Consider the following 129,869-nt stretch of genomic DNA (forward strand, 5'->3'; position numbering starts at 1 on the left):
AAATTGAATTTATGGTATTCAGAGTTTCTGGTAAATTGAGTTTTTGGAATTGACAAAAGGGCTTTTGATAAAATAAATCAAAAAGCTATTTGGAATTTTGTAGTTTATCTCAGAATTTGGTGGCTTTTTCGGTCAGAAAATTTGGTGGCTTTGCTAAGAATTATTTGGGGATCTGCCAATTTGGTGGCACGGTTGGGCCAAAGGTGCAGAGGCGTGGCGACATGGATCCGCTGCCGATTATTCCAGGTAGAAGGAAGAGAGAGAGAGAGAGAGAGAGAGAGAGAGAGAGAGAGAGAGAGAGAGAGAATATGACAAAGTTGGTGGTGTTGAGTTTCTCCATGTTTTCCTTGCTTAATGGAATTCTTAGTAGAATTAAATTTGGTCAATATTTTGGTACGCCTGGAAATTAGTGAGTGGTGCTCACTGAACCGACGAGGAAGGAGGCGGAGATAGAGTTGGGAGGTAAAGCTTGTGTAGCCATCAACTCCCCTTCAAAAGCAGTTGCACCCACAAATTCGGTGCAAGCCTCCCTAGCACTCGCAATAACCCGGCTCGGGTCCGGGGTGGTACCTTCAAAGACAAAGCGACACCTGGTTTTTCAGATTCCTCATCAGTGACAGGATTGCAGATCTGGTAAAAAAAAAAATTTATGAGGGTTTGTGTCCAAAGAGAGGGAGGAAGAAGAAGGAAAAGGAAAAAGAAAGAATTAAAAACAAGGAGAAAGTGAGAAGAAATCATGATTTTATATTTTCTTTATTATTTGTTGATATTGTCCTTGTAAAATGACAAATTTATCCTTATAATTAACAGAAAGTTAGAGGGAAGTCTCAAAACTTGACGTCAAGGGCTAAATTGGCCATTTAAAATAGTCTGATGGTTAAATTGACTGAAAAAATAATTTAGGATGAACATTTCGACAAGTATTATAGTTCAAGGAGTATTCGGCAGTTTACCTTATAAAGTATTTACATTTTTTAATATATATTATTTTTATTCAATAATCTATATATATAAAGCAAAAGGCAGAGAATGGTGAAACATTCAAAATACCAGAAAATGCCCTTTGTTAATTCAAACATTAAGAATTGAAATTATTAATTAAATGAGGATAATATCGTAAATTCACATTTTTAATATTAAAAAAATTAAAATTAAAAACAAAATAAGATAATAGGTCTTACTTTTATGGAACATAACTACCCTGTTATTTTTTCTTAATTCTAAAAATAAAAATAAAAAAGAAAAAGAAAACCAATTGGCACATGCGTGAGCATGTGTCAAGGTGCTAGTATGTGAGAATATGACATTGTCGAAATTATAATCAAGTAAACTTGACACACACTGATACACATACACATATACAAACGGAATCACATGTACTTTAACCCTCTACTTGGTTGTTGAGAAGATAAAGGAAATGCAAGTGAGAGAAATTATGAGGTGTGTGGTCTTGTTGTTTGGTAAGTCAACTCGGTTATAGTGTTGGATTTGGCTAATTCTTCTGTTGAGTTTGCAGTGATGTTATTTCAAAAGCCAAAAGTTCACCATTAGTTGTTTACTTCTGTTTTCCTGGAAACCAATCAACCGTGAAGCAAACAGAACTGTGTTCGGTTTTCTTTTGTTCATCTGTGTTTGTTTCTTGGAAATTCGACCTACTATCATTTGTGAAGTTTTCGGCAAAATTTCCGAAAATTGGCTCATACAGGATTTTATTTAATCAATTAAATGAAAATCATTGGGCAAGAAGAATTAATACTAAAAACCAAAGAGATTAGGAACATTAGTGAAAGAAAAAAAAAATTGCATATGCCAATTGCCACCAATAGAGTTGAGTCCTTGCTCTTTTTTTCTATAATACCCTATCACCATTAGTAAGTGTTGCTTTGGTATACATACCTATAAATCAATGATCATAATGGATTAACCAGACCAAGCTATATATGATAGCCTCTTCAAAGGTACAGGCATAAATTATTTTCCAGTGCATTTTATTTTTCAAAAGGCCGTTGTAATGCATTTTCTAACAGTTCTGCATTATTAATATTTCCCAAGATTAACTAAAATTATCTGCTTGTGTTTTTGTCAATTGAATTTTCAGTGGCTGTAAGTTTTATGGATGCAGGTCTGTGACCAATAACATGCTAAGTAAAGAGTTGCACCAAAACTATAGTTCTCATTATATAATAGCATAGAAGAGGGAAAAGTACCAATAAAAAAACCTTCTTGTCGTTTCAGTGTTACTTCTGTCGTAAGCTTAGGATTTCATCATCGGCCTCTATTTGATCTTCTTTCATGCTGTGTAAAAGCCCTTCCACTTCTTTTCCACATCTGATGTATGCCTTCATCAAGGCATGGTACATTTCCCTATTTACTGTAATCACAGTCTTCATTAAGCTTACAAAGGCTTCTACTTGTTCAATGTCTCCATTGTCTCCAATCCAACTCAATACACTGGAAACCACACCAGGTTTCGGCCTCCATCCTGTGTTTCTTGCCCGTAAATTCAGAGCTTCCGTCATGCACTCAAAAGCCTTCTGCATCTTCTGCTTGTCCACATATCCTGCAGCAAGAATTGCCCAACTATTTGGAGTTGGAGTCTTGCCTTTTTTGACAATGTCTCGAAGAGTGTCTTCAGCTTGTTCAACCAACCCCTTTTGACAATATCCGATTAGGAGGATATTTGGCACTCGGAAATCATAAGAGAGACATGATAACTCCCACTCATCTAGCAATTTTTTTGTCTCTTCAAGCTCCCCAAGCTTCACAAGAGAACCAAGCATGGTAATGTAATCCCTGTTGATTTGCTTCTTGCACTTGGTTTTTTCAAGGCTCCACAATCTCATCATGTCATCTTTACATCCCAGGCTTGCGTAAAGTGAAATTAGATGATTGTAGCCAAGCGCATCTTTATTTACCTTCTCTTCACTCTTTTCCAGGTAGATCAATGCTTTGTCATGGAGACCTGCTTTAATGTATAAATTGGCTACCAAAGCATAAGTAAGCCAATCCATGGAGATGTGTGGTTCCCTCTCCATTTCTTCCAAAACTTTCTCCATGCTACTTATATCAGATCTCATTCCGTAAGAGCTCATGCAAATTCTGTAGCTAAAATTGTCAGGAGAAACACCCTCCTCTTTCATCTCTGATAGCACATCCGGGATTTTCTCAGGCTGGCCAGTATGTATATAAAGACGCATAATGTCATTGTAGTTGAGAGAGGTAGCAAAACCCAACTCTTTCATCTTCTGCATATAAGAGAGAGACTTATCAATGAGGCCTTCTCTCACATAACAATTTAGAAGTGCACCATAACTTTTGCTAGTATCCTCATCACTCAAGCTACTAAAGCAGCTCTCTGCAGCATCTAGACCACGAACTCTACCGATGAGATCAAGCTGCACGGCATGGTCACCGGGTAAAAATTGGCACAGGCCTTTGCTACTCATCCATTCAGAAACCTGCACAACAATGAAAAAGGCAGAAGCTTGAGTAACATGTCAACTGGAAACAGAAAACTGCGGAATATGTTAAATATCAGAACCTGACAATGAATTCTATCAGTTCATCTGAACAACGAAGAAAACCAAAGCTCATTTTCTTGTGGGTTTCCCATTTTCCCTATGACCAAATTAACCTGTTATAAAAATCTTTTTATATATATATCAATTTTCTCAGCAAGCAAGTGGGGGATTGCAGGCAAAGAATCATTCAATTGAAACCAATAGACTGTTTGAGGCGAGTTTTTCGGCATCTAATGGAACCCAACCCAACAAACATTAAAAAAAAAAAAAAAAAAAAAACACTAGAAAAACAAACAAGACTAGATTTTTACTAGCAACCAAATGAATTAGCAGAAGTTTTAGTACAAGAGAAAAACAGAATAAAAATCATTATCAGCAACCAAAAGGAGACCTTTTTGCTCAAATTCACTCACATCAAGGGCATGCCTGTATCGCTTTCGGGCCCGGAGGTCTCGAACGATCCGCTGGAGCTCAAAGTAATTGACTTTTCCGCCTTCTTGAACCCACTGGTCAAGAACTGGGACGACACTGAGAGAAGGGTCCCCAAGAGGACTGATTCTTGAGAAGAGATTTCTTGTGTTGGCAGTGTGCCTTGCTCTGCAGTCAAATTTGATTGGGGATACATCTGCAGCGAGGTTTTGGTGCCTCTTCAAGAGTTTGAAGACTGCAAAAGCCATGAGAGGCAAGGTTTAAGCGGGTCTTGGAGATGTTCTGGCGGTAGTGGTAGCGGCAGTGGTAGTGGCATATGGGTCAAATGACAAGGCTTTGCTTCTTCTTTTGCTTGGGCCTTGGATGGGTTGGATTTTGGGCTATTCTATCCACACCCAATCCCATATTTAAGTTCAAAATTTTAATTTTGTTCCCTAAAACTTAAAAAGCTACAAGATTAGGGAATTTAAAGGAAAAAACCTTGCACATCCCCTCCCCCTCTTCTCATCATTTTCCTCTCGGTCGAGGGTGGTCGGAGATGTTACCAGCCTCCAAACTTCAGGTCACATTGGGTAGAGTCGTCAAATGGGATTTCAGCTTGTTCTTGTATTGTACACTGCCATGTTTATACTAGCATGGCCCTGTTTGATACCTCTAGTCGTGTCTTGAGTGTTCACAAATCTTGTTTGGGTGTCAAGAGATATACTCATTGTCAATTTGGAAAAGAAACATGTGAAATTTTATAGTGAGAGTGTCATATATGGACTCCTCATGTGGACTTTTATATTAGACATACTCATTAAACTTAAGTAAAATTACTATTTAAGTGAATTATATGACTAATATAAAAATTCACATTTATAATCCATATGTAGTACAGTCACTATAGAACGGCGCCATGTTTCAGCCCACTTAGAGAGGGTTGCGATCCATGTCAATATTGGGCCTAGAGGAGACCCCAGCCTTTTCTCCATCAGGCCCTTTCTTTGACTGTTCTGTTCTGTCCAGTCTCATCAAGAAACACAGAAACGAAACCATCCCTTCAATCAGCTCCACCCTCCATCCTCCACCCTTGTGTAATGCGTTTCTCTCTTTGCCTCTCACTCTTTTCCTGAACAGCAAAATGGGCAAAGATCGAAATGGCAGCGTTCAAGAGAGAAGAAGCAAAAGCTCAGAGAAAGAGGATGAAAACGAAAGAAAATCCGAGAAAGCGATAGAACATTCCGATTCCCAGTCCGAAGAAGATAGAAAACGCAGAAAATCCAGAAGGAAAGCACGGGAAAGCTCCGAGTCAAGTGATGAAAAACGCGTGAGGAGCGATAGAAGAAAGAGGAGATCGCGGAGGCGGTACAGTAGCGAGTCGGATTCGGATTCGGACTCCAAGTCGGAGTCGGAGGAGAGCGGCTCGGATTCGGCGTCGGAGAGTGAGAGCGAGAGCGAAAGTGATAGTGACAGGAGGAGGAAGAGGAAGAGGAGGAAAGAGAAAGACGATGACAGAGAAAGGAAGAGGAGAAGAAGAGAGAAGGAGAAGAAAAGGAGAAGAGAGGAAGAGAGGAAGAAGAAGAAGGAGAAGAGAAAGAAGAAGAGGAAGGAAAAGAAGGAGAAAGGAAAGAAAGGAGCTGTCACTAATTCATGGGGGAAGTATGGGATCATTAGAGAAACTGATATGTGGTATGTTAGTTGATCTTTTTCTTTTTTATTGCTTTAGGGTTTTAGAGTTTCTGTTTGTATGCTGAGAAATTGTATGAAAAAGATATGAGCTTTGATGATCTTGCTGATTCTATTTCAAGTCTACTTGTCCCTTAACAAAATTTAATTTCTCTCTTTTGGTAGTTTTAGTGTTTAATTATTTAATGGCCGTTTGAATTTGATGATTGATATTTATATATAGGAACAAACGACCAGAGTTCACTGCATGGTTGGCAGAAGTAAAACAGGTGAGTTCATTTTCCAACTGTTTTTCCACCCCATGAAACCAGAAAGCTGCAGAATATTTTATTTCACATATCTTGGTTGAAGTTCTAAGATTGCTGATTTTCCCTTTTCTTTTATATGTGTTCTGAAGAAGTCATGTATTTGTCAGTTTCTGAATTGCAGGAGTTGATAATATTGCTTTAATGATAATTGTTTTATCTTTCTTTAGGTGAACCTGGAACATCTGCCAAATTGGGAAGAGAAGCAGATGTTCAAACAGTAAGTGTGTGTTTGTGTGTGTGGATGGCATTTAATTTATCTTCTTTTTTGGTCTATCATTTTAGTTTTTTTTAATTTCACTGGAACTGAGTATGTAATGAAGATAATTGGAATATGTTAGCTTTTGTAATTTTGGAATTTACAATCTGAGTAGAAATTTGTATCCTTCTTGATAGGTTCATGGAAGATCACAACACAGCTACCTTCCCTTCCAAAAAGTAAGGCTCTATTCTATTAATTTTATGCTCTTCCATTTACTTTTCCAAAAAACAAAAAAGTTATATAGCTTTGTTCCCCCCTTTTTATGTATCTTAATCCAAGCACCTAATAAGGCCCAATAAGATGATAAATTATTTAACATTAGTCATCTTCTTATCTAGAGCTTTAGGCGGTGGTGTTCATTCTCTCTCCAGGGACTCTCAAAGGAGAATGGAATATGTGCACTATCTAATTTGAGTGAAATATCCTTCTTGACTTAAAATTTGATCCGCCTAATTTTGTCAATGGTTGTTTTCATAACTTTATGTGTGACCAATACAACTAGTTAGTACTTACCAAATGGTTTAACATGTTATGTTATTAGATTGTGAATCAGGATATTTGAATAGGTGGAATCATGTTTCATTGTGTGGATCTTATTTACAATTTGACAACATAGCATGCCAGATTTCTAGCTATTTATTTGGAGAAGGAAACAAAGGGGAGATAATATATTAAATTGGAAAGACTTTGTTTGGTTTTAATGTTACAGATGTCGTTTCAGGTTGGTTGTATGAGTGAGAAGGGTTGGTATGTTCTCACTTTTTTGTTTATAGTCACCCTAACTAGAAAGCCTGTAAAAGTGAATGCACATATTCAAAATGTGAAATGATTCAAAACACCACAGAATGACTAGTAATTACTTTAACTTTTGTGGTTGCAGGTATTATAGCCTTGATGCTTATTACAGGCATAAATTGGAAAAGGAAATAAAAAAAGGTTATAAAAAGGTTGGGCAAACAGAACGTACTGTATTCAATGATGAAGAACAGCGACGGTATGTTTTATTGCTATCTCTGTTATTTGGATTTGTCGTGAAGTGGCATCTTAAGTTTCTGCTCTGAGACTGTAGTTTTTAGTTTTCATTTTATGGACTAATTTTGGTAATTTTCAGTTTCAATTCGTTCATATGAAAAGCCAGCCATTAAAAGGGAAAAGATGAAACTTTTACAATCCTTAATTGTAGACAATGTAGAGCAACTGAAAATGTAACTTATTAGTCATTTTGTGTTAGAATGTTCTTAGAAACTTTAGTTTGGCAGTTGTGTGCACAGAAAGAAAAAAGGCAAGGGCAACTTTTAACTTTTTTCAGATACAGGATAGGAAAAACATGATACCAGTTTGGATCTGTTAAACCAAATTTATTGCAATGATTGCATTCTTGTGTTTAGCCAATAATATTGTATTGCTATTCAGGCAAGAAATGATGCGAGTGCGTGAAAAGCAAAAGGAAGAAGAAGTAGAAGCTCTGAAGCGCTCTATGCAGAGTGGACTGGTTAGTTTCTGCTTCATCACATTCAATTGTTTATCGCATGTAAACTTCATTCAAAAAATAGACTTCCTCACTCCATTTGAATTTTCAGGCACAAGCAATGAAAGAGCAAGCTCAACTCAGGGAAGAGATGGCTTACCAGTATAAGATTGGAAACTTTGAGGTGAGGATAAGTAACCAGAGCTGTCTTCTTGTTATAATTCTTAATCATGTTCTGGCTTTTTGTTTATGGTATCACCTCTTATTCATGCCAGGCTGCTGCTGCCATTCAGAGAAGGTTAGACCCTGATGCTGCTGTGTGAAAATGGGTCGCTATAATTCAGGAATTTAATCCTGTCATGTTTCTACCATCAGCAGCAAATTGCTTTCGTTCTCCTAATTTAAGTGCATACGAATCTAGCTAGACTGAATTACTAAATGTACCCTCTGTAGCGGTTGTCCACTGCAGCCAGAATGTCATACTTTCTAGGTGGTTATATTTTCTGACCAATTTCTCCTTAGCGGCTCGGTAAGTTTTGCAGATACATAGGAAATGATGTATTTTATTTACTGATTTATTAGCAGATTGATCATGAAAGTCACCAACTCCTTTATGCTCATGAGAAATGCCAATATTATGATTTTCTTTTCTTTTTAAAATATGCGATAGAAGTTGCTCACTACAAGTTTACTTAAGCATACACTTCTAAGAAATGTGTCATAGAACAATAAAAAAAGAAGATAGTATGGCTGGTTTTGTTCGATTTCGGCAGCTGTCACCAAATCGACCACCGTACAATAAAATAGCGGTTTGGTTCAATTGGGTCACAAATTACACTTTTTGTGGGTAAAAATCAAACTAAATCTCTTGCATTGGTTTTGATTTGCTCGGTTTGAACTGCCTTTTCATTTTTGTGCCAACTTTTGAATGTTGTAGCCAAAGTTGGTGGCAAACTTAGCGTAGACTTTAGCATCCTTTTGTATCAGGATGGCCCTCCTCCGGTGCGTTGGAGCACTTTCCAAAGCAAAGGCTTGCTCTTGGGTAAGTTAGGAGTGATTCTTTGGAAACCCAATTTTGATCACAAGACGCCCAACCCTTAATTTTCTTTTAATATTCATATTTTATCTCCACCTGACATGCATCTGAAACTTTTGGAATTTCCAACACATGCTCGCTGAGCATAATCTCTTCATCTGAAGATAATTCTTGGACATAAATTTTCATCTTTTGCAAGACTAATGCATTCCCCAAAAAGAACTCTACCATTGGCAAGTCATATTTCACCCCCTCAAATCCCCAAATCTCCATTTCTTTAAGGTGACACAACAAACATTCCGGCACCGATCCTTTGGGCATTCCATAAGAAAATCTTTTATACCCAACAGAGTATCCATTTAGTTCCTGTCGTTAAAAAAAAACAAAATTGAATGGTAAGAAGATGAAAGTGCTGAAAACCAAGCAGTTTGAAATTGTTCATTCATGTAAAGTAAACATACCTTTCTCAAGATAAGATGCTGCAGATTAGGCGAGCTATGTAGCAATAAGGTCAATATGGTCCAGCTCTCACTGGTGCGGAAACCCAGCTCCAAACGCCCAAGGAAAGGAAATTTGAGCATGAAATTTCTCAAGCGGATCCGTAGTGCAATTCCATCTTCATTTTCATCAGAATCAGTGTGTTCCACAGTCTCATAGGAATAGCTGACAGCCTTCACATGCAAAAGAAACAAAAGTAATGGAACATGGTTAGCTACTACATAGAAATATGTACTCGTTAAATTTTAATAATGTTCTCATGACTTATAGTCTCAACTGTAAATTTGGACCACACATTCAAACATATAGTTTTAACTATATAAAGGTGACGTGGTAAAGTTAAAGAAAAGCAGAGACTTACCCCTGTAGTACATCCAGACAATGATAAGGACTTGACATTTGAGAGTGCTTCAAGAAGCTCAAAAGCACGGTTAGAGTGCTTTACCTCGAAATAAAGTTCAAAGGCACCATAATCTGCAGAAGGGAGTCCAATACAAATCTTTGCATCATCAAGTACCTTCAAATCCGTAGCGATTTTATACTTGGCCAAGAAGTCATCGTAGAGATCAAGGTGCTCAAGGTTTGGGCAATCTACCACAAAGATATACTCGATATCGAAACTATGCACCAAGCATTCAATCTTCAACCTCTTAAGTGTATTCGATTTTACCGTGAAAACCACTTCCCTTTCCTTGTTCAATATGTCACTCTCCATGAACAGATCTTCAAGCACAAAGCAGATATGGAAAAGCTTTTGCGTAAATGTAATACCATCTTGGTTATAAACTGTTATCCAAAGAACCTTTAGGCTCGGAAAACACACGCAATCTGGAGGAAAATCCAGCCTTATATTCGCATTTAGTTTTAGTACCCGAAGCGACCTACTAGCATACAAGCTTTGAGGCAATTCGATAGGATTTTGAGTGTAAGGAATTCTGATGTCGACCTCAACAACGTTGGATGTGCATGCAACAAGCAACCAAGAATTTATGAGATTCGAATCGTAAGAGTCGGAGCAAAAGAAGGTGATTTTTTGTACGCATGGCAAATTGATGAGGCCAAGGACGTGGTTCACGAAGTTGGCAAATAAGGACGCGTGATTAGGCATCGATGTGAGGCTTTTGGGGCGCAGTAATAGTCTGTCGTCAAGGTCGAGCTTGAAGAAGGAAGCAGAAGTCCATAGGTTGGTCCATTTCTTGGAGAGAACGGTAGTGGCCACGGCATGTTTGGTTGGTAACAATGAGAGAATATGGCTAAGAACATCGTCTGGTAAGTTGGCAATCATGTCTTCTTCCTCTTCTTGTTTTGCTTTCTTTGTAAGGCGTGGGCTTGAAATTTGAGTTCTTGGGTTTCTCTGTCTTATCATGGCGTTTTAAGAGAATTGGAGGAGGACTTGGGGGGACTCTCTTGCTTTGAAAACGGAAGAAGAGGGAGAGAAATTATTACGGTTTTCGGAGAACTGGATGTGGAGTTGGGGAACCCCACAAAACTCAACTCACGCTCCAGTATCATAATCTGTTACTTTTATAGTTCCAAATTACAGTCAGAGAACCCTTCAAAAGTCTACAAATGAGGAAAGCGAAAAGCTTGGAGAGGAAGTAATTGCCTCTAAAAAGAGACTTTCCTGTAAGACGTTTCTTGGTGAACAGGGAACGTTTCTTGGTGAACAAGGAACGTAAAGTGTTTTTTTTCTTTAGCTGCTTCTGAATATCTACAAAAGTCATTCTCTTGGGAATATTTTATTTTATTTTATTTTTTAAACCCTTACGACACAAGAACTACTTCCCTAGGTAACCATGCAATCACAGCTGGAGTTGGAAACCTTAGTACTTAGTTAGCAAATATCAGGGCGTCTTTCTCCTTAGATCAGATACCAAGTAAGTGTATTCAATAGACACAATTCCTCCCCAATTAGGGTTTGGTTCCCTCCAATCCACACCAAAAAACATGATGATGATGATGATGATTTTTAGCAACCCTATCTCCCTAAACCTTTATATACAATATACGTACAAGACCATGGATGAATATACCTTTTTTTTTTTGGGGCTAACTTCATTGAGGCTAACTTCAAATATTGATGATTTTATATAAAAAAGTTTCTCAAAATGCCAAAGTTCCATTAAGATTATTGCACATGTATTCATTGAGGCTAACTTTGTCATTTTGCAAAAGTTTTTTAAAATGAAATCATCAATTTTTGGACGAATCAACGAAAAGGGTGTTTGTGAAAATAATTTAAAACGTCAAGGAGTGTTTGGGTAATTTCTGAAACCTCAGGCGGTTTTGTGAAAAACTCAAAAATCACAAGAGTGTTAGTATATATAAGAGATATTTAGTGATATACCCATTTCTAGCACTAATATTATAAATAAACCCTACACAATTGAATTTCTATAAACAAACCCAAAAAAAACCCAAAAAATGATAGCTGGCCTTATTGAATTTAATATTGATTATTAAATTACTTTGATGCCCTATTGAGTGTTTTGGGTATTTTTATGAGATTTTGGGGTTGGGCTTGTTTTAAGAAATTGATGGAAATTTTGTAATTTATAAGAAGTTAAAAGCTTTTTTGTTATGTTGTAAATGAGCTTTGGGTGTGTTTCTAAAGTCCATTTTATATAGGATATTTTTATAATTTGGGCCCCCATATTGGGTATAATAGTGAATCTCCCTATATATAACTCTTCACAAGACCATAAACTCCTTATATGAAATGAAACTAGCTATAAAATTTACGTCTTAAAAAAATTAAAAAAAATTGAACAATTGTATCTTTAAATAAAATGAAGAAAAATAGGGAAAAAAAAGAAAGGAACAAGAACAGGCTGAGCGGCTGAAGTGTACAAAAATTAAAATAAATATGTGGATGGAGCAATTCATCATTCAAGTGGTAGTCAGGCACAAATAACAAATACAAACAGAATGGGGAAAAGAAAGAAAGAGAAAACTGGTGCTTTGTGGCCACTTTAATTTGAAGAAAACCGCGTTAAACCAGCTTTCAGGTATTATCTCCAACGGTCGGGAAATCTTTGGGTGGTTAATTGATTGGGGCCAAAGCAACTACAATCCTAATCTGATATGGAAATACAAACAGACACAGCTACAAAGTAAAGTGAGAGAGTGCACTTGAGCGTTGGGTTTAAAAACCGCCTTATAGTGAATCTTCCCAACTATTATTTCTCTCTGATCACAATTTGCAAACTTGTTCGCTTTCTCTTTCTCTCTGTCTCTGTCGAGTTGAAACCCTAACCCCATTGTCTCATTCTGATCCTTTTTGAATTTATCCCTTTCTTTTCTGAGTTGGGTTTATTTCTGTGTTCTTAATCTTTTAGGTGAAATTTCTGTTTTTGCATTTCGGTTATGGGAATGAAGGGCGATTTTCAATTTGGGTCTGATTCAAATTCGTTGAATCTTCTCTCTGAGGTTTCTGTTGTTGTCAAAAATTGGGAGGAAGATGATGTTGAGAAGGCCATGGCCATGGCTGTGAGAAGTTGCTGCTGCAACCCACTTCATGTATATGGATTTGATGGGTGTTTGATTCCTCAGAAGGCCATGGTCAAGCAAAACAAAGGGGTTTTTTCATCATCATCATCTTCTTCTTCTTCCTTGGATATGTTGGCTGAAGTTGCAACCCAACAATTGATGGAGTCGGAGGATGGGAATGGACTCACAACCAAGTGGGTTTTTGAAGAAAAAGCTGTTCTTGCAGAATTCATCAGTTTCTGTGCTAAAAAGGAAAGGTCAGAGTTCAAAACTTTCCACTTCAGTGACATTAACATACCCAAGAAGAAAAGGTCAAGTATGAGGAGGACTCAAAGAAGGTTTTTGCCACATGCTTCTCATGATTCTGTCCAAAGTGTAAATTGTATGAATATGAAAAGGAAGAGGCTTTCTGCTCATTCTGGGAGTGATCATGGTCATGAAGACAACAACAATGAAGCATTCGTGCAAAAGAAACAAAAGCTGGTTCATGTGCAAAGTACTGCAGATGTAAATTCACTGAAGACGTCTGATGACACAGTGCAGCAATGGTCGATCAGGTGTAAATCCCAGTTTCGCTTTGCACTTGTTAAGATTAGCAAGACAAAGGCGGAGGTTCAGCAATGTGGACACGGTGGAAGCACTTATAGCAGTAGCCAAAAGGGGCAAAGGGGCTCCTCCATTTCATGCATCAGCCACGACTGTTAATTAGCACATACATGTAATGAGTAAAGTCTTTTACTTTTTAGAGATTCTTTTGGTTTCTTGCCTCTGAAACCAATTCTTTGATTCGTTATACTGTAAATCACTTTATATATAAAAGATTGAGTTGCATTGTACGGTTATATTCTCTTCAATGGAATGAATTTTTCAAGAGGTTTTCTCTCTATACCCAAATCATGTTGTCTCATAATTTTTATATCTATGGCTGTTCTCAATTTTTCTTCTGCTGCTGTTAACTGGAGGATAAATGCATTTGTATAAACTAAGCTCTCCTTGATTTGAGTCCCCATTTGCCGAATCTCGCAGCCCACCATTTCAGATCGAATCAGGAAGGGTTGTATATAGAAACATAGTCTTCTGGTTCACTGTGCATCATTTAGAGTTTCCAATGTCCAAGTCCTCCTTGACTGATATAAATCAAAATCCACAAGCCATTCACTAATGCTCTATGGCAATCTTCACCCATTTTCAGAAGTTGATAGCAACAAGCCAATCATGGAAAATAGTCTAGTTCTCTCATTTACAATTGCTGAGTCCATCAAAAGCTATATAAAAAGGCCAAAGGCCCAACCAACATCAACCAAAGCCCAAACCATGCACTCGGGAGTCCCGAGTCGGGACATCAATCCCACTCCAAGCACAAAACGATCCAAAGCCCACATCAAAGGCATGGTTTTTGGCAAACCTAGCATATGATCAAAAGAGCCGTAGCAGCGCAGTTGCTGCCACGGCCACTGTGAAGACACCAACATTGTCATTGTGGCCAAGGTTGAGTGTAAGAACTACCATCTCAAGAACATACGAAAACATACACAAAACCTACAAATATGCCAACATAATTGATTCCACACACCACAAAAATCAGCCATCCGAAATTCATCACCTCCACCGAATTCGAAACCACTAACGCACCCGCACGAACGCAACAAGCAATCGAAGAACAACCATAGGCCGTGAAGATTTTTAGGTTAACAAAAATTCTTATACCATGATTTAGTCCAATATATTTATCAGTTCTTATGTTCTTATTCAGATCTTGTAAGTTAAGCCAACATCTTCGTTATAATTTCCTTGCATTGAATTGATGATCACTTTTCTTTGGGTCAAAAAAGAAATGAACGGCTGGTAGAGTAGGAACAAAATACACATCCCAATACGATCAACGGTTGATAGAGTGTTTTCCCACAAACACAGCGAACAATGAGCATGAGGCTCTCAAGTCAAGCTCACTTTGTCAGTGTGTGCGGCAGTGTGTCTATGTCTGTGTCTGTGACTGATTGTGACTGTGTATTAGCTTAACGGCGGAATTACTGGATTTAAATAAAGTTTAAATTCGAATATATTCTTATTTAAAATTAAATATATACCCCCATACTGGCTTGTTTTGTGCAGCGGCTCAGAGCTGCTTGAACGGCTCATTTTGATTCTACTTTTTTGTTTTGGGTCTCATGATTCTACTTTCAATGCACAGCTTTTTCTTCTTTTTGTTATTCGTTATTTTCCTTTTAGAAAAATGCGGTGAAATGCAATGAAATTTTCACTACAGAAATATAAATGCAAAAAATATTTCTCTATTGTTTGATATCAGTTGTCTTGTGAAAATATTAGAAAGACCACATTTATATATATTAGATGGGTGAGTTTTACTTATATTAAAAGTATGGTACACCAAGTGGTTTATAAATGTGACAGAATTATCTTCTTTCAATAGTCGTTATTTTTTATATAAATTAAATATTATCTTCCTTTTTCTCTAAAAAAAAATTTATATTCTTTTATTTTTTTTCTCCTACCACATATTACATAAACACAATATCTCATTTTCAGATTCTTACTAAAATTAATCTAGCAATCAAATAGTTGAGCATAAAACAAAAGGTAATAATATTAGGTTAAACATATAATTTCACTACATGTTAACTACTATTCACAAAATTAATATAAATTAAGTTATTATTATTCCTTTTTCTATTTGAACAACATTATTTAATAATTAATATTTGAACAACATTATTTAATAATATAAAATAAAATTTCACTACGGTAGTAAGGATCATCCTAGTTTAAAATAATAATTTATTTTTATTCAATATTCACACTAGAATAATCCTTACTACTTTTTTTTTAGTCTTTATTTATACATAAAAAAAAGAAAAGAAAAGAAAAGAAAAGAAAAAAGACATTGTAGCTAATGAATGAAGCCCATAGTATATAAGCCGAGCCACCTGACAATGATAGAAATAATAAATTAGCAGCTTTAGTGATATCTTTGACTTAAAGTCTGAAAGAGAGAGAAAAACAGCTCCATTAAAATATATTCCAAATCTTAAAACCCTTGGGGACCTTTTACACACTCGTAGCTCTACACACTCTGCTACTGTCTTTTCATTTCTCTCTCTCTCTCTGTCTTTCTCCCTCTCTCTCTCTCCCTCTCTACGCTCTCATTGTTGAAGACGATTGACAGAGAAACAGTGTGTAGGCGTTTCAAAGAAAGATGAGGGGTCCTTTGGGGGCAGTCATAGGGAGGTACCCATCAAGTGATGGGAGTGAGCAAATGGGTTCAATCATTAGGCACAACAGGAAATGCAGGGACCTTGTGTTCCTTGTAATCTTTATAGCCTTCTGGGTTGCTATGATTGTTAACTCCAGCTTTGGATTTAACCAAGGAAACCCATTAAGGTAAGATTCCTAACCATACCTTTTCATTTTTTGGCAAAATTTTGTTTCGCCTGTGTTTTTTAAGGTAAGAATCGCCGTCTCTCTAATGGGTTCCTTTTTTAGCTCACAAATACGTGGTATTACGAATGAGCATTTGTTTCTGTTTTTGGTTGTTGGTATTTTTCCATGTACACACTTTGACTTGTCTGTTAGAATAAAATCAGGACAAAAATTACCTTCTTATTTGGGTTTGGTGTTTCTGAATTGGGTTTGCTTTTGGTACTAACATCTTTGTTGTGTCTTCAGTTTTCCTTTTTCTAATCAACATAATATTACATTCTGTTTTATTTTCAACTATGTGGTTGCTTGAGAAATTTTAGTAAGAAGCTGAAAATGAGATATTGAGTTTATGGAGAAAATAATAATCTATTGTCATTCAGCTTTTCGAAACCTGAAATGCTATGTTGTTCCTGTGCATTTTGTACTGGAAGGTTTTTTTTGTTGTTGGTCTTTTATCCTAAAACAACATCAGTGCATCTTACTTGGGGAAGCTGGTCTGCGTTCTGTTTGGTTTTCGTTTAGTTTTGTACAGTAACTTTGTTTATGTTTGGCTACATTGTATATTTTCTGTGTGCTTGCTCTATTTTGCTACATAATGGTTACATTTCTTTCGCATAGTTGAATAACTTGAATTCTCTTTACTTTATTCAATAATTCTCATGAATAGTGATGTGGTTCATCAGGCTCACTTATGGACTGGACTACAAAGGAAATGTTTGTGGTGACAAGCATGCAAAAGGTCTTCGTCAACTGGAACTCAAATATTGGTTAAATCCTAACCAGGTTTACCTAAGTGGTTTGAAAGACAATCAATTCAAGTTGGCCAATGCTCGGAGTATATGCTTATTGGATTGCCCTACCCCTTCTGAAGATTCACTAAGTTGGGTGTGTGATTATCCTGAAGGAGATATCCGTCTTTCAATGGATGACTGGATAGACAGGAATTATGATTATTATGAGTTCCTTACACCAGAAATGAGAAACACCTCTCTTCAACTTCAGGGTCCTTGTTATCCTGTCATATTTCCAAGTGTAAATGGTAAATGAACTCACTCTTGTTTGAGGTCATTAAATTATATTTTTTAATTGTGTTCACATACAAATATTTTCTGCTGCATTTGATATTTGTTGTGTATATATGTCTATCAGTGGGAGAAAGCATATAATTTAAAAAAACTTTAGTCCCTATATGCTTTCATTATCAAATGTATCTTTTATTCTTACATCATAACATTACTAAAAACTCTTCCTTTTTCCAGTTTATTGGAGCTGCCAATTTATTGCTCGTCCCTCAAATGTATCTTTGAGGCATTGGCAGCAAATGGGTGGAGTGAATATCAATGAGGACATTATTATAGACAAATCTATTCACAGGTCCATCAATTCTCGGTCATCTGTCTTAAAGGTTGAGCAGCACTTGTTTACTACATTTTACTTCTTTGCAATGAGTATGCTTGTTAAAACGTATAACTTGTCTTGTCTGCATCAATTGTCTGCATTTGATTTTGTTTACAATTGTATGTTTCTCTTATAAATAAATAAAACTTTGTTTGCAATTGGTATACCAGTTTAAAGAGAAACATAGTTAATCGCTGGAATTATTATTTGTTCGTTTTCACTTCTATAAAACATTATGACCTCATTAGTTTAAGCCTGTATTAAAAGAATCTTTTCATTTTTCTATAATGTTTATTTAGTATGTCTGGCTATTAGCATAACATCCGATTCTTTGCCCTTAGAATATTCACAGGACGTACTTCCCAGCCAATTGAACCAACCAGGCCATAAGAATTCTGTGTGGCCACTCTTCCTTTTCCTGAAAGGCTCATCTAATTAGTGGATGTTGTTGATTATTAGACAAAAAGCTCTTGGTATTAGTTTCTTCATATTCTGTCGGAACTATTTTGTTTTTTTTTGGAATGAGAAAAAAGCTCTGACAGAATAAGCTGTCAGAATGCAGCATAGTGCTGTACTCCCCGACCCCCACCCTCTTTTTTCTTTTGGTACATTTTGTTTTGATTATTTCATTATGTGCATACCTTATATTAAATGTGCCTTTTGCATGTTCTAAAGTTCTAAAGCTTCATTGTTTACAGAGATACATGGCTGATATTGGAAAGGCATGGCCAGTGCTGATTGTTTGTGGAGGAATCTTGCCACTTTTTCTGTCAGTGATTTGGCTGCTTCTGATTCGTCATTTTGTTGCTGCAATGCCCTGGATAACAGTCGGCCTCTTTAACATTCTCATAATAGCAGTCACAATGTTCTATTACTTGAAAGGTTAAGAGCTATATCTTACTGTGCTTTATCGTCTTGTTTGGTAAACCATGCTATAGCTTTTAATATGACAATGACTCGATTCCTGCCTCCATCAATCCTTCCTCCCCATTTTGATCTTATCCATGATCAGCTATCCACAATCCTGTTAGTGTGTGAAAAATATTGATAAATTCTTTTCTAAGAAAAAGGGAGAGGGGGAGGAAAAATTAGTATAGCAATTGTCATCAAGAAGATCTTGAACTGGGTTTTGTCAATTTTGATAACTTTGCTCTCCATAATGTAGTATCTAGGAAGGACTCGTTTCCAAGCATTCATACAAGTGCATCTTTTTGCCCTCTTGTTCAGCACTGTTGTTGGAATTCTTCTGTCTCATCTTTAGCACTGATACTTGTTTGAGACTTAAGCATTTTGCTTCCCATAAACTTGTTTACTTGTATAAGTTGGATGCTTGCATGTGTGGATAACATTCAACAAAATGCAGTGCTGATTTATTTTTCTTGCTTGATTTTAGCTGGATGGATAGGAAATGATGCCATCTCTCCAATCATCGGTGAGCACGATCCATACATTCGCATATCTGGAAGGGTGTGTACCTTCATTAACTGAGTACTCCTAACTTTGAAGCCGTCTGTATGTATTGTCAACTAACACAATTGTTTCAATATTTCAGGAGTTAACTCATCTCCGTGCTGCTGCTGTATTTATGACCTTTATTACTGTTGTTGCTGTTCTTACATCAATTGCTATAGTCCGCCGCATCCTTATGGCAACATCTGTCCTTAAGGCAAGTATGATGTTCAATTAATCATATTAAATTGTAAGAACATAAATGGTAAAAAGATGATGACACTCAAAGTTGTGGAGACCTTTTGGTGTAAAAAATGTTATGGTTTCTTTGATTTAAGAACTACATGCTCCAATTAGGTGAAGCTGCTCCAAGAAGCTGTATATGAGCATTTGTAAAGTAAAATGCCGATGTAGGATATGTTAGGAGTTAGCCCTTAACTTAGGTTAGGCTACTGTTTCCCTCTGAATTCTCAGTGTATGGTTAAGAAGAAATATACAGAATGATAGAAACAACATATAAGAAATAGTAGACACAAGACATATTTTTGATACATTTAGACATTGTTTAGGCATAATAGGATTTTCTTATGGATTGTTCCACAAGTCCACATTTGGAGTTTTGTGAACATACTAAAACTGAAAAGATAAGAAACTTGGTTATTTCATAAAAAAGCAAAAAGTATTTGATGAAATACATAACTGTTACTGGTTAACCTAAAAAAGGTATGGCATGGGACAATGGCCACTGCATTGTTATTAATGCCTTAATGTGTCTAATACTTCAATCATCTTTAGGCAAGCCTTAGAAATATTTTTAGTGAGCGCTGTTAAGCATGATATGGCTCATCTCTAGATTTGTGTCAAAAGATGTCTTACTCATTCAAGTTGTCAAATTAAGAAAATTTAAGATGGCCAGAAATCTGTATTGAGAGCAGGACTGAGCCTAGCTAATATGCATCAGAGGTTCTGTTGAGCCATGTTTCCTATTAGCTATTACAGAAAACATATATTTTTAATTTTGGGATCAAGGTTGACGAGTTAAAGCAACTGAAATAATTACATATCATTTATGCATATATTATTACTAAATTTTCACAGAAGCAAGTGCTGATGTTGCCAATAGCACATAATTGGAAGGCTTTTTATCACAAATGGGCCCTGAGGTTTGCAAAATTATCACATATCGTCCCTAACGTTTTTCTGTGACACTAATGGTCCTTAAGGTTACCCTCCACGCATCAAAATGGTCCGTGCTGTTAGCTTCCGTCAAATATTCTGTCATGGACCATTTGTGATAAAAAGCCTTTCCCAAAAAAACATTAGGGACGAAAAGTGATAATTTCGCAAACCTCAGGGACCATTTGTGATAAAAAGCCTAATTGAAATGTGCACCGTCCACTTTTGGAAACACCAGTCATAACTTATTTATCATAGTACCTGGTAGTCTTCTTCACCCAGAGTTGTTCACTTTCCCTTAACCTCAATGGCTCTATACATTGATCTGTATGCAGGTTGCTGCGAAGGTCATAGGAGAAGCTCAAGCGCTCATAATATTTCCAGTCATTCCGTATACCATCCTTGCAATTTTTTACATGTTCTGGTTTTCAGCTGCTTTCCATCTGTTCAGTTCTGGTCAAGTTGTCCAGAATGACTGCAATTTGAACTGCTGTGTTTATGATCTTTTGTCAAAACGAGTGAACTGTGATCGTTGTTGCGGTTATAGCATTCATTACACTCCTCATATTGGAGTTGCCATCCTCTTCCACCTATTTGGGGGTTATTGGGCTACACAATTTTTCATAGCATGCTCATTGACTGTTATTGCGGGTTCTGTTGCCTCTTATTATTGGGCTCGTGGTGAAACTTCAGTAAGTTACTAAGCTGTATGTATAAATGTTTACAACTAAGTTGACTTGTAGATCTTGTTTGTAAGTCTGGATTTTATCTTTGTTACTTGGATTGCAAGAATGGACAATATAGAGATATAAACATGATAGTGTTGAATGCTTGGTTGGTATTATAGCATCAAAGCTTTTAGTAATATTTATATTTTATAAAACATAAGGTGGCTTAGTTAATTCATAGTTCCTCTAGATCTTCTGTAACCTAATTTATAATTCCTCCAGAGGTGATGATCCAGTTACTCAGTGTGCAATAGAATCTTATTGTTATAAGCCATTGATTTAATGGTCTGTTATGGCATTCCAAAAACTGCTTTTAGAGGCGGTGATCTCATGCTTTTGTGCATGATAATATTGAGTTGAGAGTAGGGAGTAGACAGACATGTGTTGGCATGCATATCGGTATCTACATGTGTCAACAGGCGTGCTGGCATCTGCATGTGCCTGCATGCATGTCAGTGTCTCGACACGCTGATACGTGTGTCGGGGTCTGCATGTGTCAATATGCTGAATGTATGTTGGGGAATTGTCCCTCCAAACATAATTAATGTCTGCTGGATGATATTATGGGTCTTATTTTTAGTACTTCCAAATCGAGTTACCTGAGTTTTTCTTTTTGAGGACTAGTTAAAGTTTATTTCATCGTGTACCAGTTTTTTATTTTTAGTTGCTCATTATTTTCTTCAATGCAGCCGGAAATTCCATTTCTTCCAGTCTTTTCCTCCATGAAACGGCTTGTGCGCTATAACCTTGGGTCGGTTGCTCTTGGCTCTCTAATTGTGTCATTTGTGGAATCAATCCGCTTTATGCTTGAGTCAATTCGCCGCAGACTAAAAGTTGCTGGAACCACACCTGATAACTGGTTTGGCAAGGCTGTGTACCATACTTCGAGATTTAGCCTGAGGTGTATCGAGTGGACAATCAAATCGGCTAATCGCAATGCCTATATTATGGTAATTTTTTACATAAGAAGTAAATGCTCAAGTTTCCGTAAGATTGTCTGTTTTTTATCATATTCATTCATCTTCGTATGACAAATGTACAAAAGAGGAACTTATTTGTTAGGAGAAAGTCAAATGCCTCAATCGATTTCTTGTTTATGCTAACAAAAGAAGTGGTCACTACTTGGGAAATTTATGCCTGAATCCAGATTGGATAATGCATCATAGTATTCTCAAGTCTTAAGCGTGTTTTTTTGAGTATGCAATATCGAATTGGTGTGAATTATATGCCTTTTTGAAACTAATGGGATGTTTAACGTGATTCTGGGACTTGACTAAATGTACTCAGAGTGGGCCATAAAATGAAGTAAGAACTCCAAGAAGCTTGAAAGAATAAAGAAGTGAGAAGGCACAAGAAAGCTACCAATTAAACTGTACTTATTTTTGTTGTAACCTACAGGCTACATAACTGCAAACACTATAATGTATAACTTTTCTTTCCTCGTTTATGTGCTTATTTTATTATTCATTTTGGGTTTCAGATCCGGATACTGACTTGTTTTACCTTCTGTATTATATAGTTTGTGCGTCTGATTGGTTTCTGGAAAATATGCTTGTTACTCTTGCAGATTGCTATAACGGGTAAAAGCTTCTGTAAGGCTTCTGCAATCGCAACGGATTTGATCTTTAGTAACATCCTTCGGATAGGGAGGGTAAATGTGATTGGAGATGTTATCCTATTCCTTGGAAAATTGTGTGTCAGCCTCTCAACAGCCCTTTTTGCGTTCCTTATGTTGGATACCCACAGATACAGATCTGCACACAACAAGATCTCTTCTCCTCTGTTTCCTGTGTTGGTATGGTTAAAAGATAATGCGTTTTAGTGATGATTTGTCATTGTCTGATGAAAGCATTAATATTAGTTACTGCTAGGACAGCAAAGTAGACTTCAATGCTATGTTGTTAGCCTCCCTCTCTCTATAACATCAACGAGGCTTTCGTTAAAATATTTGTAGAGCCTATATTTGATTGACAAGAACCAGAGCACAATAATCATGTAGATTATATAAATGATTAATCTGCTCTTATATGTTTGTGCAGGTTTGTTGGGGACTTGGTTATGTGGTTGCCACTCTTTTCTTTGCAGTGGTGGAGATGTCAATTGATACCATCATTCTTTCATTCTGCCAGGATTCTGAAGAGCACCAAGGGACCGCCCAATATGCTCCTCCACTTCTCATTGAAACCCTAAATGACCAAAATGAGATGCAGAGACTTACCCAAGGACCCCAATGATATACTTAGACGTATAATTTTCCTTCCTCAAACTTGCTTGATGGAATTTGAGAATCCTTTTGTAAGGTGCTATAGTCTAGCCTCCCAGTACGTACTCACCCTAGTCCTTGAATTTTTGTGTTCTACCTGTATATATTATTCAAGTGTTAGGCGAAACCGAGAGGGAAATGGGTGCCTCTATAGAAGATTGGAATGTGCATGAACGCGAATTTGAGACATTTGAAAGAAAACTATTGAATTAGAGTATATGAAATGTTATAAAAATCTAAATGAAAACTGCTCAGCTTGCTTTTGAAGGAGTAAATTCAGTGATCATTTTGAGTGATCAAGCATTTATGCAAAGCCTGCAACTTACTGTTCTCATGGAGATGAATTCTTACTTGAAACAAGTAAGGTGTGCAATTTAGAGTCAATACGATAATATAATTCAAATTTTTTTCCAGTTAACTTAAAATAATACACTTAATAGGATTGATCCATTTTTGTTTTTTAGTTACTAGGATGGAAAATTATTTCAATTCTTGATTTTATTGCGTTTGCCAACTTGAAATTATTATGATTTCCGACTTTTCCAGCATTTAGTAACACATACGGAGTCAAAAAATATATATAACAGATTAGGCTACTATGTAACCAACCCATGCATTCGGAAGATTGTGCTAGCCATTTCATTTGCCTCCGATGTTTTAGCAAAGTCCCAGTTACAGCTCCATATAAAATTCTATTCTGAAACTAACCTAACGTTTTTAGGTCAGTAGAAGCTGACCTGGTTGGGTAATCAACTTCACACAACAATGAAACCAACCATGCGATCTATAAGAACTATCAAAAGTTTAAGGCTCAACAAAGAGAGGGCTTTTTTTATTTTTATTTTTAAAATAACATCATTTTCAATACCTAGATTAAGTCTTGCTTGAATTTCATCTTTCTAGAATCTTTTATCAACTTCCCACAAAAGAAAAGTTCATCTCAAAGCCCGTATGGACAACAACAAAAGCAGCATTTGTCATGGGCTTCTTTTAAGTTCACCTCTTCTTAAGGTGAGCTCTTGTTTCTTTCACTCATTTTTCTTGAGAAGCTCAAGCATTTTGGGTCAATTACATGCAATCGGATCCATATTGTTCGACCATTCTCCTCCTCTGTCCACTTGATTGATTCCTTCTCCAGTTGCTTTATAATCTGCACAACAAAATTTAGAAAGATATCTAGATTCAAATTCTCATCTTCTAAGGGACAGAAACATCTGGATTGAGTTATAATGTATGAAAAAAAAACCCTCAGAAGTAATAATCAATTAGAAAGTGTCACGTAGTTTGGCACAAAACCATCCATTAGTCTTCATGTCAAGAAGCCATACAATTCAGCATTGACACGTCCAGTGTTTAAATTAGCCATATTCCAAGTGAACTGGATTAAATGAAATGCTGAAAAACAAACAAAAAGAAAGTCTAGTATCAGAGAGTAAGCGTTGTAACATGAGCTTGATGATATAGTCATACCATTCGTCTCCGGGCAGCTCCCGTGGTGTCATTCGTTCCCACTATGACCTTAAGGTACGTAAAATCTGAAAAGAGAAAAAGGAGATAACGAACCAAAATCATTCCATCTTGTGAATTTCATTTCAATAAAAAATGGAGGATCATGATAACCAACCTGGGATGCCAGAGAAATAGGTTAGTTGAAGCCTTAGAAGACGTACAGCTTCCTTGGGTTCATGGTGATGCAAGTCAAGAGACACCACATTTTCTCTGCATTCAATTTCTCACCTGTCACGCCATATTATGAGGTGGTATAAATCATGGCTCAAGAATGGTTTACAGTACACACCTACTCTGAGCTTCAAGAAGCTTTTGAGTGTATTTCTCGTCTGCTTCCTGTGCCTTTCTGCTATAGAAGTGTCCCTAGACATTCCACAGAGCATAAAATAAAGAATTACAGCCTTTAAAATTGAGCGGACGAGGGCACAAAAATGTTGAACATTACTTGAACCTTCTCTTTTCAGATTACAAGTAGTGTATTTAATCATTTTTCATGTATATTAGGCCACAAACAAGGAACAAAACAGCCCTCAACTGCATCTGAATTCCGAAGATAGGCTACTCCACCTAGACTGCATTGTATTTCCATTACTCGGATTAGGGAAGAAGGGCCAAAACAAGAAGCTAATAACCAGACTGATGACAAAAGAAATTCCAACAATGCCTGACATATAACTATATGCTAAGCTAATATATGTAATCACCAAAATATCTCCTTGATTTCCCATATTGGAGAAGTAAAGGATAACTAAGTAACTTCAACTACGTTGTTGACCCACAAGGAAGTAACAAGAATGAAAAACCGTTGCAGGGGGGAAGGGACAAGTAAATCCATATGACATGTCTACTAACTAGACTGTTCCCGTGGATACTGAAGGGATAAAATTTGAGAAAAGAGATTCTAACTCAAAACAATTAGGTGGAACATAAATTATAAGGATTATTTTTATTTAAAAAATCAAAGCTTAAAGAGAGAAAGTAACACAGTTAAACGAAAAACAATACCTCCTCTAGAAGTTTGTCTGTACGTACACGATCACCCTCACAAAATGCATCAAAAGCCTGCAGAGCAAATGGGAGGATTTTTACTACTCACTATGCCAAAGGATAATAACGATGATCAATTTAGCAGGAGATCTGTAAACCAACAAAGTTGAAGTTGAAATTATGCAACAAGAAAATGCTTGGCCTGATGCTACCCAAGCAGAAAATTAAAGAGAAAGTACTAAGAAGGCTATTATATCTCCCTTTTGTCAAGAAGAATAACGGACCACCATTCTCCTATAGCTATGTGGTCTCCTTTATTCCATAATATAAATTGTGCAAGTAAATTTTCAGAAAGTTCATAGGAGGATCTTACAGCTTTATAGTATTCCTTCATTGTAATCCAATGTTCTTTTACAGATCTACGTAGGACCTGATAGCTATTGTCACCATCTCCATCTTCTGTTTAAAGGAATTAAAAGCATTAGAAAACTTTATATGGAAACAACTGGAAAAGAAATAGTAATATCCCTAGTCAATCACCATGGACAATTGAAATGAAGCCGCACCCATGATTACTAAGCCAAAGGTATCCAATAGGACAAGATCAGTTATTGGGTCAGAGAAAGGTGATTGGATGGCCACTTAACTAGCATACAACAGAACCAAATCCTAAATCCACTTCCATATAACAGGACAACTGTGACCAAATTATTTAGAACGAAGTAAGAAGCTATCAGGATAATGAACTTTAAAATGAGGAGAGAGAAGTAGAATGATCTGAGGTGCTCCATTAGAAAAAATTGAAGGTCCATCCAATGACAATTGGTTGATTGAAAATTCAAATTTCATGTCAGAATTCTTATCAAGCAAATGGAATTTTGTTATTGATAAGCAATAATTTTATCGTGTTTCCGAGTCTTTTATTAGAATTTTAGTATGATATAAAGACTATTCATACTTCTTTCTTTTTCCAATCCAGTAAAGCAAAGTGCACTGAATTAGACTCAGTTCTGAAAGAACTTTTGGCTAAAGGAAACTTTACCTTCAACTAAATCAAATATATAAGGCTGCATGTTATAGAAAAGTAAAAGAACGAGCATCAAATTATAGCCTCCGTACACTGTAGCCATGACCTCTTAACTTCCCCCTAACATCTTAAAGAATTACAGAAAAAAAGATAAAGAACAAAAAAAATTAGAAGAAAGAAAAATATTGGAAGAGTAATTATATGACTACGAAAAGATTGAAGTTTGTACCTGCACTGGTTACTTCTTCTGGTGCCAGAGTAGCATTTTTACATTCTACAAGAGTGTCTCTAAAAGGTTCAACCGCAAATTTTCTAAATGCCTTATATCTCTTCACTTCCCTCACCGGGTGACTTCTTTTAGGTGCTTCCTCAGATCTTTCGGGAACATGAAACAATGCTTCTAAAACCTCTTTCTGAAGAACTAACCCATCCTTTTCTTCTATTGGTGATTTACTGCAAGAGTACAAAAACAATTTCAAGGTCCTAGTTAGTGCATAATGAAAGAGACGAAAAAGAAAAAGAAAAAAGAGTAGTTCATTCCAAGTGAAAGCACAATAAGACTCCTCTAAAGTGAACTAGCAAATGCTACCGATAACAACATACCTATGGGCAGAATGTTGATATGGACTCATCTCTGTAGACTGTTACAGGAAAAATAGAAGAAAAAAAACTTAAAATGAATAAAAAGAACAAGAAAATGAAAAACTATTGATAGTTATTTCATGTCATAGCTTCAGTGCTAACATAGTGAAACACGGAAGATGATTGAACAAATCTTATCGTGATTAAAAAAAAAAAAAAAAAGTACTAATCTCAAAATTCAGTAATTATTTAAGTCCGTTCTCTATCAAGAACTGTTGCTTCTTTCAATCATGGGCCATAACACTTGTTCTTACTTCTGACAGCCTAAGATCTTTCTTTAATTTTCCTTGCCTGCCATTCAGGTAATGCCCGCATATTAAGTCTGAGTAAAGTATCAAGATGCTATTAAACAAGATCAAACTATCTCAACTATATTTCCATCTTCTTGTTATAGGATTTTACCTCAAACTTCCAACCAGCGTTTCTCATACTTTCCCCTTTGGCAACTTGTCCATTTGACCAATTTCTCTTCAAATTGTTCAACTAACAATTACTTGACTGTCCAAGCCTTTGGTAACTATACTTTCGCAATTGGCTGGGCAATGCATTAAAGCTAAAGCTTACCTTTAAACTAGATAAGCCAATAATATCATCAGACTTCTCCAAGTTTGATGCTGACATGAAAAGAAGATTCTCCATGCTCTGCATAATCAAAATATCAGTTCTTCAAAATTTATGGCATAGATTAAAATGCAGTGTAGCAAAGCGAAAAAGAAGAGAGGATATTTGTAAAACAATCCCAATTCACTTGTTGAAAATTGAGTATTGAAATCATGATCTTCTTTTCCAGTTGTTCCGGGGTTACGTTTCTTGAAGGATGTGCACTAATAAATCTAGACAGAGTAATCAAGTTAAAGTTTCGGGAAGAGATGGTTAATGCCAAGCAGAGAGTGGGCTAATTGGCAGACAGCAGTGACTTTGGACCACAGTATTGAACAATTTTTTTTAAGTCCAGTAGTTTGCAATCACTTTCTACCATAAAATAATTCTCGTGTCAAGATGAAGGCTTTTTTTATTGTCAACCGTACCAGATTAAACAGCTTTCTCTTCAGGTTTGCCTAATCTCCTCTCAAATTTCAACTGACTATCCCATCTACCTTCTACTTGTGCAACTCGTGTAAACTAAAGTCCAATGTTTCATGTATACAGATGTTACGGTCAAGTTCTCTGACTATATTATGCTATTAGATGATGCACTAATATACACTTATTGCAATTGTTATCACATATTTTGTTGATTTGAAGTTTAATCCATGTGAAATTACCTGTATGCAATTAGTGTTGAGACATTTAGTTGTGAAGAAAACCAAGTTCTTAAGGATGATTAATATTTGGAAAAGTAGACAGAGCTGTGCCACTAATACTTTATCAGATTTTCATGCATAACTTCTTTTTATCATAGAAGAGTGTAAAAGTATTCACTAGCAGTAATGTAAGAAAATGGAGCAACATAAGAAATTCCACGATACCTTTTGCACATCATATCCACAATGGCCTGCATACAATGAAATTCCCAGTTACACAACGTATTGTCAACCTCAAGAACCTCATCATGAAAGAATGACACTACTATAAAATACAAAGGCACACTTGACCTTCCATTCAACTACAGAAGAAGAGCTTTTCTTTTTATATTTGAAAGGCAACCAAGGACAAAAACAGAACTATCACCTAGAGAACCCAGAAGTGCCATTTTAGCTCAATGGTAATGCTACATCGTTATACACTCATATTGTCCAATGTCAATGGATAGAATCATATTTATCTATTAACTCTGTCTCCATACTGAATGCCAACAGGTACAGATGCCTATTCAGCTCAAGAGGCCACTAAAGAGCTCGAGCAGCATTTGTAAGTTTTGTTGATCAGCCCGTTCAGGGGGTAGGGTCAAAATTTTAGATCAGTTTGATCCACTCAATCAAGTGGAACCACATTGAGAACATGGCGCTCTAGCAGAGCGCAAAATAAGCGACTCTTTCAGTCTGCCATTGAAAATTTGCAGCAGTGTTGCATCATAGGACAAAGGAGATAATACAATGTATCATCATCGATGAACAATCAGAATAGGTGTTCCTACAAGGCCATCATTTTATCTCTTCTTATAAAGAGAAGAATGAATTTCTTTTTTATAGCTCTAGTACATTTAATGCCTACAAGTATATTTTTCACCATCTCCTGTTTAAGTAATGTAAATGCAAAAGAAACTGAAAGTTCCCTTTGATAGGAGAAATTTAATGAACAGGTGTGTCATATTCCACTATCCAGATTTGAGTCCTAAGAATCAACCCCTACTCACTAATCGTATTCCAGAGTGTTGAAGAAATCAAATTTCTAACGAGATAAGAAGATTTACCAAGAACTTCTCGGATGACATCCATATCAAGTTTAAAGCCCTCTCCAAGCATTTTAAACAGAAACTCTTCAATATCAGCATGCATTTTGCTGTTTTCTGCTGGCATGGTTGATTCAACTTCTTCACTCCATATCTCAGAGGCAGGCACTTCTTTCAGCCCTAACTTTAATGGTTTCTTCACTTCAATAGATTCATTTGTTGATGATCTGGGCCTAATATACTCTTTTCCAATCATACCTGAAACAGTGCCCCCTGATACAGAATTTTTTTTTGATTTTGATGCTCTGGTATTGCCCGCTCCTTTTATGGGATTCTGAAGAACTTTGTCAGATGACATTCCTTCCGAAGAAGTTGCACTTGCACCCTCAAATTTAACTTTTGATGAACCAGCACCGTCTGAGGGACTTACAAGTGATGCACATAGAATTTCAGCAGCCATTTCTACATTTTGCCTCTCCTGGCAGTAAGCAGAGGCTATGTCCTTAAGAGAGCACATAGAGCTAAAAACTTCAAGCAAATACTCCAAGTCCCTTTTCTGGTCATCGTCGCTGGAAGTAGGTGAGGAAAATGCTTGCATTTTGATATACACTTCACAAAATAAGAACAAGAGAAACAGAATGCCAATGTCAAAGTCAATGCATAATCAGGAACTCCACCAACAAGGGAACAAATTACTGAAGCTGGTGCATATCAATCAACTATTTAAAGAAAACTAGCAATGACAAAAGGAAGTCAATGGTGAAGGGAGATAACAAAATTAGTTTAACACTTCAGACTAATGTAACCCACTAAAAATCATTTTCAACAGAACTAAAAGAAGTATTTTACATCCAAAAGAATGTGGGTAAAACAAATCTCTTATCTTTGAAACGTTCCATATGATTATTGGTTGATTAGTGACAAGTTTGGTTGGTTTGTGACTGTTAATCACAAGCTTTGAACTATTAGGAGGTGGGTCAACTAATATTTTATATTCCAACAATCCCCATCATATGTGTGAGCCTCTCTGCATCACTTGAGAGCCCATGCCCACACATGGATGATGGAACTTAACCCTAATAGGTTCTTGCAAAAGAATCTTGTTTCATAACCTCTACAGAGAAACACACATATTATGAAGTCCTCTGCAAACAAACACATTGAGGATTGTGCTATGAAGATATCATCATCATCATAGAACAGCATAATGCGTATAGTTCAAAATGTAAACCAAGAAAAACAATCAGGGTTTTAGTGAGAGATTAATTAGTGAAAGAAACGATTTTGATGAAGGGAAATGTGGAGGAAGAGAGTGAAAGGTCGCTTACCTGGAGAAGATTGAGCGACGATAATACAGAAGGCAAGCAATGGAAAGAGAGCTTTAGAGAGAGAGAGAGAGAAAGAGAGTCTTTTCGTGTCTTTGTGTGTGTTTAAGGCGTCTTGCTTCTCATGAAAGAAAAGGAAATGGCAGAGCAACAGTAAGAGGAGTGGCCGTGACTGTGTGAGTGAGAAAATAGTAACATGCGAGTTCGACGCGATGTCGTAAGGCTGCGTCGTACGCGCTCCTTTCGCGGTCTTCTTTCTTTGCCTTTTGGTCTTCTTTCTTTCATCTTGATTTCTTATAGGGATGGGCAATGGAATGGGAATTCATTGGGCGTTTGGGTGTTGGGCTGTGGTGGTGTGGTGGTGTGGTGGTGTGTACACATTGAATTTTCACTTTTATTATAAAATGTGGTTAGTAAGTTGTGAGTAAATGTGATTCAAATTATATTATTGATTTTTCTTTAAAAGTTACAATTAGATATCACTAAAAAATTTAATTTTTTTTAAAAGTCACAATTGGATACCACCAAATTTTTAAATATCTTTTAAAAGTCATAATTGAATACCATTGGATTTGGACTTTTATAAACTCATTAAGGCCTCATTTGGTATGCCGACTAGGACAAGACTGGATTGGAGTCATTGAATTGGCTAAGATTGGACCAGATTTTAAGTCTGTTATTTGATGCTATAACTGACTTTGGACTGGACTGGAAAATATAATAATTTTGAACTTTTTTTTTTTTTCCAGCATCTTTTCTTTATGAGAGATAAACATAATTTAGCAAAACATAAGGAAAAAGATAAAAAAAGACACAATCGATTGTATATGAGAAATCTGAGACTTATCAAACCAGAAAATCAAGATACCAATTATCAAAATATCTCAATATTCAACAATAAAATCGAAAAAACAAAATCTTAGATGGAGATTGTGATGTTGGTTGAGCCAAATCAAAGTCAAATACACCTCTTTCTTGAAGGAAAAAAAAGAGAGAGAAGAAAATGAGAGGCATGGATACCACTTAATTTTTAAAGATTTTAAAAAAATCATAACTGGATACCACCAAACTTTGAAATAGTTTTTATTATTAAAAAAAATAATTCACAATTGAATACCACTAGACTTTTATAAACTCCAAAAATTTTAAATTGAATACCTCCAGACTTTTTAACTCTATAAAAGTTCATTTAATGTTCTAACTCTTTTTTAACTTTAACAGACTCTCACAACTAGGATCCAATAAATAATCAAGCATATATTTATGGATGTCGAGTCTTTGCATTTAGCATCAATGTATTTATACGCATTTAAAGGAATCCTAACCATTTAATTAATCTTATGGCTAAAATTCTACCACGTCAACATAATTATATTAAAACCTTATGCACTGGATCATTTGCCACTTTTTACACTGGAGCTACATCATCATCATCATCACAACCACCCAACATTGCTGACATAAAGAGATTCAAGTCTTCTGCCAAGAAGCTTAGACCATGGATGTTTTGAAGAGAACTAGGAGGATGTCTTTTTTGAAGTAGTTGGATGTGTTTAGTCAACATGTTAGATGTGTTTTATGAATGGTTTATTGGATGTGTTTTTTGAGTCTTTGGGCTAGAATTTAGTGTGGTTGTTTTGTAAGGGATGTTTTGTATTTGGTACATTTTGGATCCTGAATTGGGTTTATGTTCATCTATCTTTATGCTTATGTTTCACTTGGAACCTGATTTGGTACATTTTGGAACCTACAACTGGGTGTTATATATGCTGAAGAAATTATTTTTTATTTCTCACACCGCTTGATCGACACCTACTACTATTTGTCCAACATTTCTATATTTGTTCATATCACAATTATTCACTCATGCCCTCTCATCAACAAAATGGAAACAAATTGAATACACCAACACTAATATGTCCACCAAACTCAAACTGAAATTTCATTGCAAAATGAACTACATATCGGTTACATTTCCACCTAATTGATCATAAGCTTTTCAGAGTTTCCACCAGGAAATGTCAACCAATTGCTCAAGATACAGAGCATCATCATAATCACCAAATACGCAAGACCTAATGACAGATCCGATTCTCTCTTGGTTGTTGGCCTATTCTTTCCTCTTCCAACAGTCTTTTCCACTTGCCTAATTCTCCAACTTTGTACTCCAATTCCTTCTTTTCTCTCTCCACCATTTTCAGCTTATCTTCTACTTCTTTCTTCTGTTCTTCTATTAACTTTAGGTCCTCTTCCATTGCTCTCATTCGTCTCAGCAACCCAAGGATTAGTTCTTTTCCTCTTGCACAAGTCAGTGCGTCCAGCCACTCCCAATGATACCCATGTCCTCTGTTTCTCTGCAAAGTACGTTTTCTCACATCAAAGCTAAACCCATCAAGCAACAAAATAAAATTTCACAGATTAACTTATTCGACTCATCTCACAAGCTTCAAATCTTCTCCCATTATTTAAATTAGTCCATGAAGTCCAGGTTTTGATATATTCGCCGCACCTGCATAGTTTCCTTACACTAGGGCTCTGATTTATTGATGAAGAAGAAATCAGCGACATTTTTGCGCATGCACTGTGTGGTCTTCCCAGATTTCCTTCGAATTTCCAAAAATTTCAACACATCTACTGTTTTTATGTGGATTTCTTCGAATATAAATGGGAATTGGGGATTTATTTGGTGCCAGATTTGACATTTTTCGGAGGGAAGTTACTTTAGATGGGAGGTTGGACATTGTAGACTTGAAAAGATAAATTTGCCCATGAAATTGACACCACGTTAGACAGACTTGACCGAAGGACTACTAGTGCAACAAAACATCTACTTGAGTGACCTCTTCAACTAATAATTAAATTTAGTGACCAAAATGTAACTTCGAGTATAGTTGAGGGACCATTGCTACGAATAATCCTAAATAGTATAGCCACGACTATATGTGGTTATACTAGGTTTTTAATTATTTTTTTTTAAGAAATAGTACAGCCACGCGGCTCCACTCGGTTTTTTTATTATTATTATTTTTTAAAGAAATAGTACAACTGAGATACTCTGTTTTTCTAATTTTTTTTTTTTTAAAAATAGTTTCCTGCTCTGCTATACTAAGGTTTTCTAATTTTTTTTTTAAAGAAATTGTATAGCCGAGCGGCTATAATCGGTTTTTTTAAAATAGTATAGCCGCTCGGCTATACACGGGTTTTCTAATTTTTTTTAAAGGAATAGTATGGCCGAGTGGCTATACAATGTTCTCTATATTTATTAAAAATTTTTAAAAAAAGAACCCTCCTAAGTGGCCCATTTTTCGAAAGAGTAATGCTATTGAGACACACAAAATTGACCACATTAGCTGACCACCTTATGTGGCAGCTGATGTGGTCATGCCATGTCAATTAATGAATATTATTATGTGAATTTTAGTATTTTTCTTTATTTTTTAAAATTATTATTATTGGGAAATAAAAAAAATGAAAAACAAAAAGTTGGACTTTTTTCGTCTCCAGCACACCCTTCTTCCTCCATCAAATTTACCTATCCCCATCAAAATCAAAGAAGAGATATAGATATATTCCAGCACTCCCTTCTTCCTCATCAAATTAACCTATCCCTTCAAAACCAGAGAAGAGATATAGATATACTAGAGAAGAGATCAAATTCAAGAAAAACAACAAAATTACAAGAAGAGAGGAACCCAATCAAAACCAGAGAATTTTGATTTTCATTTTGAATTTTGATGTTTTGAGGGTTTTTCAAGAATAATCATCATCTTCGATCATAAGTGAGCAGTGACCATCAGATCTAGAGTATTTGGAGAGCGCCAATGCGTGGGGATGTGAGCGGAAGCAGCATGGCGGAGATGGCGACGGCGGCAGTGTTGATGGGTAAGGCGGAGATGTCGGTGTAGTGGGACATAGAGAACTTCTAGATCCCCAAGGTCTGTGACACGCATGCCATCTCCCATAACATTAGTTCTGCACTCGTTAAGGGAGTGCTAGAGATGAAGAGTCCAGGGATGCTAGGGTTTTTTATTTTTTATTTCAATTTTTATTTTTTGTTTTTAATAATTATTTAAATAAATAAATAAATAAAAATAAAATCCACATGACAATTTCATTAATTGACGTGGCATGACCACATCAGCTGCCACATAAGGTGGTCAACTAATGTGGTCAATTTTGTGTGTCTAAATAGCATTACTCTTTTCGAAAACTTGAATGGCGTGTTTTTTTTTTAATTTCTTTTTTTCCAGCTTGATAACTCAGTTTTCGGTAAATTTAAAAGTATCAGTTTATCTTCTTATCTTAAGGGTACACTTAATGCAACCCCTCCTACTCCTTCTCCCGCTCCATCTCCAGAGCCAACAATTCCTCCATATCCTGCTTCTCCAGTTCACTCTCAAGCACCCTCACCTGACACAGTAATCATCTCCCACCAGCACTATCCAAGGTACCTCCACATCCTTGTCCATGTCCATACCGCGGTTCTGGAATTCCTCCTCCAAGCTCCTCGCCAACTTCTCATCCTAACCCTACTGTTCCTCCTACTTATGCACCTAATGGTTCCCCTTACTCGCCTTCTACGAGTCCCTCATCTCAATTGTCCCCCCATGTGTTACCTGCACCTGTAGTGTCCAATGCTCCCAGTCCAGGAAACAAGGGAAGTGCACAAGACTTGATTTCTCAATCACCTTCCCCATCCTTGTCATGTAAGTTACAAGCAGTAAGATTTACCCTTTTTTTTTCTCCTGTTTTTTAGTTGGCATGTATGTTTGGTGACTTAATGCATTATGTTGTTTGTTTTATATGGTTTTGGCAGTGTTAGTTATTCATATAGAATGCAGGCTCAGAGTTAGAGTTTTATAAGAAATTATGATTCTTTCCTACAATAGAAACTCGGGTAATGGCCTAATAGTAATGGATATTGCTCTAAAATTACTCTTACGATCAAGGAAAATAGGAGTTTTAAAATAAAAAAAATAAAAAATAAAGTACAGCCGCTCGGCTCCACTCTTTAAATATATTATTTAAGGAGTACAGCCGCGCGGCTATACGTTTGATTTTTTTTAAAAAAAATGTAGGAGCCGCCTAGACCGCCTAGACCGCCTAGCCCGCCTAGGCGGCCGATTTTCTGTTCAAGTCTGGATATTTGGATATGGTTGTGTAGGCTAAAAGTAGAGGGAATGGCTCCAATTCTTAGATGATTACATTAACTGGGTCTCTTTTCTTTGACTGAATTCTTAATTATTTATGAGTTTTCTGTCAAATGTTTTTTGTGTTTAGAACTGTAAGTTTTGATATGGAAATGGGTTTTCTGTGCAACCTTGAATTTGTAGATTTGGTTGTGTTGGCCCCTGTAAATTTGGTTGAGTTGGTTGAGTTGGTTTAAATTAGAGAGAACTCGTTATAAAAATCTCAAGACTCTCAATTTGTGCGGGAGCATCTCTTGTGATGATGATGATAAAGGTTATATTGTACGAGGGATGTGGTTAGTCTCATAAATCATAAAGGGGAATATTCTTTTTGCTGCTCTTTTCTGCACTAATACTTGTAACTGCAGGTTAGGCTTGAAGTGATGGGAAAGAAGGCAAAGAATGCAACCAACATTTCTGGAAATGAGGCTGGGAAAATTTCCAAAGAGATTTAGAAAGTGGAGAAGAGAAGGAATGTTAAGAGTACTCTTTGCAATGAAATAAGTTCTCAGAGCCATTGCATGGTAGGATTCCCTTGGACTTTCAAATATATGATAATTCTTCCCCAGGTCTTGTCACTAGTTGGATATAACTTGCTTTCTATTTCTGCACAGATAATCCTTGATGTCCCAACAGTAGGAGGACGCTTGATGCTTGTGGACATGGCTGGCTCTGACAATATTGAGCAAGCTGATACTGTATGCAGCACTTTCATTGTCATTGTAACGTACAAATGTTAAATTATGGTTATACTGAATTCACAGACTGCAAAGATCAACCAAGGAAACATAGCTCTCAAAAGAGTGGTTGAATCCATTGCCAATGGTGATTCTCATGTGCCTTTCAGAGACAGCAAACTGACCATGCTTCTACAGGTAACTTTTATTCACACTAATGTCAGTTACTAGGGATTATATGGTGCCCTGCCCTCTAACCTTGTATGTGAATGACAGTTCTCATGTTCTTTTTGTGCAGGATTCTTTCGAAGATGATAAAACAAAAATTTTAATGGTACCGTGTGCAAGCCCAGACCCAGAGGAAATACACAAGACAATCTCCACCCTTGAATATGGTGCAAAAGCAAAATGTATTGTCCGTGGTCCTCATATGCTAATCAAGGATAAAATTGGGACTGAAGATTCATCTGCTGTTATTTTAGGATCAAGGATTGCTGCCATGGATGAATTCATCCTTAAACTGCAAAGGGAAAATAAGCTCAAAGAGAAAGAGTGAAATGAAGCACACAGGGAGTTACAGAAGAAAGAAGAGGTTGCTGCACTGAGAGCTAAACTTGAGCTTATGGAAGGGACTGGATCTGGGAAAAAGGAGGAAGAAATCAACTTGAAGGTGACTGACCGTGAGTTGGAAAAGAAGTTGGAGGAATGCCAGCGTATGGCAAATGAGTTTGTTGAATTGGAGAGGAGGAGAATGGAAGAAAGGATATTGCAGCAGCAGCAGGAAGCTGAAATGCTGAGGCGGCGGTTGGAGGAAATTGAGCTTGAGCTATGCCGCTCAGGTGATGGATATGGTAAGGAGAGTGGGACAAAGGACCATGATGGAACCCAGTTTGCCAAAAGGTTGTTAGGGATCTATGCCAGTGATGATGCAGGAGGAATGGTAAAGTCAATGGATTTGGACATGGGTGATCAAGAACCTTTTGCTCGTGAGGTGAAATATGTAGGTGGGGTTGCTTATCAATCTGACAGCAGTATTGTGAATGCTGTAAACATTGATTCTTTTGAACCAAAATATGCTGATAGGGTATGCCTAAGCACTGTTTTTGAGGAAGAATAAATGGAAGAGGAAGGACTTAAGGAAAATGTGGAAGCTGAAGAAGTGGAGAAAGAAGTTATAGAGGAAAAGAGAGTGTGCATGGTTGATGGGTCTAGCCTCCAGAGTAATTATAATATGGGATCCCTGACATCTTTACCTAAGGATTATCAAGATACACCAACTGTATGAATCGGCCAAGCGGAAATCCAGGGGAAGAAGATGGCAAGGGGGGACCAGATGATAGGCTTGTCAGGATCCGCAACATATTTACACTCTGTGGAAACTACAGAGAGCTCTCTCAACGTGTGACAACTCCAGCACCTACTGTTGCATCAATTAAATCAGAAACTGACAGAAGAGGTAAACAAAAGTCCAGTATGTGATGAGATGGCATTGGCTGCCAAGGAGAACTACAACCCTTCACTGATGCAGATACTGAAGTGTATGTGAAATGGGAGGCTTCAAAAGAGAATCCAGGGAAGTTCATTACAACACTTAGGGTTGTAAAAGATGCAAGCCTTGCTGACCTGCGAAAGTTGATTGCAATTTATTTTGGTGCAGACAATCAAGCATTCACTTTTCTCATGCTTGGGGTATGTCATTTCTAACTTCCCTAGCTGCTTGTTGATCGCTTCTTAAAAAATGGAAAACTTTATTAAGACAATCATGCTAACATGGTTGTTTTTATTGACAAAAAAGTTGTTATAAATCAAGAAATATAGGGTATCTCTGTGATTAAGAAACACTTGATTCAAACTTCTATTGTGTATATATGCAGGACCCCACTGGAGCTTCAGTACCAAAGGAGAAGGAAGCAACAATTCAGGCCACTAAGCTTCCTCTATGCAACAATAAATCAAATGGCTACCTTGCTAGCTTGAGACCACTGAAGGGAATGCAAAGCCCAAGTCAGCTCCCTTTAATTCCTCTCCCATTGAAATCACTGGAAAATAGACTACCACTAATTAAAATAATTAAAAAAGACTAAGATTTTATTTAATAACATAAATTAAATTAAAGAAGGTCGCCAAAAAACAAAAGTAAAGAAACTAATTTTATACTTTTAAATAATTAATTACTATTTATTAAGTAATTTATTAAATCAGTAAAATATTTAAATATTCACTAAAGAAACAATAATTAAAATGCAATAACTAATTAAAGTAATTAAAAAAGACTAACATTTTATTTAATTACATAAATTAAATTAAAGAAGGTTGCCATAAAACAAAAGTAAAGAAACTAATTTTATACTTTTGAAGCGTATAGCCGGGTGGCTATACGATTAGAATATTCTTTTTAAATAGTATAGCCACGCGGCTAGACTTTTAAAATAGAATATTTATAGTGTATAGCCGTGCTATACTCTTTTAATATATCACCAACAATAAAAATATGGATTTATAGTGTCATATTTCCTTAAATATATTCGAATATTTAAGTAATTTATGAAATCATTAAAAGATTTAAATATTAATAAAATTATAATTATTAAAATATAATTATTTATTAAAGTAATTAAAAAAGACTAAGATCTTACTTAATTACATATATTAAACAAAAATAGTTGGCAAAAAAGAGAGTAAAGAAACTAATTTCAAATAAAATAAAAGAACCTCTCCCAACAAATGATTTTGCCGGCAGAGACCTAAGCTGGCAAACATTTGCCGGATGAGACTTCTCCTGATGGATGTTGGCCGGCATAGGTCTATGATATTACTAATCAAAGTAATTAAGAAAAGGCTAAGATATTACTTAATAACATATTGTTAAACTAAAGAAGTTGACCAAAAAAAAGTAAAAAATGTAATGCCATATATAAATTCTAATACAATCACAAAACTAACCAGGCTTTGAATCAAATGTCACGGGGATATCAACTCAGCAAGTCCAATTTGGGCTTGAATTCACGGGAATATAATAGGAATTCAATAAAAGGATTTCATTAATAAGATTAAAATGAAATGCTTTCAAGTCACAAAACACACCGTTTCATTAAAGGATTTCATTCCCCAAATTCAAAACAGCGTCGTTTCATTTTGGTATTATCAGAAAGAAAACCAGGGCGCAGTGGTCATCTTCTTCACAAGATCTGCGTCTCAGGCAGCCTCAGTTGCAGTTGCAAGAGATTTTCCGGCGAGGGGAGTTGCAGCTGTACCTCCTTGCGCCTTAATAGGTCCGCCAGTAACAATTTGGTTTGCAGCAATAGGAACCAAGGGCAGCTTGTGTTTTGCAAACGGCATGGCGCCGCTATAAAAGAGAGAAGCGTCAAAAGTCTCCCAGGTTGGCTGAAGAGGGTAGTCTTTCTGCCACTGATCACCATGCTGTCTTAGAAACACAGCATAAGTAGGTATGGCTAATAAACTGTTAAAGCATTGATGTAATTCAGGCAGTGTTCGAAAAATGGGCCTAGGCGGAAGGACACTGCTGACCAAACATGTTAAGCTACGGCTTCAACATTGTTATCAAGCCATTTTGTTTCAGAGTGCCTGCTCATTTAACTAGCCAGTGTTTGAAAAATCGGCCTAGGCGGCACCTAGGCGCTAAGCGGCCGCCTAGGCGGCTGCCCAGAGGGTTTTTATGGTGGCTCTTTTATTTTTCCTGTTTTGATGATTTTAGATTCACATGTTAAGCTATGGCTTCAACATTGTTATCAAGGCATTTTGTTTCAGAGTGCGTGCTCATTTAACCAGCCAGTGTTTGAAAAATTGGACTAGGCGGCCACCCAAAGGGTTTTCATGGTGGCTCTTTTATTTCTCCTGTTTTGATTATTTTAGATTCACATGATAAGCTACGGCTTCAACATTGTTATCAAGACATTTTGTTTCAGATTGCCTGCTCATTTAACCAGTCAGTGTTCCAAAAATGGGCCTAGACAGCACCTAGGCGCTGGGCGCTCGCCTAGGCGGCCTGGGCGTGTCTGGGTGTGTCTGGGCGAGTCTGACTCAGAAAAATGAGATGATGATGATGCTATGTGTGAGAGAGAGAGATGAGGATTGACGAAGAAGATAGGTCGCGGGTTATGTCTGAGCGAGAGAGAGGAGACAGCTCGGGTTACATCTTGCGGCCAGCCTATACCTCGAAGAAGGAACACCTTCCAGTTGCAGCCAAAACGAAAGACAGACAAAAGAACCCTCCTCCCGTATGCATGGCTCGTGGACCTTCCTGTTCCCGTTCCGGTTCCGGAAGTGAGTAAGCTTGCTTGGGATCATGCACCTCACTCGGAATAGCAATGAGTTAATAAGAGTAATCTGGTCTGGGCAAGAGGAATCATCTCTTTTTGCATCAACTGCTCCATAACTGCAGAACGTGATTGGCTAAATTGTTCATAAGTAAATAAATAAATCAAGCTACCTAGTATTTTGAATGAAATTTGTTCTTTATTTCTTTCTTGGCAGGGAACGCGTCAGGGGGAAAGATTCTGACACCAGTGTAACATACCGCTTGGTACGTGAGTATTGTGGTATTGAGGTGGATGTTGATAAGTTAGAGAATGCCTTCACTGGCACAAGTCCAGGTAAGGATTGAAGAAGGTGATGATAATGAGTGTGTGTATTATGTTATGCTAAGTTAATACTAGTTGCAGTTTTTTTCTTCAACATGATCTCAAAAGTCTAGATTTTTTTTTCTTTTCAGATTAATTTTTTCAAGGCAATCTCAACTACCCAAATTTCCTATGTTTTTAAATGACAACAAAAGAAAAGGCCTGGCGGCCTGTTGATTGGAGGGTTAACTCATCTGATTAGTACTTTTTGGGCTTGTTTTGTGCTTTTCTTTTGCATTATATGTTGTTTTCGCTATCCAAAAATAAGCAATGCTGTTTTGCCTGATAGTGGTTGTTTAATTCAAGAAGTGAAAAAATAGCTCATAAGACAGTTTTTGCACTTCCATCACAAAACATGTTTGCCTGGGAAAATAGAGGTTCATCTGTATTGTTTACCTGTGCATGCATTTTAATTTCTCCAATCTAATTGTCCTCTGTATATCTCTGTTCTTAAGTTCCTGATAAAATAGGGTTTTGGTCAATATGTCCTCCACTCGAGTAAATGGCCAAAGTGTTGATGTTAATCAAGATTCAAGACAGTAGTGCATATTCCATAGGGTGGGAGAACCTTGGTTGGTTCAATGTCTATGTCAAGATTGGATTGCTCCTCTGGGTATGAATTTATCGAAATCACTTTTTTTTTTTAAAAAAAAAAAAGTATTAGAAACTCTTTCTGATGATTGAAAAAGAAATTGTATTTATCAAAATTTGTATAATCTAATAACAATTTCTTCAACTTGGGCTCGAGTAATCGATGTTATGGACAGAGTGAGGTATGTATCCTGTCACACGAATTTACATTTTTTTTTAACTTGTTCTGTATTCAGTCAGGTTCAAGATTGTTTGGTTTTATTGGTGCCACACTTGGACAGCGTTTTGGGTCATTGTTTGCCATGTATATGTTTGCTTATTCAGTCTTTTGGAATTTGATATTTGCTGTGTGTGTGTGTGTGGTGTTTGTTGTTCTTAGGATGAGCTTTTGTTATATAGTTGTTGTTTTGTCTAGTTTTTAAAGTAATTAACATGAGATATGCTGTGCAGAATGTTTGCTTATGCTTACTGAAAGTGTATACTGCCTGGCTTGTTGCATGTTTGCAGCTGTTTTTAAGTTGATCACCTTTCAGCTTTCCTGCTGAAGGCAATTTATGGGTCCTATCAGTAAAGAAAGAAAGCTAGTCTCATGCCAGGGATATGTTTCTATTTCTAGACATCCTAAGAAATATTAAATATAATTGAAGCAAATCAGGGAGCATTTTTACAGAAGTAGAAGCTATAAAATAATGAAAGCAGAAGTCAAAAGAGACAGGTCCTTGTGTCAAATGAAGAAGTTGCCAACTGAGTTGAATTTGGTCTAAATCGAACATCAGTAATTATCAAGGAGTGCCCCTCTGGTGTGCTTTCAGTTTGCAGTGTTGCCATATTCCCGACAACAACCTACTGACATGAAAAAACGAAAGAAAATCATTCACATCATTCCTTTTCTCATTAATATTGAAATTTGGATAACTTAGGATTATCTAGTTGTTTGAATCAATTGAAGTCACTAATTTGTTGAATTCCAAAGTAAAAGTTTCAGACCATCTCAAAATAGCATCAATCTAAAACGAGTTCTGTTACAATTATCAGATAAGAAGTACCTAAACCCAATCAGTAAATCAATTACTTAGCTTACAACAAGACTTGAACCTGGGCTCTACCCCTTCCCCATCCAACCCCAATGCCACCTGAGTTGGATCATGGGCATTTGATAAATCAACAATTGTTTTGCACCATTTCTCAAACCTTCTGATTATTTGATTATGGATAAGGCAAAATCAAACAGGGTCAATTTGAGTTTGCGCAACTATAGCACCATGGAAGAATCAGGAACACCACAGATTCTCTACTTATATATATCAGTTCTTCTCCTATGCGGACGTTATTATCGTGCGGATGCCATTGTAAACAGTGAGGAAAGGAGGGAGGGGTGAACCTTGGTTTCCAGGGTTGAACAAATTAAAGAGAAGCAGGACTACATAACCTCTTCTTCAGGGTTGGTGCTGGGAAGGTCATTGTTCATCAGCTCAAAGCCACTCCTTGGTTTCCATAAATTAGGGTGAACCTTGGGAGTTGCGTGCATTCAATCAATATCATCAGAATCAATTGACCATCGCTCTGATTTCAATTTCAAAAGGAAAGAGAGGAGAAATCTAACAAGCAGTAAGATTTTTTTTATTTTACCTCCTGTTTTTTAGCTGGCATGTATGTTTGGTGACTTAATGCATTATAGAATGCAGTAATAGTTATTCGTATAGAATGCAGGCTCAGAGTTAGAGTTTATAAGAAATTATGATTCTTTGCTGTGTTAATAAAATATTAACCATCTTTATTCATAATTTTGTCTTTTGGCAATATAGGATTTTCTTAATTGAAAATAGGCCCCTCTGTAGTTGAGGTGTTGGTAGTCAGTTTATGTGACTTCTGATCTCATGAGTTTGATAAGAGTAGAAATTGCCCTGCGTTGCTAACGCCGGTTACGAGAAGTTAATCCTATAGACCAAAGAAATAGTGTTTGAGGTTTAGCAAGATTTAATTTTGAATCTGGTTATTTCTTCTAAATCCTTTGATTGGCTTTTCGATGCAATTAGTCGTATGGCATACAGTTCATATTCAAATTACATAGGTATTTTATACAAGTATATACATTTGGAATTATATGAACTTGTCTACAAAACAAATATTTGAAGCGGATTTTGGGATCCTTTTGGATAAACAAATATACAAACTGATATTTGGTGCAACCTTAATGGAGACTTGAGAATAAACTTTGAGTTAAAAGTGGTGGGACTAATGTGATATGATGATGAACCGAAATCAGTAATGGAATTTTAATACTGACCTGATCTGTAAAGAGCCAAATGTATGTAATAACTTAGGAATGCCGCAGCCATTTGACAACCAAAACAAATAAGCTAATGTTTTGTTAGATGCATCCATGGACATTGTCTTTTGCTGATTTCATTTACTTTTTGCCTTGCTTTACTTGCCAAATTGTTCGATATTTACATCTGATTTGCAAGTTAATCACATGATGTATGCATTTTGCAGCTTCAGCAGTAGGACCTTTCTACAAGGAGATCCGTTTCTTGGAATTTTCAGGACTCTTGATCTTTCATCCCCTCTGCTGGTTACGATGATGGTTCGTTTTCTCTATGCAAAGGAGAATTTGCAAGGCATACAAAAACACAGCAGCACAATGATGTGCCATGCTCAGTTTTGTTTTGGCGAGGATGGTAGAGTGCCCATGTGAAAAGTTTGACACAACAGGTTCCTTATGCGACAACACATATAATGGTGGAATTGTGTCCATGCCAATAGCAACTATACCGTCATCCCGGGAGTGAAAAGCAAGACATGTTGCCGCAGGTGGCGGTGGCATGACTTTCTTCATCCTCTGCATTTTTACACAACAAATTTTTATGAGTACAATGAGTTAGATCATGAGAAATTTGCAAATAGAACCTAAGCATATTGACAAACAAGTTTTGGGAAGTTTTGGCTGGGAATAGAAAATTTCAAGAATACTATTTGTGTTGGGTTTACCTTAAATGTTGTCATGTCAAAAATGGAGATCATCCCTCCTGTTGCTGATATGAGATATGAATCATTCTTGGACAAATCAAAGCAGGACATAGAGTCTTCAAGGTTGGTGCTGGGAAGGTCATTGTTCATCAGCTCTAAGCCACTCCTTGGTTTCCATAAATTAGGGTGAACCTTGGGAGTTGCCTGCATTCAATCAATATCATCATAATCAAATGACCAACTGTCGCTTCGGTTTCAATTCGAAAGGAAAGTGAGGAGAAATCTAGTAGAAAAGAATTATAAGCATGTCACTCTTTACCACTCCACTGGATTTAAGATCCTGTGGCCATTTCCAGAGAAAATGAATGCCATTTGATGCTAACACCAAAATGGCATCACCTCCATTTGTGTACAACAGCATTGGTATAATGAGAAGCTACCAAAACATTTTAATGGCGAAATCTGAAACTTAAATATTAGATATTCCCATGCTTATATGCTCCCAGTGCATAGGCAGAGAAAAACTATAAATCAGTCTCAGAATTGAGAGACCTCATATTGAATTAGGGTAAACTACCGAATTGCTCCCTGAACTTGTACATAATTATCAATTTACCCCCTGACCTTTTTTTTTGCAAATTAAGGGCTCATATAAATTTTATTCTCAATATTACCCATGCCGTTTAAATTATCAACATTTCATTAAATTTTCTGTTAACTCATTACAAAGGGTTATTCGCTGCAGTGGTCCTTCAACTATACCCGAAGTTACATTTTGGTCACTGATTTCAATTATTAGTTGCAGAGGTCACTCAAGTAGATGTTTTGTTGCACCAGTAGTCCTTTCGTCAAGTCTGTGACTTTTTCCGTTTAAAATGATGACGTGGCAAGCATCTCACAGATTCTTGATGGGCAAATATGACTTTTCAGTTAATTAAAACGAATATTTTGCTTTTGAAGAGAACGACAGTTGCACAGAAATGGCAATCTGAGCAAAATGGAAAAATCGTGAAGGTGTAGGGTTTTCAAATCGAGAGGTATTTGACTTCGATTTTTGGGGGATTTTGGAACATTATCTCAACATTATGCTTTAATGGACTAAGTAGCAAAGGATTTTGAGTTTTTTAAATTAAAAAAAAAGCGACAAAGTACAGACCTAGGATTTCAGTTTCGTAAAAATCACAGAGAAAAGTGTCGGGTATACTGTGTGTGGAGGCTTCTTCAAATGGAAACAATTTTTCGGTGGTATGGAGAACCCCCCAAGTATGGTAAGTTACTATAACCTAAATATTCCTTCTTCATTTTATATTGGTTTATATTCTGTTTGCAAATGTGTGGTCCTCTTGTTGACAATGAAGTTTTGGCTTTAAGGTTTAAAATAATGTAAGTTGGAGTCTTTATTGTTGTTTGTGGTCCCATTTTTGTCAGTTTGTCATGGAAGTGATTTCACACTTGCACATGCCTGCACCTATTTTGTCTTCATTGTCATGGAAAAAAATGTAAGCATACCTTTGTGTAATGTGGTAGATAAAGCAGAGCCGTGTACCCTTGAACTCCACCACTTCGGTATGTTGGAGAATGGAGTGTATAAGGGAGGCAAAGTATGCTATGTTGACAACTATATTCATGACTATTTGTCATTATTGGATTTACAGAAAATTGGGATAGATCTTGGATACAAAGTTGATAAAACGCAAAGGGTTACAAACTTAAAAGTTTACTGTAAAGGGCATGCAAAAAGTGGTCGGCATGTTGTGAATAAGGTTGTAAATGATAGTTGTGTTCCAGGGTTGGTTGGGAGCATTTCATCAGATCAGGTATTAGTGTTGTATTACCATGATCCTACTCATAACAACGAGCTAGAGAGTGAAGATGAAGAGCAAGAACAACATAGTGAAGATGTTGGCAATGAAGAGGAAGAGCAGGAAAAAGAGGATGTTATTGTTGACAGTGATTATGAATTAAGTGAAGAAGAAAATGGTAATCAAGAGGCTTCATCAAGAGCACAAGATGTTTACGATGCACCAAATGTTGAATATGCACAATATTTTGAAGAGATGAATGAAATGCCTCTTAATGAAGCTACATGGGAGATATTAGATGATGATGAAGATAGTGATCAACTTCCTTCTGATGGTGATAGCTCTGATGGTAAGGAAGATGGTCAAAAAAAGACAAGCAAGAGGAAATGGAAGATGCCAAATTTTAAACAGTTTAGGAAAGAAACTGATTTGAGAAATCCAGAGTTTAGAATCAGAATGCAATTGTGCAAGGGAGGAATGTTAAAGATGAACTCAAGGAAGCTATTAGGGAGTATGCAATTGTGCAAGGGAGGAATGTTAAATTGGTGAAGAATGATAATAAAAGGATTCAAGCAAAGTGTGTAGGTCACACGAAATGCCCTTTTATTCTATTTGCTTCCAAGATAGACAGAGATGAGCAGACATTTGCCATAAAGACTCTCTCCTTAAAGCACGAGTGTACTAGAGTGGACAAACTTAAATATACTAATTCAAGGTGGCTGTCAAAAAGGTTTGTTGACAATATTAGCAAAAATCTTGAGTGGGATGTAGGGGCATTCCAGTCTGAGGTATTGAAAAAGTACCATATGAATGTTTCAAGGCATCAGATTTATACAGCAAAGAGCTTGTCCAAGGTGATCATTGAAGGAAGCTATGTGGAGCAATATGCGAGGCTATGGGACTATGCAGAAGAATTGAAGAAGGCTAATAAAGGCAGCACTGTGATTATAAAGAATAAGATGAAGGGTGAGGTACTTGTGTTTGAAAGAATTTATGTAAGTTTGGAAGCTTGTAAGAGGGGATTTTTGGCAGGATGTAGACCTCTCATTGGTGTAGATGGATGCCATTTATAGGGACCTTACATAGGGCAAGTTTTAACAACCATTGGTGTTGATGGGAATAATGGAATGTACCCAGTTGCTTATGCTATTGTAGAGGTGGAATCAAAAAGTAGTTGGATTTGGTTCCTTGAACTTTTGATTGAAGACTTAAAAATTGAGAATGGGAAAGCTTGGGTGTTTATAAGTGACAAGCAAAAAGGTCTAAGACCTGCAATTGAGACATTACTTCTAACAGCTGAGCATAGAATATGTGTTAGGCATCTCTACAACAACTTCAGGACAGATCATGCTAGCCTTGCATTGAAATCATTCTCTGGGTGCGGCAAGAGCAACTACCATTCCTTAGTATGAAGCAGAAATGGACAAGATGAAAGAGCAAGATGAAGAGGCGTGGAAGTGGGTTATGAAAAGACCAGCCAAAAATTGGAGTATATCTCATTTTGAGCCACATTCTAAGTGTGATCTTTGTTGAACAACCTCTGTGAATCCTTTAACTCTTGCATTTTAGATTCAAGAGACAATCTTAACATGTCTGGAACGGATTAGAGTTTATATCATGTTAAGGATGACTAATAGAAGGATTGCTGGTACAGTTTGGAGACATCCAGTTGGGCCTAGGATTTTCAAGATCATTGAGAAGAACAAGTTGGGAGCTAGTCAATGCATTCCTAGATTGGTAGGTGAGAGAAAATACCAAGTGAGCAATATGTATGGGGGAGAGTATGTAGTGGATCTAAAAGCCAAGACTTGCTCTTGTAGAAGATGGGATTTGTGTGGGATCCCATGTTCTCATGCTATTTCTTGTATCTTTCAAAAGGAGGCAAATGTGTTTGATTACGCACATGACTGTTATAAGAAAGAAGCCTATCTAAGTTCATATGAACCTATGGTACACCCAATACCATCCATGGACCAGTGGCAGAGAACTAATTGGCCTCCAATTAAGCCTCATCCATATAAGAAGTAGCCTGGAAGACCCAAGAAATCAAGGAACAAAGAACCATCTGAGGTTGAAGTACCTGTTCCAGTTCCTCCAAACCCTTTGCCCCTATGTTACAATCCACCACTTACTAAGTTGAGAAGAATTTATGTAAAGATAAGATGCTCTATTTGTGGCCATGAGGGACATAATAAGACACGGCATGCCAACCAAGGGGCAGCACATGTATTTGGGTTATATTTTCTTTAGTTTAATTTCCTTTTGTTATTATTTACTTTAATTAGTTTTTTGTTTTTGTTTTTGTAGGCCCTTCCTAATCAGCCCAACCAAGGAACATTTGGCTCTTCTACAGTCCAAGGGGCAGCTCAAGTATTTAAGTTACAATCTTTGTAGTTTAATTTCTTTTTGTTCTTTAGGCCCAACCAAGGAACATTTAACCCTTCTTTTTGTTATTGTTTAGTTTATTTAGTTTATTTTTGTTTTTTAGGCCCAACCTAATCAGCCCAACCCAACTAGAGGCAGAGGGAGAGGTAGATGTACTACTACAGGAAGAGGGAGAGGAAATGGGAGAGGACAAATGCCAAATGGAAGAGGAAATGTAAGTGACTACTCTGTCATGCTACTTTGGTTGGTTAATTTGGTTCAAATTTAATTCCTGTACTTTGATTAGTTAATACGGTTCCATTTTATTTTAGGTTGGAAATAGGACAACAAAAATGCCAAACAAGCCATCATCATCACAACCACTCCCATCATCATCATCATCATCACAACCACTCTTTTACACTGGAGCTACATCATCATCATCATCATCATCATCATCACAACCACCCGACATTGCTGACATAAAGAGATTCAAGTTTCCTACCAAGAAGCTTAGACCATGGATGTTTTGAAGAGAACTAGGAGGATGTCTTTTTTGAAGTAGTTGGATGTATTTTGTCAACATGTTAGATGTGTTTTATGAATGGTTTATTAGATGTGTTTTTTAAGTCATTGGGCTGAAACTTAGTGTGGTTGTTTGTAAGGGATGTTTAGTATTTGGTACATTTTTAGAACCTAAACTGGGTTTATGTTCATTTATCTTTATGCTTCTGATTCATTTAGAACCTGATTTGATACATTTTGAAACCTGTAACTGGGTGTTATATATGCTGAAGAAATTGTTTTATATTTCTCACACCTATTGATTAACACCCACTACTATTTGTCCAGCATTTCTATATTTGTTCATATCACAATTATCCACTCATGCCTTCTCATCAACAAAATGGAAACAAATCGAATACACCAACACCAATATGTCCACCAAACTCAAACTCAAATTTCATTGCAAAATGAACTACATATCGGTTATATTTCCACCTAATTGATCATAAGCTTTTTAGAGTTTCCACCAGGAAATGTCAACCAATTGCTCAAGATACAGAGCATCATCATAATCACCAAAAACCCAATACCCAATGACAGAAATGAAACCCCCCAAATCTGATTCTCTCTTGGTCGTTAGCCTATTCTTTTCTCTTCCAACAGTCTTTACTGCTTGCCTAATTCTCCAACTTTGTACTCCAATTCCTTTTTTTCTCTCTCCCCCATTTTCAGCTTATCTTTCACTTCTTTCTTCTGTTTTTCTATTAACTTTAGGTCCTCTTCCATTTCTCTCATTCTTCTCAGGAACCCATGAATTAGTTCTTTTCCTCTTGCACAGGTCGGTGCGTCCAGCCAGTCCCAATGATGCTCATTTCCTCTGTTTCTCTGCAAAGTACATTTTCTCACATCAAAGCTAAACCCATCAATCAACAAAATAAAATTTCACAGATTAACTTACTTGACTCATCTCACAAGCCTAAATCTTCTCCCAGGATTTAAATCAGTCCATGAAGTCCAGGTTTTGATATATCCCCCGCACCTGCATAGTTTCCTTGCACGGGGGCTCTGATTTGTTGACGAAGAAGAAATCTGCGACATTTTTGCACATGCATTGTATGGCCTTCCCAGATTTCCTTTGAATTTCCAAAACTTTCAACACATCTACTGTTTTTATGTGGATTTCTTCGAATATAAATGGGAATTGGGGATTTATTTGGCCCCAGATTTGACATTTTTATTAGGAAGTTACTTTAGATGGGAGGTTGGGCATTGTAGACTTGAAAAGACAAATTTGCCTATGAAATTGACACCACGTTAGACAGACTTGACGAAATGACTACTGGTGCAACAAAACACCTATTTGAGTGACCTTTGCAACTAATAACTGAATTCAATAACCAAAATGTAACTTCGGGTATAGTTAAGGGACCATTGCTGCGAATAACCCTAAAATAAAAGGGTAAATTACTCAAATGATCCTCAAACTTATACTCGATTTATATTTTGGTCCCTCAATTAAATTATTCGTTCAAATAGTCAATCAACTCTATATTATTCGCTCCATTGGTCCTACCGTTACATTCTGTCAATATTTCCGTTAAATATGAGGGCAAATTGGTCATTATTTACCTTAAAATTTGGTTAAATCTAACAAAAAATTAGACGGTATGACTATTGGAGCGAATAATATAGAGTTGATGGACCATTGAATTAATAATTTAGTTGAGGAACTAAAATATAAATTAGGTATAAGTTTAAGGACCATTTGAGTAATTTACTCAAAATAAAAAAGAAAACAAAGGCCCTCTCACTGGCTTTGGTCTCTCGCTCTCTCTGAAAATAAACTTCGGAGAAACCAGCATGTGGCAACTTTGCTGAAGCGGCATTTCGTTCCTAACTTCTCATTTCTCTTTTCCTCCGTCTCTTCGGTCTCGGCACCCGCCACCAAACGCTCTCTCTCTCTCTCTCTCTCTCTCTCTCTCTCTCTCTCTCTCTCTCTCTCAAACGAGTAAGATTTCATTTGTATGCGTTTATGTTTCAAATTGTCATGCCATTTTGCTAATTGTTGATTATTGATTTCTATTCTGACATGCTATGACAAATGGGTTTCCTTACCAATTCAATTTTTTATATGATAAAATTCTATTTGTATCTGCTTTTCTAGGTTTTTAGTGAATTGTACATCTTTGCTAGGCATTTTCACAAACACATAAAAAGCTACATATTTCTGGGCCAGAGAAACTTTTAGGTTTAGTGGTCATGTGCAATTAATATCTGAATTGACAAGAGAGAAAGAAGTAGAATCTGAATAGGTGTTTCCAATTTCTTTGATTGAGAATAACTGATACAAACTGCAGTGGCCCTTAATTATACAAGCTTGTCTTTAGATTTCAGCTTACTACACTTGTTGTAAAAAAAATAAGAAACCAAGTCATCGATTAAGGGTTTTGATTGGAAATTTTCAACCGGTCTTGCTAATACAATACGAATTAGTACTGAGAAGCGTGTGCCCATCACTCCAGCAGTAGCACCCAAGATAAAGTATAGGGTCCAACTACAACTATATTAGCCAAATATGCATACAACTGAATCATAACCAATTGTAATAGGCTTGGATCAGCCGCTGTCTAGTGCACTACTCCTTTGGTAGTATATAATGAATGAGCATATGAGTTAAGGAATAGTTGCTAAGATTGTTGCCTCTTTGGTCGCTGAGCTTCAAATTGTATGATAATGTTGAAACTTGATGTTAATCAGGAACTTTTGCATTTGAAGTTTCTTGTATTAGATTATCCAATAAGCAATGAGGTTTAGTATCCAATATGTTGTCATACTAAAGCAGTCTAATTGGGTTTGGCAGCAAGGTATGGGAGCCAGAGGAGTTATTGGGGATAGATGGTCCATGAGGATTCTATGGGCCTGTGCAATTGGAAGTGCTGCCAGTATGAGTTCTTGACCTTTTCTTTCATAGGTTCTTGATTCAAATAGCATACTTAATTGCCAAGTCAATGTTTCATAAGGAAAATGCTTGGTCTACTCTAAGTTTTACAATACTTTTGGCTTACAAACTAAAACACTAATAGTATATATTCCACACATAAACACAATATCTTACCTCTGTGAGTTTAGCGAGGCATGGTGTGCGGCTACATCCATTTGTGAACTAAGATGTAGGGTTGCTCAAATTTCAAACCAAACCCATGGATTCAATTCAATCCAACAAATTTTAGTTGCCTTTTGTAATTCTCAATTGGATTGGATGGGAAATAGATTACCCAATAATAACTAGATTCTATCCTCTAAACTGATTTTTTTTTTACAGGTGAGTACCCTTAATGAATTGTGGTATAAATAACACCATGTTTTATGTAATTGTTGCTTATGTACATTTGTCTTTGTTTCAAATACTTGGCACCTCCTTAGTTTGCTGATGGTGTTTGTTACTTGTGCTTAGGCCTATACATGGTTGCTGCGGAAAGGCAAGCACAGAACAGGCAACGAATGTTGGCTGAAGAGTTAAAGGCCATGGAGGCAGAATCAGGCAATGGCGAGGTCGTTTGACTGTTGATAAATTATAGGCAATAACTACTTTAGAGCTTTCCAGATTTCCCAAGTTGGCTTCATTATCATGTTGGCCATTGTGAGGATTATGTTAAACTGTTTTGTCTGCTGTTTCCATTACAATTCTGGTTTTCAGAGGATGATAATGCATAAGTGGTTGCAGAGATTGGTCTGTGCACAGGAAGGTATATACGTTCAAGAATGACTAATATTTTGGTGACAAATTATCCAGTGTCTGACATTTCTTATGTGATCTATGCACGCACATTGGCAAGATTTTCATCTCATCTCATTAGTTTTTATCTAAAAACTGCTCGGATGGTTTTACTCGAAACAACCCACTCACTTTGATGCAAAATTATCACTGTTTTTAATACTTGAAGGTCTGCCATTGTTGCAAGGGGAGGCTATTTAACATTTGATAAATTTAGTAGTAAAGAAAGCTCATTCTATTGAGAGAGCTACTAGAAGTTGTCTTGGCTTATCCAAAATACAGTAAATAATGTTTCTGCTTATCTTTACTTTGATGAAGCAAGCTCCATTTAATAGGGTATAATGAGAAGTATTTTTATTCAATAATATATGAAAAATATGTAAATTTTACCAGCATTGTTTTCTTAAAATATTTAGCTTTGAGAAGTGAGCAGAAAACACAAGTATTTTTTAATAATACGTACTTACATGTATAATACGCGAATTTACTAACTAGGTCTTACAAATGGGATTTGGATGCTTACCCGGTGGTTTATTTGTAAAAAGGCTGTGTATGTTATTGTAATGCAATATTTGGGCTAAAAGAGAAATCCCTTCTTGCGAAGTCCTGTGCCTGCACGTATGATGCGGCTCATGAAACATCACAGACCTAATGGCCAGAGTTACAATTTTTGATCCAGCACCAAATTAAAGTTGGCTGTAAACATGATTTTGGACAACTTAAGGTAATTTGATATAACCAATCTGAAAATCTAAAATCTTTTCAAAATATCAACACCAACAAGTTTCATTCCTTGACCTCATGCTGTATAATATTTGGTAACAAAGTAATTTGACATGCCTTGTCTTGGGTATTTACAAGATCTTGGTAATGTTAAAACCCTATTTGATTTACTTATGAAAGAAAAGCAGGCAGAAAAGCTGAGAACAAGGTTGATTGTTGTGGTAATACTCTTCTCACACAAGGTTCATGACTCCGGACTTAAGCAACTAACAAACCGCCAGTGCAGGTCTTTTGGTGCTTCCAAGTTTCCGTCTTCCACAAACAACTACCTTCAGAGCTAGCTAGCCTCACTAGATGTATATATAAATCCATGCAAATTAATTAGAACCAAACAAAAACCAAGATATTTGACAAAGATGACAATACCAAAATGTGCCTGCAGCATTGGTTTGCTGGTGATTCTGTGCTTAATTAGCTTGAGCAATGCCCACAAGGTCATTAAATTTGAGGCCCCTGCTGGGGTCAATCGAAAGATGATGGGCCAAGATAAGCCAGTGGGTCAAGGGTTTGGCTCAGGTGTAGGCATTGGCACTGGGACTGGGACAGGTGTAGGCATTGGCAAGGGCATTGGCTCAGGTGGCAATGGTGTAGGAATTGAGGAGGGGTATGGTATTGGCACTGGTTCTGGTTATGGTGAAGGCACTGGTATGGGCATTGGGAGAGGCTCTGGAAATGGTGGATATGGAGAAGGCAGAGGAATTGGTATTGGGACTGGGGATGGAGGATATGGGGAAGGTAGAGGAGTTGGTATTGGGACTGGAAGTGGTGGATATGGGCCTGGAAATGGCCCGTGGGCCTCGGGACCCGGGTACGGAAACAGCGGTGGTAGTGGGTTTGGGTCCGGAGTCGGCATCGGTACTGGGTCTGGTGGGTATGGAAACAATTGCGGTGGGGGTTGTAATCCGGGCTGTGAGTGCCCTGGTGCTTGTTTCCAATCTGGCCAGCCCAATAGGCTCACTTATAACAAGCCCACTCAGCATGAGAAGATGACGCCTACCAAGATGGGTGCAGGAGAGCCTATAACACCAAATATACCACCAGCACTAGGTTCATCACCACCAGATTCACCAGATTCATCAACCAAGACAGCAAATGAAGCCCACCATCACTCTGCTGCAGCGCTTCATAACTAGATATTCATGTAGTCTAAAGAAGCTCCCAACTGCAGAGCTTCATGTCTGTCAATTAAAGCTTCAGAAAATAACATGCTATTCTAATAAAATCTACGCAGTCTACCATGTTTTTCTAGTTGAATTTACTACAATCATATAAGATCCAGCAGACATTTGCCTCTTTTTCTAAAACTGCTATTATCAAAAAGATGCTTACGAAAATTCATCCAAACGGGTAGTTTTGATCAAGTCATCAGCTTAATAAGTAACACTAGCAAGATACCTCAATGTCAAATACATTTGAACATTAATAGCAAGCTTCATTAATGTTACTGCCCAACTGAACAACTAACTATCATGGATCAGTAGCCAGTACCATCCGTGAGTTGACATTTACTAAACTTTATGTCTCTATTACAGGAAATGTTTACATTCTAACTACTGCAATATCTTGTCACACACGTTACATCTCGTGAGTATCCTATGACCTCTAACCCTTTCAAGTATTTTTCAGATTGCATACAGAGGGAAACAAAATCTACACAATTCCCTTTTCTAATACTTTCTTATTCAATTTGATCCCAAATTCATTGTCACATGCTTTTCTTCATCATGATTGTAGTCATTCCTTCATTACCTTCTGCTTGGCATTGAAGTGGATCTTGGAATACTCTCGGTATGAATAGTCAATGTAACTGGTGAAGAAACAGAAACAGAAGCCGATGGTCGAAGAAGGGGTGTGCCCACCCTACTTGAGTTTTCATTAGCAGCTAGGCAAGGACTGGTCATAGAACTAGGAACTGGTTGCAACTCAATTCCATTGTGTGTATTAGCATCAATTGCAGGATTATCGAGCCTTTCATGATCATCTTCCTCAAGTGACATTACTGTGCTTGTGTCTGTGTGTATCGTTGACTCATCATTGTATATGCCTAGCCTTCTTTTCCTCCTAGCTGCCTTTCCCCACCCATGAATTGTTTCTCTTATCCTTTGTGGAATTAGTGCCGCCTTATAATTTGTTCCCATCTAAAAATAAATATAAAATATAAATATTGTTAGAAAACGACTCTGTATTTTTTATGCATAATATATGTATATCTGGTTGTACCTGAGTAACCAAGGCATACAGCGGCAAGGTGCTGTAGCTGCACAGGAACTGCCCGGCAAACCTATAAGATAATTGACAGTAATATAAGACCCGTGATTGACAACAGTGAAGAGTGTCATAACCAGTAAAATTGTTTGCTTACCCTACAATCAGCCTTAAATAGACGAGCAAATGATTTCGGATAAAGCAAGAATTATACCCAAATTGCCACTGTAATCAAATAACCAAGAGATTTTGTTAATCTTAAATGATCCTACGCTGTTTCAAATGAAGTTTTGTTGGCCTTAAATGATTGAATAAGTTGTTTCCAACTTCCAAGACTCCACAATGAGTAACAATCTAGTCATGGAAAAGGAATTACCCAAAACCAAAAGAATGAAGCCAGTTCAAATGCATTCTGCAAAATCAGAATAGATAAAATAAAGAAAAGAAAAACAAAGGTATATTAGTTCTAGCATTGTGATATGTGATACAAGTAATTAAAGAACATAATGATACAATAAAACAAGACATGCCCGGCATCACGATAACCATTGCAAACCTGGAACAAACTAAAATGGATCAATGATAACAAAAGTTCAGGCTTCTTGAACCAGAAAAGATCATCCCGAGGCCTCAACTTTGCTCCTGGGTAGGATCCAGTTATACCAGCATTCTCCAATGCTAGGGTTGCAATAACATGCTGCAGCTTCATTCCCACAAGAAGAACTAGCTGCACATGAACAGACAATCAAATTAAAGTAACATAATAAACACACGACTGTGTAACAGATTTGAGACAAGTTTATTTACAGAAAATTCACTACTCTTATAGCTCCACTCTCTGGATATAACATCTTTATGTGTGATGTGTTTCTTTTGCAGTCATCGTCCATTGGTAGTTATACTTCTCCTCAAAAGAGAAGGTCACAAGTTCAAATCCCCTCCCCCAAATGTCATAACTGATATAAGGAAGAGGTGTGATGTGTATTTTTACAAGCGTCTGTTTGACAATGCAAATTTTTGCTAGTATCTTAGAGATCATTCATTTTTAGTAAATAGGTGAAAACTAAAACCGAATGAAAGAAAATAATAATCTACACTTACAGCAATTGGGATGATTGCAATCCAGAAATAGAGATTCGACCCTGTAATAGGTTACAGAAAGCAGTCACATTTTAGAGTTTTCAAGACCAATAATCATCTTATCATGCACCAACTGGCAGTTAGAATGACAAAATAATGAAACATGCAAGCTATAATTATCATTTAAAAGGTGATGAAACCTTAATATCCTTTTGAGAGTGAATATTTAAATTAAAAAAATCCCTTTGTTTTGTAGCATATTCACGCTAGAACGAACAAGTACCAATTTCACGCATTTCATTTTCAGTTCTATCTCGTACCTTTTATATTAAACAGCATGAAAGCAACAACAAATCCCCAGAGTGGGCCACTGCAATTGATTAAAGAAGAGGCATTTTAGCTATTGATTCTCAGTGGAATTCAACTATCCAAACCGGCAATAACATCCAATAAGGACTTTCAGCACACATTCATGCCTAGTATTAAACGACAACTTATAAGAGAAACGACAACTAATAAGAGAGACGACACCACTGTATGTGCACAAATACAAACAATACATTGTTATGGTCATGGTAACCAAAAATACTGCTCATTTACTATTTCCATTCTTAATTGAAGAAATTAATTTCTTACCTCACACCAACAATCCTTTGGAATTCCTCTTCCATAGACCGAATCATATAGCTGTGAAAATCATATTTTGGTGAAAGGTTGTGATTCTGCCATGAATAAAAGAAAGGAGTAAAAATTCATTCAACAGTAGTTAAAATTGGCATTACTAACACATTATCAGCAACGTACTTATAATGTTAAATTACCTGAACATACATACAATAGGTGGAAACAAGAACAGGAACCAATCTCAGAGCATACAACATCTAAACAATTTCTACCAAAAATCTAAGAGATCACTGAAGGAATGGGGTTTATCATAAATAAAAATTATTGAAATAAATACAGAAGCTCAGTTACCAGGCATACTATGTAAACATGATGTAATTGACACTAGTAAATTTGAAGGCGTAATAGTGAAAACCATATCATTAAGGGCTAATACATAATATTATACTGAGTAAAAAATAAATAAAAGAAAAACCAAAATGTGGAAGACTCGTTCTACTCTTCTGATGAATGAAAATACTCGATACCATGATGAAACCCTTGCGGAGTGTTAAGTAGTCAGCACGAACCACTGAACGCCCAAATTGCCGGAAGAAACATGTCTGTATGACAAAGCATTCAACTATAAAAAGCCTTGAATTAAAGCAGCTATCTCCTAATAGCAAGAAACACACAAAGAAAACTCAATAATAACTAGTGGAGTCTATGACGATCTAAAGTACGTTCCACACCAAAATTAAACTGTGTTTTAGCCCTTTAAGCTTTGTAATTTAAAACAACACAAAGAAGAATGGAGGTACCTAAGTAATTTAAGTAACAAAAATAGAGTTGCACCTACCACCCACATGAAGAAGTTATTCCTGACCAGAGGATTTGATGGATTTACAAAGCTAGACTGCCTTCGCATTGTCAACTGGCGTGTGATTTCTGTTACAGAGTATATCTACAGTCATCTCACAGGTAACTTAAAAATCTAGATCACATGGCTCATAAAAGTGGGGACCAATAAGCTGATCTATGCATAATTCTAACCAATGCCACATCAGAGTTTACCAGTCAATGAACCATGCCGGTCCATGTGAGCCTCATTCTCCCATGCTCTCCAGCTGTGAATCTGGTCACAATATTACAATGTCAAACAGTAATCCATGAAAAATTGCAATGCAATGTTATATTCTCATCTTCTCTTTCAGTAAATACCCACTATCGTCATACACATAACATATCAGTACACTAGATGGAAGTAATAATTAAAGATCAATGAACTTCACTTAAACTAGATAGAATTGAAGAGACAAAGGCTGATATAGATGTGCCTGTGTGTATATACATATGTAGAGAAGTACAAGGCCTGCGAAACGAAACTCTAGATTCACACCTAAGGTTGTGGCTACAGGTGCTAATTACACCTAGAACAAAGAATCCAAGCCTTCTTCTAGGTAATAGCAGTCATAACTTCTCTATTCTTGAACTAATAGCGTGAAAGCAACTTAAAAAATGTACACCTTACGTCAAAGAATTTCAATTCACTGATTTTAATTTCCAGAATTTATAGTTGAAATTTATTTTTCTGCCTTTACTTCAATAAAGAAGACTAACCCATTTGTTTTAGAGTATGAGTAGACACATTCTTACTCAGGGAAAATGGTAAGGTCAGAAGGGCCACCAGAAGATATTCAGATAGCTTATTAGTAGTAAGTTGCTCAAAGTTGCTGTATCCGTTGTCCAGAAGAAAAATAATTCAATGATAAATGGTAGGTTTCACCACTGTACCTAATAAGATCTGGATGAAAAAGAAGAAGTAGAAATATGAAGAAAATTCTAACCTTCACTATTGCCAACAACATCGTTAAGCAACTGTAGGATATATGTGTTATTGCCATGACAAAGATGAAGCGGTGCAACTGCTCAAGACCTTGATATGAAACAAATGGTTCATAACCCTGTACAAATAAACAAATTTCAATTTTAACCAAGATTGTTTGCCAAGGCATCACTATAGTTCATGAAAAATAGGAGGGAAAAGAGAGAAGAAGAAGTCTAAAGTAGTTTCCTTGAGCATTAAAATCATACTCAACAGTTGTACTTCATTTCATTTCAGTTTCCAGGAACCTAGTGAATACATGAGTCATGAACAAGAATTTATAGGAAATAAGAAAAGCAAAAATGTACCAAACTAGAATTTTAGCTTAATTGTTATACATGAATGAGTGACGCACCTCTTTACAGGAATTATGATTCAAGCCATTTAACATTCTCCTAAATGAGTGAGGCAGAACAGAAAACATCAACAGCTTCCGTTCCTGGGACGAATTATTTTCAATTTCTTCATCAATTTCAGACCTCGAGCATGGAGAAAAACTGCTATTGTAGAATTTTGATGGAATGCAAATATTGGCTATCATGCTTGAGGTAGCCGTCAAAAGAAGAGAGATAAACCCAAGCAGCATCAACTCTGGCGGCAGCAGGACAAAACATTAAAGCTTAGAAATATAAAATATAATATGAAATTGTTAGTTAAATGGCTTGATAGAAACACATCAAAAAGAACTTTTTGGATAGTTGAGGGAGGTTGTAAGCAGAGTATTAGGTTTAATACCTTCCTTCATTTTCTCCACAGCTTCAAGCAAGGGCTTACGATTAGTTTTCCGCAACCACTGAAACAACAAGGGAACATAACCACTGAAGATTACACAAAATATGTCACCTGGTCTTCCCTAATTCCACTTAAGTAACATTTAAGAGAAACTCATGAAAACTGCTTAGAGTATCACTTACATAACTTAATCGATGGATAGAGCGCTCCACAAGCAGAGAAACAGCAACAAAAATTGTCAAAACAGTAGCAACAGACCATGTTGGAGTCAAGGCCAAAGATCGCATTTCTTGTGTATCTCCCTCCATTCTGAATTATTCTCCTACTCAAATATTTTTGCCTAAGGCTAGCACATAGAACTTCATAAAGGGTACGATCAAAAATATTGCCCCTTAAATGTTAAACGGAACCAAGTTTACAACAGCACACCAAAACTATACCAACCACACACACCTACATAATATGAACAGAAAGTCCTAATGTTCTGATCTCTAACCACACCAATGACATTCACAAGGAAAATACAAAAGATGGGTACTCTGCATTTCTAACATTTAAGCTCAAATTCACTGCCAGCTAATCACAAATGTATGAACCACAAAAGGGTCTGTGAAGAACACTTTCAATTTTCCAAAATCAGAAGACAAAACAAAAATCAACTTCAATACCCTCTCTTATTGGGTATTACAAGATGGAGTTGCAGTAATATAAGCAAGCGGATCTTGCTTGGAACCCCCCAATGTCAGTTGCCTTCTTAGGTAAACCTGACAAGAAATGAACTGGCTTCTTCTCAGTGCATTAATGTCAATCAAAGTACCTCTATAACTATTTTTACTCTTCTACTTGCAATCAAAGGAAAATTTTCTGAAGAGAGTAATAAATCCTCAACAAAGCTTCTCACTCCTCTGAAGATTACTCACTCTCTCTAGTCTCTTCTGACCAAAAACCGCAACCTTTTCCTCAAACCCTTGAGGCCCTTACCCTTCCTTCCTGCTTAATTTTCAAGATCAGAGAGCCCAAAAGAAAACAACTTTTTTTACCACATTTTGCTTGGATCTCATTCTACACGCAAAACAGGGCAGATTCAAGGATTACATAGCCACTGCAGATGTAAAGTTGCAGAACCCAAAATGTGAAACCCAAAACTCTCTCTTTGTTTCTCAGTGGTTCCCCTGTAAATATAATTTTCTTGGGTTCATAAAAGGAAACCAAAAATGGCGAAAAGAAAGAAACTTTCTTTTTTCTTTTTGGAGGGTGCAGGGGTAAGTTCCCAGGGCTTTTATACTTTAATGGACAACGTAGTTTAAACCAAAAACAAAAGAGCGTGGGCCTTCGCCAGAAGAGATCTCACTTCTGAGTGCTTTGTTTTTCTTTTTGTCTTTTAACGAAGTTGAGAAAAGATTTATGTGTGTTGCCCAGCTATTTTTGTCGAATAATGTTATGTCACATTTAAGTGATTAAATGTGTATTATTATTATTTGATATAGCAAAATACTATTATTTCCGTATTAAAATGTGAATCATCCAAGACGTCTAGAATGGTATTGCAGATGGTTAGTTTGACTGCTATGTCGTTTTCTCCGCACTGATGGCAGATTTGCTTTGTTGACAGCTTTTGACGCTCTGCAAAAAAAAACTGCATTTTTTATCAAATAATTTTTAAAAATAGATACATAAAGGGCAAAATGGTATTTGGAGTTGTGAGTGATGCGTGGAAGGACAATTAGATGATGGGAGCCATTTGCTTCAAAAATTAGTTGAAGTTAGTCCAAATTCCATGTGGCCTCTTTTATTAAAACAATGACGTTTCAATATCCCAAATTATTCAAGTCTGTGATAGGTTTGCACTTTACAGATACCTCCCTTATTCTTGGTTGGCTGAAATTTTTAAGCAATTAGTCATGAACAGCGGATAATATTGGTATCTATATGCAATGCATGATGTCAATGCTTGCGTTTGCAACAGGTTAATCACATGCATTATGGTCATAATAAACATGAGCAATGAATCTAAGCTAGACAAAACCGCAATAATTTTTTCTCATCTATGTTAAACAATACTGATTAAGTAAAATAAAATAATTTATCAAAAAGAGTGCCACGAGTCATGACAGATGTATGCACAGGAAATCAAATTTTACACGTGGCTTTTATAGGAGAGAAGCCGTTTAATTTATTTTTTCTTCTAGATTTTGAGTTATGACAAGCTGATAAGTGGAGATGGTGAATATAGTTATTTATGCATACATAGATAATTTTGAACTGTTAATTGAAGTAAGTTTACAGTCTATTTAACCCGTTTAAATGTATACATTTGATGTAGTAACAGATGTAAAGAAAAATCGATACACTTAAGCTTATGGCCTCCGATTATTAATCAATACTTATCAAAATTGCATTCGAATATAAATATAGTAGTAAAACCGTTATACATTTTTGAAAAAAAGTCACTCATTTAAATCTAGTATTTTTGTAGGTAATAGTTTACTCAATACATCGAAATATGACTTTGCGAAGGTTTGATCATTTTGCTAGGCATAAGTCACTCCGACTCGAGATTATGGACATACCTTAGTGTTGGTAGTGAGAATAACCAATTTCCCCACTAAACTTTTTCAAAAACAAAAAAAGATTTGATCACTTTTGACAAAATCCTATGAAAAGAAGATAAGACGGCAGCTAGTCGTATTGTATATTCACTTTCCAAAACTGCCCCCCATGGGGCATGATCAAGGAGGGATTGGCGCCAAGTCAAGCCACTGAATCTGAATTCTAACAACCGTATTTATTAAGTTGGACTCAATTTTGATTGGACCTACCGCATATATATACGTATGACTTATCAGATACGTGACCTTCATGAAGAAAAACGACCGATTGTCCCCATAACATGCATGAAGGCATCGTCTCACTTTTACTTTTTGACATAGAAAATGCATGACACTTTTTAAAGGAACCCACTACGAAGCCATGCAGCAGATGCAGTGACGTACTACGCAGTACACCAGTAGAAGTGGCTAGGGTTGCTTCGTTTGGAAAAGAAATTGGAAATTTGGGTCGGTTTTCTGATGTTACTAATTCACGCGTTATAATATAATTTATGATAAGTTTATATTTTGAACTTTATTGTATTAAAAAAACCATTGTAAAATGAGTTCTTTTTTATGTGACGGTAATGAATGATGTTATAAGACGTATATTTATTTATTAAAATTATCTTTTGAGTCCATGATATATCAATTATGTCGTTCACTCGTAATATAAGCTATAACACGTAGATTAGTAACATTACGTGGCTGATAGTTTGACCATTAAATTTTAATTTCTCACATTCATATTGAGACGTTTAATTGCCATTTTGGATTTCTTTTTTTTCTCAGAAATTTTATGATTGCCTTTGTAATTCAGTTAAAAAAGCCATTAGTTATAAGGGTTATGCTAGGGAGACCAACTTTAGATACCAACTTGTGTACCAACTCTCTAATAGAGGTGGAGTCCACCAATACAATGGGTCCCACACTCTATTAGAGAGTTGGTACACAAGTTGGTATCTAAAGTTGGTCTCCCTAGCATTTTCCTAGTTATAAAGAACAATAACTTTCTCCCCCCTCAAAGTGAAAACTACTCTAGAAGTGTTTTTCCAGAGAAAGAGGGATTGGATTTCCAAGTGCCGACTCCAACTACTAAAGATTATGATTTTCAAATTGCTCCGCGCTGAAAACGCGTTTGTTTGTTAGGTGGCACAGAGTAAATGTATTTTGGACTTGCTTACAAGTTTGGCTTGGTCTTGGGAAGAGACAGATGGCACTTGCCAGTTGCCAGTTGGCCCAGCAAAATGTTTAGGATATAGTAAAGACAGTTCAGGAAAGTCTGAAAAACTGTGGGATTTTATAGATGTTTTCTTGCTGAAACCAATATTTTGACAGTGAATTGATAAAGAGGATGTTTGTGTGAGATTGAAAAAGAAAGGGAAAGATAATGTGATCACCCACCATCATTCTTAGACTTTCATTTCGTGGGTTCCATGAAGTTTCTTCCCATCAGACTCAACTCCACATTGGTGGAGGAGATTTGTGTAATTGCTGGCCTGCTCAACACACCATGTGAAGTGGAGGGTCTGCTTTTGCTATCAAATAATAATGATATGTTTTATGCTTAGACATAGCTTTCGGAAGAATTGCTTGAAATTTCTCAAGACCTTGATGATATGAAACAAATGGATCATAGCCATATTCAAATAAATGAATTTTGCATTTCACCAAAGATTGTTTGCCAAGGCATCGCTTATAGTTCATGGAAAAGTAGGAGGGAAAAGAGAGGATGACGTCTAAGAATAATTCCTTAAACATTTAAATCATATTCCTTGAGCCATTCAACATTCTCCTGAACGAGTGAGGCAGAACAGAAAACACCAACATCTTACGTTCCTGGGATGAATTATTTTTCAATTTTTTCATCAATTTCAGACCGAGCATGGAGAAAAATTGCTATTGTAGAACTTTGATGGAATGCAAATATTGGCTATCATGCTTGGGGTCCTTCAAAAGCGGAGAGATAAACCTAAGCAGCATCAACTCTGGAGGCAGCAGAACAAAAACATGAAAGCTTAGAAATGACAGTTATAATATGAAATTATGAGTTACATGGCTTGCTAGAATCGCATCAAAAAGAATTTTTCAGATAGTTGAGGGAGGTTGTAAGAGTATTAGGCCAAATACCTTCCCTAATTTTCTCCACAGCTTCAAGCGCGGGCTTACGATTGGTTTTCTGCAACCACTGAAACAACAAAGAGAAACAAAATATGCCACTCAGTCTCCCTAATTCCACTTAAATGTCTAATAACTTAAATAACAATAAAGAGAAACAAAAACCTCATGAAAAATGCTAGAGTATAAGTTACATAACTGAATCGATGGATAGAGAACTCCACAGGCAGAGAAACAGCAACAAAAATTGTCAAAACAGTGGCAAGACCATGTTGGAGTCAAGGCCAAAGATCATATTTCCTGTGTACCTTCTTCCATTCTGAATTATTCTCGTATTCAAATACTGTAACTCTATTTCAAGTGCACCCCAAAATATTTGTCTAAGGCCAGTACATAGGACTTCATAAAGGGTGCGATAAAAAATATTGCCCCTTAATTGATAAACAGAACCAAGATCCCAACAGCACACCAAAACTATACCAACCACACCTACATAATATGGACAGAAAATCCTGCTGTTCTTATCTCTAACCACACCAATGACATTCATTAGGAAAATACAAAAGATGGGTACCCTGCATTTCTAACATTTAAGCTAAAATTCACTGCCAGCTAATCACAAATTTGAAAAGATGGCAAGAAAATTGGCTAAACAAATGTTCACAGCAGACTGAGCAAATTTGTGTCTCTATTAAGTAATATCATGCATTAATTAATATTAATATAACGTTAATGATCTCCTTAGTTAAAGCACCTTATCGTTTATAACTTAAACTAATACATTGAAAGATCTCACTGAACCAAAAAGATCTTTAAAAACAGTGCACTTGGCACTTCAAAAAGATCCAAGTGAAATTTTCAGGGGATATAAGGTAAAGACAATTGGCTGCCAACATTAGCATCTAGCCAAATCTACCAATGCCCGCATGAAATATGCATTGGGAGTACACTCTGTTGCAAAATAATTATCTTGGAGTGAGGGTCAACAATTAAAACAGCCAAATGTCCAGAAGATGCTATCACAGACCTGGAAACTTATTTTTCAACTAGCTACTGGAACTCACAATCTCAAGCAGGCACAGTGCTTTTTCCTTGCAATCTCATGGTCTTGTTATGCAACCTCTCCATGAATGCAGGATTTGCTCTTAATATATCCTTGACATACGAAACTCGAGCATCATCAGCCAGTTTGTTAGCTTTCCCAGCTTCCTCAATAGGGAAAGAAGAGTCCTATGGCAATCCTTTCTATTTTCTTCTCAGTGTTCAAACCTTCACAAGTGAGAGAGAGAGAGAGAGAGAGAGAGATATATATATATATATATATATATATAATTTTCCTTTGCAAAGAAAAATGTTTCATTAAAAAATACAAAAACAAAAACGTTGCAATTGCATAGAGTGGATAAGATGTTGTAGTAATGAAAGGAATAATGTGCAGCACTACCAAATGTTGATATATCAATTTTCATATGCTTTATTTATGCTCAATTACTTCTTTCCTCACTTTTGGGTGGATAAACTTTTTTTCACTTTTAAATAAGATATCTCGGATGTATAAACTGCATTCGATAAAATTACTGCACATGTAATTTTCAAGGACTGAGCAAGACATAACAAAAGAATCTTCTCATACATTCCGCAGGGGCTATAACTATTAGTTTCTCTTTGTGCTATAGGAGGAGGGAGAAGTAATAAAATGCACAATCAACAATATCATGTGGGATGTATAAGAATAAAAACTCAGAAATCTGAACAACTATTAACCAGACTAAGTACTTCATATAATAACAAAACTAATGATAGAGAAAGAAAGCATGCAGTACTTCAAAAAATAATAAAACTAATAACAGAGAGAGAGGGGCATGCAGTTGACCTACCTCTAAAATATGAAAACTATGAGAGAATATTTGTTTGTGGGAATTTTCTGTGTATTCTTCTCCTTGTAGGAGGTCATATTTATAATACAACGAAACCTGAATGGGCAAGTAAATAATAAATTCCTAAATCTATTTGCAGTAGGAAATCAGGAATTAAAGTAAATCAATTACAATTATAATAGGAATTCTTAGTGTGTAAGGAAAGTAAGTCAATATCCACAAGTCACGCCAACACTCCCCCTCACGTTGGTGCATAGATGTCGCCAATGCCCAACTGATCTAGTGAATTGTGGAATGCTTTACTAGAAATCGCCTTTGTCAAAATATCCGCCAATTGATCCTCGGATTTCACAAAAGGAAACTGAAACACTTTAGCCTCAAGCTTTTGTTTGATAAAGTGTCGATCCACCTCAACATGTTTAGTACGATCATGCTGAACCGGATTCTGTGCAATGGCTATAGCAGCCTTGTTATCACAAAAGAGATTCATTGTGGATGTAGGTTTATACCCAAGTTCAGTAAGCAACTTTCTTAACCAAAGAAGTTCACAAATCCCTTTAGTCATGCCTCTGAACTCGGCTTCTGCACTGGATAAAGCTACTACATTCTGTTTCTTGCTTCTCCATGTCACCAAATTACCTCCCACGAATGTGAAGTAACCCGATGTGGATTTTCTATCTGTTACATTACCTGCCCAATCTGCATCTGAATAACCATCAATATTTAGATGACCATGCTTTGAGAACATAAGTCCTTTTCCAGGTGCAGACTTCAAATATCTAAGTATCCGAAGAACTGCATTCATATGGTCTTCACTTGGAGAGTGCATAAATTGACTGACAACGCTCACCGCATAAGCAATGTCTGGTCGAGTATGTGACAAATAGATCAATCTTCCCACTAACCTTTGGTATCTTTCTTTGTTAGTTGGAACTTGATCCGGATATTCTCCAAGATGATGATTCTGAATAATAGGAGTGTCCGCAGGTTTACAATCTAGCATTCCTGTGTCTGTCAACAAGTCTAAGACATATTTCCTTTGAGAGAGAAATATGCCTTGCTGCGATCGAGCCACCTCAATTCCCAAGAAATACTTGAGTCCACCTAGATCCTTCATCTCAAACTCCGTAGCCAGATAGTCTTGTAGCTGTGATATTTCCTGTTTATCATTCCCAGTAATAATCATATCATCAACATAAATTATTAATGCTGTTACCTTCCCTTTTCGATGTTTCAAGAACAAAGTATGATCTGAGTTGCACTGTTTGAAACCATTATTCTTCATTGCCATGGTGAACCGTCCAAACCATGCACGTGGTGACTGTTTCAATCCATACAATGCTTTTCGTAACCTGCAAACTGTTCCAGTCTGAGTAGTATTATATCCAGGAGGAATGTCCATGTACACCTCCTCCGTGAGTTCGCCATGTAGAAAAGCATTCTTTACATCAAACTGGTGTAGTGGCCAATCTAAATTAGCTGCAAGGGACAATAAGACTCTGACGGTGTTTAACTTTGCAACGGGAGCAAAGGTTTCTTCATAGTCTATACCATAGGTCTGTGTGTACCCTTTTGCCACAAGTCTTGCCTTGTATCGCTCGATAGATCCATCTGCATTGTGTTTTATAGTAAACACCCATCTACATCCGATAGTCTTTTTTCCTCGGGGTATAATCTCCAATGTCCAAGTCTGATTTTTCTCAAGGGCTTTCATCTCCTCTTTTATAGCTTGGACCCACTTAGGATCTTTCAATGCTTCAGAGACCTTGGTTGGAATATGGATAGCAGACAACTGATGCACAAAAGCCTTAAGTGGTTCAGACAGCTTCTCAGTGGATACATGATTTGCAATTGGATACTTGGATGTCTTGCCAATATCAGGTGAATAACGGTTTGGTGGCTTCCCACGATTTTGCCTGAAAGGTAATTGATATCCAATAGTTTTATCATCTAAATGCACAAGTCTAGTAGGAGTAGTTACCTCAAGGATATTCTCAAGAGATTGGTCTGTTGGTACTGTTGAGTTAGAGGGGGGGTCTTCATCTTGTTGTTCTGTATTGTCTGTAAGTGTGAGACTCGGATCAGAAATATCTTCGCGTGGATCAGGTGGGTCAGGCAATTGATCGCTATAAATGGGCGATTGGTCGCTTTTCAACAGAGAGTAATCTCGTGCTCCAGACTCGGAATGATCAATCATTTCTGTACAAGGGAGAATTTCTTGATTTTCCAAGTTGCTCCAATTCTGCTCTTCACTTCGTATCTCCCCCTGAAGTGTAGAATTGGATGATGGGTCATGGAAGAACAGCTCAGATTCCAGAAAGGTCACATCCAAAGTGACATAGGTTCGTTGGGTAGGAGGGTGATAACAACGGTAGCCTTTCTGATGAGTGGCATAACCCACAAAAACACAACGAAGTGCACATGGATCAAGTTTGCTACGTTGATTTTTGTGGAGATGAACGAAAGCCACACATCCAAAGATTCGGGGTGTGAGTACCAAAACAGAAGGCAGAGGTCTGTGTTGTGCAAGCACCTGTAAGGGAGTTTTAAAGGTCAGTACACTAGAAGGCATGCGGTTGATCAGATGAACTGCGGTGACAATAGCATCATCCCAGTGATGGCGAGGAACATGAGCGCCAATCAGAAGTGCTCGGGCGGTTTCAAGAAGATGTCGATTCTTTCGTTCAGCAACACCATTTTGTTGTGGTGTCTGAGGACAAGTCGTCTCATGGATAATTCCATGTTGTTGGAAGTAAGTCTGAAAGTCATGATTGACAAATTCTCCACCATTGTCGGAGCGAAGAATCTGGATTTGAGCATTAAACTGAGTTTTCATCTGTTTGTGGAAGGACTGAAAACAGGAAAACACTTCGTTTTTATTCTTCAGCAAATAAAGCCATGTCATCCGTGTACAATCATCGATGAATGTGACAAACCATCGAACACCAGAAGGAGCAGTGATAGGAGAAGGTCCCCAGACATCAGAGTGAATTAACGTAAATGGAGTAGTACACTTGTTCGTACTCAACGGGTAGGGCACACGGTGACTCTTGGCCAAAATACAAGTATCACATGTGAAGTCAGAGTCCTTGAAACCTGAGAATAAATCTGGTATAAGATGCTTCATATAACTAAAAGAAGGATGTCCCAATCGACGGTGCCACAACCAGATTTGCTTTTGTTTGCTATCAAAGGGATGTGTCACGCTGTTAGCCATGCCGGGACTGAAGTCATCGACATAATATAGCCCCCCTCTCTTAGTACCACGACCAAGAATCTCCTTAGTGTGAATATCCTGAAGCAAACAAAAACTCGGGTAAATGAGTACACAACAATTCAATTGTTCAGTAAGCTGACTAACTGACAATAATTTAGTGGATAAAGATGGAACAAGTAAAGTATTAGACAGTGTGAGAGAGGATGAGAGTGCAACAGTGCCAGCCCCTATCACAGGATAAGTAACACCATTGGCATTTGCAATACAGGTTCGTCGAGGTTGTGTAGTATTCATAAAATCATCAGGATCAAACGTCATATGATCAGTTGCACCGGAATCAATTATCCAGCTCCTGGAATCAATCTTATCGGAAGTATGGAATCCATAACCAGTACCATTACTGGTCATATTGCATTGTCCTCGATCTATAAGAGTAGCCCACCAATTGGGGTAGCCATGCGATTTAAAACAAGTCTCACAAGTGTGTCGTGGATCACCACAATATGCGCAATCTAGTCCACGTGTCGGGGTCGTTAGTCTAGAAGTCATAATTTGTGCAGCGGAAGATGCATAGGATACAGGTTGAGTAGGAATTGGGATCGGAATCTGAGTCTGAGTCGGGGCCGGAGTCGGAGTCGAAATTGGGATCAGGGTCTGAATCAGAGACAAATTCGGGTTTGGGGTCATCATCGGAGTGGGGGTCGGGGTCGTCTTCGGAGTCGGGGTCGGGGTCGGGGTCGGGGTCGTCGTCGTCATAGTCGGGGTCGGGGTCGAGGTCGTCGTCGTCATAGTCGGGGTCGGGGTCGGGGTCGTCGTTGTCATAGTCAGGGTCGGGGTCGGGGTCGTCAAAAAAGGATCCGGATTCTGGATCGGGTTCAGAGTCAAAGTCTGCATCTGTAGGAGCGGAGCCATCTGGGCACTCAACTCAATGATGGTTGGTGGAGAATGAGAGAAGGAGTCGGTGGTGCTACCTCCATGAGGGGTGAAAAAATCATCAACCCCCATAGCAGCGGCGGGGGTTTGAAACTAGAGTCAGCAATTCCAAGATCGCCGCTCTGATACCATGCTAAAATATGAAAACTATGAGAGAATATTTGTTTGTGGGAATTTTCTGTGTATTCTTCTCCTTGTAGGAGGTCATATTTATAATACAACGAAACCTGAATGGGCAAGTAAATAATAAATTCCTAAATCTATTTGTAGTAGGAAATCAGGAATTAAAGTAAATCAATTACAATTATAATAGGAATTCTTAGTGTGTAAGGAAAGTAAGTCAATATCCACAAGTCACGCCAACACCTCTCACTAGTAATTGTACGCTCATCTTCCCCTGGATTGTAGCGCTTTCCGGCCAATTCTCTGAGCCGACGGAATTGATGCCTTGAAAGCCCAAGTTCTTTCACTGTAACAGACACTTTCACTTCTCTATTCTTGGGATGCCAGGCATCACCACCAGGAGCAAAGACTGCCCGTGTTTGCCACCTAAGGATTGGTCCTTCGCCTGGTGGGTCATCTACCTCCCTTTTCTCGTCCCGTCCAGCAGTCTCATCAAATTGTGGGGGCCTGTCGGTTTCCATCTTCTGCACACATCGCATGAAAATCTCATCCTCAAACACCTTAAGCAACTTGTAAGCTTCTTCAGGTTCAAGTTCCCCTCTTTCACACATGTCCCTTAGGTCATTGAACTTCTCTTCAACCTTCCTTTTCATGTCATCTGGAAAAGATAATTGCATTGCAGATTATTTGATAAATGCCAGTTTGAACCAAAAAATGCAACTTCCATGCCATTGAAACACTTGGTACTATATTTGTCTGTCTGAGAAACAAAGAAAATGATTGACGGCTGAATATTGGACGCCCAGAAATTTCGACTTTGGAAAGGTCTAGCCATGTAATTATACTAAAAAATTACAACTTTTGCAATCATGTCAAAATGGTTAACTTAAAAAGTGTGTGGGCAGACAGACCCACATATACAGAAAGGTTAACAGACAAAAATCTAACATTTCAAGTAGGGAAGCGGACTTGATAGAAATAAAGCATCATACAAAATAGAGTAACTAGAAGCGTATACCTGGCAGGAGCTTATCCCAGCTAAGCATATCCTCAAGAATCGCCTCACACCCTTTCATCCTTCATAATCCCATGCTTAATTTCATCCCCAAATCCCACTTCTTGTCATCCATGTTGAAGTACTCATTTTTTACCATCCTGTTCATGACTACATCCCTTGTGTTATACAAGTTATCAATCTCTTCATTCATGTCATGCATCTTCTTCTTTCTTTTCTTCTTCTTCTTTCTCTCCGCCAGTGGTTTAAAATCTGAGAGTGGTTGATGGCCTTTTTTTTTGTGGGGTTCCAATAATAAACGGAATGTAAAACAAGGGTAATGGCCTTGTTTTATAAAAGGAAAAAAGAAAAGAAAAGAAAAAGTGGTTTCTAGCTTAGCTCCTGCAATGGAGGTGTGGGTCGTAGGTTGCCTCCCAGGGCAGGGTCGAATAATGGAAGTGTTTATGTCTCTAGGATCATGCCTCACAACAAACGGCCGTTTATCTCCTCAAGCATAAAAAACCAAATCAAAAAGAAAATCGCATTAAAAGAAGGAAAACAAAGAAAAATAATAATGGTCAAACCGCATCTATATACGTCAAATAGTCCCATGTGAGACACCCAGAGAAGAGATAAGGAATGAGAGAAAGAAGAAGAAAAAAAAGAAAGACAGAAAGAAGAAGAAAAAAAGAGAGAAGGGAAGGAAATAAAAAAAAATATTTTATAATTTTGGATTGATTTGATGATTATATCTTTAGATTTAATAATTTTTTTGACAGAGGGACTATTTAAGAGCACTCATATTAACGTTAGGGACTATGAGTGATACAAAAAACTTTAAGGATGCAATCTTATAGTTTCGTAAAAGTCATGGACGTTTTGTGATAAAAAGCCTTGTTAATATTCCACTTAGAGCATCTACAATCATGCTATCTACTTTTAGTTAAATTTTAGCTAAAAACATATAAAAGGTTTTTTAAGAATTCTCTATAAAATTTAAACTTCAATCATGTCTTAAAATTTGTCTACAAACTTGGCTGATTTGAACACAGCGAGGAGCTTCAAAAACTAACGCCTGCATAATAAAACCCCCTCACTGTTGTAGCGGTGCAAGAGTTGGAACCAATTGCCAAGGGTAAATTTCACTTTACCACCCCAAAAACTAAATTTTGGGTACGAATTTGACACAAAATAGTAAAGCTTGAAACTCAGCAATTTTCGGATAATAAATGGAAAATTACCCTTTTATTTATAATGGGACTAGGAATTTTACAATTGACAAATGGAACAGCAATGAATAACTTGATATGGAAACCAGACTGGTTTGGAGGTCAACAAATGCAAAGTCTATTTTCATACCACTATCAAAAGAATTTTACAATTGAAGAAAACAATATATATTCCCATAATTATGCATATATAAAAACACCGCATAATGCTTGCTACACAGCGGTGATCAGCCATAAATAAGTAGCATACAAAATTCTTGAGATAAAGCTCGTCTGAAAGAAAATGCGCATGCTAACATTACATCTATGGACTACAAAAGGCGACCATATCTGGCAAAAAACCATATGATTGGACTCGTAATTTGTGGCTCGAAGCTACAAAGATGTCTCATCCTCGAAGGCCTAAGACTGTTAGGACTTCTCATCCTCCAGTACGAGACTACTTGGATGTTTTGCAGCATGAGAAAGCTGTGCTCATGTGTCCGCTTTGGTGGCTGGAAGCTGTTTAGGTCTTCAGTGGCTAGAAGGTGCTTAGGCCTCGTCGCCTTTCAACTCTTCTTCAGTAAAAAGATCTTTTTGGACAGGGATACTACTTAGCTGCTGAGATGAAATAATATCGGCAATGGCTTTATAAGTTGACTCCTGATTGCTATCTACTGCGGTGTTGTTTTCTATGTTATTGATACAAGGCTCATCTGATGGCAATTCTCTTTCCGGAGGGGTCACAAAAAATGGTATCTTACCCCTCTGCCAGTCATGGAGGACCATCTTTGCCGCAGTCATCAAATCAGGTTCACCACCCTAGAAGCAGCCCAGCAAAAAATTCAGCACATGCATAACTAGGATCTTTTCTGTTATATATTCAAGGAGAAAAAAAAAAACAAGAGATAGCGAACATTTACAAAGTTTCCATATGCCAGATCATAGATGGGCACAACTTGGGTCCAAATCATTGTCTAGCATCACAAGGTATAAACAATGTTTAACTAGCCCAAGGGAGGGGAAAAGGGGATGAAAAAGAATGCATAAATAATCCCACAGAAGCCAATTCCCTTGCTGGGTTTTGGTTCTGTTTCATCAGGGCATACACATATCTATCACAATCCCACAGCTTGACAGAGTTAAGATGGGACCACAATTGTCTCCAAGGGGAAGACAATATACAAATTAAAGGAAGAATACCACACTTGGAATTTGCATAACTAAGATATCACTTATTTTCTTCCCTTATACATCCCTTATATACATACATCTATATATAGTGTTCTCTGCCAGACTTATGTTGCAAGACTACGAATTTGGGCCACACATTCAGATAAAAAGTAGATAAGAAATAACCTAAGCAATGGGTCCACATTCACAGGGAGACATATTCCAAATACACACGTGTGTGTACACTGTGTATGCATATGTGTGTAAATACGGAAAACATCCATTTGATAATTGACTGAGTCTGAATTTGAAATACTCCAAGCATTTGCAGGAACTAAGGGCAGAAATGTTACAACTACTGGGATAGTTAGAAAGCATCATTAAGAAGTGAGTTACCTTCAAAAGTTTGCCTGACAATTTGCACAGCTGACAGAGGAAGTCATTATCATCATCCCTGAAAACCAAAAAACCATTAGGATTTGGTTACATGTCACTCTATTTCTGAGGAAATACATGCAATTAAAAGGATTTGTATGTGGAAAAAGAAATTACAAAGTACACAGATTACTAAACTAAAATGATTGCAATCCAGATTAAATAGGAGTAACAAAATAAAAACCCAACAACCTCAATAGAAAAGAGAGTAAGATAATAAGAGCTAACACGATACTAACCCCCTTTCAGTTATGCTAACAGAAAAATCCTGACTCAAATAAGTTGCACGAATCATTAAAAAAAGTTGAAAAAAATTTGGGTTATTTTTGACATTTACAAAAGTCCGTCCTTCAGGATCTTTACTAATTTTTGGTTCCAGAGAACCATTGTTCCTTCTGTCAATCATATTTGATTTTTCCTGCTAAGGTGTAGACCATGCCCAAGACTGACCATGGTTGGGAAATTGGAGAGACTACTCGCAACCAAAAGCTTAAACAGATACAAAACACTAGAAATTTTATGTAGTACCAAGACACAAACATCAAAATCCAACACACAGACAAAGCAGCATACCAGGTCTTTATCTTATATGCTCTTTCCAGGTGGATCTTCTTAACTCGTTTCAATACTTCTCCTATATGTTCTGTAGCATCCTCCAAATTTGTGACACGTACCTAAAAAAGAGAACCAAAATTATTTACCATCTGATGTGCATATAGAATATTACATTTGCAGTCCAACACTGAATGTGGGCTCAAGGTCCACAGGGAATAAGAAAACAGAAATGATAGACTCTAAATGGGTTAAATAAACAAGTGCAGTACAGAGGGGGGAAAAAAACTTAATTCAATATGAGTAGCTATACAAGCAAAAACAGGAAAAGCATACCACGCCCTTCAGTACAATATCTGTTTCAGAGTCACCGCTCTGATAGACAACTCCAGGGCAATCAATCAAGAAAATCCTCTTTGTGAGTGTTATATATTGCCACACTTTAGTCTCCCCTGGAATTGGAGCAACCTTGCAAACCTGTGGAGCAAGAAACACATAAATATGTCAGCCATATCGGATATCACTAGCTAGAATATTGTTTGTCACCTAAAAGACAAGGCACATTGGTCTATTAGTACAGCTAAACCAAATAAAATGCTGATTAACACACATACATAATCTATATTAATGGAAACACAAGCAAAAAACCAGAAGCCGCAAGGGAGTCGAGGATATTACATTTTTTGTTCGCAATGTGTTGATGACAGATGACTTTCCAACATTGGGATACCCAACGAATCCCACAGAAATGGCTTGCTTGTCACTTTTCAAGCGGGCAAATTGTCTCAGCACTGATAGAAGAGTTCCCTAAGTGCAACAAATAAAAGCAAACAAAATCAGCACATTACACATAAAATCTGAAGTAGTATGGATAAATATAGTAACGTAAAGTGAAATAACATTAGGGCTTATCCTATTAGCTTTTTGATGAGTTCTTATCTCATCTTTTAGACATGTAGCACGATATGCAGCAACAGAGAGAGAGAGGTAACTTAATGTAAGGCAATTGAGACAATAACCATGATGGGAGACAGAGGGAAGTGGTGTTAGAGGAATCTAACTTAATAGACTTTTATTTCATCAATACTGCCATGAAATTCAACACGATCGGCATCAACGAGAACAGAAGGTACCTTGCCAAATGATTTGTTGACGCTAGCATGAAATGCAATAGTTGGAAAGTCGTCCTTTAATACATTCAACCAACGGCTGAGCACCCACGAAGGAACCAAATCACACTGAAAAATCAAAGTAATGATATTGTTAAACAAAATCAGAAGAGGTAATGCCTTCTAATTCAAGAAGACTCCCAAAACATGAGAAATGCAACCAACCTTGTTTAACAAAAGAACTAAGTGTTTATGTGTGCAATGCTCTTTCAAATGCTTCTCTAAGTGGTAACATCTTGTACCTTGCGGATCCCTTGCATCCAAAACCTGAAACGGGGAGAAAAGCAAGGTTGAGCTGGACAAGCATTAAGCAAATAATAGCACTAGAATAAAAAATAAACTTGTTTTCATAATTATCAGCCCAAGCAGATCTGCACATTTAATGCAGGAATTACCTTGATGTAAACATTGTCCTAACTTAACGAAAAAGAAAACAGAAGCATAAAACAATCCCTGTTTACCATTATACACTGTTCATCATACAAGTAATGAAGAATAGGAATTCAATTGATATCCAAGAAAGGCAAGATTTGTAAGGAAAAATACATGTATGAGATTAGTTATACTTTCTAAATCAACGGAAAAATAGAAACACCAACCTGGACAACAACATCTGAAGAGTCAATAACTTTGTAGAGCTCACCCCAGATACGTTTACTTTGACCCTTATCAAACATTGTATGCCGGACCAGGTCCCTAAATCCATCCCCTTCACTACCTTCTGCAGTATTGTCATCAGCATGCTTCTGCTGAAACACATCTAAAGAGATGCAAACAAGTTAGATGCAGAACCATGGGAAATAAGAAAATGACCCCAAAAAAAAAAAAATTCATACACATAAACTTCCAATTTTTTACTCAGAAACCCTCCGGTCTAAATCATACACAAAAACACTGACCAAATAATCAGGAAATAGAACGAATTGGTTATTACAACCAGGAATATCAAGCACATAAAAAATTCTCAGACAAGAAATAGTTACCTTGAGAACCATCAGCTTTCTTAGCTAAGGACTCATAATCTGCTGCGATGAGTTTTGGACGCTTCCTCTTTGTCTTAGGTCCAAATGCATCGGAAAATGATTCTCTCTCTAGGAGATGGACTCTGGTTTGCTTCACAGATTTTAAGAACATGAACTTAGCAACTAGAATACAATGATTAACTATGCCATCAGCCGGAAAAAGAAAAAACATTTCAACCATATGCTATCTTCTTCATTTGTTTTCATTAAGAGTTGGGCATGCCAATTTAGGAAATCTATAGAAAAATTTATTGTTCATTATAAGGTATTCACTAATTTTGAAGGGTTAAGTTGCCATTAAAATTTTTACATGCTGGGGTTTGCCAATTTTTGGGTATGAAGATAATTGCCGGCTAAATAAAAAATTAAAACCAGTGGCTTCAACATTGCATCTAATAAGGCAGCCCTAAATAACTCTTTCTGTCTCTCTTTTTTTTTTTTCTTTTTAAGTTAAGTCATGCATCGAAGCTTGATGAATATCGCTCCGAAACTTATGTGAGCCAAGGAAATGGAACATAACTAGTACTTCAGCTCAGAATGTCATTTGTGCACAATTGTGATTTTCTGATTCCTTGTTAAAGTTTTAAAAAACAAAAAAACTAGACTTTACAAAAGCATCATACCTTCTGATGGTCATTCAAGAGGGACAAGGGCAGTTGCTTCCCCTTCAAAATAACATTGTAGTTACTAGCCACCGTTTTACTGTGCTCCTCGCGGAAAATGTCAAGCTGCTGCTGAGATGCAACCCGAGTATTCCCTAAAAATGAAATTAGCAATAATAAAAAATTCAACAAAAATAGAAAAGGCCAAGAAAACAGGACCGCCGCAATTCAATGAATTACTGAAATTTTTTAACAACAGACATTTTCAAATATAATTACCAAGCATTTGCAACAAGCTCTGTTACTCTAAAACCTCACACAAAAGCACTAAGTAAGATCTTAACTAGACTAGAAAAGTGTATCCATACGTATACGTACCGAACCAGCGGCGATCAGGTTGAATACGAGTGTCAGGCAGCTCCTTGGACTGGAAATCGTTCCTCAAGACCTTTCCCTTGCTGTCACGCTTGGGCCTCGTCTTGTACATCTTGAGCCGGCGAACCGTGGCCCCAGTACGCGCGTCCTTGCTCTTGCTCTTTCCATCGGTACGGTTCGCGTCCAGCGAGTGCTTCGGCTTCCCGGAGATGTTTACTTTCCTCTCTGTCTTCTTCACCATCTTTGCGGCCTGTTTGGTTGCCAAGAAAGTGACGGAAGCTGCCGCGTTTTGTTTTGCGTAAAACCCCTTGGGAAATAGGGTTTCGAAAGAGAGGGGGGTGATGGAGGGACGATAAATTATAAGTATTTTTTGTGCGACTGGATTGGGTTGGTAAGTTGGGGGTTTAACAGAAAAGTTTTAAGCCCAAGTGTAGGCCGGTTTTTATTTGGAACGGTCCAACAATATTGGGCCACAACACACGACAAGGACACCAGTTCAGTTGATCACCTTTAAAACACTTGTCATATTGTTTGGTAAAAGTTTAAAGTATTCCTTAAAGATTCTCCAATAAGTTTTTTATGTTAAGGATTGATTATATACTTCTAATTTTAGTCGTTTGATTGTATTTAAGAGAGCATATTTAGTGAATGCAATCCAACAGCTGAGATTAAAAGTATATATTCATCAATATCTATATATTTAAAGCAAAAGACAAGGGATGATAAAACATTCAAAATACTATTAAAATGGCATTGGTAAATGCAAACATTAAGGGCTAGTTTGACATTGTTGTGTTGTGAAAATAATCGCTATCAGATTTGCTGTGAGAGAAATCAGCTGTGAGAGAAAGCAGTTTGGCGTTTGGTAAACTTTTTGCTAAAAGTGTTGTTGGTACTGATTCATGCATAATCAGAAAATGATTGCCACATAACCATTGATTCATGCAAGAGTGAGTGAACCGTTAAATTTACATCTAACAGTGAGTGATCATAAATCTCTTAGACCCCTGTAGACCAAGAAATCAAAACTGATATATAAATAACTACTCATGTTATTTTTTTTAATTTTATAAAATAAAAAAATAAAAATAAAAAACTAATTGACACGTGCGTGAGCATATACCAAGGGGCTGGTAAGTGATTAATAGTATAGTTTTTTTCCGTATAAAATTTTATTATTTAAAAAATAAAAGTAGAAATATGAATATATGTGTTTTGTGTTTGAAATACATTACGACCCGAGTAAAGCTTCCGTCTTTGAATCAGACCCAAAAAACAAAAAAGCTTCCGTCTTTGAAAGAGATGAAATTAAAGAAACAAACAACAAAAAAGTAGTACCCGAGATACTAGTGCAGATCCAAAAGCAAACGCAGCGCGCGCAGTACATCAGTCGATGGATCGGGTTATCAAAGCCGCGAGGAGCTCTGGTTCTCTCAATCTTTCAAATCGTAATCTCAGGTAACATTAGACTGATCACCAGTTAAAGAAAGAAAATTTGTCATCTTCATCACCATTATCTTTGATTTTGATAACTCTCTTTTGCAATTAAATTTCCATCACATTGAAAAGCATTGCATTCATATGGGAACTGGTTTTTTTTTCCCCTCTAATTTGTCAGCCAAGTGCCCGATGAGGTATATAGAAGTACGAGTGCAGTTGGGGACGATGAGAAATGGTGGGAGGTAAATTTGTTTCCCTTATTCATATAGATCAAGAAAAATATGAAATGGGTGCTTCTAATTCTCCAAGTGTGATGTTTTCCAATCGGACTCATGAACCCATTACTTGTTTTCAGGCTGTGGAGCTACAAAAGCTCATTATAGCTCATAACAACATTGAATCACTGAAAGAAGAGCTGAGAAATTTGCCTCTTCTGACTGTGTTAAATGTCAGCCACAACAAACTTTCCGAGCTTCCAGCTGCAATTGGAGAGTGTGTTCTATGTCGATGTGTATTTGTAATTTGTGTTCGTAGTGATCTTTGTCTTATGTTTTTCTTTAATTGAAATGTCGAACACATCTGGCAGGCTTACCATGCTCAAATCATTAGACTTATCGTTTAACTCAATTCTAAAGTTGCCTGAGGAAATTGGATCAGTAACTTCTCTTGTCAAGTATAGTTTCTTCTTCTACCAATTCCCATTTTTCTTTATATACAAAAAATGTAGTTAAAAGACCAGCAGGCTTTATTGGTTTCTTATTACTGTATTTCATGCATGTCTGTGGGTCGGCGCGTACATGCCCCTTGTGTTTTTTTTGCTTTTCTTGTATTTGGGTTTGAAATGAACGAGAAAGAAAGAAGAATTCGATTTAGGTTAATCAAGTTGTTGTGTGATCCTTCCAGACTTGATTGTTCAAACAATCAGCTTAAAGAACTACCAAGCTCACTTGGAAGATGCTCAGATCTATCAGAATTCAAGGTAATGCTTCACCTAGGTTGATTGTAGATGTGGTGACAAGGCCATGATGCTGGTAAAATTTGACACAGCAATGTCACATAACCTTGTAGTGTGGTTGTTTAAGTGCTTGTTCTTTGCCCAAATCTTTGTGCGTGTAGATTGAACTTATCTTTTTTTTTTTCATCTTAATATTCTGTAAACCTGATGCGTGTGTTAGGAAAGGATTCTTTCCTTTATTTTTTAACATAATATCTGGTTCTGATGAAAAAGTAAGTTATGATACTCTTTTTACAGGCTTCGAATAATGTTATCATCAGCTTGCCAGAAGATGTAGCTAACTGTTCAAAAATGATGAAACTAGATGTGGAGGTATGAGCAAGATTGTATTTTTAGCACCTGTGATGATGAGTTACCGCTTTTTCTTTTTTCTTTGATTATGATGTAATCATTAGTATTTGATAAATTTTGGGGTCTAAAATGCGAATTGGATCATCTGCCTGTGCCAGGGTAACAAGCTAACAATCCTATCTGAGAAGTTGATTGGATCATGGACCATGCTTACGGAACTCAATGCATGTAAATGTCTTGCTGAATGGTTATCTCTACTTGCACATCTTTAGATATGTTGAAACATAGTTTGTGATTGGAACCTATGCAGCAAAAAATATGCTGAGTGGAATACCAGAGAATATTGGAAGCCTATCTCGTCTTATCCGTCTTGACCTTCACCAGAACAGTGAGTCCATTTTTAATTAAGAAACCTTAAATATTCTTTCTTTGGTATGATATGAGCCAACCAGTTCAGCTTTCCTATAAGATGTTTGTGTTTACGAGTTTTGCAGAAATTTCATCAGTTCCACTTTCAATAAAGGGTTGTTCTTCCCTTGCAGAGATCTATATGGGGTACCACTGTTACATGATGCTTTTTAAGTTTTTAGGAGTGTATGGAATTTAAAGAGAACTTTTGCATCTTTGAGATTTATCTGGCACTTTTAACATCAAATTTTAGGAACAATGCGCTGTCTACATTACCAGCGGAGATGGGGGCGCTTTCTCATCTAGGAACTTTAGATCTTCACTCAAACCAGGTAGCTAGAATTTCATTTTCGTTTTTCGTTATAAATACTGTAAAACTTACTTAGGAGGAACAAAAGTTCTTGACGTACATTGGGAAAGAGTGATGATCTCTTTCCGAAAAGAATTGCTGCTCAAAAGACATGTTTATAAATATTTTCTTGCATCTCAATATGTTTAATGGTTCGTTGAGTTTTGAGTCTAGTTGGAAGTGGTCAATTGAAATGTCTTGATAGTGATCTTTTCATTTTAAGATCACTCTAATTCTGCAGAAACTAAGTTATCTACATATGTTTCAGCACAACTACATGACAACATTCATATATTTAAAACTTTATAATCACCTAAAATACTGCAACATGATAAGCAGAACTAGAACTCCTTAAGCTCTGCATGCCTGCATCACATGTTAACTTTTGTCTCCTCTTTGATTGTCCAATTATTTGTGCATTGAGAGAAAAATAAACGTTGTAAAGAAAAAACCTAATTTGGACTATTTATCTCTTGATGAGTGGCTCTAGTTTTTACATGAATAAACTTATTGGTTCCTGAAAAGCACTTAATGGTATCTTTTTAAGTTTTAACACAGTGGAAAGTACTGTGAAATCCATGGGTAGAACTCATCCTTGGAAAATCAACTTACAAGGTAAGAGTGCTCTTGTGTATATACACCACATCCCAAAGGTACCCAAGAAATGTGGGTATATGTTAACAGTCTCCCTTAGTTTCAGAACTAGAGACACTAAGCGCTCCCCCTCCACTCAGGGTAGGAGATACTAACCTGACCTATTGATGTGGTACACCTACTTTGATACCTTGTAGAATCCGTGGGTAAAACTCTTCTGTGAAAACCGGCTTACAAGGAAAGGATGCCCATGATTTATATTTCACCCATCCCAAAGGTTACCTAGGCGATGTGGAACATTGCTAACAACTATCACAAACAATAGCACTTAGAATCTACTAGGCAAGCTTACGGATCAGAGGGAAACTCAGAATGTTATTGAGTTACAAGTTCAGGTAAATAACCTAATTATATAAAGAAACAACCTAAGGAAGGGAGAGGAAATATCACAAGACATGGATAATCCTGGCTAATTTAGAAGTAAAGACTAATTAAGGTCCTAATTAAGCTACTATTGACTGAAGTTGACACAATAATTTCCAAAAGGGCAAGTGCTAATTCAGAAAATTAAACAATGGGATTTGATTTGGGTTCTTGACAATCCAAATGCTCCATGAATTCTCCTGCTGTGTGTTGTACTCCATCTTTGGATAACTAGTTTTAAATTCTCTGTGTGCATGCAGTTGAAGGAGTATCCAGTGGAGGCATGCAAATTGCGTCTTTCATTGTTGAATCTTTCAAACAATTCATTGTCTGGATTGCCCCCTGAATTGGGTAAGGTTAGCTATTTTAATTTGTATTCAACAGTATCTGGTATATATTCATCGAAATTCCTAAATCCTATATGGGTTGCAATGCTCTAAAAACGTCATGTATTTCACATTGTGAGTTATATGAAGGGATAGAATTCTACTCTCGTTGATCCAATTGGAAACAGATTTTTAAATACATGGATAAGCCCTTTTTAGAAAGACCCATATGTCCTAATTTACTTGTATAATACCAAGAAGTTCTACTTTTAAAATATTTTATTAGAAAGATCCTAATACTAAGTAGACCTTTAATAATCTTTTAAAAGAATAATGGAACTTATCACATGGTGCACTAGTGTTGGCTGTATTTCTCATGGGTGTGGCGGGATTGGGGTGGGTGGGCTAATGAAATGATGAATATTTCCCACAGGAGTGGTGTGGATGGGAGTGTGGGCGTGTGGATGCACTGGATGCACAAATTGAATGATGATTAAACATTGCTGTTTATTATATTAAACTCCACATTGCTCTAATGCCTACCTCCTGTTTACTTATCTAAGGATTTGAAAGTCCAAATTTGATAATTGTTATGTTTGACTGTAATAAATATTCTTAATCGTTTTTCTCTGTTTAGGCAAGATGACTACCCTGCGAAAACTTTTGCTTGCCGGAAATCCTTTACGAACTCTCAGAAGGTGAGAGGCGTTTGTTAGCCCTTTTTTTTAATTTAATGCTTTTGTTGAGTAAGTATTTATCTAACAAAAATTTCCTCTTCAGCTCATTGGTTTCTGGATCAACTCCTACTTTATTGAAGCATCTTCGAAGTAGACTTTCTGAGAATGAAGGTGTGTTTATTGACAACTCATGTATGGTTTTTTTTTTTTTTGGTTTTTCTAACATGCTAATTCTGTAAATTTTTGTGGTATTGTATGGTAGACAATCACTGGATCCCATATGCTTAAGTTGTTAATATATGGAAGAAAAGCTAATACCCTCCCTCATGCTCATAGAGCCGCATATAACTGCAGACTGTATAGTTGCAGTTCAACCATGCAGGTTAACAAGCAAGTAGAGGATGGTTTGGAGGTCTTGAGCAGGACCTCATCAAAATAAAGCTTTAATACAATGTTACAATGTGATAAATAATTGGTTGAAAAATTATATCATTCCTCTCCATATTGAAGGGATTATGTACAAGTGTAAGTACATGAAATACAACACAATTATAAGTCTAAGAAAGAATCAAACATCCTAATTCTAAGTATATTTAGAAGCCTAATTATAAGCATAAAAATTTGGAAATGTCACTGATAATAGCATCCAACATAGTAAAACTTCGAAAAACTCAATAACATGAAATTACAATTTTCAACCAACTTTTGCCTTAAGTTATTTAATTCGGGTTTCTTATGTAGATGCAGAAGCTTCAACTACAAAAAAAGAGGATGTTATTGCCATGGCCGCTCGATTATCAATCGCTTCAAAGGTACTGCTCCTTAATGTTTCTGACGAGGATATAAGCTTATCTGAGGATGATCATTTTTATAGCTCAACTTTTTTTTTTTTTTTCGGGGGGAAGGGGGTTCCTAGAAAATGCTAGCTTTTAAGATGTGATTTGTGGCCCACGTGCGGTTCATGTATAAGGTTGTTGGTGAACACCCATTTTCCCTTTTGTGGGATCTTGGCTTAGTTGGCTATTCTAGTATAGAGCTCAGAATTCACCTTTCAGTTAGATCTTTCTTTGAGATGCTAAACTTTTGCACTTAAAATTGGTTTTATGGTTTTACATTTAGGAACTTTCTATGGAAGGGCTGGGTTTGACTGCTGTCCCATCAGAAGTATGGGAGTCGAGTGAGGTCACAAAAGTTGATCTTTCTAGGAATTCCATCCAAGAGCTTCCAGTTGAGCTTTCGTCATGTGTCTGCCTTCAGGTAAATATCATTGTACATGGGTTTTTCTGTCTACTGACTTGGAGAATTTTATTTGTTTGTTTGTTTAAATTTGCTTGTTAAGTTCTTATAAAATATAAAATAAAAATCTGCTGTTAAGTTGATTTTGTATGTAAGTCGTCCTTATATTTTATCCAAATGTGCAGACTTTAGTTTTTTCCAGGAACAAGATTAAAGACTGGCCAACTGCAATTTTAAGGTCACTTCCTAATCTGTTGTGTTTGAAGCTGGACAATAATCCACTAAGACAGGTAAATCTTTGTAGCTGGTACAATAGTCTTTTTCATACTTTCATAATATAGAAGAGTTTTAAAGAGAAACAAGGAAGGGACATGGTTCATGACAAATATAATTCTCGGAACAAAATTTTTAATACCTTGCTATGGGACCACTGTCCAAAAGCTTAAGCTGTTGAGGAATGGGCCAACAATGTACATCAAGCTAACTGATCTGAGTACCTTCCTTATTTCTTGACTTGTAGATTCCACCGGATGGATTTCAAGCAGCCCCTATGCTTCAGATTCTCGATCTAAGTGGTAATGCAGCTTCATTACCAGAGCATCCATCATTTTCCAGCTTACCGCATTTGCAAGAGCTTTACCTGAGGTTAGTGAAGTTGTGACACACAGGAACACACGTTCACAAATATAGAGAATATGAATGCATGTCTGCTTGTAGATATTGGAGTTTTCAATAACATCTCAGCTGTTTGCATACATCTATTTTCACCTGACAGACGAATGCAGCTACGAGAAGTCCCAACAGATATCTTGAGTTTGCAGCAGCTGCGGATCCTTGACTTAAGCCAAAATTCCCTCCGATCGGTTCCAGTGGTAACGTATTCTTTGATTAAGAAATAAATATACATCTGATACCCTTCATAGGTTTAAAACTTAGACTTGTCAGGAGACACCTGTAGAGGTTTTATGATAATAATAATAATAGTAGTTACCTAATTGGTAGAAATTTAAAGAGTTTAAAGTGTTCTTATTGAAGTTGGGAGAAAATGTTGAAGTCATTAGGGGGTCAGAGAGAGGAGGCTGGCCCAGAATTTCATTGGAGTTTCACTGCATTCTTTTGTGTCCGTATGGATATTGGGTGTTATTTTTTTCTTTTAGGACCACATACGCCTTGGCTAAGTGGTCCTAAAAAAAGGAAACCCTCTAAATGGATTGATAAAATGTTCATTTTAGGTTATTCTCAGTTCATAAATCATGTCTGTCCAGAGACAGCCTTTCCTCTTGTGGTACATTAATTGCTATTCGAATTCTTGATTGTCTCTGTTAATATTGACATGCAGGAGTTCAAAAATCTTACTTCACTCACTGAGCTAGGCCTATCTGACAATGACATCTCAACACTTCCCCCAGAGTTGGTCAGTATATGAAAACCTTTCATAATTGGATTGGTTTCTTTGGTCGTGACTACAACGAATGACAACACGAATTATCATGTTGTTCTTTATTAGAGAGTATAGATTCCATAGACTCATCTGATTGACTATATAAAATGGGTGGCCCAGTGCATGAGGCTCCTGCCATTCTGGAGTCTAGGGAGGGTCAGATAGAGACAGCTTTTTTGGCCCCATAAAGCGTAGTCTACCTAAAAAAGTGGTTATAAATTCTTATATTACCAGAAGTATGGTCCTGTAGTGGTTGGCTCAGTCCCGAAAAAAGTGAGTAAAGGCCAATAACTTGAATATTTCCATTCGTTGATAACGTCACTGATCATTTTTTTTCATCAATGCATTTCCCCCAGCTTATGTAACTATAAATATTTCCTACTCTTCTGGATCTTTGTTTTGAAGTAATATTAAGTTGTGCTCAACTTCAAATATCACATTATATGTATGTTGTCTACTAGCTCACTAATATTTTTGTCCAGACTGACTTTGTTACTTTATTCTAACGTAGACAGTTTCTTTGATCAGGGTTTGCTTGAACCTAGCTTACAGGCCTTAAGACTTGATGGAAATCCATTAAGAAGGTATGCTACTTTTTTCGTCATGTCCTATAAGTTTCACTGGAAGGTTTGTTGTCATTCTGTAGTTTTGTGACATTAATAGTTGTACAAAAACAAAAACAATTGACGCGAAGATAAAATTTAGGTCAGTCAAGTTTTATCACTGGCTTACCGCCAGATTCCTTGATTGTCTGGGCGATATGGTTCAAGGATGTATGACAATCACTGGGGTGTGGCCTCGTGCATTAGTCAAGCAGTAAACAATGTCATTGATAATATTGTTACGAATTTATGCACTAGTGGACAAAGTGCAAGGCAAAAGTACACCTGTAAGGTTTGCCTCTGGCAGAAACCTAAGACCAATTGGAGCCTGATCCTTCGTTCCAAATCCGACTGCTCGAGTTCCTATTTGATGTGGATTTTGAGCCCCAAGGTTACAATCATCATATAGATTGCTTATAGTGCTAAAAAGGCATAGTTAAATAAGATGCTAATTACTGAAATGTACCCTAGACAATCCCTTGCTTTCAATTCCTTTATGAACCAGGAAACTGGTGGGGAAGCACAAGTTGCATATTTTCCTATAAGAGGCCAAAAGATAGATTAAAAACACAAAAATATCAGCTAGGCAATGCCCTCCATCCAAATGCATGTTAATCGGTCATGCTTCCCACTGCAAAGTGAATCCCATGATTACAGGATGAGAACTTGTAGAATATACTTAATTTCTATGCGTACTAGAGTTTTTAAATTCTTTGCTGTCCTATGCATCATGACCCTTCTCATTTTATGTATATATACTTGAACAGCATCCGGAGGACGGTTTTAGACAGAGGAACCAAAGCTGTTCTGAATTATCTCAAGGACAAAATTGTTGAAGCTTAGAATCTCTGCGCATCACTTCTTGTCCATCCAGACGTGCTGTCCCACTCTTTTCGCATGCCCAAGTTCTTGATTTGAAGACTACGGTGCTTGTATGGCTCGTGTGTCGTGTCGCAGCTTGTATCATTTGAGTTTATTATTGATTTTTGGATTCCATTATCATGGAATATACTTGCTAAGCTTCCACACCCGTACGTACTTAAATTCCAGATCAATTGTGTGTTTCGTTTTGTTGTTGTAATTGGAGCTTAGACTTGTGAGTGCTATGTGAATGTACCAATAAATACATTTTACAGATAATAATAACAATATTACAGATCAATACCTTTAACAGTATCAGATTTTTCCTGTTCTCGTAATTGGAATTTTGCTTCATTTCCTTTTTTTTTTTCCTTTTTTTCTTTTTTTCTCTTTTTCTTTTCAATTTTACCCATAAAAACTCAAAACAAAAAGGAGATTTTAAAATAAAATAAAAAACTGACAAGGGATAGAATTTAGTGCCACCATCCTCACTTCTAGCCCGGGAGCTTTATTTCAATTTATTATAAATCCCCCATTGGACCAAGGTCACCTCATTTTCTCTGCATGAAAACTGTGAGTGAGACAGAGAGAGCACCACTATCACCATTGTTCTGGAAATCGCATCCTTTAATTTGGCAAGTTCAATTAGTAGAACCTACAGGTTATAACTACTGGTTATTAGCTGTGATTTTCCCCAAAATGTAGCTTCAGAAGTACATTGTATTGTTGATCATTAATTAATGTTGTTGTTCTTTGAATATTTGATTTGCTTAATCTCGTAGGATTTTCTATATAATTACAAATGACCATGTTCCAAAATGACACGGGCATGAAAAGTACCGAGAGAATTGGATTTTCTTTCAATATTCCTGCATTTTCCCGGGAAACAAGCAGGGGCCTTGGGACAAATTGGTTATTTTTAGTTGGGGTTTTCAGTTTTGCACTTCAAATTTTAATTAGTACATTGATCCAACGTAAAACTTATATACAAAGAAAATGTAACAAATAATTTAAAAAACTAAAACAATTAAATTCAAATTTCCTTTTTTTTCTTTTTATGAAAAAAGTTTAGGGCAGGGAGAGGCTACTCCCACACCCAGAGCCCTGCCCCCGTATGGAATTACAGGACATTTTCTAGATGAAAATATTCATTTTTGGATAGCAATATGAAAATATTTTCATTTTCGTTTATATTGTTGGTAAGAAGATAAAAGTTAAAAAGCAAAGGTAAAAATTAGATCCTTACAGTGAGTCGGTTCGGTTACTCGCTGTGGGCCCTATAAAATCCCCATTCAACCGTGGCCTCCAAGAAATGCTCTCTGCAACTAAAAACTGAGCGACTGTGAGAGAGAAATATGGTGCTGGATATCACCGTCGAGCGCGACCCCGACATCAACGACATCGGCACGGACGCCTACACCATCCACGTGGAGTCCCATCGCATCCTGACAGTCGCTGCCGAGTCGACAACACGCGCGGGTGGCTCAGGAAGAAAGATCCGCCGTACGACATGCTCTGCATCACCATCGGATGCCACTGCCTCATCTACGAGTACTTTGACGACAAACCCGCTGGCTTACTAGTCTCCTTCCTTGCAAACCCTAGGGTTTTCGCCGTGGGCCGCGACATGGCCAATCTGTGCAGGAAGCTCAAGGCGGACCACGGCATCGAGATCCGGAACGCCGTCGACGTCAACGATCTGGCGGTCAGGGGGCTGGGGAGGGACGACCTGGATCTCGGCCGCTAAGGCCTGGACCGGCTCGCGAAGGCCGTGCTGGGAAAGAAAATGGACGTGGTTAGGCCTGAGGAGGAGCTCTTTTGGCACGGCGAGTATGACTCTTTTTGGAGCATGAATTGTGAGGTGGTCAAGTTCTATACTGTTGATTTGTATCTGTGCTACTTGATCGGTTTGGAGTTGATCGACGCCATTGACGGTGCTGCTGACCTTAAGAAGAAGAAGAAGAAGAAGAAGAAGAAGAAAAACAAGAAAGACAAGTAGGTAAACTCACCATCTAGCAAAGATCGATTGAGAGCCACTGGTCTCAGTCTCTTTCTTGACGTACGTACGGACTATTATCCTTGTGTTGATTTCGCAGTCTGCTGTTTTGTTTAGCTAATTTGAGCTCGTGAATTAGGGTTCCTAATTGATTGTTATTTGCTTTTATTTCCCCAAAATTTAGCTTGAGAGTTGGTATCGTACTGGAATCTGTTCAGTGTTTGTTCATGTTTACTTTTACAGAGAAAAGTATCGGAATCACTTGGATTTTCTTCTTTCATTTTTTTTCTCGGGCTTTCTCGGGAAACAAACAGATGATAACAATATTAGTTAGCTGATATTCAGTTAAGCTGTCACCTGTGTTGTTAGTTAGTATTACCTGTAATTAGTTATTGTTAAGTCGTGCATAAGAATTTGTAATTTCCTTCCTCTTGAGTCTTTCAGCAATGTACTAGTGCTTCGCTGTAATTTTTCCGAAAACGGTGGGCTGTAGTAATTCTTTTCCTCTCTTTTTCCGGTGGTATCACTGTGCGCTGCATGCTCGCCGTACGCGGCAAAGTGCTCGACTCCTGGCTATGAACGACACGTGTTGTTCATTTTCGTTGATGCAGTTTGTTATTATCGTTTCATTAATTGATTAGCATGGTATAAAAATAAATAAAATATATACGATGCGATTTAAGTTGAATATAAGTAGAGCATTTTTCTTAGAGTAATGCTATTTAGACACACAACATTGATCACCTTAACCGACCACCTTATGTGGTAATTGATGTGTCATGCCATATCAATTAATGAATGTCGTCATGTCAATTAAAAAACAAATTCAAAAACCCTAGCATTCCTAGTGAGTGGTCTCATGGCAACATTCATTAATTGACATGGCATGACACATCAGTTGTCACATAAGGTAGTCAGTTAAGGTGGTCAATGTTGTGTGTCTAAATAGCATTACTCTTTTTCTTAAAAGGAAAATATGAATTTTTTTTTTTTTTTTGAGCAAATGTGATATAATTTTCAAATGGGTAAGCCTTAGTCTTGAACCATGGACGAGAAGCAAGGTCTCTACTACATTCTATCCAGTGGCGGAGCCAATCCTAGTGGCCCTGGCCCATATTTTTTTATCTCCTCTATTATATTATATATAACATATAGAATTTGTAATGAAAAAAACTTATGATTTAAGTTATAGTTCCCTTTAAAACAAATTAGACATTATTAAATTATAAATATTTAGCTTTAAACATATAATTATTGAATACTTAGATGTTTTATATATTTGTATCTACTTCGGCCTTCCTAACTTTCCAATTCTAGCTCTGTCCCGGATTCTATCGTATCATAAGGCGAGTTATTGTTTGATATTTTCAGTCTGCCATGGGCATATAATAGTTGATGAACGATTTTAGAATGAAATCGAGTATCTTTGGATTCTGAATTAGGTTTTTTTATAAATTATATATATATATAAATTGCTATCTGTATTGTTGGTAATAATGCGAAACCCATTATGCCCTCAAAATCAATAACATGAGTTTGCTATCGAAATGCTGGATTTGGTGGATTGCAAAATCATACACAAATGCGAAGTTTATTTCCCAATGCATCTATATATATAGAGCAAAAGGCAGAGAATAGTGAAATATTCAAAATACCATAAAATTCTCTTGGTTAATTCAAACATTAAGAATTGAAATTATTAATTAAATGAGGATAATACGGTAAATTCATATTTTTTTCATATTAAAATAAATTAAAATTAAAAACAAAATCAGATAATAGGTTATACTTTTATCTATATATATAAAGCAAAAGGCAGAGAATGGTGAAACATTCAAAATACTAGAAAATGCCCTTGGTTAATGCAAACATTAAGAATTCAAATTATTAATTAAATGAGGATAATATGGTAAATTCACACTTTTTCATATTTAAAAAAATTAAAAGAAAAAGAAAAAGCAGATAATAGATCCTATTTTTATGGAACACAACTACCCATTATCTTTTTTAATTCTAAAATAAATTTACTTATTTTTTTAAAAAAACCTCTCGCAAGCGCGGGAAGCGCGTGCAGAGAGGCTAGTAGAACATAACTATCCATGATAATCTTTTCTTAATATCTAAAGAATAAAATAAAAAAATAAAATCAATTTGGCAAATGTGTGGAGCGTGTGCCAAGGGGGTAGTGATAATTAAGAAAAATCTTACACCTCTTTTTTCTTTTTTTTTTATCTTTTACTAGCCTCTCTGCACGCGCTTCCGCGCATGTGAGAGGTTTTTTTTTTTAAAAATTTAAATTTATTTTAGAATTAAAAAAGATAATGGATATTTGTGTTCCATAAAAATAGGATCCATTATCTGAATTTTCTTTTAATTTTAATTTTTTTAATACGAAAAATTATGAATTTACCATATTATCCTCATTTAATTAATAATTTCAATTCTTAATGTTTGCATTGACCAAGGGCATTTTCTGGTATTTTGAATGTTTCACCATTCTCTGTCTTTTGCTTTATATATATAGATAAAAGCATCCTCGATTTATACTTTTTCCTTACCCCAAAAAAAAAAAAAAGAGTTTTCAATAATAACGTCGTAAATAAAAAATAATAATGAAAATGATTAGCTTACATTAAAAAATTTCTTACTTCAGTATATGTTTGGTTACACAAGTGAAAGGTTTAACGCTTTCCTCACCAACATTTGGGGGGAAAAAAAAAATTAAAAAATCTGAAGATATTGGGTTATATTGTAATTTTACAATCAAGAAATTAAAAAAGTAGAGGCAAAACATATATATATACGTGACAGTAAGTCACATTGAGTCAATGACTCGCTCTGAGCTTTCCTATATATGTGCGTCACATCATTTCACCGTACTCTGCAATTGAAAAAACTGAGCGAGCGAGTGTGAGAGAAAGAGCCACAACCATGGTGCTCCAAATCACCGTCGAGCGCGACTACACCATCGAAGACAGCAGAACCGACGCGTACACCGTCCACGTCCAATCCCACCGCATCCTGACCGTCTTCACCCCGCTCCGACTTAATCGCCACCAAATGGCTCAAGCAAGCGCTCAAGTCCTCCCTCACCAAAACCACCGTTCTCGTCGGCGTCTCGGCTGAGACGGACTACCCTTGGGGGTACAGGTGCAATGAGGACGTGCCGTACGACATCCTCTGCCTCAACATCGGCTCCCAGTCCCTCATCTACGGCTTCCCTTACGACCGTGACAAACCAGCACGCTTCCTCCTCTCCTTCTTCCAAGACCCTAGGGTTTTCGCCATCGGCCAAGGCATGGCCGAGCTCTCCAGGAAGCTCAAGCTTCATCACCGGATCTAGATCCAGAACGCCTTCGACGTCAACCATCTGGCGGTCAAGGGGCTGAAGAGAGACGACCTGGATCTCGGCCGGTTCGGCCTGGACCGGCTTGTGAAGGCCGTTCTCGGGAAGCGAATGGACGTGTTTAGGCCTGAGGAGGAGGTCGAATGGTACGCCGGGGATAGTTGGAGCCTCCGGAGCCAGAAGGTCAAATTCTGTACTGTTGATATCTATCTGTGCTTCTTGATCGGATTGGAGTTGATCGATTCCATTGACGGTGCTGTTGGCCCTAAGAAGAAGAAGAAGAACAAGTAGCTAAAATGGTTATCTAGCTATGAGCGATGGAGAGCCACTGATCTGAGCCTATCTCTCAGTACGTAACGTACGGACTATTATCCCTCTGTCGATTTCGTGGTCTGTTGTTTTGTGTTTAGCTAATAATTTTAGTAGTGGATTAGGGTTCCTAAATGCCAGTTAATCACTCTGAATCTCAATGTTGTTGTTACTGATTAGCTGTGATTTTCCCCAAAAATATGTAGCTTAAGAGTCGATGAAGTACTCATCAATATGCTTGCTCAATGTTGTTCTTTGAATCTGTGTTTTGTGTGATATTCGGATATTTCTCATATATTAGTAATATTTTCATGTTGATGTGACGGTGAAGAGGTATTCAGAGACCTGGATCTTCTTTGATTTTTCTCGCGTTTTCTCGGGAAACAAACAGGGGCCTAGAATTGCTTCCTCAGCAAGTTTAGTGGTTATAGTACTGCACAGCTGTAATTTTTGCCAAAATGATTGCTGCAGTAATTTTTGACCCTTTTCCTTTTCTGCTAAAAGAGTCAGTAGTCTCTGCAGTTCATTTGCAGCGAGACGTGGGTTGCATGCGCTGTGCTTTACATGCTACGCGCCAAAACGCGTGGCTTTTTCCACGACTTCGTTTTGGTTGATGCGTGCGTGGTTGGTCTCGTTCCATTAATAATCGGTTAGAGGATATGCCTGGTATAAAAAGACAAGGATATAAGATGGGTTTTTTTTTTTGGGTTGAGAAAGTATGAGATGGAATTTAAGTTGAATATAGTTCATTTATCTTTTAAAAAACATGATATTATTATTTCATTTGACCAAGAAATGCTATGAATTTCAAATAGGATTTCTATTTGTTTTTACTTAGAACTAGCCTTTTCGCATGTGCTTCTGCTCTTGCGAGAAGTTTTTTTTAAAAAATTTAAATTTATTTTAGAATTAAAAAAGATAATAGGTGGTTATGTTCCATAAAAATAGGATTCATTATCTTATTTTAATTTGAAAATTTCTAAGTTTATCATATTATTATCATTTAATTAATAATTTCAATTTTTAATGTTTGCATTAACCAGTGACATTTTTTAATATATATATATATAAAGCAAAAGGCAGAGAATGGTGAAACATTCCAAATACTAGAAAATGCCCTTGGTTAATGCAAACATTAAGAATTCAAATTATTAATTAAATGAGGATAATACGGTAAATTCACACTTTTTCATATTTAAAAAAAGAAAAAGAAAAAGAAAAAGAAAAAGAAAAAGCAGATAATGGATCCTATTTTTATGGAGAGGCTAATATTTTAAATGTTTCATCATTATCTGCATTTTACTTTCTTTTTTTTTTAAAATCAAACTCTTCCTTTTGCTTTATATATATAGATTTAGGCGGACCATGTCAACACCCAGAGCAGTTAGCCTTTCCAACAAAAGAAAAAAGAAAAAGGAAAAAAGAAAAAGAGATGTTAGTTTTGAATAGAAAATGGGCCTTTCTGGACAAAAAACGGTTGTCTCACTCACATTTGTGATATCATGTCAATGACACGTCACACATGAGCCATATGTCTGAGAGATTCTACCCGTACATCTCAAGTTCATTATGCCCTCAAAATCAATAATATGAGTCTCATAATGAAATGTTTGATTTTGTCGGCATGCACCTAAAAATTTGAAAAGTGCCCAATACCCAAATTAATACAAAATTCCTACTTTTTCGCATAGGACATGATAATGGAAAAAAAAAAAAAAAAAAGCCTTCTAAATACATCGAAGAAATTGGACACAAGTAATAGCTATTTAAATTTAAATGAACTAACTTTAGGTGTAGTGGTACTTTATTTTTTTTTTCCAAATTCCAATATTAGAAAAGGTCCCAAATTGGAACCCCCGTCCTCTGTTGATCAAATAAAAAATGAAGATTTTTTTTAACACAAACGATGAAATGAGAATTTCTCACACACACCCAAGAGTAAAAAGTTCAGAAATTGTATTTGATGTTGATTGCATTAATCAAATTCCTCTAATTGAAGTAGCAATTCCAGCACTCTCGTTTCAGCAAGTTGCGCTCTAAAGTGAATATTTTATAGTACTCATAAGAGAAGTACACGAGGTTAAAAAGGGAGTGTTTAAATCACTAACCTAATTTGGAACTCCTATCATTAATTAGTTTTAATTATGCCCAAAGGAAGAGTAATCTTCATAAAACAAGTCTTAGTAATTATAATTTGGTTAATGTAGAAAAAGAAAAATCTGGTAGAAAGAATGTGTGATTAGCTTTTAATTTTTCTCAAGAAACAGTTGGAAAATTTTAAGTTGGGACCTGAAGATTGATCTGTAAATTTTTACTGTCAAGAAATGGAAAAAGTAAGGTAAATGCGTAACACAGTAACTTCCAGTGGGCTTCCTCTATATAAAGTCCCATCGATGGACCGATGTCACCAAGATATTTTCTCTGCAACAAAAAACTGAGATAGTGTGTGAGAGAAGAAAGAGAAAGGAGAGAAGAGAGAGTGAGAGAGCCACAACAATGGTGCTTGAGATCACCGTCGAGCGCGACTACACCATCGAAGACCCCAAAACGGACGCCTACACCGTCCGCGTGGACACCCAGCGCATCCTGACCGTCGTTACCCACTCCGAGTCCATCGTCACCAAATGGCTCAAGGACGCCCTCAAGTCCTCCATCAAATCTGCCGTTCTCGTCGGCATCACGGCCGAGACCGAGAATAGGTGGTGCTGGCACGAAAAGGACAGGCACAAGGAGTATCCGTACGACTTTCTCTGCCTCAACATCGGGGCCCAATCCCTCGTCTACGAGACGTGGGAGACATATTTCAGAGGCAGACACTCGCTCGTCTCCTTCCTCGAAAACCCTAGGGTTTTCGTCATCGGCCGCGAAATGGCCAATATCTCCAGGAAGCTCAAGGTTCACCACGGCATCGAGATCCGGAACGCCGTCGACGTCAACGATCTCGCGATCAGGGGGCTGAGGAGGGACGACCTGGATCTTGGCCGGTACGATCTAGATCAGCTCGCCAGGGCCGTGCTCGGGAAGCAAATGGACTTGGCTAGGCCTGAGGACGATTTCTACTGGAAATATAGGGACGATGAGTTCCATCGTTGGACCCAGTGCGACGAGCTGAAGTTATTCTGGGCCATTGATCCCTATCTGTGCTTCCTGATCGGTTTGGAGTTGATCGACGCCATTGACGGTGCTGCTAGCCAAAAGAAGAAGACGAAGAAGAAGAAGAAGAATTAAGCTTGCCTTGCCTAGCTATGAAGTCTGAGTCTCTGACCGTACGTACGTACTATGTTGATTTCGTGTTCTCAATTTGTAGTGAAGTTACTAGTATCTGTGACTTTGAATCTCATCAATATCGTTGTTGTTTGCTTTAATTTCCTCCAAAATGTAACGTTGTTGTACGTAGCGAATTTCTAATATCACTGAGTAGTTGTTAATCTGATACCATGGATGCTATTTGTTTCTTTCGTTTGCTTTAGCTCTCTTGTGATTCTCTGTTAATCTCCAATATTCGTGTTTATGTTATGGTGAAAAAATGCTACTGATTGAGAGACTTGAATTTTCTTTCACTTTTCTCGGGAAACAAACAGGGGCCTAGAATGGCTTCCTCAGCAAGTTTAGTGGTCATTGTACTGTACTGGGTAGGTGTAACTATTCCGAAAATGGTTAACGCAGTAAATTTTCCTTTTTCTTTTTCCGGTAAAAGAGTCAGAAGTCGCTGTAGTGGCTCTCTGTGTGCACTGCATATGCGCCCCGTACGGGATTAACCGTACATACGCGCGCCAAAACGCGTGGCTTGTTGCATGTCTCTCAAGGGTCATTTTGGTTGTAGGTGTAACAAATGAATTAATTGGTTTTTTTTTTTGGGTAACAAATGAATTAATTGGTTAGAGGTTATAGTACGTATACAAGTATAAAAAGATTAAATATCACCTATAACAAAATGATTTAATTTCATGAAGGAAAATATTTTGACTCATTATGAACTGAAAAATTAATATGCAAGTAAAAGACTTATAGTTAAAGTTGTTCAGGGTTGTTTATCTCTACACTCAATACGCGTGAATCCTCCTTTTTAATATCGCTTGTAACCCTTTGGGGTTGGGTTTTAATTTTCTTTCTATTTTCTGGTAAGAATCTTAAGGTTTCATATGTACCTAACAACTTCAAGCTTTATCCATGAGCTCTGTGAGAAGATTAAAATGTAAACAAGGGAACCCCGTGGGGGGTGTGGTCACGTGAGGGCAAGCTGGCCCTAGGTTAATTTTTTTATCTTACAAAGTTTTCAATTTTTTTTTAGTTCTTAGCGCACCCAAGGTGAAATTTGAAACATGGGATATATCTTTGGGTGTGTAGGTGCACCGATCAAAATGTTGGGTGGTGCTACAAAATCCCGTTAGACTTTTTTCAAAACGGCCCATTCTGTTTTGGGCTCGCAAGTAACACTACTATGATTCGGCATCCCATCCTTCACAAACTTCGCGGTTCGCAGTCCGCGTAGCTCGAAATGGTGCGTTTCATCTCTTCCTCTTCAACACTTCCCACACTGATACAGGTGCGTTAGCAGAGCTCCAAAGACTGCGTATTGAACTCCCCCAATAGCCTCTTCAACACTTACCTCCCTGACACAGGGTAAGATTATCCTCTCTCTCTGCGCTGCTAGGGCTTATAATTTACTTGAATTTCCCAATTTTTATATCCTGAATTAATTTCACATTCGATTTGGTTAATACATATGCCTTAACTATATGAGCTTATTGTTTTTAAAAATATATATATATATATGTATAGATATTATATTTTCGTATATATCAGGCCATGGAGGCAAATACTGTCCGCAATGAAGATGAGGTTGAAGAAGAATATGTATTGCTTGATCTTGATTCTGCTTACTCGCAGTTTGACATTCCACCAAACGCACCCTATGTTCTTTCCGTACGTTTTTCCATTCTCAATTTATCGTTATTTTCAGCTATTTTCAGCATTTACAACTCTTTGTAATGCTACTTTAATATTGAAATGTATTGATTTTCAGGGTTTGAACACAGAGCATCCTGTATTGACTATAGGTGACAAATTGAACTTGGTGAGTTTATATCCTGAAAAATCAAAATCCTGTATTTACTTTTATCGCGATGATCTGTAGTCTAGTCCATGATTCTGTGCTGATTTGAACTTGTTAATGTATCCAAAACTAGAAAATGGGAGAAAATTAGGGTCCTGTAAGTTGAATGTAATAGTATTTGCAACACATCCACAGACTTAGACTCTGTGTTTCGTTGCTGAAAAAGAAAAACCTTGCACTCTCTCAGCTTTGTTCATTTGTTAAAGAAATATTATGCTTCTATGCTGTCAATACATTTTTTTTTTCCGACCCAATCTTGAACTTGTTAGGACACTGAGGCTATAAAATTAGTTCATGTTTTTACAGCATATGTTTCGTCATTTTCACTTATGCTGGTTTATGTAACATTGTATGTCTTGGGTGGCAATATAATTTTTTAACTCTGATCTGTGTACTGTTGCTCCTGCTGAGGTTTTAGTACTTTCCTGGCATTGTATGTGTTGTTTATGACTAATTGTACTGTGCAGAATAAATATTGACTAATTTGATTTCCCTTGGAGTGGTTTTTGCTGACATCTGGTTAGTAGAGTCTTTTATGTAGATACTAACCCGTGTTTGAAGAACTACTAAGGAAAGTATAAATTAGAATGTGTTTGCTATGCACAAGCAGAGGGATGTAGCCTTTGAATTGGTTATTTATTATTTCTTGGTGCCCCCTTAGACCAAATATTTGTTTTTATTTGATGTCTCTGTCTCTGTATCTGTCTCTCGCTCTCTCGCTCTCTCGCTCTCCCTCTTTTCCTGGGGTTGGGGGTATTATGGAAATTGATATGTTGATGAACATGATTTATTTATTTTTTTTTGAAAAACTAAACGGTGAGAAGTGAGGTGACAACCCATGTATTTATCAAAAGGGTCATCCATCAGGTCATATTTGTTTCTATTGAACAAATTGAAAGTACTACAACTATTTGCTATTTTGTTTATTTAAGGTCATGATATCGCTCGCTGGTTAAAATCAAGTTGAGGATGTGATGTCTATTTCTGTTGACTAGATGTTTATAATTCAAAGATGTTTTGGTGGATTTCTGGGTATTAAAAATTAAAAAGTTTGGACATCTGTGGCAGTTGGATAGTAGTTTTTAACATTTATTCCTTAATTGTTACAATTCTCCCTTTGATTTTCTCTGTTCATCCTTGTGAGCTGTTTCATTATTTTTTTTTATCGGTAATTATTATGTCGTACTTGGAAGAACATGGGAAAATTATGTGTCACTGGAATGGCTTGGAGGTTGAAGTTTGGGTGACATGATTTCCGTTGACTAATTCTTGTTTTCCTACAGATTGGAGAATATCAGGAAACGGTTGGGACATGCCTTATTTTTAAAGAAGAAGGTAAATCACATTTTTATCCCACTCAGAATTATCTGTAAGAAACTATGCCTGGAAAACTGTTTTCTGTATGTGCGCTGAACTCAATATTTCTGGATCTAGATTTTTTGGAAATAGATCCTTTTTATCCCTTCCTTTTTCTTCTCTGTTTTTTACAATTTATTTCTCCTACTGCGACGGGGAATTCAGGTTGTCTTTTTATGTTATCCTAACACTGCCTTGTAGGAGCTTTTTTTCTACATAAGCAGGAGTAAATGTCCCTCAAATTCTGTTACCAGGATCAGATGCTTTCATTTGAGGGGCAATGAATTTCTGGTCACCTGTTTGCTTTATGATGTGAATATACTGATTAAGTTCACCATTCTTTGATAAGAATGGAGTAACTAGAATAGATATTGAGTGGTGATCTTGATTTTTGATTTAGAGGTTATACCACTTTACTTCTCTATGGAGCTGTTAAAAAATGGTCCTACTGTTGCGCAAGGTGGTTATGATAGCCAAATACCAGTCACCCGTTCTTTACTACTTGTATCCACCTGCATTAATATAATTTTTTATTCTAAAGAGATGTATCTCTATTTGCAGTTGCTAGCCCTGTGGTTCATGAAGAAACGGGACCATCAGAAGCAAACCTTTTTGCTGGCAAATGCATAGTGGATCCAAACCAACCTCAAAGCAAGCAAGTAAAACCAGTTACGAGCCTGCACCGGATTATAAAATTTAGATTGGCACCCAATGTTGACTCTGATGATGCATCTAAACAGACTCCGTAAGTAATGTTCATAATGTTTTTTTTTGTTATAAAATCCTTGAATTATATACATCTTGTGTTTTCAAATCTGATTTTTGAAATGAAAACTCAAATATTTGGTTGTTCGAGTTGTCCAGGGATCAGGTGCAACATACAGTGCATTCAATGGGGAATGACCAACATGAGAATCCGTAGTCAACCCTAAGCTTGTGTCGTATAAACAAGGATAACTTGCATGCCGAGCTAAAAGCTGAATGTTGTTGTGGAGCCTCTTTCTGATAAGATTTTTTTCTTTTCCTTTCGACGTAGTTGGCACCATGAGCTTTTTGTAAATTTGAGCCATGTGCGTTTTAGTTTCAGAAAATGAAAAAGAAACTTATTCGTTAAGGCTTGACCAAGCCATCACATTTGCTGGCCTTCAAAATATAAAATTATTTATCTTTCTTTTGTGTATTACCTGGTTTCCATGAGGCCTATGAGGTGGTTTGTTCTGCCTTCGTAATTTTGAATTCTTTTGCCTCTTGCTCTTTGGACCGCATGTTGTCAACTATGGGTTTGGTAAATGGTGCCAATGAAGTGAATATACTAAGAGATCCTTTTACATCAAACCCATATGGTGTCAATGGGTTTGGTAAGTTGATCAAGCAGTTTGGTAAATGGGAAAATATTGTCTACATTAAGCAATGCTAATGTCATATTAGGCATGAATAATTGCATAGGGTGAAATTTTTAGGTTTAAGCTTCAAATATGCATACCCACCCTTTGAACCTTTCTGGTTTGGAACCTCGAATCTCTTTGAGAGTAAAATTTTGAAATTTGATCAACTTCAAATTATGATTTAAATGAAAACGGTAAAATTTGAATTCTGAATCATAGATATGAGACTCGTGTTTGTGAACCGACTCAAATTATAAATACAAGATTCAGGTTTGTAAATCAAAGAATCGAGGATTAGATCTTACCGAACTTCTGATTTTTCATGTGCCAGGGAATCATTTTATCATGAGTCAAACACAGCGTGAAGAAAGTCATCTTGGAAAGAAAAAGGAAAACCAAAGAAATGGAAACACAACAACTTGACAGTTATATGCCTGAAAGTGCGCGACTTGGAAGGTTGGAAGTTGGAACCGTCAGCTCCTTCCACGTGTAAGCGAATCGGCGACAGTAGAGTCGGTAGCAGACCAATCACCATGCGCCAGCAGAGCTACCACTTTGTCTTTCTCCTTCCCTATTTTCTGTGCTGATTTGCTGAAGCTCTACTTCCAATTTTATCATCATTTCATTCTCTCAGAGGCAGACAGACAAGAATGATTCTCTCTGCCCTCAATCAAAACCAAATGAATTTTTTTATATAATTAATTTCCTAATTCCTTTTATAAAGTGAAACCAAACCCGAATCTCATACAGCCCATTCTCCATAAACAGAGCTCACAGCCCTACCAACCTAACTTATTTATTTTGTGCTTCTCTCTCTCTGTCTCTGTCTCTCTTCCCCAATTGGAAAGTGGAAACCCCAACTTTATTCAGAAGCTCAGAGCTTGAATTTTCTAAATTATTCGGACAAACAACACAGAGATCGCCACCCAAAAGACTCAAAATTCCCACTTTTTTTTCTCTTCCCGGTAAATTCTGAATTTCCTTTCTGTTCCTCTCTCTAAATAAATACTTCATTTCATTCAATTGCCATCATTTTTGAGAGATTGTCGCTTTCAATTTTTTGCTGTTGTAGTTTAAATTCCTGTTCGTTGACTGGGTTTTACTCAATAATTTGCAGGTAAAGCACTCATTTCCATCGAGTTCACGATAACGTGGAAAAGGGGTTATTTGTGATATTTGACCATCTGATGTTTTATTTCCAATCACTGCATCAAAAACGTGTGAATTATTCATCTAAACCCCCCTTCCTGTACTCCATTTGCTACATCTTTCTCCCTTCGGATTTTTTATTTATCTGTTGCTTCAATTGTCTCCGATTTCGCCTAAAACTTTGACACTTATCATCCTGAAGCTCAATTTGGTATTTTGTGGTGGATTTAAAGGATTGAAAATTTGTTTTTAATGGCGGCTGAAAGATATAGGCCGGTGTCAATAGAGGACTTGCCATCACAATTAGTTATAGAAATCTTGAGCTCGGGAAGGCTCAGTGCCATTGATCTTCTACATTTAGAGTTAACTTCTAGGACATTTGGAGGGAGTCATGGGTTGTACCCTCACAAGTTTGGGTCACTGGTGGACTATGCGGCGTATCAGCTATGTGTGTCCCATTCTGTTTATGGTAAAATGGAAAGGAATGCTCAGAGGGGGCTATTTGATCGGTGCGGTGGGAAATGGAAGCGGGTTTTGAGGTTCTTGCAATCGGTGGAGCAATCATCTGACATGGTCGAGACCTCAGCAGGCAATGTACTATTTCATTATTATTTGCAGTTGCTTATAAATGAATGAACTTTATCTGCAATCTGGAATACTGGTTAAGCGAAAGAACACCAATGTGCTTGATAATATATTCTTGTGGAGTTTGCTAATTAAGTCAATCATTAGTTACCTCGTTTGCATGAAACGACTTTGTTCTTGGTAACTTAATCCCTTATTTAAATTATTACAGTGAGATTAGTTGGCATGCAATAACTAAAAGGAAATTGAGAAATGAGATATAGATTTTAAAATTAGCTGGAGGATTGCTTATCGTTGCTTGACCATTTTGAAGACTCAGCAGAAAATGACATAATTTAGTTCATCTACTAAAAAAAGAAAGATTTTATTATTGTTTGTGTTTTCTCTTCGTAGAAAATGTCTTTTAAAAATTTGTTAGATAATTGGCCTGTTGGTTCATGTTGATAATATTACGCTGCTTTTTTTCTTTTTCTTTTTCTTTTTGCATAGTTTTCTGGTCGTTTTTATAGATGCTGGATAAAATGTTAAGATTGTTTTTATCAGCAGATGCAAATTACAACTGGAAGGTATCACACATTGCTAATCAGCAATTCATCATTATACTCATGTGGTTCCAGCTTGTGTGGTGTTCTTGGTAATGGTCCTGAGACTAAGCAATGTGTAACATTTACCCGGATTAATTTTCCATCTCCAGCACAAGTAGTCCAAGTGTCGGCCTCCCATAACCATGCTGCTTTTGTTATGCAATCTGGAGAGGTTAGTCCCTGCTTGTACTCATCACGTTTTACCTTCTTCTGAACTGAAATATTAATAATGATACTAATAGTAGTGAGGAGGTTGCTGTTGGCAGTGAATGATGAAAGGATGTTAGGGTCCCATGAGGATATGAAACTAAGTGAAAAGGGTTTAAACACTGTTATTGGTAACTGACATGTCAAAGAAGGCCATAGTAGTGACTGTTCCTTTACATAGAAGCTGTTGTATCTTAGATGTGAATATGTAAGAAATACTTTTCCATCATTTGGAGCTCAATAGTTCCACTTAAGATTTGAATTCTGCTGGTTTCTTTCTGCATGTTCCTTAAGTTTTGTTGAAAGTTTCACACCCATGACTTGTTGGTTGTTTGGTAATGATAGGCACTTATAGGTTTTTATGGAGATTTGCAAGCTGTATGATCCCATTGAGAAACCTGGTTTAGAATTTGGTTGGATGGGATTTCACTATCAACATACTAGCTATCTACTCACGCACACTGCTTTCTGCGCCTATATATCATTTACACGTCCAGTGTCTTATAGAGAATAAAACTACTGTGAGCTCTCTCATGTTAGTTTTCTAGTACTTGCCTTGATGCATTAATAGTGTGCTTGTGTCTTGCCACTCTTTTAGTAGCATAGCTCTCTTACTTTTGGATATTTGTGCATGATTGTCCTGCTATGTGTAGTCCCTGACATATATTTGTGAGATCAACTTTGATACATTGCTTGCCATAGTCATTTAATGATGCCGTCCCGGTTACTGATACAGGTTTTCACATGTGGGGATAATTCATCATTTTGTTGTGGGCATAAAGATACAAACCGACCAATTTTTAGGCCTAGGCTTGTTGAGGCATTGAAGGGACTTCCTTGCAAGCAGGTACATTCTTATCCACATTGTCATAACATAAATGACAATTGGTTTTTCAAAATGGATGAACAAGCATGAGAGTTGATGGATATTATATAACCTTCTGGGTAAATGATCTAGATCCTTTTCCAGTGGAGATTGTTGTGGATTTTTTTGGCCTTCATTGTTGTCAATAGCAGGAAATCGTTGGATTATTGGAAAATTGAGTATGTTCTAGTATTACGAATGCAATATCTCTGTTCAAAGGCTACAATTTGTTGTGCTACAGTTTCTATTTTTGGTCTTCTTTTAATTAGTAATGTTGCACAATAATTTCTAACATTATTAACTCAAGGATTTATATCTAGTTATTGGATGCCTTTTTTTCTCAACAAACAAAAAAGGGAAGCTGCTTGGAACCTGTTTCTGGTGTTCGAAGCTAAATACTTTGATTTGTAATGTACTCTTAATCTTAGAGGTCTGATTCTGACCATTCATCCAATTATACATCTATCTTTTTCATCCTGAAAAATTATAGATAGGAAGGGCCCAAGTTCCCGTTATCCATTGTTAGAAATGGATTTATGCTTTATTGCCATTGTAAGGTGATATGTTTTTTTTTTTTCCTTCTGATTTCTATTCATATGACTATATCTTTATAAGTTATCTGTTGGAACTTCATTCGATCTAATTCCCTTTTTCCTTTCCTATTCCTACAACATGCAATTAAATATTAAAGAACTTGTTTCAGGTTGCTACAGGGCTTAATTTTACCGTGTTCCTTACAAGACAAGGTCATGTTTATACATGTGGGGCCAACACACATGGCCAACTTGGTCAGGGAGACACCATAGATAGCCCGGCTCCAAAAATGATTGAACTTCCCGAGGGAATTGGCTACATAGTTCAGATTGCTGCTGGCCCGAGTTATGTTTTAGCTGTAGCTGACAATGGAGTAGTCTACTCTTTTGGGTCGGGTTCTCACTTCTGTCTTGGCCATGGAGAGCAACATGATGAGTTCCAGCCACGCGCAATCCAAACATTTAAAAGAAAGGGTATTCATGTGGTTCGTGTCTCTGCAGGTGACGAGCATGCTGTGGCACTTGATTCCAGTGGATATGTTAGTCTCCAAACCGAAGATGAAGTTTCTATATTTTATTGTCTATGCTCTGCATGTATTTGAGCTCTGACCAAAACGGTTCTAACTTTCAGTATGGCAATTGCAGGTATATACTTGGGGTAAAGGCTACTGTGGTGCATTAGGCCATGGGGATGAGATTGACAAGACTACCCCAGAACTCTTGAACAAGCTTAAAAGCCACCTCGCTGTACAGGTTTGGTTTGTTCATTCTTTTGATCATATCTGATAAAGTTGTTATTTTTTGTGTCAATTGTTCTTCAAGGTTGCCCTGAATTGTTAAGAATAGATGCAATAGTCCAAAGCAAGGACAATCATTGGTGTTGCAAAACTTCCATAGGCGTGCTTTAACAGTTATTGTATTCTGTAGGTGTGTGCTAGAAAGCGGAAGACCTTTGTTCTCGGTGACAATGGTTCAGTATATGGTTGTGGTTGGATGGGGTTTGGCAGCCTTGGATTTCCAGACAGGGGAGTATCTGATAAAATCTTGAGCCCTAGAATCCTTGATAGCTTAAGAGCTCATCATGTTTCTCAGATTAGCACTGGGCTGTACCATACTGTTGTTGTCACTAACCGTGGAAAACTCTTTGGATTCGGAGATAATGAAAGGGCGCAACTCGGGCACGACACTTTAAGAGGATGCCTTGAACCAACTGAAATATTTATACAAGAAATGGCTGATGACGTGGATATTGTTCCAGAATGCGTCTGACCTCAGAGAGATACCGTTGGCTTCACGGAGCTGTATGATTTTATGTCCAAAGTGAACACCATTAGACTTTCCACCATAATTTTTAGGGAATTTCACGAAATTGTAACTGTGTAAGTATAGGGTAAATAGCTTCTGTGTAAGTGAGATTAAGATGGATTATGTGTAAAACTTTAGTTGTTTTTATTTTTTATTTTTTAATGGTTTGAAAAACTATGTTGTTGTGTTTATCGATTTTTGTGATACTTGTGGGAAATTAGATTGCGTACGAAAAGTCTAGCTATGACTGCATTGTAACTTTGTTTCATTTATAAGTGCCTACCAATGATTCTTCTTTCAAATGCTGTCTACTTTTTATGGTACTCCTTGTCAATGCCTTGAGTTCATATCTTTTAAAAGATGAGGGTTGATTTGATATACACATGGGAAGTATGTACTCAAATTACAAGGTCTTGTTTGTGACATTTTTGGGTAGAGTAATGCTATGGAAGTCAATCACATGTGCATCAATGGTTGTCAGCCATATTCATGCAAGTGAATCTCTGTTATTAGCACAATTTTTTTTTAATCCTTACCGCATTTGCCAGCTAATCTCCCATGTCCAATGGAAAACTAGCTTTATACCATATTAGGTTTGCCATGTTGTAGCAGGCATGGATAACGTAGTCTTTAATCCTTTGTAGCCTTGTAGGTAACATAACAAACCATACCACAGGGGTGGTAAAGTTTAATATGATAGGACTTTCTTTAAGGGTCATCTTTTGGGATTTTAATTTTAAACCAGAAAGAAGTCATTTCAGTTCACAGTCATTTTTATCATTTATTTATGTACCATAAGACAGCACCTATCTGCCAGCCTTAGATCAAACCCTTCTTCACCAGTCATGCCTGCAGAATTTAGCCTTTCCATTATGAACTTCTGATCTCAGCCAACCCATCAAAATCAATGCGTGCCCTTGTGTTCCTCTTGGGGTAGCTAGAAGTTGGAAGAGGAATGACTGGTGTAAAACCAGCTATATTTTATTCCAATCATAAAAGGCCACGTCTATCAGTTTCAACTATACATGTAAATATAATTTATATTTGATCATGCTGGCACATCCCTTTTCCCAATCAAAATACCTAAATGGAAGATGGGTTGTCCAGTAAAGAGCATCCATCTAATGGTCAGAAAGTAAGTCTGTTCCTAGTTCCTGGATAAAGAAACAAAATAGCAGTTTAGCTCCTTGGTTAGTTCCATGCTTTCCAAAGAGAATGGAAAACCTTTTAGCCAACAATCCACGACAGTTTAGCCCTGAACTGCTGCCACATTCCACTACCTGAACAGCTTTATACTAATAACAACTTATCTGAGTTTTAAAGCATGACTTTGGATTGGATGCCAAGTTTGTTTCCAAATCTTACTCTTTCATGGGCCATTTTTAGCTACTCTTTTGTTCTTTTGCCCTTTGTTTCTTTAGTTGATTGCAATGCACTTTACACTTTTACACTTTACAGGAAATAATAGGTATCCATCTGCTTTTTGTTTTTAACATTTCTTTTGGAACCACCAGTCTCCCCTACCAGACCAGAACCTCAGTTGATGAAGAAAACGGGGATAGCAAAACTTATACGCTTTACAGGAAATAATAGGTATCCATCTGCTTTTTGTTTTTAACATTTCGTTTGGAACCACCAGTCTCCCCTACCAGACCAGACCCTCAGCTAATGAAGAAAACGGGGATAGCATTTTGCTATTCCCGGCCAATAATGCTATGACACGTGAAAGTGGTCAGGAATAGAAAAATAGTGATATCCCCATTTCAAGAAAGTCTTTCTCCAGCTAGTGAGCTTGCTAAATGAATGATATTTACCAAAATTTTGATTAACCTACCTTCAACTTCAACTGGTTTTGGACATAAAATCATATTTAAACTCATCCTTTTAAAACAGCTGTAATAAAAGTGCTTAAAAGATGTACATAAAAATGTGAATTGACTAGTCTTTTGCCGGACAGTGGGAGAGGAGTACAGATTAGTGAAGCCTGCCGTACCAACTACCAAACAAATAGCCGACATGATCAGAAAGATTGGTGGATTATATGATACTAGAATATGTGGCTGGGGGATAAGCATTAACCAGTTTTGGCCATGAGTTTAATTATTGAACCCAGTCTCCTTGGATATATGTTGTTGTGGATAAAAAGGAAAATAATTAAGATCCAAGGAGAACAAGTAAGATTTATACATGTGTGTTTGGTTTGATTTCCCAACCAAACCAGCTTTCTTCCAATTCGAAAAGTTTCATTTTGGTCCATAAATAAACAAAACCAAACTGGTCATGGCCGCTTTAGATATTTTCTTATGTGCATACACATGTACATGTATAGATAAATCGTATTTAGTTGGTGACAATAAAAAAAATATATATAAACCAAAAAACAGTAGCTATTAGCATGTTCTAGAGTGCAGTGCTGCCATGAGCTGTCGTCTTAGTAGTTTGACAAAGACGGCATAATCATCTTAACAGAATCGTGAACTTCCGGGCAAACACCACTTTCAAAACAAAACAAAGAGACAAAAAGATTGAGAATCTGCCTATGCCTGATTTTTTCTGCTCAAACATAATGAAGTGCCAAAAGAGGCAATTTGAAGATCAAATTGTAAAAGAAAAGACCACATAACAAGATCCATACAAAGCCAACTTGAAAATTGCGAGAACAAGGTTCTCCCTATTCACATCACTACCTCAATTTTTTTTCTTTTTCCTCTCATCTTTATTCTCTCCAAGCCCCAGGTCATTATCAAAAAAACAAAACCTTTGCACTCCCAACTCCTGATAATACATCTTCTAGGCCATGGTCTCCAAGTGTTCCCTGAAAACTTTTAACATGCCAGAAAAAGTGACAATTCCCACCAAGCTACAATCATCCTCAATAACCCACACATAGTTCACTCTGTGAGCAATTGCTTGAATCATCACAGCTACCAATGAGCTCTTGGGATGGCAAACTATGGCCTCAGCCCTCCTCACCATTCTAGCTGAGTAGCTACTGGACCTACTGTATTTACCAGACCTTGGCTGCAAAGTGGTATTTGGAGACACAGAAGACTCTTCATCTGATGAAGAAGACATCAATGAATGTGCATAAGAACTTGATGAAGTTAATGTGTAATTTTCCAACACCCCTTGTAGCTTTCTCTCCTTCAATCTCTCCATCACAACCCTAACCAAGTGCTCAGGGGGTCCACCACAATCAATGTAGGACATGAGGTCTCCAGCTGAGAGAGTGGTGATGGCTGCAGCCACTGACTCATCACAGCAGGCAAGGGTGAAGGGTGAGATCTCACCAATCAAGACCCCCTCGGAGTCTACCACAGCCACAGAGGTCTGCTGAGAAAGTGATTGGGATATGAGCTGCAGGGCTGAGTTTGCTGAGGAGTGGTAGTTGATGGCTAAGATTTCGGTGCTGATAATGCCAAGAGAGTCCATGGAGAAAGCTGGGATGGGAGAGAAGAGGCCAATTGAGCTGAGGAGAAATCGGACTACATCTTCTTGTGTCAGCCAGCAGAACTCTTGGCCATTGTGGAAGGTGGTGGTGGTGCATTTTGGGTGTTGTTTTCTTCTTGAACTGCTGCTTAGCCTGGTTCTTATTGGTACTACCAAGTTCTGGACTCCCTGGAGGATCAGATCAATGGCTGCAAGTAGGCTGAAAGACACAGAACACAGAACGAGAGTTAGTATCGGTTTGTGTGAAACAGAGTTAAAGTAGAAAGCTTTGGTCTTTGGCTGAATTGGTCTCCAATTGACACAAAAAACAAAAAACAGATGAGAAATTGGTCTGATTTGAGAACTTATTAAAAAACATTCAGAAGTACATATCAGTTGGAATTTTAACCAAAAGTTGGCTGTAATTTAAGAGAATGAGATTGGAGACAATAGAAACAAATCTTACACAAACTTGTGACATTCTGGACTAAATGAAAACTCAACAGAACTTAAAAAATTAAGAAAACCCAGGTAACAATTTCATCAAAAATAAAGATTAAACCCAAAAAATTGAGAAAAACAAGAACTTTCAAGACAAGGGTTTGGTTTTCAGTACCTGCAAGAGGGTTCCACATGCATCACTTGGCCAGGAATCTTAGACAAAATTGCAGAGACAGGTGCCTTGAGAGCAGCAGATGGAGACACCAAGTTGTCGTCTTTACAGAGATAGCAGATGACATCAACCATGCAGACCTTGCCAACACAGCGGCACAGCTGGCCAGCGTCTAGAGATCTGGTAGTTTTGGGGTGGTTGCAGTCCCAGACACTGATGAAGTTTTCCTCACATGTCTTCAAGGCCTCTAAGGCATCAGCAACTGTGGCGGAGGCAGAGAGGGACCTCAGGGCCGGCTTGGCTAGACAGAGGTCAGATACCTCGTACCTCAAGAAGCTCACTGCCATGCAAGAACTAGTTGACAATGGAGATGAGGAGGAGGAGGAGGAGGAGGAGGAAGAGGATGGATTGAAGGAAGGAGCTCTGTAGGTTGCGAGAAAGCAGAGCTTTTTATTGTGGTGGTGGTGATGTTGAGGAGTTCTAGAGTATAGTGGATACAAAGAGTTGGGGGTATTTATAAGAGAACTTCTCATGGGGTTGGGGGAAGATAATTTGGAAAATGTTGGGGGCATGGACCATATGGTAGGTGGCAAAACAGTGTGGGGTCCATTTTTTCAAATTTTTTCATAACAGAAATAAATTAAAATTCTCACATATATTATAACACGTATACAAATTATTAACATATAAATCCCATAAGTTTAAATCTTAAATCACTATACGTTTAAAATTCTCACATATATGTTAATATAAATTATTATTAACATATTATCGCCCATGATATTTGAATTTGTAAACTTATTTATTACAGCTGCAGTTAGATATCACTAAATTAAATGAGATATAATTATTCTAGAATACTGTTTAGCTTTTTACATATAAAGAGAAATTACATATGATATATATGCAAATAAATTTTTTTTTATATACGTATCAAACTGTAATTTCTCTCCAAAAATAATTGCCTCCTTACCAAACATATAAAGGAGCCAAATATTTTCCTTATTTTAGATTGCAGGGCATGTTGATTGCACCACAAACTTTTCTCATCTTTTTAACAGAGTGGACCTAAATAAAAATTCCTAAATCCTAACCTTACTATCATTACTAGAGGTGCCGTTGACAATGCCAGGCCACCAAGTCAGTAAGAAAAAAATAATTTATCCTTGTTCATATTCTTTTCTTAAGTATGTGAGGTGATTTTCTTTTTTGTATTTACCAATTGTCCTTTTGTACATTACGGATGGTGGGTTAAATGTATATCATTGTGCACATTACGACTTGTTTCTGCATTACATTATTGCAAGTACAACTGTGTGAAGAAAAAATTGTTTCCTCTTATCTGTCCATTTCTATATGTAATGAGTAATTTCTTTTCCTCGCATGAAAATTGGAGGAGATTCTAAAACTCTTATTCAAATTTTGAAAACCAGAGTACTAGTTCTTGGAAAATGATTTCCATTGTTCAAGTTCAAGATCTTTGTTTACTTCTCCAACAAAATACCCACGGTTCACTTATGTTATAATTTAAGAGAGAGAAATATGGTAGCGGATTATTTAGTTAATATTGGTCATTCACTTTTACATCCTTGTGTTTGGGTTCAAGAATTTTCATTTTTCAATTGTTTATCATTTAAAATTTGAATTTTTTGGTCTTTAGACCCGAAGAGGATCTTCATTGTAATTTACTTTGTACCTCAAAAAAACAAAACATGGTGGTTAGATTTCTCACCTAAACAAAAATTGTAGCTGCTCTCTCCATCTGTGAGTCCTAAAGGAAAACTCCATAGAGAGGGGGAAGAGGAAGAAGCGTCACTGCCCCTCCTCCCCCTTCTCTTTTCTCGTATTTTCCTTTTAGATTAGTGAAAATAAGTCCATTGGGGCGTTTTAAATAAAAACCCATTGTGGTGATTTCTTCTGAGTCATGCTTAGATTGAAGTTCATCATCACTCATTTTAGTCTATCTTCTCAATCAAATCGTTCTCCCAAAATCCGATCCCTAACGCCACTCATGTTCTCTAAATTTGATTCTTCATCCTATTTGACGGAGGTTGCTACAAATCACCAAATTGTTCTTTGTCAAGGTTGTCGTTTTCGTTTATTTATTCGCTCTTATGTGCAGGTAGATTGTTGGAAATCATATTTTTTCTAAATATGTTATGGATGCGATGATGGGTGTGGCCACAACGGCGCTTCTTCAGGTGGTGGTGGTAGGGTTCGTTTAGGCTCATGAGTTGTTTTAGAGTTTTGGTTATGTTAGGTTTGTGAGCTTTGTTTAGGCTTATGGTTAATTGTGGTGATGTGGACTAGTAGTTTTAATGCAGCTTTTGTTCGAGTTAGTTTTGCTTTTAACATGTTAGTTTATTGCTCTCTTGGGATTAGTACTTTAGATATCTTGTTGATGTCTTTAGTGCCCGTTTGACATTGCTTATTTGGGGTGATAAGTGATTTTTTAAAAATTTTGGGAAGCCCAACCCGTTTGGTAAACTGTGAGAAAATCACTTATTGTTAAAAATTGTTGTGAGAGAAAACTATAAAGGAAAGCAGCTAATGAGGTGCTTTCATTTTCTGATTATGCAGGAATCAGTTTCGAAGAGGAGCTGGGTTTAATGATTAATCGGCAATCATTTTCTGATTATGAGTAAAATCAATACCAACAACACTTTTAACAAAAATTTTACCAAACGCCAAACTACTTTCTCTCACAGCTGATTTCTCTCACAGCAAATTTGACAGCGACTATTTTCACAGCACAGCAATGCCAAACTGGCCCTTAATTGTACCGTTGAAGATTATCTAATAAAGTTTCTCTTTGATAAAATAAAAAATAATAATAATACTTTGTACCCCGAAAGAAAAAAAAAAGAAAAAAAAAACTCATAGAGCCAAATTTTAATTGACTAGTAGTATTTTTAAAATTAATAAAAATAAATAAATAAACTGCAACAAATTAAATTTTGAGCATGTAAATTGTGAACGGGTACATTTGTAAATGACATAAATTCTTAATGAGTTTAAAAAGAAGCAGGGGTATATATATAAGCATAGACTTATGTCTCCTTAGTTTAATTACTTGCAGAGTCGAATCACCATTTCTGTCAACTAATTTACAGTAATTAGTATAGTATAAACCGCATGAGTGTATAATAGAATGTCGGAGACATTACCTGTGAGTACTGACATGATGTAGTAGATGTATACTTAATTATAACTAAAGCAACGATTTGAAATATAATAATAATAGTAATAGTTAAAGCAAAAACAAAATTAAAAAAAGTCATGTGGTCAATTATAACTTATGCTACTGCTGCATTGTGTACGGATTAATTACATATATGATCTACAACTAATTTGATTGTGTATATATATATATATATTTTTTACGAGTGATAGTTTAAACTATAAGTAGAGGGGAATTTTTCTCACACACACTATTAAGGTGTTATATGAATTCAAGCATGAAATCATTGATCTACAAATTCATGTCATAATTCATTGAGTTAGACCCGTTGATTTAATTGTATATATTTTTATTGAGAGCCGAGAAGGCACACTCGGCGAAGCCACTGGGCAATTCATATAAGTAGATTTATACTTCATAAATATAAATCATTATCCCCTACTTTTTCAACAAGCTGCTCTCCCAATTGGCAACCATTAAAAAAGCGTTTAGTCAGGTTGACTTGGAAGCTGACTCATCTGAGATCTAATTTCAAGCTCAATCAAACCCAACTCACTCACTCTTATTTTTGAATCTATTCTCTGAGGTGTCATCAGTTTTTATTGACGGAAATTGGTGAATTCCATCACTTAATTGTTATTTAATTATCATTAACCATAACTTAATTTATTATGCATCACTAGTTCTAAAGTTTTAGGTTAAGAGATTAAAAACAATTTAATGAGCATTGAGGAGAAAGTTTTCTTCACCACTTGAAACTTTGTTTTGTGACTTCTTTTATATTTATAGGTACTTTTAATGGATCTGAGTTAGTTGGATGAGAAATATGATTTTTTGAATTCTAAAGAGGGGTTCTTGAGTACTGTCGTATACTGCAACAATCTTATAGAGATGAGATTATTATGAGATTTGGTGAGACTAAAATACAAGTAATCACACCACATGTATTGTTCGACTGCTGCACTGTAGATTTTCTCGACATTAATTTCTCTTTTATAGTTTTTAACTCTAGGGCCCCGTTTGGTTCACGGAACAGATTTGAGGAGAAATCACTTTTCATGTCATTTCTCAAAGAATGGGAAATGATAGATTTCTTTCCCACGTTTGGTAATGTCGAGAAAGTAACCAGGAGATTTCACTTTGTTTCCTTTCCCATGTTTATATTGAGTAAGAATGGAAAACAAAGTTTGTATAATTTTTTAATTATATCCATATTAAATCAAATAAAGAAAGAAACCATTTAATGATACATTGTAATTCTCATGCTTGGACTTACCAAACAAACTCTCCTTATCATCGGTAACACAATTCAATCGGGGCCTTAGGAATGCTTTAGACTAATCAAAAACAAAGTCTTCTTGTCATCAATAACACAGTTCACACCCTAGGAACTTTCAAATTATTTGTGTAATTAATTTGTTTAATCATTTTACCTAAAAGGAGTGCAAGCTAAACCTAGGTTGGCAAGCAAGCAAAGCAACCGTGGAAATGACATGTTTAATCAGTGGGAAGAAAACATGATGGGATTGGATTGGGACTATCCATTCTCAAATATATCAATTCATTTGTAAAATGGACGGTCTACATCATTTGCATGGTGCCCCACCCAAAAACTTTAAGCAAATAAAAGTCTCATTCCGGGTCCCATGATGTGATACACGACACAATTAATGACCGTAATAAACCGTACGATTTTGTTTGAGAGAGATCATAGCCATTCACTGTTTTAGTGGCAATAAGTAATTGACGGAATTAGGATAAACAAGGCCGCTAATGCTTGGATAAAAAGTGCATGAAGTGGGGGCCACTCACCATTTGAAGATCCTTCTTAGATTCGAATTTCATTTTTTAACTGCTCTTGGTGAACTTTTTACCAATCTTTTTTATCCGATTGAGATCTGGGTGAAGGCACTCGTAGCACAAAGCAACCAAAGCATTAGGCCCTTGGGAGCCAATGGTGATGCACTTCAGCGTTAGCATTCACTAGAAAAATGGTTTTTTTAATATTTTTTTGTTTGGATAATTTGAGATTTATTATGTTACTAAACTGTTTATCTAAATAGTCGATACGGTGAGGAGAAGAGAGAAAAATATACTAAGGAAACTTATGACATAGATGAAAATTAGATTAATTTATATAAATTGTGTTATTACAATTACATATTCGAGAGAAAACAAGATGAGCGGGTTAAGCATGAGAGATTGGAAAATTAGGAAAATACTATGGAACTCAAACAAGGATGCATAAATATGATATATATGTTAATTACTTAACATTTTGAGCTTGTTTGATAATTAGTTTGTTTTTAATTTTTCGTTTTGTTTTTCTTGTTAAAAATAAAGAGGAAACATATGAGAGAAAAGAAAGAGAAGAAAGAGAAAGGAGGGATGGTGGAGGGAGATAATGCAATGTAACGTTGCACAAAATGAGAACTACACAACTAAAAGTAATTACAAATGTGCTTGTTCTTTTAAGTTTTGTTTATAACATATTTGCTTTTCTTACTCCATCTTTCCTCATTCCTCATTCTTTCTTCATCATTTCATCCATATATTTTTTCTTTATCTTTAATTGAAATTATGAAAATTAAAAAACGAAATAATTACCACCAAATGGATCAAAGTCGAAATGATTGGGGGGTTGGGTACAGAAACAACATAATATTCCCTCAAATATCACATGTTAAAACTATAAGGCACTCATTGCCAAAATGGTGAACTTCTTCAGAAAGTCATTGTCTGTGTCAAATTAATGCTTCACTGTACATTGTACAATTTCTACCAACCATATGATGTTGTGGATTTGTATTGTTTTTGTTGGCTGGAATCCTCATTCTTTAACAGAAAAACTTGTATGAAACGGGAATATCACTGTTTTGCTATTCCCGACTAATCATAGACTGTCATGTGAAAAAATTATCACGCGTAGCATACTCTGATTGATCGGGGATAGCAAAATAATGTTATTCCTATTTCATTTAAGTATTTCTTCTTTTTTAAGAGCTATTGTATAATGCAAGTTTTATAATTTGGCCAGTTGTTAAATGAAAATTTTATTTGTCGCAAATATATATATGATGTGATGTGTCAACTTTCCTCATATACAGATTTGGCACATACAATACAATTTGGTGAAACAAATTTCCCAAAAAAATATATAAAAAATCAATTTGATGAACCTAAATAAAGTAAATGTCTTGATCAGCTTGAGACTGGCACCTTCTCCCTCAAGGCTCAAGCATAGTAAAATAATTGCGGGTGAAAAAACCACTAATAGGAATTGGACACGTAACAATAGGAAATAGAGAAGCGAAAAGGCATCTCGAATCAATGTTGTAGTTTGGGCGCCTAGGCCGTTTGGCTTTAGCCATGTTGTGTTTTATGCCTGATCTTCCTTAGGCTCGCGGTTTCTTTACCGCATTATCTGTGGCCATATGCGGCTATGATTGGAGTTACCGATGATACCGTTGTTCTCCTTGTGGCTATATTTGGAATTACCGATCATATATGTGTTTGAATTTAGATTAACCTTTCGCAGTTATTATGTTTCTACATTTATATTAACTTTAAATGAGTATTTGTGTCTGTTCTTGTACTGGCCTTTATGGCTAATAGTCTTTGTGCTTTGATTTACGAATGCAATATATCGTTTCCTCTCAACAAATAAACCAAAAAAAAAAAAAAAAAAAAGGGAAAGCAAGTTAAGTTCATATAATTAAGGGTGTGATGAAATAAAGAGTTACAAATGGTTCTTTAACATGATACCTTGAATGATCAAAAAACAATTCGTATCATGAAGATGTATCGTGTAAGGCAAAACGAGCGAGTCTATACATTTCATATAATTAACATAAGGTCTTTTATCACCTTAATTATTAAAGAGGAGAATACTGAGGATTGACTAAATATTTATTATTTATGAAAGCGACAAACGAAATTATATGGAAGAATTCTTAAATTGGTAATATACGACTCAGATTTAAAGTTGGTAAATCATATGTAATAACTAGTGGCTTTTGCCACTTGCATTGCATTGCATTAAAGCTCCGGGTTCAGCTAATTTGGGACAAAAGCAAAGCAATCAATCCAAACAAAGTTTGCGTCTAATTAAACAAAGGCGATAAAACTAAAAGAGAGCAAGTTGAATCTCAGAGTCATCATATATACTTGCCCCACGTTCCAAGTTCCAACAGCTATCAACTACATTTTGCGGGCACTTTATTTCCTTTATGAGGATATTTCAGTTGCAAATTGGCTGGTGTTGTTAGCGTGACTTGTGGATATTGACTTACTTTCCTTACACACCAAGAATTCCTATTATAATTGTAATTGATTTACTTTAATTCCTGATTTCCTACTGCATATAGATTTAGGAATTTATTATTTACTTCCTATTCAGGTTTCGTTGTATTATAAATATGACCTCCTACAAGGAGAAGAATACACAGAAAATTCCCACAAACAAATATTCTCTCATAGTTTTCATATTTTAGCATGGTATCAGAGCCAGGTTCGATCTAGGGACCTGTGCTTGTGTTCTTCTTGAAATTTAAGTGCTCTTCTCCCCCCTTGAGAGGGGGGGGGGGAGGGGGAGTGAAAGGGATATGTTTATTGACCTATCCCAATTACCTTGACATATTTCCATGAAGATGTTGCTTATTTCTTGACTCCGACGACCCCTTCTCTTCAAGGGGAGAGGAAGATTGAAGAGAATTTGTGTCTGAGTGAATTAGCTAAAGTTTATATGGAAGAATTTATTGTTGCCACTGCCGTGCTCATGGGGTTTCGGTGTTCTGCCTTACCTATTGCCGTGCTCACAGGGTTTCTGTGTTCTGCCTTATCAATTGCTGTGCTCACACAGTTTCTGTGTTCTGCCTTACCTACTGCCGTGCTCACAGGGTTTCTGTGTTCTGCCTTATCTACACCCGTGCTCACAAGGTTTCTGTGTTTTGCTATGTACCCTATTTTTTAGGGTTTGCTCTTGTGTTTCCGCTGTGAACTTTGTTTTAGTTTGTCACTTGTTTCACTCGTGGTTGACTAAAAGATCTTCTCTACAATTGGTGTTTCTCAAGTATGGTGTCCTGTGACTCGCTTGTCAAGTTGGGCCTGCGAAATATCTTTGCCCAACTTGAGGGGGAGTGTTGGCGAGTCCTTATTTCATTAGAATTTTGGTTACTTACCAATTATATTTTGTCCTATTGTAATAGAGATTATTTTATTTAGTGTTATGGGGGTTGATGATTTTTTCAACCCTCATAGAGGTAGCACCACCGACTCATTCTCTCATTCTCCACCAACCATCGTTGAGTTGAGTGCCCAGATGGCTCCGCTCCTATAGATGCAGACTTTTACCCCGAACCTAATCCAGAATCAGGATCCTCTTTTGACGACCCCAACCCCGACTCCGAAGACGACCCCGACCCCGACTCCGAAGACGACCTCAACCCCGACCCCCACTCCGATGATGACCCCAACTCCGAATTTGGCTCTGATTCAGACCCTGATCCCGATTTCAACTCTGACTCCGGCCTCGACTCAGGCTCATATTCCGATCCCAATTCCTACTCAACTGTATCCTATGCATCTTCCGCTGCACAGATTATGACTTCTCAACTAACGACCCCGACACATGGACCAGATTGCGCATTTTGTGAAATCCGAGGATCAATTGGCGGATATTTTGACAAATGCGATTTTCAGTAAAGCATTCCACAATTCACTAGATCAGTTGGGCATTGGCGACATCTATGCACCAACGTGAGGGGGAGTGTTAGCGTGACTTGTGGATATTGACTTACTTTCCTTACACACCAAGAATTCCTATTATAATTGTAATTGATTTACTTTAATTCCTGATTTCCTACTGCATATAGATTTAGGAATTTATTATTTACTTCCTATTCAGGTTTCGTTGTATTATAAATATGACATCCTACAAGGAGAAGAATACACAGAAAATTCCCACAAACAAATATTCTCTCATAGTTTTCATATTTTAGCAGGTGTCACGTGGACATGCGTGTTATCAGGAGAAAAATTTATGTGCAACGAGAATAACAAAATAGTAATATCCTCATTTTATACAATTTTTTTTTGCCTCTCTACACCATGGGTATTTTTTATTTTTTATTTCTTGTTTTTTGTACAATGGAATTATTTTTGTATAATTATTTATTCTCACTAGAAAAAAGAAAAGGATTCCTGTCTTATATACTTGAAATGCACGAAATTATTTAAAATTAAATATACATATATATACTTATTTTATGGGAATATTTACTATATAATAATAGTAATAGTATGAGATCATGAATGACATACATAAGGTCCCCTAAAACACCCATGTTGATCTCCCTCTGAGATGCAGAAGATCTAGGAATGGCAATACTTACCATCCTATCTTTGTTGAGCAATGAGGACCCAAAACTTAAAGATTTGGCTTTTTCCTACCCCCGGGGGTTTGTGCTTTCTTTTTGGTCACATCTTATCTTAGGTTGTTTATGTACTCGCCTCAACATGTTGTGTGGGAAAAAAGAAGAAGCATGTCGTTAAAATAATTAATGAAGAATTAGACAGAATAATGAGAAATTAGAGAGATATTAATATTGATGTAAGTGATTTAAGCTATTAATTAACCAATGGAGAAACCTTGATGCATAAATTATTATGCAAATTGCATTAAAATAAAAATAAAGCAATTTCCTTCCCATTGATATATTCTTTTTTGGGTCAATTTCCTTGCCATTGATAGCTCCACTCAAAGTGCAAATCATCAAATTCTCAGTGACATCAGGGAATCTCTATGTATTATAATATAATTACTTTTCTACTTGCCCAATTATTTTGTTGCCTTTTTTTTCTTTCAATAAAATATGTTTCACTTTATCAATGCCTAATTACCTATAAGTTAACTATAACTTTTGTTAGTGGAATTAATGATGACACCTCCAGAAGGAGATAGCATGGAGATGGAGGTGGGGAACAATTGAAAGATAAGTCGGTCCAAAAATTGCAGAGTGACCCCCCATGCGACTATCAATTTGGATCTTTGTTTGGACAACCTATTTCACTCCTTCATTTAATTCCTGCATTTATGTAACAGATATATTGTGGCTGGTCCTAGCTTCCTACAAAGTACAACTATAAGTATCCATTACAACTTGTTTTTGGGTCAACAATGACGTGATTTGTGAAATACAGGTGTGGTGTTAGTAAAAAGTTCTTCGATGTTTAAGTTGCGTTCAAAGATACCAACTATATAGAGTGTTGTAATTTGCTCGACTCAGTTGAATTACTATAGCTATTTTCCCATTTTCAACAGAATTACGTAAAGTCAGTTAGTTTCAGAAGAGTGCATTGTCTTCTAGGTCAAATTTTTGGCTACATGGCAATTAGCTTTAATGATGCATGATTTAAGGAAAACCACCTCCAGTATAGTGGATGAAAGAATGTTTGATTATTGGCATATTTATTCCCACCTATGCATGCATGTTACTAACTCTCTCTCTCTCTCTCTCTCTCTCTCTCTCTCTCTCTCTCTCTCTCTATATATATATATATATATATATAGTTATTCTTCTGAGAAACACTCTTCAAAGAATAACATGATGAATTATAACTTTCACGTTCAATAATGAATAAAGCTAACGAAGTAGATTATATAATAGGAGAGAGTAATATATTTATATATATAAACGCATTTATATTTTGGATAATTCTCATGAGGAATAACCATTTTTTTTTTTTGTAGTAGACAATATTTCCCAGTCAATCATCATCTCCTCCGATCTAAGAACTCAAAATAAAGAAAGGAACAATATCAAGTGACTAAGTGATACAATAATATAGGGTTAAGTGTCGTTTTACCCCTTGAATTATGACACGTTTGAACTTACCCATGAATTATTTCATATGTTGATTTAGTCCTTGAACTCATTTAAAATAGTCAAAAATGGCACCTGTTGTTAATTTTTTTTGAAGATTTCATCCACATTGCCGTTTAAATAGACATATGAGGGGATCGTGCTTCATATTTTGAGGACATTATAGTCTTTCTAACTAAGCAGTTGGCGACAAAGAAAAAGGCAGATTCAAAACCTCTTCCTTCGACTGATGGAAGTTCACATGTTCAAGACCTCTGACCTCCTGCAACTTCGTCAGGTTTAGAGACGTGGGTGAAACCCTTGGAATAACCAACATGATGGCCAACCCAGTTGAGGTCCTTTTCACCCCACGCCTTCATGCTCCCCTTTTTGGTTGAATAAAACTTCATTCGAAAGAGCCAAAAGCAAGAGGACACACAAACACCAACCCAAAAGCAAGGAGGCAGAAAACAAAACCAGAGCCACACCAAAACACCAACCCAAAAGCAGCAAGGCAATCCATCACAAGAAATAATAAAAGCAAGAAAGGAAGGGGATGGTTGACCAAGCAATCCGTGTGCAACCATCGTCTAGCAACTTCTATGGAGGCCAACCCACACCACTGAACATCTATGGAGGCCGCGATTTGGGAAAAATGACAAAAAGGAGGCTGCTCACTTGGAATGACTATAATGTCCTCAACAAACGAAGCATGTGCCCCTCACATGCCTATTTAGTCAGAAATATAGATGAAATCTCCAAAAATCTAAAGTAGGTGTCATATTGGCCATTTTAATTGCATTCAAGGACTGAATCGATAGACGAAATAATTAAGAGGAGTAAGTTCAAAAAGCATAATAGTTCAGGAGATAAAACGACTAAAAATCCTACAATATAATAGCTTAAATATATTTAGGTTTTTTTTTTCTTTCGCCTAACGAGAAATGATAAAATTGATAGCATATCACCACGTACAAGTCTTTTGATTAGGAATATGTTCACATGCAATATTAGGCCTATTATCACTTGTAAATTTGCTACTGCACCAAATTAATATTCGCATTTCTGAATATTAATTGTTATAATATACGAGTCAAACATACATTATTTATTTCGCCAAAAAAAAAAACATTATTTATTTGGCAAAAAAAAAAAAACATGCATTATTTATGTGCATCGAAGCATCTAATGACTCGTAGGTCTTGTCAAGTTTGTCAAGTAGAGAATATACTATGCTAAGATCTGAAACAGTTTATTTTATATACACATTTATTTATTTTTGTTGGTGCCGACAAGTTGGCTAGCCAAATCTATATTTAAAATGAACATGCAACAAGCTTCTTTTTGTTAAAAGACCCACTCGAAAAATCAAAGCTTAGAATATGGTGGTTTACACCAAGTTGCTACCATAAAAGAAAAACAAAAGGTCTTCGATCTTAAAATCTAGGTTGCTCCAGGGGTTTTAGGTTGTAGTTATATGTTTTTTTCTCTTCTTTCTCTTTAATGAAAAACTAACCCTAGTAAATACAGATATGGGTGTAGTCAAGTTTGTTAGAGCGGATGTGCTCTCCACTCTACACTCGAGTTCGAATCTCCCTTTTCGTAGTTTAAATTAAATTAAATAGAATACCGCTTGTATAAAAAATTAAAAAAATCTAGATCTTTGGCGCATATGTCTTTAATTTGGTTGTTTTTTTCAAAGTACTGCATTAAGGACGTATATATTTATCCAATAAGATAAAGACAACATGCATATAGCTTATCACTTCACATGAACCAAAGGCCACAATTGTAGATACCTTTTATAGGAATTTTTTTTCTTTCTTCTCATTTAATCAGTACGGCCTTGTATGGTGACAGATCGTATTCACACCCTTGAAGAATATTTAACTTGTTCTAATTATTAATCAACTAAATTTAATCAATCTTAAGTTTGAAATGAAAAATAATCAAAAGCCAAGTCATCATGTTTCCAAAGCATATTCATTCACACAAGTGGCATATATATATTTGCATGGTTGTTGGTTGATAATCACTTGCAGCGATCAAAGTTTTCAAATGGATGAAAATTAAGTTTTGTCATCTTGTTTGCCTTTCTTAATCTTGATTTTAAAATTTTGATTATGTACATTCTACTTGGTACTTTGATTCATTATGAAGAAACAGACAGCGGCCCACTTGTTTTGACCAAAACATCAAATAAAGATCCCAATTTGAGGAACATGCCTTGTTAACGTTAATGTCATCTTTCAATTAGAAAATCAGCTCCCAATCTAATCCACGTTTATTCAGGCAAGAAAAATTTAAATAAAAAGAAATAAACCAAAAATAATCTTAAAGTAGAAAATAAAATAATTTATCACGAGCAACTTTTCAGTGGGTCACCCATCATAGAATTGCTCTATCTCTAACTCGCTTAACTTTGAAGTTCTCATGACTCCGAAGCTAGTGAGCTCTCAAAAGGCCTCGTGCTATATGGAGACGGGCATATACATATAAGGCACATTATCCTCTCTTCGTTGGTCGATGTAGGATGTTACACAACTAACACTTGCATTCAGTGGCGGACCCACAAAAGCATAAGGAGGTGTAGTTGCACCTCCCCTTATCGGAATATTCTGTGGAGATGACTTGGGTTCAAGGTTCTGTTTCAAAACGAGGAAGATGGCTTGGGTTCATTTGTTTGTAGCGCAAACGATGCCATCTTCGTAAAACTTTTGTTTCCTTTCCTTTTAATGAAACGGGGAGTTTTGAAGCAATTCTAACTTTCAGCAATTTACTACTTTAACCTTTTTATTGTCCCTTAGTTCAAAAAGCCTTTTTATTATCCATGATAACCATGTGCCGTGTAGATTATGATTCCCTTCTATCTTATACTTGATAGAGAACCCACAATCCCATAATCACTTCCTAAATCTCTCAAAGCTTTCTTAAGTGGAAAAGTGTTCATGGATTAGTCTTGAAGATAAGTCATTATTAGTTAATATTTCTTGTGGCTTTTACAGCTTATTTCTCACTTTTATTTTCCCCCTTCCTCTTTATTAGTCGTATAGCCAATTGAGTATTTTATATTTTGGGATTGATTATTGTGCTTAGATGACAATTAGTATTTATATTTGATTATATTAAACTGATTATTATGCTTCAATATTAATTAGTAGATTTATAAACTTTTATTGTCAAAACAATTATGTCTCAAAAAATTTACTTCTTAATGCTTTGATGCTTATGTGTTCGACTAAATGCCTTAAAAAAAAACTTTTTTTCTTCATGAATTATAAATAACATTAGTATTATTTAAATTTTAAGAATATTTGATTTTCTAAATTTTGTTTAAAACTTTTAAACTTTTAATATTGTCATTTCCCTGAAAAAAAAATACTGGTACGAATTTGACAATGATCCAAATAGAAGATTCCAAAAGTTCTTACATACATGCACATGATTGTGGGGTATGCTTGCCTAACATTCAGAATAGTGTTGTTGATATGACCTGTCATCAATCCGTACCTATTACATGTGACAGATAAGTACCCAAGAAAAAAAAATTAAGAAAAGAAATTAAAATTGTAAAAAAAAAAACAAGGAAAAGAAAAAACTCGCCCCCATTTCATTCACTGGACACTGGCATGCATCAACAAGTGGTTGACAGACTGTAATTTTGGATAAAACGACAAGTGAAATGAGCGCTGGCTTATCTATTTGTCAGCCCCACTCCTCCACAATCACATGGCTGAATAATCATGACCGATAATGACCACAAAATTAAATCATAAAAAAAACATAAATTTGATGAATGATAATATAAAACTAGGAAGAAGGTACGGCCGCCTTTGTCGTACGAAATTCATTTAGGTGTGAACAAGGCAAGTTGATATGGTTCGTTCAAATATTTCGGCCATGTTTTTTTCGCATGGCTGTCTTTATTTGGAGAATTCCCTCACAGCTATATATTTCTGTGTCTTTTGCCCACAAGGCTAAAGAAGATATTTCTTTGTATCACACCTAAAAGATATGATTTACGAGTAATTACACATGTTTAGAGTCTATATTAATAAAATGAGAGCAAATTTTTAAGGGTAAATGAAAATTTTGGTGACATATTATGACCTCGATCTCAATTAGGTTAGGTATGTATACTTTCAATTGTTTGTAGGTCTCGTAGTTTAGTGTTAGTTTTCAATTATAAAACAGAGAATAAAAACTCAGATTAACTTTTATTCCATAATTAAGAGAGAAATTTTCATATTCCAGTCTCTTTACGTATATTGATTAATGAAGAGAAAAATAAAAGGAAAGCTACAGTGACAACGAATATATAGAGAAATATTTTTCCTACACAGGACTAGTATTCAAGTACTTTTCTCCCTATAGTGAGGAGAATATGTAGGTGATTGATTTGAAGGTGACATTTAGATGCTTTTCCAAACACATACAATAATTGCTCACCTAAACATGCAGTGAATGAAGCAACGGACAGGAATGAAAGGCGAAATTCCAATTGACATCTTCCTCGATCGACAAGCTTTGTTGTTTTCCATGTCTTGATTAGTTTCTTGTATTTTAGCTAATTTGGTAATCAAGTTGAAGTGTTCAAAACCGATCAACATGGTATTGAATATTGATATGTAGCAGAAGAGTTGCAGGCTTGCAGCAGCAAAGCAAGGCAGGTTATGAAGCATGAGCTATAGCTTACAGTTGAGCAGAAGCCAACATAACAGTCTAGTCAGAAATCAGATTATAGTCGGCTAGGTTGATGTGTTGATCTATTTGTTTCTAAGAGCCTAAGAGGTTGGAGGTGGTTGCGACTTTTGTCCAAAATTAATAGGGCATTGAGTGTATATAGATAAGCAATTGCAACAGATGTGTTTTTTTTTTAAAATTTACAAAGATGATATATTAAATTTGGATAACTTGAGCTTGAGGAACTTTTCTATTAAAAAAATAAAAAAACCTAATGTATCGATGAGTCTCGATGACTATAATTTAAGAATACGAAATGAGAAATTATTTGGTGCGTTTGATATACCGCGTCAAAACGTTACTGAGTAAATATGTTGGTTTATTTATGTGAGCTTTTTATAGATAGTAATATATTGTAGGAGTGGTGCTTTGGGTGAGTAAATCATGACTTAGAAGTGAATTTAGCTAGGCTGCTGAAGATCCTCTTTGAGACAAAGAACCTGCCTCATGCAAACATTTATAACGATGGATCCAAACATGTCGATATTTGAAGCTTTCAATTTCAAATATGTGGGGTTGTGTTGTGGTTCATACAAAATATAAGCCCATACTCCCCATTAGGTGATTGGCGTTCAAAGTGCCAACTGAGAACCATTACCTTGGGCCTGAATTTAGTATGGTGGTTTTCTTGTAGCTTTCAGCCTGTCGCCCTGGCCTAAACTAAGAAGAAGGCCTACCTTGGGGCATCTTTGTGGGCTTTGACTTAAATTCAATTCTCATTCACCCAAAAAAAAGAAAAATCTTATGTGATTGTATGTGTTAAACCTTATCAAACATGGAAGTTGTTGATCCCTAAGGCCACCTCCACTGCAGCCCAATTTGCCAGGGCAAGAGGCCCCCCAGTTGGGTTTGGACCTTCAGCGCAGGAAAGAGAGCTTGGGTAAGTTTTGGGTCCCACCAGCCCGAGCAAGTCCAAGGACAAATCTTGCATGGGCTTCAAGCTAAAGGTGTTGACATCAGCGAGCAAAAAAAATATAAAAAAAATCAAATTATTTTATAAAAAAATCAAAAAATTATAGGTGTTTTCCCTATAAATACATAACAATTTTATTCACTTTCCACACCAAATTCTCGTACAAACTCTTCTCCTTCCAATATTTGTAAATTATAATCTTTTTGTTTCTTGTATCTGTAAATTGTTTATATTTTCTTCCATATTTATTTTTTTCTTGCATAATCATTTTATTTCTTGCATTTGTAAATTGTTCATATTTTGTTGCATATTCTTATTTTTTTTTTGCCCTTACCCTAGCCTTTTGGGGTGAAACCAAAGAAGGTAAGCTGCCACTATTCATGTGAATAGTAGCAGTCATTGCCTTGCCTTTGCCTTTACCTTAGCCTTAGCCTTTTGGGGTGGACATGCTCTAACTTGAAGACCCAAATCGAACTGGGGGTAAATACTCTTCATAATTTCAGCTACAAGCTACTTGCAAACCGAACTGTTATTAGCTTTCCAAAAAAATTAACTTGCACTCATATGCTATAATAACAAAAAGGAAAAATTTTACTTAGATGAGTACATACTAGCGGATCCATGAATTTTTTAGTAGAGGTACAATTTTGAAAGACTACAAGCTTTATTATTATTATTTTTTTAAAGCAAGAGGGAAAGCACTTGTGCTTTTTCTTCCTCCTATGTATGAAGTTATATTTTCCTTCTTTCTATTATTAAAAGAAAAGGATGTGCTAATTAAGACAGTTCTTTCATTATAAAAATAATTTGTTGAGGAAAGAAAACAAAAAGTGGGTATGCGTTTAAGAAAAGCAGCTGAATTGTAGTCTTGAGAAAGAATTTCCGGATTGGAAACTATCTTCACTCACAATTAATTTAAGCCAAACAATTAATTTAAAAAGAAGAAATAGAAAGCTTGTTAAAAGCTCTTTTATTTTATAGCCCCTAATCATTTTTTAAGGGGCCTATACATCGGAGCTTCTTAAAGTCCACGAATTGCTTTTTTAAAAATCCTGGTCCAAAACGACGTCGTTTGGGCTAGGATGTTTAAAAGAAAAAGACGCGATGCACCCATAAACAACCTAACGTGCAGCAATAGCCCAGCGCCTTCAAGCCTTGGTTAAGGCAATTTATCAAACACCTGGAGCGCACTACGAAACCTTAGCAGATGGGCAATATGCATAGCCTAAAAAGGCTTTTCTGGTGAAAGGAGGTGCAGATGCACCTTAATAGGTCCGCTAGTGCATGATGAATTTTTTTAGTATATAAATCAAGAAAAATCTTATACGAGAAATGAAAGCTTGTACCAGAAAGAGTTTAGAAAGTTTAAACTTTGTTAAGTGACACAAGTTCGATAGGTGATTGTACCAAGCGCAACCTCTTACCTTGTCCATATACTCCATTACGAAACTAATCCAATAATTAGGTTAATTATCCGATCCAACTTGGGTACGAGTTCTTCTGTAAGTCATGTATGTTAGCAATATATATATATATTACAAGCGATTTTCTACTTTAATTTAATATAAACTAAACTATAAGAAGAGAATT

General features: G+C 36.6%; 15 protein-coding genes and 1 pseudogene across 26 annotated transcripts; 9 read left to right on the forward strand and 7 right to left on the reverse strand.

Annotated features, from left to right (window-relative positions):
• On the reverse strand, positions 2,154-4,322 carry LOC18779229 (pentatricopeptide repeat-containing protein At4g21705, mitochondrial). 2 transcript variants are annotated; one of them, XM_007211786.2, is made up of 2 exons: positions 3,935-4,322; positions 2,154-3,458 (listed from the first exon to the last, which is right to left on the reverse strand). In XM_007211786.2, the coding sequence occupies exons 1-2, from the start codon at positions 4,196-4,198 to the stop codon at positions 2,238-2,240; spliced, it is 1,485 nt and encodes a 494-aa protein (XP_007211848.1). In that variant the 5' UTR covers positions 4,199-4,322; the 3' UTR covers positions 2,154-2,237. The 2 variants fall into 2 exon arrangements, with proteins under 2 accessions (XP_007211848.1, XP_020416851.1); XM_020561262.1 differs by lacking the exon at positions 3,935-4,322 and adding an exon at positions 3,913-3,931.
• Positions 4,853-8,286, forward strand: LOC18778631 (vicilin-like seed storage protein At2g18540). Its single transcript, XM_007211511.2, has 8 exons — positions 4,853-5,621; positions 5,842-5,887; positions 6,094-6,143; positions 6,320-6,361; positions 7,066-7,179; positions 7,599-7,677; positions 7,766-7,837; positions 7,929-8,286. The coding sequence occupies exons 1-8, from the start codon at positions 4,882-4,884 to the stop codon at positions 7,974-7,976; spliced, it is 1,191 nt and encodes a 396-aa protein (XP_007211573.2). The 5' UTR covers positions 4,853-4,881; the 3' UTR covers positions 7,977-8,286.
• On the reverse strand, positions 8,394-11,106 carry LOC18778370 (putative F-box/FBD/LRR-repeat protein At5g56810). 2 transcript variants are annotated; one of them, XM_020562899.1, is made up of 3 exons: positions 9,633-11,106; positions 9,151-9,360; positions 8,394-9,055 (listed from the first exon to the last, which is right to left on the reverse strand). In XM_020562899.1, exons 1-3 carry the CDS (start codon positions 10,551-10,553, stop codon positions 8,762-8,764), a joined length of 1,425 nt encoding a protein of 474 aa, XP_020418488.1. In that variant the 5' UTR covers positions 10,554-11,106; the 3' UTR covers positions 8,394-8,761. The 2 variants fall into 2 exon arrangements, with proteins under 2 accessions (XP_020418488.1, XP_020418487.1); XM_020562898.1 differs by having other exon boundaries at positions 9,549-11,106.
• LOC18779530 (choline transporter-like protein 2) lies at positions 15,693-23,403 on the forward strand. Its single transcript, XM_007213554.2, has 10 exons — positions 15,693-16,075; positions 16,798-17,153; positions 17,374-17,519; positions 18,211-18,394; positions 18,906-18,979; positions 19,065-19,178; positions 20,473-20,829; positions 21,555-21,815; positions 22,433-22,660; positions 22,905-23,403. Exons 1-10 carry the CDS (start codon positions 15,891-15,893, stop codon positions 23,097-23,099), a joined length of 2,100 nt encoding a protein of 699 aa, XP_007213616.1. The 5' UTR covers positions 15,693-15,890; the 3' UTR covers positions 23,100-23,403.
• On the reverse strand, positions 23,981-31,001 carry LOC18780363 (putative nuclear RNA export factor SDE5). Its single transcript, XM_007212359.2, has 13 exons — positions 30,954-31,001; positions 29,630-30,234; positions 28,763-28,788; positions 28,042-28,126; positions 27,858-27,935; positions 27,255-27,292; positions 26,881-27,104; positions 25,998-26,083; positions 25,643-25,699; positions 24,927-25,000; positions 24,753-24,847; positions 24,599-24,663; positions 23,981-24,278 (listed from the first exon to the last, which is right to left on the reverse strand). Exons 2-13 carry the CDS (start codon positions 30,221-30,223, stop codon positions 24,135-24,137), a joined length of 1,566 nt encoding a protein of 521 aa, XP_007212421.2. The 5' UTR covers positions 30,224-30,234; positions 30,954-31,001; the 3' UTR covers positions 23,981-24,134.
• LOC18779171 lies at positions 34,772-38,873 on the forward strand (annotated as a pseudogene). The gene is made up of 7 exons (XR_002271245.1): positions 34,772-34,849; positions 35,201-35,397; positions 36,231-36,303; positions 36,508-36,663; positions 36,754-37,014; positions 37,115-38,505; positions 38,691-38,873. The product of XR_002271245.1 is annotated as a kinesin-like protein KIN-10A (transcript).
• On the forward strand, positions 51,496-53,522 carry LOC109948426. 2 transcript variants are annotated; one of them, XM_020561328.1, is made up of 3 exons: positions 51,496-51,698; positions 52,551-52,632; positions 53,145-53,522. In XM_020561328.1, the coding sequence occupies exons 2-3, from the start codon at positions 52,557-52,559 to the stop codon at positions 53,249-53,251; spliced, it is 183 nt and encodes a 60-aa protein (XP_020416917.1). In that variant the 5' UTR covers positions 51,496-51,698; positions 52,551-52,556; the 3' UTR covers positions 53,252-53,522. The 2 variants fall into 2 exon arrangements, with proteins under 2 accessions (XP_020416917.1, XP_020416918.1); XM_020561329.1 differs by having other exon boundaries at positions 52,555-52,632.
• On the forward strand, positions 54,605-55,381 carry LOC109948610 (keratin-associated protein 6-2-like). The gene has a single exon (XM_020562272.1). The coding sequence runs from the start codon at positions 54,605-54,607 to the stop codon at positions 55,379-55,381; it is 777 nt and encodes a 258-aa protein (XP_020417861.1).
• On the reverse strand, positions 55,616-61,061 carry LOC18780773 (MLO-like protein 11). 2 transcript variants are annotated; one of them, XM_007213951.2, is made up of 15 exons: positions 60,936-61,061; positions 60,757-60,814; positions 60,377-60,612; positions 59,984-60,100; positions 59,211-59,271; positions 58,996-59,084; positions 58,685-58,759; positions 58,170-58,255; positions 57,854-57,903; positions 57,555-57,595; positions 57,010-57,180; positions 56,830-56,865; positions 56,611-56,678; positions 56,469-56,529; positions 55,616-56,386 (listed from the first exon to the last, which is right to left on the reverse strand). In XM_007213951.2, the coding sequence occupies exons 1-15, from the start codon at positions 61,059-61,061 to the stop codon at positions 55,994-55,996; spliced, it is 1,668 nt and encodes a 555-aa protein (XP_007214013.1). In that variant the 3' UTR covers positions 55,616-55,993. The 2 variants fall into 2 exon arrangements, with proteins under 2 accessions (XP_007214013.1, XP_020418602.1); XM_020563013.1 differs by having other exon boundaries at positions 55,994-56,386; positions 60,757-60,839; positions 60,936-61,028.
• Positions 64,877-73,296, reverse strand: LOC109948427. Of its 3 annotated transcripts, XM_020561331.1 has the most exons (4): positions 72,628-73,296; positions 71,853-72,267; positions 65,472-65,529; positions 64,877-65,329 (listed from the first exon to the last, which is right to left on the reverse strand). In XM_020561331.1, the coding sequence occupies exons 1-4, from the start codon at positions 72,683-72,685 to the stop codon at positions 65,324-65,326; spliced, it is 537 nt and encodes a 178-aa protein (XP_020416920.1). In that variant the 5' UTR covers positions 72,686-73,296; the 3' UTR covers positions 64,877-65,323. The 3 variants fall into 3 exon arrangements, with proteins under 3 accessions (XP_020416920.1, XP_020416921.1, XP_020416922.1); XM_020561332.1 differs by lacking the exons at positions 64,877-65,329; positions 65,472-65,529 and adding an exon at positions 66,201-66,728; XM_020561333.1 differs by lacking the exons at positions 64,877-65,329; positions 65,472-65,529 and adding an exon at positions 66,800-67,336.
• LOC18780744 (nuclear/nucleolar GTPase 2) lies at positions 73,927-79,585 on the reverse strand. Its single transcript, XM_007211755.2, has 11 exons — positions 79,143-79,585; positions 78,786-78,919; positions 78,124-78,253; positions 77,740-77,900; positions 77,306-77,407; positions 77,105-77,209; positions 76,650-76,778; positions 76,308-76,448; positions 75,993-76,093; positions 75,381-75,438; positions 73,927-74,633 (listed from the first exon to the last, which is right to left on the reverse strand). Exons 1-11 carry the CDS (start codon positions 79,378-79,380, stop codon positions 74,364-74,366), a joined length of 1,569 nt encoding a protein of 522 aa, XP_007211817.1. The 5' UTR covers positions 79,381-79,585; the 3' UTR covers positions 73,927-74,363.
• On the forward strand, positions 80,369-89,120 carry LOC18778600 (plant intracellular Ras-group-related LRR protein 6). 3 transcript variants are annotated; one of them, XM_007214602.2, is made up of 21 exons: positions 80,369-80,597; positions 80,758-80,821; positions 80,935-81,071; positions 81,166-81,252; positions 81,483-81,558; positions 81,832-81,906; positions 82,044-82,113; positions 82,196-82,273; positions 82,380-82,440; positions 82,547-82,625; positions 83,920-84,010; positions 84,623-84,683; positions 84,766-84,833; positions 85,404-85,474; positions 85,782-85,919; positions 86,084-86,188; positions 86,419-86,543; positions 86,674-86,770; positions 87,238-87,312; positions 87,868-87,923; positions 88,709-89,120. In XM_007214602.2, the coding sequence occupies exons 1-21, from the start codon at positions 80,533-80,535 to the stop codon at positions 88,782-88,784; spliced, it is 1,755 nt and encodes a 584-aa protein (XP_007214664.1). In that variant the 5' UTR covers positions 80,369-80,532; the 3' UTR covers positions 88,785-89,120. The 3 variants fall into 3 exon arrangements, with proteins under 3 accessions (XP_007214664.1, XP_020417762.1, XP_020417764.1); XM_020562173.1 differs by having other exon boundaries at positions 85,410-85,474; XM_020562175.1 differs by lacking the exon at positions 81,166-81,252.
• LOC18779427 lies at positions 96,868-97,952 on the forward strand. The gene has a single exon (XM_020561426.1). It carries the CDS (start codon positions 96,950-96,952, stop codon positions 97,679-97,681), a length of 732 nt encoding a protein of 243 aa, XP_020417015.1. The 5' UTR covers positions 96,868-96,949; the 3' UTR covers positions 97,682-97,952.
• On the forward strand, positions 98,892-102,105 carry LOC18778831 (general transcription factor 3C polypeptide 6). 2 transcript variants are annotated; one of them, XM_020561274.1, is made up of 6 exons: positions 98,892-99,076; positions 99,236-99,379; positions 99,480-99,530; positions 100,853-100,904; positions 101,487-101,670; positions 101,790-102,105. In XM_020561274.1, exons 2-6 carry the CDS (start codon positions 99,263-99,265, stop codon positions 101,845-101,847), a joined length of 462 nt encoding a protein of 153 aa, XP_020416863.1. In that variant the 5' UTR covers positions 98,892-99,076; positions 99,236-99,262; the 3' UTR covers positions 101,848-102,105. The 2 variants fall into 2 exon arrangements, with proteins under 2 accessions (XP_020416863.1, XP_007212190.1); XM_007212128.2 differs by having other exon boundaries at positions 98,897-99,076; positions 99,260-99,379.
• Positions 102,772-107,840, forward strand: LOC18778951 (ultraviolet-B receptor UVR8). 2 transcript variants are annotated; one of them, XM_020562361.1, is made up of 7 exons: positions 102,772-103,275; positions 103,428-104,053; positions 104,588-104,800; positions 105,572-105,682; positions 106,404-106,772; positions 106,879-106,986; positions 107,161-107,840. In XM_020562361.1, the coding sequence occupies exons 2-7, from the start codon at positions 103,712-103,714 to the stop codon at positions 107,500-107,502; spliced, it is 1,485 nt and encodes a 494-aa protein (XP_020417950.1). In that variant the 5' UTR covers positions 102,772-103,275; positions 103,428-103,711; the 3' UTR covers positions 107,503-107,840. The 2 variants fall into 2 exon arrangements, with proteins under 2 accessions (XP_020417950.1, XP_007211851.1); XM_007211789.2 differs by having other exon boundaries at positions 102,851-103,275; positions 104,591-104,800.
• LOC18778634 (CBS domain-containing protein CBSX5) lies at positions 110,018-112,076 on the reverse strand. Its single transcript, XM_007214614.2, has 2 exons — positions 111,584-112,076; positions 110,018-111,187 (listed from the first exon to the last, which is right to left on the reverse strand). Exons 1-2 carry the CDS (start codon positions 111,925-111,927, stop codon positions 110,329-110,331), a joined length of 1,203 nt encoding a protein of 400 aa, XP_007214676.1. The 5' UTR covers positions 111,928-112,076; the 3' UTR covers positions 110,018-110,328.

The sequence above is a fragment of the Prunus persica genome, chromosome G4 (assembly GCF_000346465.2).
Source record: "Prunus persica cultivar Lovell chromosome G4, Prunus_persica_NCBIv2, whole genome shotgun sequence".
NCBI lineage: Eukaryota > Viridiplantae > Streptophyta > Magnoliopsida > Rosales > Rosaceae > Prunus > Prunus persica.

What these genes read in the sequence shown, in the direction of transcription:
- LOC18779229 (XM_007211786.2), bottom strand. Translation starts at nt 4,198, where the DNA reads ATGGCTTTTGCAGTCTTCAAACTCTTGAAGAGGCACCAAAACCTCGCT. An exon ending in GATACAGGCATGCCCTTGAT is followed by an intron (nt 3,459 to 3,934) that starts GTGAGTGAATTT and finishes ATTGTTGTGCAG; the next exon opens with GTTTCTGAATGGATGAGTAG.
- LOC18778631 (XM_007211511.2), top strand. Translation starts at nt 4,882, where the DNA reads ATGTCAATATTGGGCCTAGAGGAGACCCCAGCCTTTTCTCCATCAGGC. An exon ending in ATTAGAGAAACTGATATGTG is followed by an intron (nt 5,622 to 5,841) that starts GTATGTTAGTTG and finishes ATTTATATATAG; the next exon opens with GAACAAACGACCAGAGTTCA. An exon ending in ATAAGATTGGAAACTTTGAG is followed by an intron (nt 7,838 to 7,928) that starts GTGAGGATAAGT and finishes TATTCATGCCAG; the next exon opens with GCTGCTGCTGCCATTCAGAG.
- LOC18778370 (XM_020562898.1), bottom strand. Translation starts at nt 10,553, where the DNA reads ATGATAAGACAGAGAAACCCAAGAACTCAAATTTCAAGCCCACGCCTT. An exon ending in TGTCTGGATGTACTACAGGG is followed by an intron (nt 9,361 to 9,548) that starts GTAAGTCTCTGC and finishes TTGCATGTGAAG; the next exon opens with GCTGTCAGCTATTCCTATGA. An exon ending in AGCATCTTATCTTGAGAAAG is followed by an intron (nt 9,056 to 9,150) that starts GTATGTTTACTT and finishes TTTTAACGACAG; the next exon opens with GAACTAAATGGATACTCTGT.
- LOC18779530 (XM_007213554.2), top strand. Translation starts at nt 15,891, where the DNA reads ATGAGGGGTCCTTTGGGGGCAGTCATAGGGAGGTACCCATCAAGTGAT. An exon ending in TGGCAACATCTGTCCTTAAG is followed by an intron (nt 19,179 to 20,472) that starts GCAAGTATGATG and finishes ATCTGTATGCAG; the next exon opens with GTTGCTGCGAAGGTCATAGG. An exon ending in CTCCTCTGTTTCCTGTGTTG is followed by an intron (nt 22,661 to 22,904) that starts GTATGGTTAAAA and finishes ATGTTTGTGCAG; the next exon opens with GTTTGTTGGGGACTTGGTTA.
- LOC18780363 (XM_007212359.2), bottom strand. Translation starts at nt 30,223, where the DNA reads ATGCAAGCATTTTCCTCACCTACTTCCAGCGACGATGACCAGAAAAGG. An exon ending in TGAAGGAATACTATAAAGCT is followed by an intron (nt 25,700 to 25,997) that starts GTAAGATCCTCC and finishes TTTGCTCTGCAG; the next exon opens with GCTTTTGATGCATTTTGTGA. An exon ending in CAGACAAACTTCTAGAGGAG is followed by an intron (nt 25,001 to 25,642) that starts GTATTGTTTTTC and finishes TGGAATGTCTAG; the next exon opens with GGACACTTCTATAGCAGAAA.
- LOC109948426 (XM_020561328.1), top strand. Translation starts at nt 52,557, where the DNA reads ATGGGAGCCAGAGGAGTTATTGGGGATAGATGGTCCATGAGGATTCTA. An exon ending in TGCAATTGGAAGTGCTGCCA is followed by an intron (nt 52,633 to 53,144) that starts GTATGAGTTCTT and finishes ACTTGTGCTTAG; the next exon opens with GCCTATACATGGTTGCTGCG.
- LOC109948610 (XM_020562272.1), top strand. Translation starts at nt 54,605, where the DNA reads ATGACAATACCAAAATGTGCCTGCAGCATTGGTTTGCTGGTGATTCTG.
- LOC18780773 (XM_007213951.2), bottom strand. Translation starts at nt 61,061, where the DNA reads ATGGAGGGAGATACACAAGAAATGCGATCTTTGGCCTTGACTCCAACA. An exon ending in TGTTGTTGGCAATAGTGAAG is followed by an intron (nt 59,272 to 59,983) that starts GTTAGAATTTTC and finishes TATTGTGACCAG; the next exon opens with ATTCACAGCTGGAGAGCATG. An exon ending in TATTTAAGGCTGATTGTAGG is followed by an intron (nt 56,530 to 56,610) that starts GTAAGCAAACAA and finishes ATTATCTTATAG; the next exon opens with GTTTGCCGGGCAGTTCCTGT.
- LOC109948427 (XM_020561331.1), bottom strand. Translation starts at nt 72,685, where the DNA reads ATGAAAGGGTGTGAGGCGATTCTTGAGGATATGCTTAGCTGGGATAAG. An exon ending in CTGGGATAAGCTCCTGCCAG is followed by an intron (nt 72,268 to 72,627) that starts GTATACGCTTCT and finishes TATCTTTTCCAG; the next exon opens with ATGACATGAAAAGGAAGGTT. An exon ending in CGTACAATTACTAGTGAGAG is followed by an intron (nt 65,530 to 71,852) that starts GTGTTGGCGTGA and finishes TTGTTGTTTCAG; the next exon opens with TGGTTGCAGAAAACCAATCG.
- LOC18780744 (XM_007211755.2), bottom strand. Translation starts at nt 79,380, where the DNA reads ATGGTGAAGAAGACAGAGAGGAAAGTAAACATCTCCGGGAAGCCGAAG. An exon ending in ACCTGATCGCCGCTGGTTCG is followed by an intron (nt 78,920 to 79,142) that starts GTACGTATACGT and finishes TTTCATTTTTAG; the next exon opens with GGAATACTCGGGTTGCATCT. An exon ending in ACACATTGCGAACAAAAAAT is followed by an intron (nt 76,449 to 76,649) that starts GTAATATCCTCG and finishes CTTGCTCCACAG; the next exon opens with GTTTGCAAGGTTGCTCCAAT.
- LOC18778600 (XM_007214602.2), top strand. Translation starts at nt 80,533, where the DNA reads ATGGATCGGGTTATCAAAGCCGCGAGGAGCTCTGGTTCTCTCAATCTT. An exon ending in CTTCCAGCTGCAATTGGAGA is followed by an intron (nt 81,072 to 81,165) that starts GTGTGTTCTATG and finishes CACATCTGGCAG; the next exon opens with GCTTACCATGCTCAAATCAT. An exon ending in TCTTGACCTTCACCAGAACA is followed by an intron (nt 82,274 to 82,379) that starts GTGAGTCCATTT and finishes CGAGTTTTGCAG; the next exon opens with AAATTTCATCAGTTCCACTT.
- LOC18779427 (XM_020561426.1), top strand. Translation starts at nt 96,950, where the DNA reads ATGGTGCTTGAGATCACCGTCGAGCGCGACTACACCATCGAAGACCCC.
- LOC18778831 (XM_020561274.1), top strand. Translation starts at nt 99,263, where the DNA reads ATGGAGGCAAATACTGTCCGCAATGAAGATGAGGTTGAAGAAGAATAT. An exon ending in TAGGTGACAAATTGAACTTG is followed by an intron (nt 99,531 to 100,852) that starts GTGAGTTTATAT and finishes GTTTTCCTACAG; the next exon opens with ATTGGAGAATATCAGGAAAC. An exon ending in CCTTATTTTTAAAGAAGAAG is followed by an intron (nt 100,905 to 101,486) that starts GTAAATCACATT and finishes CTCTATTTGCAG; the next exon opens with TTGCTAGCCCTGTGGTTCAT.
- LOC18778951 (XM_020562361.1), top strand. Translation starts at nt 103,712, where the DNA reads ATGGCGGCTGAAAGATATAGGCCGGTGTCAATAGAGGACTTGCCATCA. An exon ending in TCGAGACCTCAGCAGGCAAT is followed by an intron (nt 104,054 to 104,587) that starts GTACTATTTCAT and finishes TGTTTTTATCAG; the next exon opens with CAGATGCAAATTACAACTGG. An exon ending in TTGTTATGCAATCTGGAGAG is followed by an intron (nt 104,801 to 105,571) that starts GTTAGTCCCTGC and finishes TTACTGATACAG; the next exon opens with GTTTTCACATGTGGGGATAA.
- LOC18778634 (XM_007214614.2), bottom strand. Translation starts at nt 111,927, where the DNA reads ATGGCAGTGAGCTTCTTGAGGTACGAGGTATCTGACCTCTGTCTAGCC. An exon ending in CATGTGGAACCCTCTTGCAG is followed by an intron (nt 111,188 to 111,583) that starts GTACTGAAAACC and finishes TGTGTCTTTCAG; the next exon opens with CCTACTTGCAGCCATTGATC.